This window comes from Medicago sativa, chromosome 4 (genome assembly GCF_051527215.1).
Source record: "Medicago sativa cultivar Bolivia chromosome 4, Bolivia_mono, whole genome shotgun sequence".
Lineage (NCBI taxonomy): Eukaryota > Viridiplantae > Streptophyta > Magnoliopsida > Fabales > Fabaceae > Medicago > Medicago sativa.
The window spans coordinates 56,315,664-56,443,615 of record NC_140752.1 but is presented as its reverse complement, the minus strand read 5'-3'; the positions used below and the strand labels follow the sequence as shown (position 1 = coordinate 56,443,615).

General features: G+C 33.2%; 10 protein-coding genes, 3 long non-coding RNA genes and 4 pseudogenes across 19 annotated transcripts; 11 read left to right on the top strand and 6 right to left on the bottom strand.

Moving 5' to 3' along the window:
- Positions 1–7,375: 7,375 nt before the first annotated feature.
- LOC146930062 (uncharacterized) lies at positions 7,376–7,836 on the bottom strand. Its single transcript, XR_015006270.1, has 2 exons — positions 7,702–7,836; positions 7,376–7,596 (listed from the first exon to the last, which is right to left on the bottom strand). It is a non-coding gene; the product is annotated as an uncharacterized LOC146930062 (long non-coding RNA).
- Positions 7,837–26,836: 19,000 nt separating this feature from the next.
- Positions 26,837–27,851, bottom strand: LOC146930061 (uncharacterized). The gene has a single exon (XM_085707461.1). The coding sequence runs from the start codon at positions 27,527–27,529 to the stop codon at positions 26,837–26,839; it is 693 nt and encodes a 230-aa protein (XP_085563587.1). The 5' UTR covers positions 27,530–27,851.
- Positions 27,852–32,294: 4,443 nt separating this feature from the next.
- Positions 32,295–35,891, top strand: LOC146930060 (uncharacterized). 3 transcript variants are annotated; one of them, XM_085701715.1, is made up of 5 exons: positions 32,295–32,321; positions 32,414–32,679; positions 33,634–33,845; positions 34,381–34,642; positions 35,375–35,891. In XM_085701715.1, exons 2-5 carry the CDS (start codon positions 32,416–32,418, stop codon positions 35,714–35,716), a joined length of 1,080 nt encoding a protein of 359 aa, XP_085557841.1. In that variant the 5' UTR covers positions 32,295–32,321; positions 32,414–32,415; the 3' UTR covers positions 35,717–35,891. The 3 variants fall into 3 exon arrangements, with proteins under 3 accessions (XP_085557841.1, XP_085557842.1, XP_085557843.1); XM_085701716.1 differs by having other exon boundaries at positions 32,405–32,679; XM_085701717.1 differs by having other exon boundaries at positions 32,398–32,679.
- A 7,981-nt stretch (positions 35,892–43,872) lies between these two features.
- On the top strand, positions 43,873–45,263 carry LOC146930059 (uncharacterized). Of its 2 annotated transcripts, XR_015008310.1 has the most exons (3): positions 43,873–44,465; positions 44,571–44,970; positions 45,055–45,263. It is a non-coding gene; the product is annotated as an uncharacterized LOC146930059 (long non-coding RNA). The 2 variants fall into 2 exon arrangements; XR_015008309.1 differs by having other exon boundaries at positions 44,571–45,263.
- Positions 45,264–45,749: 486 nt separating this feature from the next.
- On the top strand, positions 45,750–47,089 carry LOC146930058 (uncharacterized; annotated as a pseudogene).
- A 1,732-nt stretch (positions 47,090–48,821) lies between these two features.
- On the top strand, positions 48,822–51,175 carry LOC146930057 (F-box protein SKIP19-like). Its single transcript, XM_085701714.1, has 2 exons — positions 48,822–49,297; positions 50,256–51,175. The coding sequence occupies exons 1-2, from the start codon at positions 48,924–48,926 to the stop codon at positions 50,860–50,862; spliced, it is 981 nt and encodes a 326-aa protein (XP_085557840.1). The 5' UTR covers positions 48,822–48,923; the 3' UTR covers positions 50,863–51,175.
- Positions 51,176–52,883: 1,708 nt separating this feature from the next.
- On the top strand, positions 52,884–64,556 carry LOC146930056 (spectrin beta chain, brain). Of its 3 annotated transcripts, none has more exons than XM_085701711.1 (17): positions 52,884–53,035; positions 54,078–54,423; positions 54,890–55,127; positions 55,572–55,849; positions 57,444–57,602; positions 57,784–57,917; positions 57,996–58,536; positions 58,618–58,718; positions 59,958–60,020; positions 60,136–60,221; positions 60,341–60,406; positions 60,558–61,163; positions 61,262–61,333; positions 61,638–61,708; positions 61,895–61,952; positions 62,822–63,086; positions 63,315–64,556. In XM_085701711.1, exons 2-17 carry the CDS (start codon positions 54,149–54,151, stop codon positions 64,019–64,021), a joined length of 3,720 nt encoding a protein of 1,239 aa, XP_085557837.1. In that variant the 5' UTR covers positions 52,884–53,035; positions 54,078–54,148; the 3' UTR covers positions 64,022–64,556. The 3 variants fall into 3 exon arrangements, with proteins under 3 accessions (XP_085557837.1, XP_085557839.1, XP_085557838.1); XM_085701713.1 differs by having other exon boundaries at positions 52,892–53,035; positions 58,618–58,712; XM_085701712.1 differs by having other exon boundaries at positions 53,012–53,159.
- A 2,618-nt stretch (positions 64,557–67,174) lies between these two features.
- Positions 67,175–76,683, bottom strand: LOC146930055 (transcription factor TGA9-like). Its single transcript, XM_085701710.1, has 13 exons — positions 76,585–76,683; positions 76,260–76,418; positions 76,024–76,112; positions 75,563–75,684; positions 74,855–75,076; positions 73,599–73,643; positions 73,368–73,427; positions 72,876–72,953; positions 72,653–72,692; positions 70,379–70,650; positions 70,003–70,224; positions 68,258–68,400; positions 67,175–67,515 (listed from the first exon to the last, which is right to left on the bottom strand). The coding sequence occupies exons 2-13, from the start codon at positions 76,367–76,369 to the stop codon at positions 67,428–67,430; spliced, it is 1,491 nt and encodes a 496-aa protein (XP_085557836.1). The 5' UTR covers positions 76,370–76,418; positions 76,585–76,683; the 3' UTR covers positions 67,175–67,427.
- Positions 76,684–82,817: 6,134 nt separating this feature from the next.
- Positions 82,818–85,046, bottom strand: LOC146930054 (F-box/LRR-repeat protein At1g67190-like). Its single transcript, XM_085701705.1, has 2 exons — positions 84,922–85,046; positions 82,818–84,411 (listed from the first exon to the last, which is right to left on the bottom strand). The coding sequence occupies exon 2, from the start codon at positions 84,384–84,386 to the stop codon at positions 83,124–83,126; it is 1,263 nt and encodes a 420-aa protein (XP_085557831.1). The 5' UTR covers positions 84,387–84,411; positions 84,922–85,046; the 3' UTR covers positions 82,818–83,123.
- Positions 85,047–89,947: 4,901 nt separating this feature from the next.
- LOC146930052 (Endomembrane protein 70 protein family) lies at positions 89,948–95,337 on the top strand. Its single transcript, XM_085701703.1, has 7 exons — positions 89,948–90,135; positions 90,234–90,274; positions 90,565–91,153; positions 91,258–91,386; positions 93,243–93,399; positions 93,499–93,983; positions 94,672–95,337. The coding sequence occupies exons 1-7, from the start codon at positions 89,984–89,986 to the stop codon at positions 94,886–94,888; spliced, it is 1,770 nt and encodes a 589-aa protein (XP_085557829.1). The 5' UTR covers positions 89,948–89,983; the 3' UTR covers positions 94,889–95,337.
- Positions 92,338–92,432, bottom strand: LOC146930053 (U6 spliceosomal RNA; annotated as a pseudogene).
- A 1,042-nt stretch (positions 95,338–96,379) lies between the features above and the next one.
- Positions 96,380–100,929, bottom strand: LOC146930051 (uncharacterized). Its single transcript, XM_085701704.1, has 6 exons — positions 100,798–100,929; positions 100,651–100,701; positions 100,395–100,446; positions 98,905–98,963; positions 97,063–97,108; positions 96,380–96,696 (listed from the first exon to the last, which is right to left on the bottom strand). The coding sequence occupies exons 1-6, from the start codon at positions 100,861–100,863 to the stop codon at positions 96,581–96,583; spliced, it is 390 nt and encodes a 129-aa protein (XP_085557830.1). The 5' UTR covers positions 100,864–100,929; the 3' UTR covers positions 96,380–96,580.
- A 2,516-nt stretch (positions 100,930–103,445) lies between these two features.
- LOC146930050 (uncharacterized) lies at positions 103,446–104,805 on the top strand. The gene is made up of 3 exons (XM_085701702.1): positions 103,446–103,565; positions 104,128–104,328; positions 104,426–104,805. The coding sequence occupies exons 1-3, from the start codon at positions 103,463–103,465 to the stop codon at positions 104,527–104,529; spliced, it is 408 nt and encodes a 135-aa protein (XP_085557828.1). The 5' UTR covers positions 103,446–103,462; the 3' UTR covers positions 104,530–104,805.
- A 7,719-nt stretch (positions 104,806–112,524) lies between these two features.
- On the top strand, positions 112,525–113,270 carry LOC146930049 (uncharacterized). The gene is made up of 2 exons (XM_085707460.1): positions 112,525–112,645; positions 112,786–113,270. Exons 1-2 carry the CDS (start codon positions 112,525–112,527, stop codon positions 113,268–113,270), a joined length of 606 nt encoding a protein of 201 aa, XP_085563586.1.
- Positions 113,271–115,288: 2,018 nt separating this feature from the next.
- Positions 115,289–116,006, top strand: LOC146930048 (uncharacterized). Its single transcript, XR_015006265.1, has 2 exons — positions 115,289–115,422; positions 115,506–116,006. It is a non-coding gene; the product is annotated as an uncharacterized LOC146930048 (long non-coding RNA).
- Positions 116,007–120,102: 4,096 nt separating this feature from the next.
- Positions 120,103–121,453, top strand: LOC146930047 (uncharacterized; annotated as a pseudogene).
- A 596-nt stretch (positions 121,454–122,049) lies between these two features.
- Positions 122,050–124,443, top strand: LOC146930046 (ferredoxin, root R-B1 pseudogene; annotated as a pseudogene). Its single transcript, XR_015006266.1, has 2 exons — positions 122,050–122,126; positions 123,703–124,443. The product of XR_015006266.1 is annotated as a ferredoxin, root R-B1 pseudogene (transcript).
- Positions 124,444–127,952: the final 3,509 nt, after the last annotated feature.

Below are 127,952 nucleotides of genomic sequence, written 5' to 3'. Positions count from 1 at the left end.
AACTAAAATAAAAGTGATTAAAGTAAAAGAATAAATATGTCTAATTAAAAATAAAAATTAAAACTAAAAATTAAAATTAAAATTAAAATTAAAAGAGAATTAATAAAAGGTGGAAATTTAAAAGATAAAAGTAAATAAAAATAAAGAGAGAAGAGAGCCTGATTCGGAACCATAAATGAGGTATTTTAAAATATCTCTCTGCCGAATTTTTCACTAAAAAGTCAGAGACTAATCAGGGTCAAACGGCGCATGAATGTGGAACCTTAGGTCAAAAATTGGGGTATGACAAATGCCCCTATTTAAGTTTCTTCGTCAGGAGATTTGAAAATGGAATCTTCGATTTGACGGACCGAAGAGACTTAAATACAAAAGTACACCAATTTTGGACATAAGATGCTATGAAATGCTCATGATGCAAGTACGAATGCAGGACGGCAAAAATGACTTGACTGGGAAGAGAAACACACAAAGGGATACCCAAGTTCGTTAAAGAAAGGGATCCAACACCGTTGGGAAATGTAATTTCACTGGGAAAAAGACTGTCTACTACCGTATTGGTTTGGAACGATAGCTTAATGAAGATAAAACTTTTTAGCGACATCTCTTGAACAGCTATGATGGGGATGACACTTTTGATAAAAGGGTTCAAGCTGCCTTTTGTCGGAACTAGCCACTTGAAATTGAGAATCAAGTTGTCCTTTTGTCAGAACTAGCCACTTGAAGTTGATTGATTTAACTCAAGTTGTCCTTTTGTCGGAACTAGTCACTTGAAATTGATTAGCGACGCCTCTGGAACAGATAAACTGGGGACGACACTTTTGAGATTTGTTTTGATTAGTGACATCTCTTGAACATATAAAATGGGGATGACACTTTTGAGGAAATAAAATGTGATTTAAAACTGTTCATTGGTTGGAACTGACTGTTTGAAACATGACGAAAGGTAAACTCAAGCGGTCCGTTGTTTAGGACTGGCAGCTTGAAACAAGATAAAAGGTAAACTCAAGGCAAAAAGGTAAAGTCAAGCAGTCCGTTGTTTAGGAGTGGCAGCTTGAAACAAGATAAAAGGTAAAGTCAATCGGTCCGTTGTTTGGGACTGACAGCTTGAAACAAGATAAAAATGTAAACTCAAGCGGTCCGTTGTTTAGGACTGGCACCTTGAAACAAGACAAAAAGAAAACTCAAGCGGTCCGTTGTTTAGGACTGGCAGCTTGAAACAAGACAAAAAGAAAACTCAAGCAGTCCGTTGTTTAGGACTAGCAGCTTGAAACAAGACTAAAAAGATAAACTCAAGCGGTCCATTGTTTAGGACTGGCAGTTTGGAACAAGACGAAAGGTAAACCCAAGCGGTCCGTTGTTTAGGACTAGCAGCTTGGAACAAGATGAAAAGTAAACCCAAGCGGTCCGTTGTTTAGGACTAGCAGCTTGGAATAAGACAAGATGTAGACTCAAGCGGTCCGTTGTTTAGGACTGGTAGCTTGAAACAAGACAAAAAAAGAAACTCAAGCGGTTCGTTTTAATACAGGATTTTTTCAGCAATTTTGGTCAGTGTGTAACTTTGATATTTTTAGTAAGTGTTGTTCTTGCCTTAACAATAATTAGTTTCCACCTTCCATTAACTCCACCAATATTGCCTTAATCCCAAAAGGAACTGAACAAAAAATATATGAATGACTATAGACCTATAGCTTTATGTAATGTGTTGAACAAACTAATGGCTAAAGTTCTGACTAATAGGCTTAAAAGTGTCCTCCATAAATACATTTCAGATAATCAGTCGGGTTTTTTTCCTGGTCGCTCGATTTTTGATAACGTTATGATTGCTATTGAAGTTATCCATCACATGAAAAAAAAAACAAGTGTATGAGGGACAAGAATGTAGCGCTAAAGCTAGATATTAGTAAGGCCTATGACCACATTGATTGGTTATATCTTAAAGAGGTTATGGTAAAAATGGGATTTGCATGTCGCTGGACTAGGTAGATCATGATGTGTGTAGAAACTGACGACTATTATGTGATTGTTAATAATGAATCGGTGGGTCCTAAATTCCCTAGAAGGGGACTCGGACAGGGTGACCCTCTCTCACCTTATTTGTTTATTCTGTGTACAGAAGGTATTTTAGCTCTCATGGGCAAGGCTGAACGGAGAGGGGATATTTGGAGACAGGACGACTGTTTTTTGTTTTTCAAGGTGGATGAAAGAGAAGCGAGTGTGATGAAACACATTCTTGAAACTTATGAGGCAACTTCTGGCCAAGCAATCAGTCTTCATAAGTCCGAAGTCTATTATAGTCATAGTTTGCCAGGCCCTATACAAGATTCTATCACTTCCATTCTTGGTGTTCGCGCTGTAATGGGCACTAGAAAGTATCTAGGACTTCCATATATGATCTGCCGAAGTAAAGAAGCTACTTTTGGATTTATTAAAGACATCATTTGGCATAAAATTAATTCCTAGAGCAACAAATGTCTCTCTAAAGCCGGAAGAGAATTGATGATCAAATCGGTACTCCAATCCATTCCTTCTTATATTATGAGCATTTATTTTCTACCGAATAAATTAGTTGATGTTATCGAAAAAATGATTAATGATTTCTGGTGGGGTATTGGAGGCTCCACTAGAAGAGGTATGCATTGGTTATCTTGGGAAAGATTATTTGTTCATAAAATTTATGGTGGAATGGGTTTTAAGGACCTCACATCTTTTAATGTGGCGATGCTTGGAAAACAATGATGGAAGTTTCAAACAGACATTACTAGTCTTGCGACGTAGTTGTTCAAGGAGCCTATTTTCCTCATGGTGATTTCTTGAGTTCTAGACTTGGAGCTAACCCCAGTTATGTGTGGCGAAGTATTTTCAGTGCTAAAATGGAGGTTAAACAGGGTGCTAGATGGAGAATTGGATCATGTGCTACTATTCCTTTGTTAGGTGCACCATGGCTTAAAGACGGACGTTCTCTTATAATGGACAACCATATGTATGCATCCCTATCCCATGTCAAAGTTTAGGACATCATCGAGCCATTAGCAAATGGTTGGAATACTACTATAATTTTTAATATGTTTGATCATAACACTACCCAGCTTATTTTGAAAACTCGGCTTCAACCTCTTGTTCATGAAGATAAATTAATTTGGAAGGTTGAGAAAAATGGTAATTATTCTGTCTATAGTGAACATCGTATTTGTGTAACAGAAATTACAGATAATTCCCATTTGCATATCCCAGGTAGGTGGAATATGATATGGAAGCTCAAGGTACCTCCAAAGATTAGAAATTTTATGTGTCGTGTGTGTCATGGCTCTTCCCAACACGTGCACGCCTATCTAGTCATGGAGTACATTGTCCTATCGATTTTGTTTTGTGTGGTAGTAATTATGAAGATAGCATGCATGTGTTGTTGGAATGTCCAAGCGCAATGCAAGCATGGCGTGAGGTTCAATTATGGGATATGATTGATAGAACCCTTCGTCAAAATATAATATGGATGCTCTAATATTTTCTCTACTTTACCAGCTGTCTCCAGCTCAAAAATATTTGTTCGTAATGATTATGTGGAGGGTGTGGAAACGTAGGAACTTAAAATTATGGCAACAGCAAAATGAAACGATTCTGCATGTTGTTGATCGTGCTAAGAACCTCTTAGATGATTGGCGAGCAGCACAAGGTGTGAGATCGAATATAGTAATTGTCTCCTCTATCCACCAAAGCGACTCTAGCAGCAGTCATGGGGTCGAATGGACAAAACTGACCTGTGGTAGGTACAAATGTAATATTGATGCCTCGTTCTCCTCTTCCCTGAATATGGTAGGTATCAGCATATGTCTTCGTGATGACTTGGGTGAGTTTGTTCTCGCCAAGACTGGTTGTTTCTTTCCTCTTTGTGATGTTGATGTAGGAGAGGTTGTTAGCCTCCATATGGCGCTGAAGTGGTTGGCGGATCTTCAGTATGATAATGTCGATTTTGATCTAAACTCCAAGCCAGTTGTAGATCGCTTTAAGTCAAATGTAGAGGATAGTAATGAGCTAGGTTGAATTATACATGCTTGTGAACAGTTGTTCGTTAACAGTTTTCAAAGCTCTCATGACGAGTTCAATATGAGGCAAGCCACTCATGAATTAGCGCAGGTAGCCCCATCTCATGCTATCTCCCACGTTTACGATGATGTACTGTCATGTATTGAACATTTGATAGCTAATGAAAAGCAATAAATTTCTTCCCTAAAAAAATGATAATATAATGGATCTCCCACTATCTGTCAGACATCGATATCTACGAAGGGCGATATGTGAAGGTACAATTGAAATAGGAGAAGTATGTAATCAATCAATGAAGTGAATTAGATGATTAGTTAATGAAACTTAATCACATCATTATTTTCTCTATGTTCTTGTCTCCCATTTGAAATGCATAGATCATTTCATAAAGCTAGTATTTTTATATACTAAAAACTATAATAATGATTGAGGCACTAATCTCGCAATTGAAGAAAATGGAGAGCTTGTCAAGCCATTGAACCAATGAAACAATTATTGTTAAATATTTAAAGTCGTTAGTATATATTCTTTTAAATCAAGTCGTTAGAAGATTAAAAAAAAATAGAGACAAATTATTGGCAAAACAACATCAATTTGCTTATTTCATATGCCAATTCTAACCTCCGAAATTTAGAGTGCCCAAATTCTAATGGGCGCAAATTTGTTAGGGCAGGGCCTCTAAAATGTTTGGGACTGTCTTGAACCCACTCATATATAAAAACGAAGTCAACAAAAGTACATGGTGCTAGCTAAAGTCTCTCTTTTGAATTCATTAAGTCATCATGCTGATGGCTAAGAAAATCTCTTAATCTATGCACTGGTTGAGCTCTCTATCTATATACGTTGGGATGAGTAAGCGAGGGTAAGAAACAAACTGTTTATGATGTTTATAAAGTTAATCAAATCTCCAGTATTACCAAATTGAGTGAGACTATGATAATTATCAAATGAGCGTTAGATTACCTATATTATTATGGAACTTATTAAGTAATAAATCTCATGAGAGTTTATTAAGTTAGATTTCCCAATGAAGAAAATGGCTCGCCTTGAGAACAATGGCATGGGGCATGTATGGCAAAAAATGGCAGTCTAAAAGCCTTACTTGGCTAATGTGGCAAAAGGAAGAAAAATGGTTGTTTGCCGAGTGAATAGTTTACTTGCCCAGTGAAGATTCAAGTCCATAACCTACAATAGAGGCTTGAAGCCTCGTTATAATATATTCAATCAATAGGCAATTTTTAGAGAGAGAGAGGGGGGGGAGAGGGAGAGAGAGAGAGAGAGAGAGAGAGAGAGAGAGAGAGAGAGAGAGAGAGAGAGAGAGAGAGAGGGGGAGGGAGGGAGGGAGGGAGGGAGGCGTGGAATTTGTAAAAGAAAAGGGGAAATTCTTTTCTTTTAGGGTGTGTTTGGTTATGAAGAGAAATTGTGAAGAGAGAAATAGGTGGGAGAGGGTATGAAAAGAGAGAATTACTCCCTCCGGTCCTATTTATAAGAGAAAATTGGGTCAACAAAACTTGATGTATCTGGACTGAATTTTGAACCAGATACATCAACTTTTGTTGACCCAATTTTCTCTTATACCGGAGGTAGTATATGAGAAATAGAGTAGATTTGATAGATTGTTTGGAATAAGAGAAAGATAAGAGAAATAGAGAAGAGAGATTTACAATGATTGAACAAATTGACAAAAAAGCCCTTACCTTATAAAGTCATCTTTATAAAAAAATTGTCAAAGTGTTAATTAATTATTTCATTTTCCTGGTGTTGCTATTATCAAATTAATTAACTAAATAGGATACAACAACAAAAAAAAAATAACATCCTTAAAAAAAAATTAACAAAATAGGGGAGTTTTTTTTCTTTCAGAAAAGCAAAATGTAAAAGAAAAAGCTAAAAAATAATGAAAATTAATTATAGAAAAAGAGAAACTATGTTTATCTCTTCCGTTCTATCCAAAACGAGGCCTATCTCTTCACAACAACAAATCCTTGGGGAATTGCGACTTGAGCAGGGGCGTAGCCCTTCATATGGGAGGGGTAGCCTTGGCTACCCCAAAAAAAATATTATTCATGAAGTGGTCGGTATGTATTTATATCCGGCTACCTTAAATAATAAACATTGAGCTACCCCAAATAAATTTAGTTGCAAAAATTAGCATAAATAATAAAGTAAAAAAATTACTACAAGATTGATATATTTATTTGTATTGGTTTGATACTTTCGGTCTCAATAACAACAATAGAGAAACCTCTTTCAACAATAAAAATTATCAAGACAATAATCATAGACAAATTAAATGGACAATGAGTTTCTTGCAAATAACCTATTTATTTACATTTGAAAAGACATCATTAATCTATTATTAAACAGACAATTATTGATGAAATTGGGTTCTTGAAACGCATTTTGCCCAGCGTTTCTAAATAGCGGTTTTTATGTTAAAATATATTTTATCCTTAAATTTAATATGTTTTTTTTAAAAAAAATCTTCTTTATAGTTGGCCCCTGCATAAATTTTTTGCGAGCTTCGCCGCTGGACTTGAGAGTAGAACCAAACCTTAGTTTTTTTTCCATTTAAGCCAAAATACACAAGATCTTAATTGTGGTGTTTGCTGCAAATCCATTTGAAACAGAAAAAAAATTAAAGCTTTGTACAATAGTGAGATGGTGGAACGCAAGAGACAACATTTAACCATGGCAGTAATGAAGAGATGAAACAATGGTGAATTGTGATAATAATTAATTTGGTGAATTGTGATAATAATTAATTAATAATAGTAAGGGTAGAACAGGAAACAAAAAAGTGAAGCTGGTTTCTCCCCCCTTTCTTCGCATGTTAGCGCAGAAACAAAAAACGGTGGGACCCACATTAAAGCAGTCTCTCTCCCCAACTTCTTTCCAAACCAAACAGAAGAAGCTTGACATCTCTCTCCAACTTCTCTCTTTCCATTGAATAGTACTATAATATTTCAACTAATTTGTAAGTTGAGAATTGAAGGGAATATCCAAATTTGATCATAAAAAGTGTGGGGGTCGACTACAAGGACATAGAGAGAAGAATTTGGACATTCATAATAATTATTATTTTTCATAAATGTTGGACATTCATAATTACTAATCATAAATAATTAATCTACATAGTCCCCGTGAGCTTAGCTTAGTTGACAGGGACATGCATTATTATATGCAGAATATGTTTTATTTATTTATTAAAATGCCTTATTATTTTATTATTATATTATGTAGCAATACAAATGTTTCTGCAACAAAAAAAAAATGTAGTGACGATACAGACGTAATTATTTGCATATTATAATAATACATTTTTGAGCCAGTCTTTAAAATTGAAAGGCTAGAAAAATATTATGACATACAAATAAAATTATATGATTAGATGTAACATAATTATTTTTAAACATAATTAATATGTTCACCAGTACTCACAAAAATTATAAACACACTTTGATACATAATATAATATTGTTGGACAATCATCATTCGAATTGCAAGAAACGTCCTCCTTTGGAGAATCACGGTTAGATTTATTGGGAATGTCACCTGCATTGTTAAATAAGGAAAAATTGAATGTTATTGAAGGGTGATAAAACATTGTGTATAAGATAAATTATAAAAAATTTAAAGGTTTTGTGTAAAATGACATACTTGTATTGATTACAACAAAAAATTGAGAGAGAAAGATGATCGAAACATAAATAAACATGAAGGTTTGAGCCATATTTTTCCCCATCTGTATGTAATAAACATATATTTTTTGATCTATTTATAACTAAATACTTCATGTCTTTAACTTCAATTAAATAGGTGTTAGCACTTAGGAGTTGCGAGAAACCATTTATAAAATTGTAATTAATGTTAAATGTCTCTAATCAATATATATCGCACATATATCTTTAGCTCACTCAAATGATCACTTAACATTAGTAAATGCATCGCATAAAAAATTGCATGACCATAAAGTTTGTTATTTAGAATTTATCTTGTCGTAATAGATAGGGGAAAATTACAAACAGAAAATAAAAATGAATGATTAAAAAAATGCGGCATAAATAACCCATCAAAGAGGTGATAAACATTTATTTAAAGTCCTCGTGAGCTTAGCTCAGTTGGTATGGACAATGCATTTATTTAAGGTCTGGGGGCCACCACAAAAAAAACATTTATTTAAAAATTAGAAGTATCGTGGGCTGATTTTTAAAAAATAAAAACATTTATATTTATATCAACATTAATACATATCGATTGTTGAAATTGTACGAGTTGAAATTGAACGAGGTGAGAAAATGTGATGTTATCTTGTGAAAGGAAAAAAGAACATAATTAATTATACCACATACTTAATTAATTATGTTCTTTTAAAACATAATTTAGTCTCTATAAACATTTATTTAAAACCAAAAAAACCTAATTATTTTCTTTTAAACATTTATTTAAAACCGAAAAACCTAATATATTTACATAATTAAATATATTTTTCATCCATGTAAATATTAGGTTTTTCGGTTTTAGTCTCTATTAAAGAAAATGACTTGTTTGTATCTTTTAAAAGTTTTTCGTTTTGACTTTTCGCCTTTGTTGTTGGGCCAACCATCAGGTGACTAACGGAAGTTCAAGTGGCAGTGTGTTATGAACTTTTTTTTTATGACTTGAATAACACATCAAATCATTATAATGTCTTATTTTGTTTATTAAATATTAACTCAATTTGTTAATTTTCTTTTTATCAAATTCAGGATTTTAATAAAAAAAAAAAGTTTACATGAAATTGGGGGGATTTAATACCAAAACCCAATTTAAAAGGAACAAAGGCTAAAGTTAGGTAATCCTAGTAGATCTCTAATGAAAAAGGACATAATGAAGTTTGGAATATCATTCAACTAGAGATCATGTCCATGATTTACAAGAGTGTCACCTATAAAATTCCCCTCTCGAACGATGTGTGTGAAAATACAGCTTTTACTTCTAATCATCTCCTTGCAGTTCAGGCAATGATTTCTTATGGTTCAAGTTCAAGGTACCATATTATTGTTGTTGAATGCTAATATAAAATTCCTCCAATCACTTTCAATCCTTAAGTGATGTCAGCCCTTGATAATAGCTACCTCTATAGTCATCATTGGAGAACATAAATCAACTAAAAGAGAGATTTTGTAGCCTATGTACTGGGCAAAACAACCTAAGAAGTTGGCCTTATAATCCCTGAATATGAATCATGTGAGAGAATTTCAATAATTTTGTCTTCTTTTTTGGATTTTCCTGCAACCTTAAAGAATTGTATAATCTTAAAGCCATACATAGAGGATATATAACCTATGAGCTTTAGTGAGATTTCTAATTTGTATAACTTTAGCCACAACACTATAGTCTATATAGGATCCTAGTCATGTTGTTGAATATGTTATTGTGCTTTCAAATGTTTCTTTTGATCCATATAGGGACCATATGATGTGAGTACTAACAGATATAAGAATATTTTGAACCTGTGGACACAATTCTAGGTGCAACAATTTAGGAGACTGCTACAAGATGATCTATATGGTACAATTGATGACATTACTCATCCATAAGTCTGCAAAAGGGTTGTGAAGGAGGATGTGATATACATAGTTCCAGTATAAATTAAAGTATCATTAGACATTCATCATTTTGTAGAAAACTTGAGGAAATTTGGTCTTAAATTAATCTGGAATATTCCAATTTCCATATGATATATAGTCAATGATCTTCATATCTAGTTGATGACGTGTTTTAACAGGTATTTGCATATCAATTAATACTCTTCAAACACCATGAAGTCCACCAAATTAGTGAGATTAAGAGTCTATTGGATGACATTTTAAGCAATTTGTTGGAATTAATTTTCTAATATTATAAGCCAAATACATTACGAGGTTTTTTAAGTTTAGCGTTTGTATCAGATTACTTTTAAATAAAAAATGTTTGTATCATATTAGTTTTTTTTAGTTTTAAATTGGTTTTTTATGTTAGAAAAAGTGTGCACATGGTGCTTTAAGTCATAAAATATATTTACCATTACCTCATTTCTATCAAACTCAGTTAAAAAATGTTTTTGTGTATGTTTATTGTTAAATTGGTAGGTCTAAATTCACCGCTCATAAAATTAGGATTTAAAGGTTTATTATTCAATATTATTTTGAAACAAAATCGGTGATGGATTACTTGATTTATAATGTTGTTGATGAAATATTTATTTGTAAAATTATGATTGGATTTAGAAACAATAAAAAGAAAATACATGTAAGTAATCATGTTTAGTGTCATTAACATTTTTTGGACCTTAAATCTCAATGTTAAATGGTCATGTAAGAACTTTTCAATAAAGTTTGATGTAAAAAGGATCAATTTGTTACAAAAGAAAATAGTAAAGGGTTAACTTATTCACTTTTTTGCTCAAAAAAAAGAACCAATTTTAAAACTAAAAAAACTAAAAGGACTAATCTGATATAAAAGTTAAACTTAAAGGACATCATAAGACATTTGGCCTTTTTTTTTTTAAAGAACATTTGCCATATTTTATAAAGCAGCTCTTTTACAAAGAAATTCCATCGTGGTGAAAAAGAACACTTGAAGAACAAGAGTAAGAGTAGTGGACAGGGATGAAAAACAACGAGTGAGGCGCATGGATTTGTATCGAGCAATGGAGACTCAACCGATGAGGATTAAAGAGAACATTCAATATTTACAAAAATATAATTATTCTTCTCTAGGTGGGAGAGCACAAATCTCCAAAGACTACTGGTGGAAGCATGAAAATATCTACTTCTTTATGTCAAGTCAATGCATTAATTCATATCTAACATGAGGAAGAAGACGGATGTCATATTCTTCCTATCATATATTCCACCCTAACAGTGGTTTAGGTATCAAGTTAACGACCTTAAAAAAGTGCTTCTTAGGAGGCAACCCGCCGATTACATTTCTACTTTCTTTTCAATAATTTTGTCATTGGTTTTGTTTAAAATTGTAGTTTGAAGTATTGTTCCTTTCAGAGAGTCAAGTTTGTTATCAGTCAATTGTTATTGAGTCAAGCTTGTTATGATTAGTTATTATGGTGTCAGTCCTGCTATTCTAATATTTTGTTTGTTTTATCGTTTATTATCAAGTCAACTTGCGCTTAATTCTTAAAATACTTCAGTAATGGGAATGAACAAATCATGTCTAGCGAAATAACATTTGAAACGTTACTGTTCATCGTCACCTTCTTCAACCTTTCTTCCTAGTCAGGTAAGCTGTTACCCTTTCACCTTTTCATCTGTTTTTTCCACCGATCATCATGGATTCCTTTGTGGTTCCACCGATCAAGGCTAAGTTTCTCACTTCTGCTTTCAGTTACATTGACTGGTGGCGGCACCCTTTAGTATGTATGGGTGTTGGGAATTAGTTCTCTTTTTGTGTTTTTTGTTGTGCTATAAGGCAACAGACATTTAACATTGTATTCCTTTTGGGTGGTTCTCTTTTGCACACCTTGTGCGAGATGAATCACTCTTGTTCAATTTAATTCCATTTTGGCTTCTTCAAAAAATAAACATACATTTTTTGATCTATTTATAACTAAATACTTCATGTCTTTAACTTCAATTAAATAGGTGTTAGCACTTAGGAGTTGCGAGAAACCATTTATAAAATTATAATTAATGTTAAATGTCTCTAATCAATATATATCACACATATATCTTTAGCTCACTCAAATGATCACTTAACATTAGTAAATGCATCGCATAAAAAATTGCATGACCATAAAGTTTGTTATTTAGAATTTATCTTGTCGTAATAGATAGGGGAAAATTACAAACAGAAAATAAAAATGAATGATTAAAAAAATGCGGCATAAATAACCCATCAAAGAGGTGATAAACATTTATTGAAAGTCCTCGTGAGCTTAGCTCAGTTGGTATGGACAATGCATTTATTTAAGGTCTGGGGGCCACCACAAAAAAAACATTTATTTAAAAATTAGAAGTATCGTAGGCTGATTTTTTAAAAATAAAAACATTTATATTTATATCAACATTAATACATATCGATTGTTGAAATTGTACGAGTTGAAACTGAACGAGGTGAGAAAATGTGATGTTATCTTGTGAAAGGAAAAAAAGAACATAATTAATTATACCACATACTTAATTAATTATGTTCTTTTAAAACATAATTTAGTCTCTATAAACATTTATTTAAAACCGAAAAAACCTAATTATTTTCTTTTAAACATTTATTTAAAACCGAAAAACCTAATATATTTACATAATTAAATATATTTTTCATCCATGTAAATATTAGGTTTTTCGGTTTTAGTCTCTATTAAAGAAAATGACTTGTTTGTATCTTTTAAAAGTTTTTCGTTTTGACTTTTCGCCTTTGTTGTTGGGCCAACCATCAGGTGACTAACGGAAGTTCAAGTGGCAGTGTGTTATGAACTTTTTTTTTATGACTTGAATAACACATCAAATCATTATAATGTCTTATTTTGTTTATTAAATATTAACTCAATTTGTTAATTTTCTTTTTATCAAATTCAGGATTTTAATAAATAAAAAAAAAAAATTTACAAGAAATTGGGTGGATTTAATACCAAAACCCAATTTAAAAGGAACAAAGGCTAAAGTTATGTAATCCTAGTAGATCTCTAATGAAAAAAGACATAATGAAGTTTGGAATATCATTCAACTAGAGATCATGTCCATGATTTACAAGAGACCTATAAAATTCCCCTCTCGAACGATGTGTGTGAAAATACAGCTTTTACTTCTAATCATCTCCTTGCAGTTCAGGCAATGATTTCTTATGGTTCAAGTTCAAGGTACCATATTATTGTTGTTGAATGCTAATATAAAATTCCTCCAATCACTTTCAATCCTTAAGTGATGTCAGCCCTTGATAATAGCCGTCTCTATAGTTACCATTGGAGAACATAAATCAACTAAAAGAGAGATTTTGTAGCCTATGTACTGGGCAAAACAACCTAAGAAGTTGGCCTTATAATCCCTGAATATGAATCATGTGAGAGAATTTCAATAATTTTGTCTTCTTTTTTGGATTTTCCTGCAACCTTAAAGAATTGTATAATCTTAAAGCCATCCATAGATGATAACCTATGAGCTTTAGTGAGATTTCTAATTTGTATAACTTTAGCCACAACACTATAGTCTATATAGGATCCTAGTCATGTTGTTGAATATGTTATTGTGCTTTCAAATGTTTCTTTCGATCCATATGATGTGAGTACTAACAGATATAAGAATATTTTGAACCTGTGGACACAATTCTAGGTGCAACAATTTAGGAGACTGCTACAAGATGATCTATATGGTACAATTGATGACATTACTCATCCATAAGTCTGCAAAAGGGTTGTGAAGGAGGATGTGATCTACATAGTTCCAGTATAAATTAAAGTATCATTAGACATTCATCATTTTGTAGAAAACTTGAGGAAATTTGGTCTTAAATTAATCTGGAATATTCCAATTTCCATATGATATATAGTCAATGATCTTCATATCTAGTTGATGACGTGTTTTAACAGGTATTTGTAGCATATCAATTAATACTCTTCAAACACCACGAAGTCCACCAAATTAGTGAGATTAAGAGTCTAATGGATGACATTTTAAGCAATTTGTTGGAATTAATTTTCTAATATTATAAGCCAAATACATTACGAGGTTTTTTAAGTTTAGCGTTTGTATCAGATTACATTCAAATAAAAAACGTTTGTATCATATTAGTTTTTTTAGTTTTAAATTGGTTTTTTATGTTAGAAAAAGTGTGCACATGTACATGGTGCTTTAAGTCATAAAATATATTTACCATTACCTCATTTCTATCAAACTCAGTTAAAAAATGTTTTTGTGTATGTTTATTGTTAAATTGGTAGGTCTAAATTCACCACTCATAAAATTAGGATTTAAAGGTTTATTATTCAATATTATTTTGAAACAAAATCGGTGATGAATTACTTGATTTATAATGTTGTTGATGAAATATTTATTTGTAAAATTATGATTGGATTTAGAAACAATTAAAAAAAAATACATGTAAGTAATCATGTTTAGTGTCATTAACATTTTTTGGACCTTAAATCTCAATGTTAAATGGTCATGTAAGAACTTTTCAATAAAGTTTGATGTAAAAAGGATCAATTTGTTACAAAAGAAAATAGTAAAGGGTTAACTTATTCACTTTTTTGCTAAAAAAAAAAGAACCAATTTTAAAACTAAAAAAAAACTAAAAGGACTAATCTGATATAAAAGTTAAACTTAAAGGACATCATAAGACATTTGGCCTTTTTTTTTTTAAAGAACATTTGCCATATTTTATAAAGCAGCTCTTGTACAAAGAAATTCCATCGTTGTGAAAAAGAACACTTGAAGAACAAGAGTAAGAGTAGTGGACAGGGATGAAAAACAACGAGTGAGGCGCATGGATTTGTATCGAGCAATGGAGACTCAACCGATGAGGATTAAAGAGAACATTCAATATTTACAACAATAATATAATTATTCTTCTCTAGGTGGGAGAGCACAAATCTCCAAAGACTACTGGTGGAAGCATGAAAATATCTACTTCTTTATGTCAAGTCAATGCATTAATTCATATCTAACATGAGGAAGAAGACGGATGGCATATTCTTCCTATCATATATTCCACCCTAACAGTGGTTTAGGTATCAAGTTAACGAGTTAAAAAAGTGCTTCTTAGGAGGCAACCCGCCGATTACATTTCTACGTTCTTTTCAATAATTTTAATCATTGGTTTTGTTTAAAATTGTAGTTTGAAGTATTGTTCCTTTCAGAGAGTCAAGTTTGTTATCAGTCAATTGTTATTGAGTCAAGCTTGTTATGATTAGTTATTATTGTGTCAGTCCTGCTAATATTTTGTTTGTTTTATCATTTATTATCATGTCAACTTGCGCTTAATTCTTAAAATACTTCAGTAATGGGAATGAACAAAACATGTCTAGCGAAATAACTTTGAAACGTTACCGTTCATCGTCACCTTCTTCAACCTTTCTTCCTAGTCAGGTAAGCTCTTACCCTTGCACCTTTTCATCTGTTTTTTCCACCGATCATCATGGATTCCTTTGTGGTTCCATGGCGTTGTCTTATGGAAAGCAAACAATCCACCAAAAAATCTTCAAAACCACAAAATCTTATGGAAAGCAACCAATTTCGCCTCAATCTGATCTATACGTGAGATGGAAGCTGAGCGTGACTGCATATATTCAGCGTGACGTATTTCTTCATCTTCCATGAACTTCTTCAATGTTGCATTGAGGCCTTGGATGGCTGCCTCCAACTCGTTCATACAGATATCATCTTCCGCCATGGTGATGAATGAAAGCACCAATGTAATGATCTAAAAATTGAGAGTGTAATAAAATTGATAATTGTAAATTGATTATTAAATGAAGAGTAAAATTGATATATTAGAACTCAATTAAAATTGATGTTCTTGGTACATAGAAACATTAAAGAAAAGATAGAAGAAGATTAAGTCTAAGACTTAACCATTACTCTACTAGAGAGTACCAAAGGGAGAGAGGAGAGACTTTCATCATTTTTCTTTCATACCCTTTCTTCCAATCATTGGTCCCTTTTATAGAGGTTAAGAAAATATTATTCCCTTAATTATTGGATCAAGTGACACGTGTCCCATATGATATTTTGAATCATAACATTACTCCCCCCATTAAAATCAACCTTGACCTCAAGGTTGAAGTTAAACTAATGTTGTTGGCTGATAGGAGCAACCTTCCAAGAGGCTTCCAAAACACGTAGAACTGCCCAATGAACACATAGCATCCACCCGGATCCCATGGTATGAATTGTAAAGTCTTCTTAGGAAGGAACAAATAGCTCGTGCCACAAGAGTTAACTTTCATTGTCAGCTGTGTGTATTCTGAAGTCAAGCTTGTAGATATCAAGTTGTGAACATTGAGAGGAATAGAAAAACCATAGCAGAACATGGCACATGAATCAATTGCTTCCACCAACACAGAAAACCCACAACAGAACATGGCACACGCCCTAAGCAACCACAAATTACTGGACAACAAAGCAAACTTGGCAAAATTATATGTACTGCTATGAACTTGAATGAAAAGATTTAGCCTCTCAATTATCTTTGTCACATATTCTCTAGCCAAGCAATCATAAAGGATGGTGGAAAATAATTGAGTATCATTGAGACAAATAACCACCACATACTCTTGTCTACCAGCAACTTCTAAGTGAGGGAACACCTTCATTCCTTTACAAACAAATTCCACCATGTCAACTTATCCAACTCCATCAACTTTTAATTGTGCAAGCAAGCCAATGGAAATTAAGCAATGAATAGGGATAATAAAATTCAACTTGAAGCTCCACACAATTCCTTTGCACCCAACATAGAGTGTTGTAAAATATGCACATCCAATAGCTAAAACAGTATGCAAATAAAGGATAACTAGCACATATGTAATATCACTAGTGTTAGAAGATTTTGCAATTGCATACACATGAGTATATCCTTGACTAGTATATATTCTAGTTCCCAATCCAATAAGAAACAACATGGTGTAAATATTGAGTTCTTTCATTATAGCAGGGTCCATTTTTTTAGCTGACTGAAATACTCAATTTCTTAAGTCACATGGTGTGGTGATAAAGAAATAGATTTCAATATAGAAGCTATATTCACTTTCAATTGGTACTTTCCTAGCACAGCTAGAGCCACAGAGGAAAATTAGCCAATTAGGAACACTGACGAGCTCCAAATAACCAGTCTCAGACACAATGGCAATCATGGAGTAGTGAACTTGGTTCAAATTCTCAAACAGAATTGATGGCACATAAAAAGTGTCATCCACAGCCAAATAAATAGGGAAAATTGTTATTCGCATCCCTGTTTGTGCACATGTCACCCTTGATGTTGGAATTAGAAGTATCCCTCTTACAAAGAAATTCAGAAACTTATGATTTAAAGGCACTATAATGTAACTAGACTTCAATTTCCAAAAAATAAAATCTGATAGTGGTTTGTGTGTCTTGTAAAGGACCAAACCTGTGCTAGAAAGCTTTAGATGTGGTTTGGGTGTAGAATAGTGATCTAGTAGTAACCATTTAGCACATAACCAATGAGCTACAAGATAATCATTCTTCTTACTATTTATGTGGCTAAATTCATCATAAGGCTTATGAAGCCATTCACCATTCCTATCAACAATTTTGTTAACCTCAAATGAAATGACTCTTAAATTTGTGATAGGAAAACCGCTCCATGGAGACTTGATTGTACCTGGGTCCCATTGTTTGAAATCTAAGGACCAGTGTATAATTGAAAAATAGCAAGTTACACTAAGAGTCATTTCATCAAACACATGATGGGCGGTGAACAAGGTCCTGATGTAGGTTGATTCAATAGATTTCCTTGTTCCATAACCAAAAACTACACCATAACCATAACCATAGCCATGTTCTAGAGCAATTGGACAATCACATTGAGAAGAAGTTAATACCTCGTGATCATGTAGCCATGGAGGTGCAAGCGGTGGCGACGGAACGGAAACTATGTCTGGTGGATCTGATAGACGAATCCTAGGCTGGGTAAGCGCAATAGCAAGTTTGGAAACCCTTGGGTCGGTCACTACTGAAGAAGGATTTTGCTTGTCAACGTCATTGAAGGTTGCCTTCGTCTTGCCACAACCATCGAGTTCAACGACGGAATGAATAGAACCTTGAAGCATGTTAGGCGCAACATAATCTGCAATTAATTCTTCAAACGCTTGATCACCACTCAAATTAGAAGCATCTACAACTGGAAAAGCATCGAACCAAGCTTCTGAACGTATCAACTCATCAGTGGTGTACGGTGTTGCCGCCATCTGTTCCGTGTATGAAATACTAGGATTCAGAGAACTGATATCAACAAGGGATTTTGAAGCATCAATCTCGTCGTGATTTACGTCTATCATTGTTTTAAGCATATGAACCGGTTCATTTGACAACGATTGAGCAGATGAGTTCGAACCACCATTAGAAGCGGAATCCCCTTGAAGTGCAACCAATTTCGCCTCAATCTGATCCATACATGAGATGGAAGCTGAGCGTGACTGCATATATTCAGCGTGACGTATTTCTTCATCTTCCATGAACTTCTTCAATGTTGCATTGAGGCCTTGGATGGCTGCCTCCAACTCGTTCATACAGATATCATCTTCCGCCATGGTGATGAATGAAAACACCAATGTAATGATCTAAAAATTGAGAGTGTAATAAAATTGATAATTGTGAATTGATTATTAAATGAAGAGTAAAATTGATATATTATAACTCAATTAAAATTGATGTTCTTGGTACATAGAAACATTAAAGAAAAGATAGAAGAAGATTAAGTCTAAGACTTAACCATTACTCTACTAGAGAGTACCAAAGGGAGAGAGGAGAGACTTTCATCATTTTTCTTTCATACCCTTTCTTCCAATCATTGGTCCCTTTTATAGAGGTTAAGAAAATATTATTCCCTTAATTATTGGATCAAGTGACACGTGTCCCATATGATATTTTGAATCATAACATTACTCCCCCCATTAAAATCAACCTTGACCTCAAGGTTGAAGTTAAACTAATGTTGTTGGCTGATAGGAGCAACCTTCCAAGAGGCTTCCAAAACATGTAGAACTGCCCAATGAACACATAGCATCCACCCGGATCCCATGGTATGAATTGTAAAGTCTTCTTAGGAAGGAACAAATAGCTCGTGCCACAAGAGTTAACTTTCATTGTCAGCTGTGTGTATTCTGAAGTCAAGCTTGTAGATATCAAGTTGTGAACATTGAGAGGAATAGAAAAACCATAGCAGAACATGGCACATGAATCAATTGCTTCCACCAACACAGAAAACTCACAACAGAACATGGCACACGCCCTAAGCAACCACAAATTACTGGACAACAAAGCAAACTTGACAAAATTATATGTACTGCTATGAACTTGAATGAAAAGATTTAGCCTCTCAATTATCTTTGTCACATATTCTCTAGCCAAGCAATCATAAAGGATGGTGGAAAATAATTGAGTATCATTGAGACAAATAACCACCACATACTCTTGTATATCAGCCACTTCTAAGTGAGGGAACACCTTCATTCCTTTACAAACAAATTCCACCATGTCAACTTATCCAGCTCCATCAACTTTTAATTGTGCAAGCAAGCCAATGGAAATTAAGCAATGAATAGGGATAATAAAATTCAACTTGAAGCTCCACACAATTCCTTTGCACCCAACATAGAGTGTTGTAAAATATGCACATCCAATAGCTAAAACAGTATGCAAATAAAGGATAACTAGCACATATGTAATATCACTAGTGTTAGAAGATTTTGCAATTGCATACACATGAGTATATCCTTGACTAGTATAAATTCTAGTTCCCAATCCAATAAGAAACAACATGGTGTAAATATGGAGTTCTTTCATTATAGCAGGGTCCATTTTTTTAGCTGACTGAAATCCCCAATTTCTTAAGTCACATGGTGTGGTGATAAAGAAATAGATTTCAATATAGAAGCTATATTCACTTTCAATTGGTACTTTCCTAGTACAGCTAGAGCCACAAAGGAAAATTAGCCAATTAGGAACACTGACGAGCTCCAAATAACCAGTCTCAGACACAATGGCAATCATGGAGTAGTGAACTTGGTTCAAATTCTCAAACAGAATTGATGGCACATAAAAAGTGTCATCCACAGCCAAATAAATAGGGAAAATTGTTATTCGCATCCCTGTTTGTGCACATGTCACCCTTGATGTTTGAATTAGAAGTATCCCTCTTACAAAGAAATTCAGAAACTTATGATTTAAAGGCACTATAATGTAACTAGACTTCAATTTCCAGAAAATAAAATCTGATAGTGGTTTGTGTGTCTTGTAAAGGACCAAACCTGTGCTAGAAAGCTTTAGATGTGGTTTGGGTGTAGAATAGTGATCTAGTAGTAACCATTTAGCACATAGCCAATGAGCTACAAGATAATCATTCTTCTTACTATTTATGTGGCTAAATTCATCATAAGGCTTATGAAGCCATTCACCATTCCTATCAACAATTTTGTTAACCTCAAATGAAATGACTCTTAAATTTGTGATAGGAAAACCGCTCCATGGAGACTTGATTGTACCTGGGTCCCATTGTTTGAAATCTAAGGACCAGTGTATAATTGAAAAATAGCAAGTTACACTAAGAGTCATTTCATCAAACACATGATGGGCGGTGAACAAGGTCCTGATGTAGGTTGATTCAATAGATTTCCTTGTTCCATAACCAAAAACTACACCATAACCATAACCATAGCCATGTTCTAGAGCAATTGGACAATCACATTGAGAAGAAGTTAAGACCTCGTGATCATGTAGCCATGGAGGTGCAAGCGGCGGCGACGGAACGGAAACTATGTCTGGTGGATCTGATAGACGAATCCTAGGCTGGGTAAGCGCAATAGCAAGTTTGGAAACCCTTGGGTCGGTCACTACTGAAGAAGGATTTTGCTTGTCAACGTCATTGAAGGTTGCCTTCGTCTTGCCACAACCATCGAGTTCAACGACGGAATGAATAGAACCTTGAAGCATGTTAGGCGCAACATAATCTGCAATTAATTCTTCAAACGCTTGATCACCACTCAAATTAGAAGCATCTACAACTGGAAAAGCATCGGACCAAGCTTCTGAACGTATCAACTCATCAGTGGTGTACGGTGTTGCCGCCATCTGTTCCGTGTATGAAATACTAGGATTCAGAGAACTGATATCAACAAGGGATTTTGAAGCATCAATCTCGTCGTGATTTACGTCTATCATTGTTTTAAGCATATGAACCGGTTCATTTGACAACGATTGAGCAGATGAGTTCGAACCACCATTAGAAGCGGAATCCCCTTGAAGTGCAACCAATTTCGCCTCAATCTGATCCATACATGAGATGGAAGCTGAGCGTGACTGCATATATTCAGCGTGACGTATTTCTTCATCTTCCATGAACTTCTTCAATGTTGCATTGAGGCCTTGGATGGCTGCCTCCAACTCGTTCATACAGATATCATCTTCCGCCATGGTGATGAATGAAAGCACCAATGTAATGATCTAAAAATTGAGAGTGTAATAAAATTGATAATTGTGAATTGATTATTAAATGAAGAGTAAAGTTGATATATTATAACTCAATTAAAATTGATGTTCTTGGTACATAGAAACATTAAAGAAAAGATAGAAGAAGATTAAGTCTAAGACTTAACCATTACTCTACTAGAGAGTACCAAAGGGAGAGAGGAGAGACTTTCATCATTTTTCTTTCATACCCTTTCTTCCAATCATTGGTCCCTTTTATAGAGGTTAAGAAAATATTATTCCCTTAATTATTGGATCAAGTGACACGTGTCCCATATGATATTTTGAATCATAACAATACTCCCCCCATTAAAATCAACCTTAACCTCAAGGTTGAAGTTAAACTAATGTTGTTGGCTGATAGGAGCAACCTTCCAAGAGGCTTCCAAAACACGTAGAACTGCCCAATGAACACATAGCATCCACCCGGATCCCATGGTATGAATTGTAAAGTCTTCTTAGGAAGGAACAAATAGCTCGTGCCACAAGAGTTAACTTTCATTGTCAGCTGTGTGTATTCTGAAGTCAAGCTTGTAGATATCAAGTTGTGAACATTGAGAGGAATAGAAAAACCATAGCAGAACATGGCACATGAATCAATTGCTTCCACCAACACAGAAAACCCACAACAGAACATGGCACACGCCCTAAGCAACCACAAATTACTGGACAACAAAGCAAACTTGACAAAATTATATGTACTGCTATGAACTTGAATGAAAAGATTTAGCCTCTCAATTATCTTTGTCACATATTCTCTAGCCAAGCAATCATAAAGGATGGTGGAAAATAATTGAGTATCATTGAGACAAATAACCACCACATACTCTTGTATATCAGCCACTTCTAAGTGAGGGAACACCTTCATTCCTTTACAAACAAATTCCACCATGTCAACTTATCCAGCTCCATCAACTTTTAATTGTGCAAGCAAGCCAATGGAAATTAAGCAATGAATAGGGATAATAAAATTCAACTTGAAGCTCCACACAATTCCTTTGCACCCAACATAGAGTGTTGTAAAATATGCACATCCAATAGCTAAAACAGTATGCAAATAAAGGATAACTAGCACATATGTAATATCACTAGTGTTAGAAGATTTTGCAATTGCATACACATGAGTATATCCTTGACTAGTATAAATTCTAGTTCCCAATCCAATAAGAAACAACATGGTGTAAATATGGAGTTCTTTCATTATAGCAGGGTCCATTTTTTTAGCTGACTGAAATCCCCAATTTCTTAAGTCACATGGTGTGGTGATAAAGAAATAGATTTCAATATAGAAGCTATATTCACTTTCAATTGGTACTTTCCTAGCACAGCTAGAGCCACAGAGGAAAATTAGCCAATTAGGAACACTGACGAGCTCCAAATAACCAGTCTCAGACACAATGGCAATCATGGAGTAGTGAACTTGGTTCAAATTCTCAAACAGAATTGATGGCAAATAAAAAGTGTCATCCACAGCCAAATAAATAGGGAAAATTGTTATTCGCATCCCTGTTTGTGCACATGTCACCCTTGATGTTGGAATTAGAAGTATCCCTCTTACAAAGAAATTCAGAAACTTATGATTTAAAGGCACTATAATGTAACTAGACTTCAATTTCCAGAAAATAAAATCTGATAGTGGTTTGTGTGTCTTGTAAAGGACCAAACCTGTGCTAGAAAGCTTTAGATGTGGTTTGGGTGTAGAATAGTGATCTAGTAGTAACCATTTAGCACATAGCCAATGAGCTACAAGATAATCATTCTTCTTACTATTTATGTGGCTAAATTCATCATAAGGCTTATGAAGCCATTCACCATTCCTATCAACAATTTTGTTAACCTCAAATGAAATGACTCTTAAATTTGTGATAGGAAAACCGCTCCATGGAGACTTGATTGTACCTGGGTCCCATTGTTTGAAATCTAAGGACCAGTGTATAACTGAAAAATAGCAAGTTACACTAAGAGTCATTTCATCAAACACATGATGGGCGGTGAACAAGGTCCTGATGTAGGTTGACTCAATAGATTTATTTGTTCCATAACCAAAAACTACACCATAACCATAACCATAGCCATGTTCTAGAGCAATTGGACAATCACATTGAGAAGAAGTTAATACCTCGTGATCATGTAGCCATGGAGGTGCAAGCGGCGGCGACGGAACGGAAACTATGTCTGGTGGATCTGATAGACGAATCCTAGGCTGGGTAAGCGTAATAGCAAGTTTGGAAACCCTTGGGTCGGTCACTACTGAAGAAGGATGTTGCTTGTCAGCGTCATTGAAGGTTGCCTTCGTCTTGCCACAACCATCGAGTTCAACGACGGAATGAAGAGAACCTTGGAGCATGTTAGGCGCAACATAATCTGCAATTAATTCTTCAAACGCTTGATCACCACTCAAATTAGAAGCATCTACAACTGGAAAAGCATCGAACCAAGCTTCTGAACCTATCAACTCATCAGTGGTGTACGGTGTTGCCGCCATCTGTTCTGTGTATGAAATACTAGGATTCAGAGCACTGATATCAACAAGGGATTTTGAAGCATCAATCTCGTCGTGATTTACGTCTATCATTGTTTTAAGCATATGAACCGGTTCATTTGACAACGATTGAGCAGATGAGTTCGAACCACCATTAGAAGCGGAATCCCCTTGAAGTGCAACCAATTTCGCCTCAATCTGATCCATACGTGAGATGGAAGCTGAGCGTGACTGCATATATTCAGCGTGACGTATTTCTTCATCTTCCATGAACTTCTTCAATGTTGCATTGAGGCCTTGGATGGCTGCCTCCAACTCGTTCATACAGATATCATCTTCCGCCATGGTGATGAATGAAAGCACCAATGTAATGATCTCAAAATTGAGAGTGTAATAAGATTGATAATTGTGAATTGATTATTAAATGAAGAGTAAAATTGATAGATTAGAACTCAATTAAAATTGATGTTCTTGGTACATAGAAACATTAAAGAAAAGATAGAAGAAGATTAAGTCTAAGACTTAACCATTACTCTACTAGAGAGTACCAAAGGGAGAGAGGAGAGACTTTCATCATTTTTCTTTCATACCCTTTCTTCCAATCATTGGTCCCTTTTATAGATGTTAAGAAAATATTATTCCCTTAATTATTGGATCAAGTGACACGTGTCCCATATGATATTTTGAATCATAACATTACTCCCCCCATTAAAATCAACCTTGACCTCAAGGTTGAAGTTAAACTAATGTTGTTGGCTGATAGGAGCAACCTTCCAAGAGGCTTCCAAAACACGTAGAACTGCCCAATGAACACATAGCATCCACCCGGATCCCATGGTATGAATTGTAAAGTCTTCTTAGGATGGAACAAATAGCTCATGCCACAAGAGTTAACTTTCATTGTCAGCTGTGTGTATTCTGAAGTCAAGCTTGTAGATATCAAGTTGTGAACATTGAGAGGAATAGAAAAACCATAGCAGAACATGGCACATGAATCAATTGCTTCCACCAACACAGAAAACCCACAACAGAACATGGCACACGCCCTAAGCAACCACAAATTATTGGACAACAAAGCAAACTTGACAAAATTATATGTACTGCTATGAACTTGAATGAAAAGATTTAGCCTCTCAATTATCTTTGTCACATATTCTCTAGCCAAGCAATCATAAAGGATGGTGGAAAATAATTGAGTATTATTGAGACAAATAACCACCACATACTCTTGTCTACCAGCCACTTCTAAGTGAGGGAACACCTTCATTCCTTTACAAACAAATTCCACCATGTCAACTTATCCAACTCCATCAACTTTTAATTGTGCAAGCAAGCCAATGGAAATTAAGCAATGAATAGGGATAATAAAATTCAACTTGAAGCTCCACACAATTCCTTTGCACCCAACATAGAGTGTTGTAAAATATGCACATCCAATAGCTAAAACAGTATGCAAATAAAGGATAACTAGCACATATGTAATATCACTAGTGTTAGAAGATTTTGCTATTGCATACACATGAGTATATCCTTGACTAGTATAAATTCTAGTTCCCAATCCAATAAGAAAAAACATGGTGTAAATATGGAGTTCTTTCATTATAGCAGGGTCCATTTTTTTAGCTGACTGAAATCCCCAATTTCTTAAGTCACATCGTGTGGTGATCATAGTAGTCAATAGCGGCCAATAGCGCCGCTATAGCGGCCGCGTGGTGCGGTGCCGGAGCGCTACGCAACAAGCCATAGCGTTGCGGTGTGAGATAGCGGCGCTATAGCGGCGCAATGCTTCGTAGCGGTTTTGCAGTTTAGAACCGCTATTTCATTTTAAGAGAAAATACAAAATTGTCCTTGGTTTAAAAAAGAAACAAGGGTATTTCTGTAAATCTTCCTCTGCTTTTCTGCTGTTCTGTAAAACTTCTTGACCTCCGCTGTAAATCTTCCTATACTTTGTTGTGTTTGCTCTGTTATCCTGTTATTTTTTTGTTTAACAATCTCAAAACTTTGTTGTCCTGTTACTTTTTTGTTCTAGTTTTCTTTGTTATTATTGATTCCAAACTCCATACTGCTCTCTGCCTCTCTCTGTTTCTGTTTGTAGTTTGTACAAACAATCCTCTGTTTTGTTCATATAAAACTCTATTCTGCTCTCTCTGTTTCCTTATTTTTGTTGTTTTTGTTTTTATGAAATAGCGGTCATAGCGCTATGCGCTATCCCGCTATAGCATTTTTGGGGTCGGCCGCTATGCGCCGCTATCCGCTATTAACTACTATGGTGGTGATAAAGAAATAGATTTCAATATAGAAGCTATATTCACTTTCAATTGGTACTTTCCTAGCACAGCTAGAGCCACAAAGGAAAATTAGCCAATTAGGAACACTGACGAGCTCCAAATAACCAGTCTCAGACACAATGGCAATCATGGAGTAGTGAACTTGGTTCAAATTCTCAAACAGAATTGATGGCACATAAAAAGTGTCATCCACAGCCAAATAAATAGGGAAAATTGTTATTCGCATCCCTGTTTGTGCACATGTCACCCTTGATGTTGGAATTAGAAGTATCCCTCTTACAAAGAAATTCAGAAACTTATGATTTAAAGGCACTATAATGTAACTAGACTTCAATTTCCAAAAAATAAAATCTGATAGTGGTTTGTGTGTCTTGTAAAGGACCAAACCTGTGCTAGAAAGCTTTAGATGTGGTTTGGGTGTAGAATAGTGATCTAGTAGTAACCATTTAGCACATAGCCAATGAGCTACAAGATAATCATTCTTCTTACTATTTATGTGGCTAAATTCATCATAAGGCTTATGAAGCCATTCACCATTCCTATCAACAATTTTGTTAACCTCAAATGAAATGACTCTTAAATTTGTGATAGGAAAACCGCTCCATGGAGACTTGATTGTACCTGGGTCCCATTGTTTGAAATCTAAGGACCAGTGTATAATTGAAAAATAGCAAGTTACACTAAGAGTCATTTCATCAAACACATGATGGGCGGTGAACAAGGTCCTGATGTAGGTTAATTCAATATATTTCCTTGTTCCATAACCAAAAACTACACCATAACCATAACCATAGCCATGTTCTAGAGCAATTGGACAATCACATTGAGAAGAAGTTAATACCTCGTGATCATGTAGCCATGGAGGTGCAAGCGGCGGCGACGGAACGGAAACTATGTCTGGTGGATCTGATGGAACGGAAACTAAGCGCAATAGCAAGTTTGGAAACCCTTGGGTCGGTCACTACTGAAGAAGGATGTTGCTTGTCAACGTCATTGAAGGTTGCCTTCGTCTTGCCACAACCATCGAGTTCAACGACGGAATGAAGAGAACCTTGGAGCATGTTAGGCGCAACATAATCTACAATTAATTCTTCAAACGCTTGATCACCACTCAAATTAGAAGCATCTACAACTGGAAAAGCATCGAACCAAGCTTCTGAACTTATCAACTCATCAGTGGTGTACGGTGTTGCCGCCATCTGTTCCGTGTATGAAATACTCGGATTCAGAGCACTGATATCAACAAGGGATTTTGAAGCATCAATCTCGTCGTGATTTAGGTCTATCATTGTTTTAAGCATATGAACCGGTTCATTTGACAACGATTGAGCAGATGAGTTCGAACCACCATTAGAAGCGGAATCCCCTTGAAGTGCAACCAATTTCGCCTCAATCTGATCCATACGTGAGATGGAAGCTGAGCGTGACTGCATATATTCAGCGTGACGTATTTCTTCATCTTCCATGAACTTCTTCAATGTTGCATTGAGGCCTTGGATGGCTGCCTCCAACTCGTTCATACAGATATCATCTTCCGCCATGGGGATGAATGAAAGCACCAATGTAATGATCTCAAAATTGAGAGTGTAATAAAATTGATAATTGTGAATTGATTATTAAATGAAGAGTAAAATTGATAGATTAGAACTCAATTAAAATTGATGTTCTTGGTACTTAGAAACATTAAAGAAAAGATAGAAGAAGATTAAGTCTAAGACTTAACCATTACTCTACTAGAGAGTACCAAAGGGAGAGAGGAGAGACTTTCATCATTTTTCTTTCATACCCTTTCTTCCAATCATTGGTCCCTTTTATAGAGGTTAAGAAAATATTATTCCCTTAATTATTGGATCAAGTGACACGTGTCCCAATTTGGCCTATTTTTTTAAGAGACATGTATTCTTTAGGCACATATTCACCTGAAGTGAATTCAAGAACTTTTCATACTTGATTAAGTTCAGTAGCACATGAAAGGCTCAAATTATATGAAAGATGTGCTACAATATATTTGTATGGCTCACTTGATAGTGATGATTATATTAAACTCCCTGAAGGATTTCATTTGCGTAAGACATACTATCAAAGTTATTGAAAAGATGACATCATTTGTCCATTTTAAGGATATGGAAATGAATTTCTTATAATAATTTTATGATAATCATATAAATATTATTAGAACTGATTCTAAAATTTGTTATATAAAGATCGATATGAACAAATCTAGTTGATTATGTAATAGAATGATTATGATGTCACTTGATGTGAGTAAAGATCACGTCCTCAAGAAAATTCAGAGCAATTTGAATTGGTCAGATATTGCAGCAAAGTCAAGCATACAATTTGTATCTTAAAGAAACAACAATATCATCCGATCATTTGAAAATGTTAGCAAGTGGAGAATGCTCTTTGTTAAGGATTATGATTTCACACATACAAGAAATTTGCGATTTTCTAATTTTATAAGGAGACTCTTTCTACAACTCACAATATCTCAAGAACTGCTAATTTGGAGAAAAGTATGAAGATATATCATATATTTCTATAGAGTCATCGCCAAGTAAAGATTTTGAGTAACTAATGTGAAAGATTATTTAAACTTCTTTGTTGTCTTTATGAGGGGGAGACAATAATGTGTTATGCACTCTTTTTCCCTTAACCATGGTTTTATCTCACTGGGTTTTCCTGGTAAGGTTTTCAATGAGTCAGATTATGACACAAAAGGATGTTGTACTCTTTTTCCTTCACTATAATTTTTTTCTCATTGGGTTTTTCTCTAGTAAGGTTTTAATGAGGCATATCCTTTATGGACATCCAAGGGGGAGTGTTATGAATAATATACCTATTAGTGGATGTACATCCATTACCCTTCCATATACTTGTAACTCCCACTAGTAAGTGGGTTGTAATGAGATTATTCATGTACCTATATGTGTCCTATAAATAGGACCTACATTGCAATGTAATGACACACTTGTCAAAGAGAATAATACAAAGGCTTTCATCATCTTCTTCTTTGATCTTGTGCTTTGAGTTTATTTTATAACGGAGATTATTTTTTTAGAGATTTTATGAAAAATCAAAATCTATTTTGCGTTTGTTTACCGTAATAAAAATCACTTTTTTTTGAACAAATAATTTAGTTTGTTTGGTTACAACTACATAAAAGGGATTTTTTGTTACAAAATTAGTTCAATCTTTTGAAACATATTTTCTCTCTCCTCTAAAAAAAACTATTTTTTGTGAAGCTGCTCCTAACTCCTTCGCATTTGAAGCTGTTTTTAGATTATTTTTAGATTCTGATTTTTTTTTTTAAAATCTGTAACAAACATATGCAATACTCTTAAAAGTGATTATTTTTTTTAAAATAAGTGATTTTTTTTCTTAAAAAAGCTATAACAAACGGACTAAAAGTTTAACAAATTTCGTTCATTTTCTTTTTGCTGGCAGCAACATACGTTGATTTCTTAAAAGATGGCAACAACATACAGTGATTTCTTAAAAGATTATCCTCTTGTAGACATCATTGGAATATGAAGTTTAAATGTTTTGAGTGAAATACTTTGTGATAAGAAGCCTTAGCCAAACCCCAAACCTTGCATAGGAATAATGATGTAGTGGAACAAAGACGATTGTGTGGAAACTTTAAGAGCTACTATTGCGAAGGCAAGGGCATCACTCTATGTGTTTCCGTATGTGTATATGTGTGTATATTTGTGTTGAGATAATTATCATAGTGCTGTTATTTTGATATGAATGTTATGTGTTATATATTTGTGTTGTAATTATCTTGGTGGTTTTGTTTTGGCATGAATATTATGTGTTATTATTTGTGCGGTGTTGTTTTAACATAAATACTATTTGTTTATGGGTGAATAAGTAACTAAAATGGTGATTCATAACTATATAGAAAGGTGGGATACTAGACTTAGAGTTAAGGAGTTATTACCCAATGGTGGGGTATTTACGGAGACATTCATGCATTAGATGACTCAGACAAATGCCCAACGGATGGGTACTAAACATCGAGTTTTAGGAGTTATTACCCAACGTTGGGGTGGTGACGATTCATATGCATTAGGTGATTTAGAATAATGCCCAACGGTGGGGTACTGAACATCGAATTTTTAGGAGCAATACCCAATGGTGGGGTATATTGTCCAATGGTGGAACATTTGGCTCCGTTTAGAGGCGAAATTCGGATTATGAGCATTGGCATATAGATTGACCATTAGGGACTAACACATTTTAGTCATACTGTAACATGGTGCTACTGGAGCAATGAGTCATGTAGGTTTCATTTATTTTTGTTGTTATGAAATCTATGTTGCATGCCTATTTGCACCATGTTTGTTAGTTGGAGATGACCCTTACTTTTGGACAGATGACCGTTGATCTCTCTTTCCTTCTTGACGGTGACGTTAGGGAGGCAAAATGATCTACTAGAAGAAGGCACAAGTAAAATGGTGGTGCACTTTTGAAGGCTTGATATATTCCGATGTTGGTATTAGCCTTGTTGAGAAAACTTTTCATAAGCATCTGGAATTATGACCAGCTAGGTTTAGTCTTGGGTAGAAAAAGGCCAAGTGTCTTGTTCTTAGAGAAAAATTATTATTTTAGATGTAAAATTTACTATTTTGGAAATTCAAAGAAAAAATTATTTATTGTTTTATTTTAGAGTTGATGAGTTTCACGTTACCGATATTATTTTTTTAAAAAAATAATTCGTCTTTTCACTACAAACTTCAGTAATTAACGTCTGAAAATTCGGGTCGTTACAAATGTGATCTCATCGCTTATTATAAATAAAATTTATGCTACGAGTACAAGTAATTTAAATTGGAGAAATTGGAGAGGGGAGAAACACAAGTAGTAACTAGGTCATTTATATTAATTGCAATCTAAATAAATTTTATTTTATTTATTTCATAATATTGTTTAATTTAAAATGAAAAAATATATAAAAAAGGTGTCTCGCCATTCCATTTGGCGTGAATAAAATAAATAAATAAATAAATGGAAGAGAAACATTGCAAGTATGTAAAATAATAACAAAAAAGATGTCGCGCGAGACATGACATAACACTAGATGACAAAAAAATTGTTCTTCTACTTCCAAAAAAACTGCTAAAATTAGGACATTATTTTTTGTAGTGGTTGGAGTTTGAACCTTAAACCTTGTATATTTTATGTATTGTCCCAACCAACTGAGCTAAACTCAAGAAGATTAAAATTAGGACATTTAAATAAATACACCATCCCTATTCTATTATAAGTCATTTAAAAAAAATATATGATTTTATTTTAAGTCCTTTACTATATCAATGCATGATTAATGATTTTTTTTTCTATCATACCCTCGACCTTTTATTATTCTCTCTTATTTATATTCTTTTAATATCTTTTTCTCATATCATTAATAAAAGATAATCTCGTAAAATCACTCATAATTTCTCTTTACAATACAAAATTAATTAGACTTTTTAATATGTGTGGAAATATCAAAACAACTTATAATAAAATTCAGAGCGAGGAATATTCAATGTTGGTGAGACATGTAATTTATTTTGATTTAAATGACAAGAACAAAAAACTCAAATATTTGCCAATTTTAATATGGAGAATGCTGATGAATGTTCTTGGGACATTGATTAAAGTACTAAAATAAATAACTTTGATACAAAAAGTTGTGTAATTATTGTTAAGAGAAAAATAAAAACTTGTATTTACAAAACAAAGTTTTTACTAATAGACTCCTTAATCATTGCCCGTATGGCACTCGTATGCGAAACCTTTTTAATATACATAGTCAATTAGTCTTAGTCACATAAATAATTTGGAAGCTTATAAAAGAAAATTAATTAATCTATAATTTTTTTTTTATTACATCAAAGAGTAAAAAAAACTTCAGGAACTTTGTGTGAACAATTTGACACAGTTTTCAATGAATGAAACCCCTAATCCCTATGGCCCATATTCTGCAAAAACTAACATGAAGATGCTGTCATCTTTGTTTTTGTTTTTTTTTTTTTTTTGACAGTAATAGAAGATGCTGTCATCTTTGTTTTTGGTAATAGAAAATGCTGCTATCTAATTATTAAATAAAACCTTTAAGAAGAAATATTCCTTTTCTTTCACCAAAATTAAATTTAAAAAAAAATCATTTCACACTAGCTTCATCTTTAACCAATCAAATTCAAAATCAAATTCTTTAACCAATCAAATTCTTTAATCTCTCAATTGATAATCAAATTCAAAGGTTACTTAACCTATAAGATCTATAAGTAGTCAAATTCAAGCAAGAAAAACATCTTTGCTTTGATTGAATTTCAACAGGTAAAAATTTAATTTTTATAATTTTCTTTTTTTCTTGTTCATCTGCATATTTATATGATTAATTATTTATTATAAGATCTTAGATTTTTCAGGTATGGTTTCAAAAGCAGTAATAGTGTTAATCATAGGTCTTCTAGGAATGGTTTATCAAGCAACTCAACTTCCAGCACCAAAGAGTAATGATTCATTTGATGATGATGAAGAAAATGATTTTATGGTTTCAACAAGAATTCAACTCAGTGATGGAAGATTTCTTGCTTATAGAGAAAGTGGTGTGACAAAGGATAAAGCAAAACATAGCATCATTGTTGTTCATGGTTTTGGAAGCTCTAAAGATATGAACTTTCCTGCACCACAAGTATTGTTCTTGATTTCTTTTTTAGTTTAATTTCATTATATTGATCTGGGAATTGTTTATATGATGTGTTTAATTAATGGGTTTTGATCTTAATTTTAAGGGAGTTGACATACTGTGAGATATGTGGAAATAGATGCAAAATGTTAGGGATCCTATGCACATAATATTTCTAGGTGTGTTTGGATTGACATATTTGAGATTATCTACTGACATAAGCATTTGTGAGATTGTGTGGGAGAATTTGCAGAAACAGCTTATGACATGTCCATAAGTTGTTTTCAGCTTATTTCTATAAGCTCTCCAAAATAGCTTATACAAAAGAATTTGAATTTATCGTATCTTTTATTATAGAAATAGCTTATACATAAGCGCTTATAGCATAAGTGTTTATTTAAGTTGTTTATCTAAACAGGTAGCTATTCAGATACTTGGATAAAATCAAAAGGTGTGCATAAGTTTTAGGTCTAACTCAATCCTACAAAACAAACTTTTAAAGGGAAGAGATGGCCACCACTTAGGGTCTGTGTAGATTGACTTATTTGAATTATCTACTGGCATAAACACTTGTGAGACTGTGTGGGAGAGCTTATGAATAGCTTATGACATTTCCATAAGCTCTCCATGATCACTTATGAAAGCAGTTTGGCTTTGTTTTATCTTATGTTATAGGTTATATATATGCACTTATGTGAGAACACTTATGCTATAAGCACTTAATTAATCTGTTTATCCAAACAGAACATTATAACCACTATTCAGAAGATAGACCATTCAATTCAAGGCTCTTGACAGTTAGTCTTTTCATGGAGTTGTTTTTCCGGGCGAGTTGTAAATTGTAATGGATTCTGAATTTTGAAGCATTTTTTCAATGCATGAGACTTAGGACATGCATCGAAGTTGAAGTGAATCCGCTGAAATATGCTAACCGAGTTAACATTGACATTAAATCTACAGGAACTAATAGATGAACTAGGAGTGTATATTCTGCATTATGATCGAGCTGGTTATGGACAAAGTGATCCAAACCCCAAACGATCACTGAAAAGCGAAGCGCTTGACATTGAAGAACTAGCTGATCAGTTACAAATAGGATCAAAATTTCATGTGATTGGAGTTTCAATGGGATCATATGCTACCTGGAGTTGTCTGAACTATATCCCTAACAGGTAAATTGCAACTTCTAAATACTAGGCTTAAATACACCTGTCCTAATTTTTTCACTGATTCGTGCGTGATTTTAGGCTTCAGAGTTTCAGAAACTTTACCATCACTGAATTTGGGGCATAATTTTGCTGATGTATCCCATTGAATAATGAGCTAGCTAGTGGCAAGTTACAGGATAATGCATATGTGGATCAAATCTTATTGTTAGATTTTCCATGTCGTTAAAGTATTGCTTTAAAAAATGAAACTTAATCCAAAAAATATGCATGGCCATATCACCTAGTGACTTGCCAGCTCACTATTCAACTTGACACATCATAAAAAATAAGCCTAAATGCAGTAATGGATAATTTTTTTGAAATTTTACATATCGGGGACCATATTTTTTTTTAATTTAGAAATAAGGGACTAAAGTGGTGAATTGTTAAAAATGAAGGGGACCAAAAATGCATTTGAGATAAATATGTATTTGTATGTTTTCCTTTCCTATGTTAAAAATGCAATGTTAATTTCACTAAAAGTTCAACATTTGTGAAGGCTAGCTGGTGTGGCTATGATAGCACCAACCATCAACTATGAATGGCCTTCCCTTCCTCAGAGTCTTGTAAGGGATGACTACAGAAGGAAACTTATTAAGATTGCTATGTGGCTTGCAAGATATTCTCCTAGACTGTTACACTGGTGGGTGAGTCAAAAGTGGCTCCCTTCAAATTCTGTCATAGAAAAAAATCCAGCATTCTTCAACAAAAGAGATATAGAAATTTTAGAGAGAATTCCAGGGTTTCCAATGCTTACTAAGGTGAGTTACATGTTTCTTTTAACTTGTTCAGAGTATTATAGCAAGGTTTTACATTGTGGCTGCATCACAACACTTGAATCGCAGTCAAATGTGGTTGATGTTGTATCTATCACTGTCTTAGAGACATAAAAAAATTTGATGGTGTAGCTCAATGATTTAATTTGTATACATTGTCAGCATAAAAAATGCATCTAATGATATTCAATCATTGAACCACTACGTTTTATTAGGTTGTAAATGAGTGAATAGACAAATTAGTCCTCGAAATTGTAGGCATTGGTAAAAAAATAGACCCTTATTTTTGCGAATTGACAAATACATTCTTGATATTGTAAAATGTCATTAAAAATGTCTCGTCTGTTAACTTGCTGTCAAGGGCCATGGCGATGACATGTTAACTGGACATGTCACATTGTACATTGATCTCATATCAATGCCAACTCATTAGCGACTAATTTGCCTATGAAATTTGTCATCTTAAGAACAAATTTTTCAGTAATTGGTCATGCGCATGGATTGGTTACCGGAAAATTAGTCCTTAGCAACATGGAATTGATGTGGCATTTTATCACCAATTTGCCTATTACTAGTTCTAAATTATCTCCTAAAATATCTATCTGCTGGAATGTGATTCAATGCATAAAACTTTTTTACATTTACCGTGCATGTCAGTTAAACTCTTACGGTAATAGTTCTTCTATGATGATAATTGTGATATGTTACTACTTGCAGGACAAATTGAGGCACCAGGTTGTTTACGACACTCTCAGGGGTGATTGGATGACTGCCTTTGGCAATTGGGAATTTGATCCAATGAAGCTTAGTAATCCATTCCCTCAAAATAACAGAAGTTCAGTTCACATTTGGCAGGGCTATGAAGATAAAGTAGTGCCCTCTCAAATTCAAAGGTTCATTTCAGAGAAGCTGCCATGGATACAATATCATGAAGTTATAGATGGTGGCCATTTAATTGTACATTATAGTGGCTTAGGTGAGGCGATTTTGAAGGCACTTTTACTTGGGGAAGAAGATATTTCATATAAACCTAGATCATCATCAATATTTGTATCATGATTTGTCATGATATGATTATAGTCCATTGTGTTTGTTGTTGGTTTATTTTTTTAGGAGAATGTTAGATATGTGTAAATCACATTCATTGGTTGAAAGGAGGAAAATGTTATATATCATGTATATCGACTTTTTTTCCATTTTTGAAAGAAATGTTAGAAACATACTTCTTTGTTAAGGGCTCTTTTTATTATTGAGTAGTGATATATGTACATCTATTTCAAGACAACTTTCATGACAACCTTGATTCTCTCTCTTCTTATTGGTCAAAAACAATGGAAAGAGAAAAAGGAAGAGAGATAAAAAGAACAACATGTGAGTATGAGAGAGAGTTGTCCAAATTCCAATGGAAAGAGAAAGGGCCCGATCGCGATGTTGCAATGCATATCTAACAATGAGATGATAGCGATCAATGACCATGGTTATGGTGAAGAGATAGATCGAGAATGTGCGACGTGGAAGGAGAAAAGAGATAACTCAGAGAAGTGAGTGAGTGTCGTCTGACAAATTGAGACTTCGACCGTGTGAGTGAAATGGTTTAGGATTTAAGTTTATGTTTTAATAAAAGGGGTAATAAAATAATTTTCTACATTTGGGACGAGTTTGGATATGAGTTAAGGGTGGATACCTATATCCCATTTATCCATCTCGTATCCGTGTTTTCAAATCGGGGAAAACATAAATTCATACTCAAACTCAATCAAAGCGGAGAAAACCCGTCAAATCAGATTTGGTTCAAACCGATACCCACGAATATGAGTTTTTCTACATGTCTATTTAACACTAAACCCATGTGGAGCACATACTCGTGTTTTATCACGGGTCTGTTGTTGGTTACACGTAATTGAATTGATTTATGCTCTATTTGGCAAGGCCAAGAATCTATCTTATAGCTTATCGCGGATAACTTAGAAGCTCGTCTAACAAAATAATCCTTGTTTGGTAACAGTCTTTTCACAACGAACTTATAATTTATTTTAGGTGTTTATAGCTTATTTATAGCTTATCATTTTTTATTTCATTTTTAATCTTATTAGTCTAACTAAATTCTATTTTTACTCTTTATCATTTATTATATTATAAAGTGAAATACGTATGTTTTAAATAGACATATATGAATGACTTTTTTTTGAATTAAATATCTTTTTTTTTCATTTTTTATCTTATTAGTCTAACTAAATTCTATTTTTACTCTATCATTTATTATATTATAAAGTGAAATACGTATGTTTTAAATAGACATATATGAATGACTTTTTTTTGAATTAAAGATCTTTTTTTTTCGATAGAAAAGGATCTATACGTTTTTTTTTTGTTTGTTACAATTGTTACGTTTACGCTTTCTTTTGTTACAATTGTTATGAGGTTTCTCTCTCCTGCGAAAGCTCAACCCACCACAAACCACCAAACTCACCGCCACCCACTTCCTCCTTCAAATCCAAACCCTTCCAGCACGATGTAGATTCTCACCGCGGTGGTGTGACGAGATCTCAAACCTCCACATCACCTTCTCCGTTCGGTTGACGCCGCTGTTTGTCCGTTTTGGCTCGGATCTTCCTCCCTTGTTGTCGTGTTCGTCGCTGCCTTGCTGGGTGATTCGTAAGGTTCAGTTGTTTGAAGATCCGTCGCATCTTGTTGTGCATGGATTTTTGATCCGGATCTGAGTCGTGTCTCACGGTACTGGTGGTTCTTGTTCGCGGTAGCTGGTGAGTTATGGATCTCCGTTGCTGCTCCGTTGCTGTACTCGCCGGATGTGTTTTGTGTTGTCGGCGTCTCCGTTCGGTTGTTTGTTTGCTTTTCTTATTCTGTTTTTTCTGTTGTTGTTTGTTTTTTGTTGTTCGATACGAGATTTGGTGACTTAGACTTGTACTCACTTTACAGTAGTTGCGTGTTTGTGACTCAATAACCCGAAAGGGTCTGGTTCTGTTAACCCACAAAAGGGTTTGGTTACTAACGTATTGGACTCATCCCTCGATCTGAGTTCTAACGCGTCTGTTTGATTTGTGTTTGGCGGCCTGACTTCTTCGACTCTCTGATGTTTCCAGATTTGTTGAGATCTGCAGGTTTCAAGTTGTCTTGTCTGTCTGCACATTGATACTTCATGCTCGAAAGGGCTTCTTGCTTGCTGCTTTGTTCAGGGAGCTGTTGGCACTTGGATTTTGATACTGTGTTGGCAGTCGATTCATTCGCCGAATTTAAACCTTAATTTTTCTTTACAGATGTTCACTTTTCATATTTTTTTGTAATCTGGTTTCGCGCTCGTACGCGGGTTCGCTGGGTTGCGCTTGTGATTAGTGAATTTTTTGTTTGGATAGATTAAGGCTGAGCTCTAGGTTTGATTATAACGTTGTATCTCTGTATTTTTGGGTCAGGTCTAATGTCCCCCCAATCTTTGTATCTCGTCTTTTTATTTTATTTAATTTCCTTTTGACTAAAAAAAAAAAAAAAAAATTCAATAAATTAATAAATTGTCAAATTTAACCAAAAAAAAAAAAAAAAAAAAAAAAAAAAAAAATGTTACAATTGTTATGTTTATGCTCCCAGGGAGCCGCCCCAACTGGCTTCTAGAAGTCTCTAGAATGCGCCATAAATACAACCCTTGTTACTTATTGCCTAAGTAACCACAAATCAGGTTTATAAAGGACTATAAATACAACCCTTGAGAGCCTTATCAAGGAATGACCAATACAATACAAACCCTAATTACAATTATTGTACTTTTGCAAGTACATATATTGAACAAATTTTTTATTACAAACCAAAAAGTGTAGATATACTGTTTCAAAATATTTTGAACAAAAAACTTATTTCAAATCAAAAAGTGGAAATATATTGAACAAAAAATTTATTTCAAATAAAAAAAGTGTAAATATATTGACTCGAAATATATTGAGCAAAAAAATTTCTTCAAATAAAAAAGTGTAAAATAAATTGTCTCAAAATATATTAAGCAAAAAATTTTCTTAAAATCAAAAAGCCGAAATATATTGTGAAGGTGAGAAAAACACAAGAATGGGGGTTGAATTGTGTTAGATTTTTCTTCGTTTCTCCTAAGCTGAAACACACTGGCCAGAAGCAAGTACAGACTGCTTCTGAAGTGATATTCAGGATCTAAATGCAGCGGATAAAACAGAGAGAGAAGAAGAAAGACACAAAGCAATTATACATGTTCCTTCCACAAACCGGAAGTAGTCATGTCCCCCTTGCACTTCCAAGGAGAGTTCACTAAAATGTAATATCTGATTACAACTGCTCACTGCTACAACTAGCAAGAGACTTCAAATTGCTCAAGCACACAAGCAAGAGACTTCCTATGCTCCTGAACACAATTAAGAGACTTCTATTGCTCAAGCACAACTGCAAGAGACTTCTAATCAAACAGAATTACAAAGAAAAATGTTTGAGGTTGAACACTTGATATACAATGTGTTCATAATACAAATCAGATACAGACTCTTAAGACTCTAGAATTTCTAAGATATGAACTTTGAAACAGAAATTCTAAGTGAACTTTGAATGCAGAACAATTTCAACAGAGTTTTGGCACTTGTAAATTGTAGTTAAGTCTGATATCATTCTCTAAGTCTTCATTCCTTTATATAGAGGTGTGAAAGAGACGTTGTGAAATTGTCAGCACATCAAAAAGAGTCGTTTGAAGCTTTGATCAATCACCAATGATCTTTTGCCTGATATGGTAGTTGTCCTATGAAGGATCAATTTCAAATCCATTCCTATTGTGAAGGAACATCATTGCAGGCAGAGCTGTATTTCAGAGCTGTTTTCTTGTCTTGTAGTAGGGACATAGCATAGTAGTGGAGATAGTGGTTGTACACTTCGTACAATTGTACTTTGTCAACGCTTTTTGAAGATGAACATCTAATGCCTTCAATTCCTTTCAAAATAGTCGTTGCTTCACATTCTCAGTCTTCTGCAATGCTTAGACGAGTTTAAATCCATTGAATAGCCTTTGAAACTTTAAGTCTTGCATCTTCTAATGAACTGCAGCTTCTGGTGATTTTCAGCTTCTGATGAGGTTGCTTCTGGTGAACTTGCTTCTGATGAACTTCAGCTTGTGATGACGTCATCACTTCAGGAGCACTTTGTCTTCAGGAGCACTTTTAACTTCAGGAGCACTTCTCTTCAGACACTTTAAGCTTCCTTTTTGTTGATTTCTTAGCTCTCTTTTGTTCATCCAGAACCTATTTAGGATGTAAATTTTTTTTCTATGGTCCTATACACTTGAACAAATATTTGCTAGTCCAATTGACAATTGTTAATACCTTGTTATCATCAAAACTCTTAAAGGTTTATTGTTAAACACATTTTCTTCCAACATATTGTTCCAAAATATATTGAACACAAAATTTTTTCAAATAAAAAAAGTGTAAATATATTGAGCAAAAAGTTTTCTTAATTAAAAAAGTATAAATATATTGAGAAAAAAAATTTCTTCAAATCAAAAAGTGTAAATATATTGAGCAAAAATTTTTCTCCAAATTAAAAGTGTAAAGTTGAACAAATTTTTTATTGATTTACTTTTACTACGCATATCCAGATAGGTTCCGAAAATACATCAAACAAAATTGTTAACTTCAAAGTAAAAAGCAAACAAATATTAGAAGGATAGAACAAAACAATAGCATACTTCCATTGGCTTCCACGCAGTGATTTTGTAGCTGAATTGATTAACATATGTGTTGAGATATCTTGTGAAACTCCTGTTATAAATGATAATTATACACAATTTTTATAAGAATTAAAAACAAACACATGATTAAACAAAATTAAGCAAAGAGATGCATCAGACTTTCAATGCATAAATCAGATTTGAATGATTGTACTTGCAGTGAGTACAATATTAGAAACTATGGTTTATCTGTTTTTCTGATCTCCTGAGAATGCTATCAAGAGGTGTATTTATATGCCTCTGTGGGGTTGTTTTCTTGTGACTTAAGCCCCAAGCAAGTTGGGTCTTAAGTCTTTTTACTAAGCTCAAGATGCTTCTAGAAGCTAGTTGAGTCGGCGCCTCTGGAAGGGGGCACCTAGGCCTCATGAGCCTTATGGAGGGCACCTAAGTCTTTTTAGAGGGCATTCGAGCCCTTACGAATATATTGACGGTCCACAGCCCCCCAAGCACGAGTCTTGGGACAAGGTGAGGTGATGAATATGTAAGGTTGATCGTATAGGATGCTTTAGAGCATTCTAGATATTTCTAGAAGCCTTTTGTCGTTTTTGGCCCTTCTAGAGGGCTTTTGAGCCCTTAATTGTACATTAATGGTTCAATGATTCAATTAACAAGACAATTATGTTTTTGGTAAGCGATAGACCGATAAATATTAGAAGGATAGAACCTGATTATAAAACGACTCCGGGGACGCATTGACGACGTATTGGCATAACATCGTGCATGATTTCCCTATGTGATTGCCATGGTTGTGAGACCTTGAGGCTTGATGATGGTTTGGTCTTCGCCTGCCATTCTTTTTGAGATTGCCGGGAGCGTTTAGGTTTATGAGAGTGGCCTAGTTTAGTTTTACCTAGGTTTCCACAGATGGCGTCAACTGTAGTTGCATTGAGTACAATGTTAGAAACTAGGGTTTAGTTTATTTAGGCGATGCCTTGAGAATGCTCTCAAGAGATGTATTTATAGCCCTCAGTGGACTTGTTTCCTCGTGACTTAAGCCCCACTCAATTTGGGTTTTAAGTCATTTTACAGTGCTTTAGAAGCTTCTAGAAGCCTGTTGAGGTGGCACCATTAATAGGATGCAAATAAGGCCGTTGTGGCAATTCTGGAGGGCGTTGTGCCCTTAATTATATATTAACGGTCCACAACCTCCCAAACACGAGTCTTGGGATAAGGAGAAATGATTAATTATGAAGTTGATACCCCCAAACACGAGTATTGGAACAAGACGAAGTGATTAATTATGTAGTCGATAGTCCAACCATATTTTAATTTATTTTTTTTGGTACAAACTATATTTTATTTATTGTTACGTTTAAACATTTTTACACTTTATATGTAATTGTTTCGAAAAATTAGTTTTTATGAAGTATTAGCATAAAGATGGATACTAAGGTATTTGTTTTTCTACTTTTCAATTGTAATTAATCATATATTTATATTTTATAACATTTAGTTATAATTTTTTTTTGGAATACATCGCATTCAAATAAAATTTAGCAAATATTCTTACTATTGCAGTTGAGTTATTCATAATTTAAATAATTTTATTTTAATTAGAGATTTATACAATATTATAAAAAATATAAATTGTAATTACAATTATACCAGTGTTGCCTCTCCCATAAGATCCAACGACGATATCATAACCCGATTTGACTTGTGAGGAAGCATGGTGGTTCTTGGTGGTAGATATTGAATGTGAAGTCTCATAATTGAGTGATAGATGTTAAAGTGTCAAATGTGAGTTAAAGTTTAACATTAGATGCAATAATGTATATTGAGCAACATATAAGTGATATGAACTGTAACTCACTTGTATGGATTCTCTTAGTCTAATGTGATGATAAAATTCAATATATGGTCCTCTGAAAGTCACAACATTATGATGGATTTTTTTTTTTAAAGTTTTTGAATGTCATTTTATTTTATTTTATTTTATTTTATTTTTAAATTTAGTGTTTGGATGTCATTTTCTCTCATGTGATTTTAAAATACATATTTGGTGGTAAGTGACAATGAAAAATTGCAAACGTGCTATGTTGAGTTGACAAAATACATGTTTATTAGACATTTCAAATTACGCGGCGTTTTTTAATTGAATATATATATATATATATATATATATATATATTAAAAAAATTATCCAAAAATCTCCAACTCGTTTAACAACCCATAAAATTACCATAAACTCAATATTTTCTATACTCTCGCGTATAAAATACACAATATTTATGTAACCATGATAAGATCAGTGTTCCTCAATAATATAATGATCAAAATTTACTTTCTCATGGTGCACAAGTTAACGCTTGTACACACTAAATACCACCATAATAGATATATCTAAATTGCTTGTTATTAGTTTATGAATATGAAACGACTTAAAAAGGATGTTATTAATATTAGGGTTGATTAAGTTTTTAGTCCCTATAAATATACTAAATTTCGTTTTTAGTCCTCATAAAAAAAAGTGACATATTTTGGTCCTTATAAAAAAATTTAGCACGTAGTTTTAGTCCCTATTAAATTAAAATTTGTTTAATTATGCTTAAACTTCTAAATTTTTGAAAGATTTTTTGTAAACATGTTCATAACATCGTAAGACACTCTTTTATAAAAAAAATTAGTTTTTTTAACATGTAATGAATTAAATATGAATTTTTCTAAAAGTCAAATTTTTAATATTATATTAATGAAAATTTGGACCTAATAATAAAATTTTAAGCTACTTTTTTGTGGAGGAACTTTGTATAGTGTTCTAAATAAGTATGTAAAAAAGTATGTAAAAATATGTTAAAAATTTAAAAGTTTAACCACAATTAAAAAAAATTAATTTTACAAATGCTAAAAGTATGTGTTGGTCCTTGTTAAATTAAAATTTGTTTAATTACACTTAAACTTTTATATTTTTTAACATACAGGTTAAGAACATTATAATAATCTCTTTTATAAAAAAAGATAATTTTTTAACATGTAATGAATTAAATAAAAAAATTAAACGCCAAAAATTCAAGATAAAACTAACGAAAATTTGGACCTAAAAATAAAATTTTGAGCTAACTTATTGCGGAGGGACATTTTATAATATTTTAAACAAGTATGTAAGACTTGTCAAAAAAAAAAACAAGTATGTAAAGAATCATTAAAAAATTTAAAATTTTAAGCATAATTAAACAAATTTTAATTTAACAGGGACTAAAACTCCGTGCTGAAAAATTTTGCAGGGACCAAAATCTGTCAATTTTTTTTATAAGGACTAAAAATGAAATTTAATATATTTATAAGGACTAAAAACTCAATTATCATTTATTATTATTATTATTATTATTATTATTTTAATTAAGATAACAAGAGTATAATCGAGAGAGACAATGATAAATTGTAATCTACTTGATATAGTTTGTAAATAAAAAACTATAAGCTTGTGAGAAAAAAAATTGTTACCAAACATGTCTATCTTGATCATATCTTACTTAATATAAATCAAGGGTAGTCTGATTACTACTAATCCCTAACCCTAATTGCAGCTCAAACCCACTTTATGCATACTTAAGTCTGAGTTTGGCGCCTTGGTGCATCCCTAATCACCCAACTAACTACATTAATTAAACAGCATCCTAAATTTGTAACCTAATACACAATTTCCATCCTAAATTAACATTAATGAGTACTCCCAACTAACTTAATTAAAATGTTCAATATTCAACTACCTGCATTAACTTAAAACAACATGCGTTGCCTACAAACTAACCTAGAGCCATGCAACTAATAAATGACCTAACAAAAAAAACGTGCAAGAATAAATGGATAATGGTGCATTGCATTTTTCAAGCTATTTGTCATTAATGCATCCACAACTAACGGTTAGAGAATTCATGCTATTTAAGTCAAATGCCATAGAGGTTACAATTACTTGCTTTCCATTTCCGCTACTCACCTCTTCCCATAACAAAGCAATCTATGTTTCTTTGCTTTCCATTCCACCACGTAATATGTTGAGTATGCATACCTTCATCATGTTTGCAAAGGATCAAGAAGAAATTGATGCACTAATGAGTTTGAAAGGTGTGTTTTTTTTCCTCTATTGATCATTTGTTGCTTCAATTTATATAGCACGGTAGTTCTTCTCTGTGTTCTAATTTTTTTTGTTGCTTAATTCATGGAAAAAAGTTCAGAATAACGTTGGTGGAGATGTGGGCAGGACTGTTCACAATGACTTCATAAAGTTGATGACATGTTGCATGTAATTTGACGTTGGTTGTGTAAGTTAAATTGTAGAAGTTATTTTGTGTTCTAATGCATGACTGTGTTGCATGTCTGTTAAATAAGGTTTTATATTTTAGTGTAGATTGCATAATCTTTCTTTTATCTAGCATGGAATTCAGATAATTAAGTGTTAGTATCAACTCAGTTTTAAGTAAGATCGCATTGAAATATTCTCATGGCATTGTTATTTGAACATGAAAGTTATACCTGCTTGCTTTGCATTGTTATTTGTAATGAAAGTTGCTCCCAACAAAATTTCATCACACGTTTATGGGAGTTAACAGCCTTTGATGTTAACCACTTGGTGAGAAATGTTTTTTGCAATCTCATTTGGTTTTTATGAATGTATTGGTGTAATTATGTAAGTTATTATTTTGTGTATATCTAGGAGCTGTCTTGGATTAGGCCTATCTACCAAATTGAGCAACTATTCTGGAAGAATCAACGATGTGATGTTGCTATTTCTAGCGCAAGTTATATGTATAGGGTCATCCTTTTTGGATGTGGATCTTTTCCATCTTACTCATGCATTCAAACTGTAAAAACTCTTGCAATTCATATAAAATTTGTAAAGTATTAACGCATTTTTTTCACTAAGTGCAGTCAACCAATATCATTATTTGTTGTTTGTTTATCAGCAGTTGAAATTTAACTATTTTAGTTTGGTTGAAAAGAAAATAAAAGGATAATTACTAAGTATTGGATATCACTGTAGTAGTTATGTTAACTAATCTTAATTTAAATTCTAATGGATTATTGATGTTAATTTAATTTGTTAATAATAAGCTGTTAAAAGTCTCTCTAATGTGCTATTCAAGCTAATACCACCACACTTTAATGATTCATCACACCATATACGCTAATATGATTACAAGTTTCCATTCTCAAACAAATCAAGTTTGATTCATTGCAAATTTGTTTATATATGATCAAATTGTACTATCTTAGTTTGATTGCAATATAAATAAATAAATCCTAATGATATGTTTAGTAATTTTAGTTGTCAGTACTAACATGTTAAAAGTCTCTATAATGTAAACCTCAATATGATACGATCACATTTTTTACAATGAGCTCATAAAAATGGACTCCAAGAACTGTTGTGCACGCGTTAAAGATACATAAGATAATGGTATAAGCACACTTTACAAATCTATCACACGCAATCAATGGACTTCAAGAACATACTAGGGACATTGATTTAATAAACTGAAACTTCGTAAATTTTACAATAAGGGTAGAACGGATATTCCATTTGGTGGAAAAGTAGTTGTGTTTGGTGGAGATTTGCGCCAAATTCTTCCTATTATTCCTAAAGGTACTCGACAAGAGTTGCACAAGCTACTATCAATTCTTGACATCTATGGAGTTTTGTTGAGGTTCTAACACTAACAACAAATATGAGATGTTAGTGAAAGGAGGGTGTTAGTGAAAGGAAGGTGTTCTCAGAATGTTTTTTGGCTATTGGTGATGGAAGTGTAGGTGAAAGCAACGATGTGACGTTCGAATTGACATACCACCTGATTTGCTCCTTCAAAGCCGCGGTGATCTGCTTGGCGCCATTGTGGATAACACATACCCTAATCTTTTGGACAACATGAATGACGTTCCTATTTTCAAGATAGGGCTATTTTGGCACTGAAAAATTCGATTGTAGATGAGGTAAATGATTACATGTTGAATTTAATGCCTGGTGAAGAAAAAAATTATTTGAGCTATGATTCTCCACTTTATCCCAAGGCATGAACCAACTCACCAGATGAAGTGCTAACACCTGAATTTTTAAATACCATTAACTCTTATGGAATTCCAAATCACAATTTAAGGTTGAAGATTGGTGTTCATGTAATGTTGTTGAGGAATATTGACCAAAACTTGGGGTTGTGTAATGGAACACGGTTGGTAATCACTAAGATGGGAAAATATGTTCTTGAAGGAAAGGTAATTTCAGGGACAAATATTGGTCAAAAGGTCTATATCCCCAGGTTATCACTGTCTCAATCCGATAAGAAGTTGCCTAAAACTTGGGGTTGTGTAATGGAACACGGTTGGTAATCACTAAGATGGGAAAATATGTTCTTGAAGGAAAGGTAATATCAGGGACAAATATTGGTCAAAAGGTCTATATCCCCAAGTTATCATTGTCTCCATCCGATAAGAAGTTGCCTGTCAAGTTTCAGAGACGGCAGTTTTCTATGACAGTTTCATTTGCTATGATGATAAATAAATGTCAAGGGCAACCACTTAAGCATGTTGGAGTTTATTTGCCTCAACCAGTTTTCTCTCATGGGCAACTATATGTTGCATTATCAAGAGTCACATCAAGAAGTGGCTTGAAGATATTGGTCGTTGATGATAAAGGGGAAGATAGTTGTGTCACATCTAATGTAGTTTATAAAGAGGTCTTTCAAAATGTACTTTAAGCCTTTAATGAACTATTAAACTTTCTTATCTAGCAATTCATGTCTGTGGTTTTGATCAATGATGTATCCTATAATGATATGTTTTTGAATAGCTTTAAGTTCATATATATCGAAATGTTATGATCAAAAGTCTATGACAGACCCGCGCGATAGCGCGGGTCAAGAGTCTAGTTAACTTACAAATTATAAGTTTAAGATTTTGTCTACTTAATAAAACCAGAATATTTTGTAGCAAAAAAGCAGCCAACGGTATTCGAGAAGAAAATACTTGATCAGTCACAATTATTTAGACACTCCGTTTGAATACACATACATTTGAGAAAATATAGAAAGTGAAAATAATAAAACAATGCCTATTCTTGAGTAAAATATTTGAGTGATGGTTACTCTTTTGACCACTTTTTTTTTCTTTATCCGAGAAAAAAAAACAACCTTTAAAACTATTTGCTCAGTCCCAAATATAAGTTGTTTATGTTATTTTACACGTATTAAAAAATATTATTAATTTTGTATGAAAAGAGATATCATAACTTATTTCAGAAAATCGTCTAATATAGAAAAGATGAATTAAATAATTGGAAGGAAAAAAAATAATAAATATTTTTTTTTACAATCAAAAAACATAATAAATAGTTGGCTTAAATGCACTTTTACCCCCCTATTTTGATTGAATTTGGATTTTGCCCCTTCTATTTTAAAACTCGAAATTTTACCCCTTCTATTTTGATTAAATATGAATTTTTCCCCCTTATTTTAAAACTCGGAATTTTACCCCCCTATTTTATGTTTGTCAGGATTTTGCCCCCACCACATTTTAATTATATTATACAAATATCTAGTTAATTAATTATTTATTTAAAATGTTCTTTTTTTAATAAAAAATTGAAGAATTTTTTTCTTCAGAAAAAACGGAAAAAAACCAAAATAATGCATAAAAAATACTAGAAAAAAATTTAAGATCATTTTTTTTTTAAAAAAAGACAAAAATAAAATAAAGAACCAAAAAAATACTATAAAAATAAAGAAAAAAATCAAAAAATATTATATGATGTGGTAGTGTTGACTTGGCTTAAATTATATTATATAAATATACACATAATTAATTATTCGTATTAAATGTTCTTTATTTTATTATTTATTATTTTAATGAATTTTTTTATATATTTTAAAAGGAAACAGAAAAATAGTAAAAAAATACTAGAAAAAAATGCATAAAACTAGCATGAAAATATTTAGAGGTGCAAACTAGTTTTTTCATGTATTTTCAATTGGATTTTTTATGGCATTTTTATTGTTTTTCTATTTTTTGGGTTTTTTTTTTACGTTTTCTACTTTTCATTTTATTTTTTACTGATTTAATATTTTTTTATTTTTTTAAATTTTTATAGTATTTTTTAGTTCTTTATTTTATTTGTCTCCATTTTTTAAAAAAGAAATTATGATCTTACATTTTTTTCTAGTATTTTTACCTAAATAATTAATTAGTTGAATATTTGTATAATATAATTTAAATATGGTGGGGGGCAAAATCCTGAAAAACATAAAATAGAGGGGGTAAAATTCTGAGTTTTAAAATAAGGGGGCAAAATCCAAATTCAATCAAAATAGGAGGGGTAAAATTCCGGGTTTTAACATAGGGGTAAAACCCAAATTCAATCAAATCAAAATAGGGGTAAAAGTGCATTTAAGCCTAAATAGTTAGAGCACCAAATCAAATCCCATTTTGCATGGGTCTACATTTCTCTCTCTCTCTCTCTCTCTCTTTCTCTTTCTCTCTCTCTGTGTCTAGCCACCGCAATCCTCAAACCCTAATTCTTCAATTCAATTCAATTCAATGGAATCCTTACCACCAAAACCACCACCATCGTTACCATCATCTTCCACTACTTCGAATTCGAAATCAATAATCGATTCTGGAGAACGAAACTGGCTGGATCTTCCACGAGATGCAGTCTTATCCATTTTCCGAAAGCTGGACACAATCGATCTTCTCGTTCGCGCTCACAATGTTTGCACCACTTGGCGCAAAATCTCCAAAGACCCTTTCCTCTTTCGCACCATTAGCATGCCCAATTTAGGTGAACCTGACTATCAGTTGGATTTAGAGACTTTATGCCAACGCGCAGTTGATTACAGCTGCGGCCACATAGTTGATATCAACATCGAGTATTTTGGTTCTGATGATCTTCTCCACCGTATCGCTAATTCGTATGTTCCACTTTCTTCTACAACATTTTCGTTTTTTAATTCACAATTATATGCTTCATTGTGACTGTTGTTGTTTTTTAATTCACAGGAATAATAGCTGGTATCATCTTAATTTGTCACTTTAGTTGAAAATACGACATATTAAAGAATGATAAATTAATGCTTATGATTGTCGTAGCTGCATTTGATCTTGAAAGTAATAAACTTGTGTTTTTGTATAAATTTGAAGTAGATCTAGATGATTGAACTTAGTGTATCTAATGGTGGCAGGCATGTTTGGACTGGAAATAATATTACTCGAAAGTAATATTACCCAACTCTCAAATTAGGATCTGGGATTTTGACTAGAAATGTATATAGACTCTGTTTAGTTGGTGATGATTTATTAAATGAAAATGATTACAAAACTCATCAATTCAGTTCATTCTATTCATTGACAATGCTTAAGTTTCCTGACAAAAGAAATATTAAACGTAATCATCCCATACCTACAGAGCTATGATATTAATTTACATTTAGGTTTCATAAATTTTGTCACTTGTCTGGTGGGTTGTTTGCAGTTAGACAAAGAAAGTTCATTTATCTCTCATTGTCAGAAGCCAAGTTATCATTTCTGTTTGTCCTTTTATCCATCTTATATTATTAGTGATAACAATGTTGATAAGTGAAACTTTGTTTGAAGGATAACCATCAATTGTCCTTTATATTAAACTTTAGATATTGTCTATCATATAGAATTTTTTTTTTCTTCAAGTGTGTGATGTAGTTATTGCTGGAAGTGAAAACTTGTCTATGTTTGTAATACAAACTACTTTTTTGTGCGTATGTTTATATCCTAAAATGTCCTTATCTGATGTACCAAAATTTGTCATCTTTAGATAGTTAACTAAAGTGACAAATGTTTTTGATAGCATCTCTGTGTAACAGTATCTCAACTTGTTGTCTTGGCATTTTTCAGCGCAAGTCATCTACGACTACAACGCCTTCGTCTTGCATCTTGCTGGAGCATATCAGATGAAGGATTGTGTGATGCTGCTGAAAAGTTTCCTCGCTTAGAGGAACTTGATATATCAATCAGCAACTTATCCGCTCGTCTTTTCGAAGCAATTGGCCGATGTTGCCCTCAATTGAAAACATTGAAATTCAACAGTCAAGGGTACAGACATCCACACATTGAATATGATGATGACGATGATGATGCATATGATAATAATGATGAGGCATTTGCTATCGCAAAATACATGCCTGGGTTGCGCCATCTCCAGCTTATCGGAAACGAGATGACTAATGATGGTTTGGTTGCTCTTCTTGATGGCTGTCCACACCTTGAATCTCTTGACATACGTCGGTGTTTCAATGTTAATTTGGTAGGAACTTTGGGAAAGCGATGTAAAGAGCAGATCAAGTATTTTCGGCTTCCACATGATGCGACTGATGACTATCCATTTCTAACATCTGAATGTGATGATTATGGATCACCTGTTGAAGACGATGGTTATGATTATGATTATGATTATGAAGATTATGATGACTTACGTGAGGGTGATTACCCCTTTGACTTTTGAAACATTTCAGCACAACAGGAGAAATGTGTTGTAAATGTCTTGGTCACTTGTTTCTCTTTAACATTGGATAATATGAAAGTCAAGAACGGCCGAACAATGTTGTTTTGATGAATTTTCTGAATAGTGATGCTTGTTTAATGAATTTGGTAGGTTGTCACAGTGTGACAGTCTTCTATATGGGTAAATTGCGGATAATCATATTGTACCTTTGTGAATTACAATCACTTTGCAACTTGTGTTTATCTGATAGATGTAAGATGCAATTTATCTGCCTTTATATTTGAAAATATGAAAGTTATAGTTTGGCTCTGAACCAAGTTTTGTAATGTGCAGTTTCCTTAACTTACCTAAAGTAGAAGTAAAAAATGATTACCATTTTGATGATTTCATGGTGAAATGTTGGTGTGCTAGACTGCCGGTAGTTTAATACTACCAGCAAGGGCAACTACCTCAGTGTCCAGTTATCATCGCAGTATAAAACTTGGAAGTGGAAAATATTTTTTTCTTATAAATTGTACATTAGACTACGCCACAAAAGTTCTTTGATTATGATTTCACATACCTTGTTTTTGTTTTTATGCCTATACTAGTGCTTCTTTCCCTTCAAATTGACTAAAGAAAAGCGACTTTTTCTTAAAAAAAAAAAAAAAATTATAGGAAAAACAAAGTGACTTATTTTTTTTTTTTTTGAGGGAACAACTAAGTGGGTTGAACTCTTTTGTCTCCAAAATGTTTTGTAACATAACAGCCACTAATGTCATTGTTTTTTTTTTTTTTTTTTTTGAGTAAACCACTAATGTCATTGTTGAATCGAATATGATGACATACTCTTCAACCCACTATGTCATGCACAAACTTTTGACTTATATAATCAATTAAATTAATTAATCATATAAAACTATTAAACGAGGTTTGAAATTGAATCTAATTAGAGAAACAAATAAGAAAGTGAATGTATATAACTTTTTGTAGATCTACAATCAAATGAACTATCACATCGACAATAGAAGATGAATCCATAACCTATCAAACTTTTTATCAATTGAGTTAATCTTGGTTGCCACATATTATGAAATTAACTTCTTTAACTAGACTTTTGACCTGTGCGACGCACGAGTCTTCTCGACTATAATAGAGATCAATAAATAATCTTTAACTCGTAAGATCATGGGTCGATCAATAAACGCAGATTTGATTATTAGAGATACAATATTACAATCAAATGATAATAAAAAAATTATAAAGAAAAAATATAAAAAGAATACAAAATTATATTGTTGCATGGGTCAATTTTATTTATTACTTTTATAGTTAAAGATAAAAAATTAATGCAGTTCATGGTTCCTAACAAATTATTTAGGGTAACCGAGTTTGCATGGAAATTAGGGTATTCTGTTTGTAAACGTATTAAATAAGTGTACAACAACTTGTCAAAAAAAAAATCTACAGAAACAATAGGTTAAGTTGCTGCAGACCTAATAAAATTAAAAATTAGGGTATTCTGTTTGTAAACGTATTAAATAAGTGTACAACAACTTGACAAAAAATAAAAATCTACAGAAACAATAGGTTAAGTTGCTGCAAACCTAATAAAATTAATAAATAATAAGGATAAGAATTAAGATATCTATTAAATTTTTGCTTTGAAAAATATTCACGGTTATTAGAGAGAGAAATGAAAAACATATATGATGCAAATTTAGAGCCAAAATTTTAGGATAGAGTTGTTGCAAACCTAATAAGGATTAGTGGAGGGAAACAATTAAGTTAAGTTGCTGCAGACTTAACAAAATTAATAAATAAGGATAAGTAAAATGTATAATCGTAAGAGTGAAAAATTCAACTCAAAATCCTCTATCCCTTAGTACTGGTTAAAAATTAATTTATTTATTAATAACATTAAATTAATAAATTTAAATTTTCTTTTATAATATTTTACATTTATCAGTTAATTGAAGCGTTAATTTTATGGAACTTATAGCTATCAGCCATAACTATATTCTATTAGGTAATCTATCATTGAGTTTTTAAAAGTAGAGAGCTGTTTAAGGTCTCCTTTAATCTAGTGTATCTATCGTAATCGTAATCCTAGAGTCCCGCGTTATCTTTGGCATTTATATAACCCCCACTCCCCTTATTGGGCTTCGATGCTGCGACTTTGATCTTGACTTAGGTACGTGCTTCTCTTTCTTCTTTCTCAACCCTTATTCCTCTCAATTCAATTCAACACTCTACAATCTAGGGTTTTCTGATCCCCAATTCACGCTCTTCTTCGCAAATTATCATACTTCGTACTTGTACGCATTACGTGTTCCCATTGCTTATTTTTTTTAGTTGATGGAAATTTTGAACTCAATTTCGTTTTTAATCGAATAGGAAAACTTTAATTTTTGTTGAAAATTATCTATTACTCATCACTGTTATTGTGTTTTGCATTTGGGTTTATATGTTTTTCGAATTCCGCATTTGTGATTTCATCAAGTTGTTGATGGACATTGGAGGATATGTATGAACACATGACACGTCGGCACTGGTTTTAATTTAAGGAAATGGCAAAATTGAATGTAATCACATGTGTAAGAGTGTCAGACACAAACACATGTCAGACACTGGACACACCTTTGATCAGAAGTGTTGGTGCTACTGAGTGTCTTGTTGTAATTTATAAGTGTCTTGTTGAATGTTGATTCTGGAAACTAGTGAATTTCTATCTAATCAACCAGTTTAGTAGTTTAAGTAAGTTTTAAGTAGTTAACTTAATTTCATACTTTATGTTGTATGATTCTGTTCTTTATCAATTGTTTGGAGATACATATGGACTATGAATTGTTTTATTTGTGTATCATTATGTACATTTCTAGATTCTAGATGTTGTTGCTGTTACTACCTAATCATATGACGTGTTGGTGCATTTGGTAAAGAGAAATGATATTTAGACACCCATTTTTTCTTACACACCTGGGACACGTTAATCATGTTAGAAAATGTGGTTAATTTAGTTGAGTAGATGGTTAATTCAATTCACGGTCAAAATTCTGGTTAATTCAACTACATGATTAACCACAATTTTCAACGTGATCTAAAGTTTCCATATACTCAACTGAATTAACTACAATTTTGCATGTAGTTAACCAAGTGTCTCGGGTGTAGGGAAAATTGGGTGTCCATGAAACATTTTTGATCGGTAAATTTAACATGTGATTTACTTTTGATAGGAATTTGGGAGACAAAGGGAAATAGTCCTTCTGTTGACGTGTTTCTCAGCATTAGGAAGGTCAACGGCTTAATGTTGAGTTCTGGGAGTAACTTAAACGGCAGCAGCACAAGTGGGATAACTTCATCGGATATGCCACCTTTGCCCCAGTGTTTGCCGCTGGATTCAATAACTGTAGGAAATAAAAAATATACGGGAGAGCTAAAGAGGGTTCTGGGTGTTCCCCCTGGAAACACCTCAGAAGACCATTCTTTTGGAGTTCCACATCCTAAATCAATGGGCCCAGGAGCCTCAGGGGAGTTAAAACACATAAAGGAAAGTGTTCAAGATGCCTCCAAAAAGGCTAGGTACATGATTGTTATTCTATCCTAGTTACCTCTATCAAGTTCTTCGGATCTGATGAATTCTATTTGAAATGATGAATGGTGACAAACATTAGGATGGCTAGATTAATTGTGAAATGTATGAACTAAATCTTACAGTTGTGATTACAATATAATTTCAACGACAAGATCAAATGAGTTGAAATAAAGTAGTTTTAAAAATGTTCAAATATTTTCATAGGTAGATACAGTGAAATAATTTCTCTGTTTCTTTGACCACTGCCCTTATTTTTCTTTTGGGCTTGTTTTTCAGGGTGTCGGGCCTTTTTTAAATGCCATACACCCTTAGGGTTAGTCAAATACATGTGACTATATTTCTGTCTAATGTAAAATTATTTTCAGATTTATATTATTATTCACCCATTATTTTATGATACAGTGTATTCATTCATTTTGGTATCCTAATAGTAGTGTGTAATGTGCTGTCCAGGGATAGATCAAAAATGCTTCAGGAAAATATATCTAAATTGGATGGGTATACGGAGGCCTTAAACTCAAAGAAGCGACAAAGGAATGATTTATCAAGTGAAAGGGGAAGTGGAGTAAAGTTAACAAAGATGGGAAGCCAGATTCACAAAATCTCAAACGATAATATGACTCCAAGAGAAGTCAAGACCCCAAAATCAATGCTGAACAAGCGAATTCGTACATCGGTGGCAGACATGCGGGTATATTTTAAGCTATTGTTACTAAGGTTTTAGTCTTTGTCTGCGTTATCCAAGATGCTATATATTAAGTTGCTTTAGTGCAGAGTTTTGTTTTGTACATTGTTAAAGCCCTACAATATGGAACAAATTTTGTTAAGAGCCTAACAAGAATGGATTATCTGCCTGATGTTTCAACATATTTTGGGCCACTTTTGCTTCTCAAAAGAAAGATTTCAAGTTTCTTTAGGTCTAGTTTTTAACATTTCAGTATTAAATGATCTGAGTGATTTATCGTCTGAATTTCCATGCAAGTCATATCTAACTTAAAATCGGATATATAATTTTTATACTATGTTTTTCTCGACGGTCTTTAAACATAAAATCTTACACTTATTGCTTTCTAATAACTCTTTATGTCCATTTTCATTCTTTTTTCATGACTTTGTTCATCTGCCCTGCTCCCAGGAGGAAAGTAGGTCTGCTTCTATCGGAAGACAGCAGATGCTCACTGAGAAGGATGGAAATCTGAATCAGACACTTAGTGGGGGCTCTGTTCGAACTGAAGATAAAACATGCAGATTACCTGCTGGAGGTGAGGGATTAGATCAAAAAATAAAGAAGAGGAGGTCTGTCGGAACAGTAGGAAACAGAGTTATAACTGGTGAGAGGGACATAAAACGAGCTACCCTTCCAAATGGAAATGCTGATTTGAAGATGCGATTTAATGATTCTCAGGGTTTCAGGTATTTTTTGAGTTTTACTTAGATTGCAAGATGTTTTTTCAAGTGTGTTGTTAATTTAGATGAAGAATGTGTTGGAGGGATTTTGGTAATTTTTGAAAATCATACGTGTAAATATAAATTCACCATCTCCATGTTTTAGGATCACCCCTTGCCAGCATCCGAAGGGCACCAATACCATGTGTCACAATATTGATACAAATGGTGTTATGGTTTAATATTATCAGCGTACTTATCCAGTGTATTCAGTATTCTGTTGCTCTTGAGTCTTTTTTTAAAGCATTACTGTTGTTTTTTAAAGCATTACTGTTGTTTTCTTGTTTAGAAGCCGGAAACAATTTCCTACTTGAATTCTCTTAACTGGCTATTCAATTGAATTGAAGTATAGACTGGGGGCCTTTTTTTCGTTGTTTTGTTTGGCAAAAATCAGAGCTTTTATTTTGGAGGTCTTGTAAAGATCTGATGGACAATCTTGCTTTCTGTGCATTTTTCCCTATTTGGTGATTGTTCAAAGCCTAGTGCATGCGGCATATAACATAGATGATTTGAATTATACCCTGAATGTGTAGCTTTTACGATTGGAAAATTTGGTGTAGTTCAAAAATTGTTTTATATTAAACCTAGATAACCCTCCCCTGGGGAGGGCAAGGAGGAGCAGATCGGACAAGGACTAAGATGGTGGGGAACAGTATACAGGGGACTGCAACTTTGCATAATGGGAAAAACATATTCATAGTCGTTCCCTGTTGAGACCCGGGACAGGAAGGGAACTAATAACTTGTGGGCGAATCTCGACGGACGTTCCGCACGTTCGCTGCAGCAAACAGCTGCAATCCTCGTGCTGTGATATTTGTGGCACCTCGATCCCTTAATCGGTTTGGTAGAAATTGATTTAGGGATTTGCCCTTGTTAATTCGGAATGGAAAGAAAGATTCCAGAAAGAAAAAATTCTTGGAAAATAGAAAGGAAGGCTGAGAGGCCCCAGTAAAGATCTCCTATTAGCCATGTGGCTCTCCTTCTGATAATCACCTTTTCAATGCAAAACCAGAATTGGTTCAAGAAGTACTTATACACTTTGCCATACTATGAAAATTACTCTTGGTATAAAAGCCACTTTAAGCCTTGAATATCTTCTGGAGTGAAATAATCACACAAATGGATTGCTGGAAGTCTTCCAATAGAGAGCTTGATATACATAGATAACAATGTCATATGAATTATTGTAGACCCCTCCATGTGTAGTTCAAATAATAAATCAAGATTAATGATGCTGAACGTGCTTCACTGCTTCTGTAATATTGAATTCTTTTAGGCTTAAATTACATGTATATTGTTTGCTTATATTGTGCAATTAACTAACCTATTGTAATCAGGATTAAATAATCTCACATCACAAAAGTTCCTCTGAATTATATTGTTTGTTTCTTTTTCTCATGCTAATCTGTTCCCCCGGTTATTTATTAACCTCTTTGAATGTTGTGTTTGTTTACTTCACTTGGGTAGGTAGTTACATCATTGCCGAATGGTCTGACATAATTATTTTTTTTATTGAAGAACATAAAAGTAAACTTTTACTAATAATCTTTTTGTGGTGCAGATTGAAGTCAATTCCTGGATCTATTGGAATCAACAAATCTGAGGGCTCTTCAGAGCCTAATATCACAGGTGTGCGTGTGATGCTTACAGATGAGCAAGGTGCCTCTCTTCACAGGGAAAACATAGCTGACCAGAGCGTTGTAGCAAAAGGAAACAACAGGTTTTAACATTTCTTGTCACGTCATGGTCTTCATTTATTTCTAAAGCCTAGTTTTTTTACCAGTCAATTTTGTGAGGTTTTATAGTGAGATTGACCCACTAAGCATTTAGTCTGATCCTATTTACATTCGTATATGTTGATAGTTATCAAGTTTATTAATTGTCATTCTTTCTATAATTAGAGCAAACACTCAAGAGGAGCCAACAAGCAGCCCTAGCCCAACAATTAAAAACAAGGTATCTCGGGCACCAAGAACGGGTTCAGTTAGTGCGCTAGAGTTGTCTAACATCCAGTCTCCTGGCGGAAGTTTCCCAGGTTGGTAACAGCTTTCAAATTATGAAGTCATGATGATTAGTTAGTATGGCAAATATTAAAAGCTTTCAATATCTGTAGGTTCTTCTATACATCCAATGACCCAGTGGGGTGGACAAAGACCACCTAAAAATTCACGCACACGAAGAGTGAAAGTAGTTTCTCCTGCCTCACGTAACCTTGAAGTTCAGGTCTCATCTGAAGGCTGTCTAACTTCTGATTTCAATGTTAAAGCTTCTTCTGTTGGCAACGATGGGTTCCCACTAGCTAGCAGTGTAGACAACAGTACACCAAAATACAAAAGACCACCAGATGATATTTTGTCTCCCTTTGGATTATCTGAAAGTGAAGAATCTGGTGCTGGTGAAAACAAAATAAAGGAGAAAGGGGTGAATGCCAGTGACTTTGCTTTGGCTGCTGATAGGGATGGATCTCCTATGTTACAAATGAGGAAGAATAAAATGCCAAGAGATGAATCAGGAGATGGTATGCAGAGACAAGGAAGACCTGGAAGGAATTTATCGTCAATAAGACCAGGCCTTCCGTTAGGGAGGGAGAAGTCTGAGAATGTACCTATACTGAAGCCAGTTCAGGAAACAAGGCCTAATGATAAGAATAAAACGTATGATGATTTTATTTGTAGATATGATTTATCCTTTCTACTTCTGTTTTCAACTGTCATCATACCTGGTTGTTAATGCAGCAAATATGGGCGTCCACCTTCAAAAAACCAGAAAGAACGCAAGGTTTTGACTCGTGTAGGGAAGCGGCTGAACATTGGTTCTCCTGATTTTGGAGGTAGTGGTGAGTTTTCAAAACTATGCCTTGTTCATTTGGGAATTATAGTTTTATGCCATAAGCTGCTAAATTATTCACACTGCCTATACTGGTAGTGATATTAGTGTGTTAGGTTTTTTCCAACTGGAATATTTTCCCAAGTTATCATGTCATAACACTATGAGTCATTCAGGCATTTAGGGTGCGTTTGATGGTCAGGATATGATAAGTATATATCATATCCTGTTGTAATCTTTTGTTTGATGCACCGATAGGATATGATAATTTATTCCATTTATTTATCCTATCCTATCACTTCTTTGTAATTTATATCCTAAGTTTAAGCTGGGTTAGAATTATCCTATCAAAAGTAACAACTAAAATCTTTATTTTGCCCTCACCCCACTCCCCTCTCTCTCTCTCTCTCCATCGTCTCATCTCTCTGTTCCTCTACCTCTTCTTCCATAACTCTTCAACACCATTTCTTCCATGTGTTATGGATATAATCCCAATTCATCGGTACAATCCTTTTTTCCTCCGCATGCTAAATTCTCAATTTTCCCTCCTTTTTGGTTATATATATTGCATTGAAATCAAATTGAAAATAATTTTTCTTTTGTTAACGTAAAAAAAAAATTGAAACAAATTCTTTTAAGATGTAAATAGGTGTTCGATTAAGAAGAAAATTTTGAGTTTATTTTTTATCAATTGTCTAACATATGCAGGTGGAAGTTTTAATTAATTGTTGGTTGTAGCTATAAGGTGTGCAATGTTGGTTGGTAATGGACGAAGTATTGTAGCTGACCAAGGAAGAAGATGATTAATAAAGGAAATTATATATAATTAATATCAGTTTAATTGTATTTAAGGGAAATTGATTATAATGGTATTTTTGTCATTTAATTATAATAAAAATGTTATCGTGTTTATTATCATGTGTGTATCAAACATATGATAAGTATTTATCCTCTCTTTATCCTATCCTGTCTTTATCCAATTTCATATCATATCCTATCTCTATCATATCCTGACCATCAAACGAACTTAGTGTCTAGCATATCAGATCTTTTTCATTAGTTATATTTTTATAAATCTATGTAATACATATGCATATATGATATAACATGTTCTTCCAATAAATTGGGTTTTCTTCATTTCTGGTATATTTTTTTGTTTTTATATTCATATATAGTCTATTGATATTATATTGTATATTTTGTTTTAATCATGTTTTCACACGTTGCGTATTGAAACGTGTCTGTCCAGGGGTATCGGATGATGATCGCGAAGAATTGTATAAAGCTGCTAATGCTGCTCTTAATGCAAGCAGTGCGTACTTGAACCATTCTACTCTTCTTTCAAGATGTCGTATATCTCTCCATTATGTTTCTACTTTTGGTTTTCAGTTTTGTTTTTGACTAGTTTGCTGCCTTTTTATGTGTAGCTTTTGCTTCAGGTCCATTTTGGAGTAAAATGGAGTGTATTTTTACTCCCATCAGCTCGAATGATGCATCTTTTGTGAAGGAACAGGTAGCTAAACGGCTCTTGAACGTTGCCTTCCTTTTCTGAAAATTTGAAGTTACTGTTTGATTCTCATTATGTTGAATAGTTTCTGACGTACTGGGTTTTGTTTTTGGTTGATGTATCAGCTCAATATTGCTGACAATTTGGAGAAAAGTTCATCTCATATGTTTGCCATTGATCATGATATGTTGGTAAGTTTGTAGCATTATACATAGCTTGCCTATATCTTTCATCTTGTTTTTCAATAATGAAAAACTAATTAGAGCTAAATATTTTAATATTTAAATCTTCACAAATTAAATATGATATATGTAAGTAACTAGCAAATTTTTATTTCCTCAGGGTGTTGTTATAAATAATAAAACCACTCAAGGTTCACAGAGTAGAAGAAGAAGCCACTTTGATGAACCCAAGTCGGAGGCTGTAGGTGGGAGGAATGACAAGGTTACCCCATTATTCCAAAGACTTCTTTGTGCTCTAATTGAAGAAGACAAAAATGAAGAATCATACCAGCAAAGTGAAGCAAAGAATATATCTAGACAGTGTGCTAGTGATGATTCTCACTGTGGTTCTTGTAATCAAGTTGATTTTGAACCGAAAGACCAGGATAGAATGGAATCTGAAGTTGAATCGGAGGTGGATTTCCATATTCAGAAGAATTGCATATTGGACAGACTATCTTGCGATAAGAGTACTGCATCAAACACATTTAGGTACCCAGACACATCCAGTCCTTTACAAAGCACCGGAGTTTGGCAGGGAGATGAAGAATTGTCCATCTCTGATATCACTCACACCAGTGAAATATGTTCAAATGATCTTGATCAACTGCAACCTGAATTAAATAATCCTAGTTTTCCCTCTCCTGATGGTGACTATCAGCTTATGTCTCTGGATGACAGGCTGCTGCTTGAGTTGCAGAGCATTGGTTTATATCCAGAAATAATGGTAGGGATTTATTTTATATATGGAATTACAAATGTCATGGTTACTTGAAGCTTACTGGATTTATAACTATACTCCTTCTTCTTGCTTTGCTTGTACAGCCTGATTTAGCAGAGCAAGATGCAGTTATAATTCAAGATATTGTGGAACTTGAGAAAGCTCTATATGAACAGGTTTGCACTACAAGAATTGTCCTTGTTAAATTAACCACATTTATCTAGTTGGCTTCCGAGGGGTAACCTTGGCGCAACTGGTAAAGTTGTTGTCATGTGACTGAAAGGTCACGGGTTCAAGTCCTGGAAACAGCCTCTTGTGTAAAACAGGGTATGGTTGCGTACAATACACCAAATGGTGGGACCCCTTCCCGGACCCTGCATATGCGGGAGCTCTAGTGCACCGGGTTGCCCTTTTTTATCTAGTTGGCTTCCAATTCAGTCCATTCTTACATTATTACCCGTGATTTTGTTTGACTAATAGAATGGAAGGAAGAAGAGAAACTTGGACAAAATTGATGGAGCTATTCTCACAGGGAGGGACATGGAAAAACGGTATGTCTAATCTTGCTTTGCATATTCATAGTTGTTCCCTTTGTGATCTTTTATTATGTTATAGAATGTCCTAATTTCTTCATTTTCTGGTATGCACTCATGGGTTGTGATTGTGAATTTCCATTTCTCGAGTTTGGGCTAAAGATATTATTGATTCTTATTAAGATTAATGTGCTTACTTTGCAGGAAGATTGAGCAAGCTGCATTTGACCAACTTACTGAAATGGCTTACAGAAAGAGATTGGTAATAAACATTCCTTTACTGACATTTAAAAAAAAACAGCATGGTGCTATAAACCTCTTGTCGTAGCAGGGTCTAACAAAGGATTAGACCCATTGTAGGTTTGTTGTAGACAGACTTTGCTAGCATTTGCAAGAGGTTGATTTCACAACTTGAATTCAAGACTTTTTAGTCAGTCTACAACAACTTTAAACGTTGTACCCTCTGTTGTCAATAGCGGCCGAACGCGGCGCGGAGCGGCCAAAAACAGCAAAAGGCGATGCAGCGCTCCAACGCAGTGTTTGGAGAAAGCGGCTGATGTGGGCGCGATTGCGGGTATAAAGCGGGCGCGATGCGGGTCAAAGTGGGCGCTTTTCACTTAAAACCGTTTTAAGGGTCATTTTTGTAATTTTCAAACCCTAACTATTAATCTTCTCCATCAGAACCATATACACAGCCGCAAACACAACTTCTTCATCATACAAACAAAAAAAAATCCATCTCCTCTTCTCATCTCATCATCTCTTGATCGCAGAACCCATCTCACCTCTTCTCATCTCATCATCTTTTGATCGCAGAACCCATATTTGTTCTCCTCTCTTCATCTCTTGATTTCACAATTTGTTAATTTGTTAGTTGTTAATTTATTAATTGGGAGGATGAACTTGTTAATTGTTACTTGATAATATCAAGAGATCATATTCACTATATTTTGTGTGATTAGGGCTCAGAAACAGACAATTTCATGAGATCATGGGTAAATGATAATATCATATTAATTAAGGCATACACACCCCACCTATGGGAATAGGCTTTGGTTATTTTTTCTGTTGAAGAATGAGGTAGGCATTTCATAAGTTGTAACCAGGTGTTTTCTACTCAAATTTTGGCAGGCATGCCGTGAAACCAGAAATTCAAAAAACGCTGTTCAGAAGGTTTCAACACAAGTTGCTTTGGCTTGTATTAAACATACTCTTGCAAGATGTAGAAGATATGAAGAAGCTGGTGTTAGCTGCTTTAGTGAACCGACTCTGCAAAATATAATGTTTTCCCCTCATTCACGCGAGAATGGTGCACGACAGGCAGATTGCATTGTTTCTGGCACAGCCAGTAATACATGTAGCAAAGCTTTGCATCAAATTGAAGCGAGAAAATTAGGTATTTCAATTTTTTTATGCTTGCTTTTGCAACAATGTCCGTAGATGTGTTGTTACCCTTTCGGCATATTAGGTCCTAGAAATCTTTGCCATGTTATCAGACTGTCTTCCTTGATCATGCAAGTACTGTTTCACTGGCTGTATCTTTGCTAATGTTAGGTATTTATGGGTGTTGGTTGTTATTTTTTTATTTGCTTTTTTAACTTTTGTTGTGTGTCTACTGCTACAGGTGCTGTTTCGAGTGCTTCTGAGAAATATGATAGTCAGCTGGATTATGCAGACAGGGGACTGGTTGATTCTTTTCAAAGTTCAATCCACTCATCAGAACAATTGTTATCCCAGAATGGGTCTGTGATGATCAAGGGGAAGAAGAGGGAAATGCTGGTCAATGGTGTCGTCAATGGTTCTTCAAGAACATCAAATCTTGACGGTGCTGTTCCTATTGGAGTCAAAGGAAAGAGAAGTGAGAGGGATAGAAATCAGACCCGGGATCAGTCCAGAGCAAATTCTAATTCCAGAGCTGGTTGCCTGTCATTGGACAGTAACAAAAATGAGAACAAGCCAAAAGCTAAGCCCAAGCAAAAGAGTACTGCTGCTGGACATGATAGATTCATGGAAGTAGAGGAATCTGTGTGTATACCTATTTATGATTCTAGTCTATCTGTGGCTAATGCAAGCAACAATGGCAGTAAAGACGGGGCATCATTATCTGGTAACCAGGACACTTCTCATGTAACGGAATCCACTGACTTGGAGAATTTGCCACTACCTGATTTAAGTTCAATAGACGAATTTGGTGTATCTGATGAACTTGACGGGCCACAAGATCTTGGTTCTTGGCTGAACTTTGATGACGATGGTTTGCAAGAACATGATTGTATTATGGGCCTTGAAATTCCGATGGACGACCTATCGGAATTGAATATGCTTATGTGAAGGAATGGAACTTGTAAATTGTACCTATGAAACATCTCTATCAAAAGGAGAATTCATATGGATTCGGTGAACCTGGTGAGCATCAAGACCGTGATGTAACCTGGGTTTCTTGGAGTGGAGAAATTTTGGTGGTTAGGATCAGAATTTTGATCCAATTGTTTTGGTAAGCCAACCACATTGGTATTTTCGTAGAAAGTTGTATGTTGGAAATAGTTCAGAAGATCTGTTGCAGTCATAGATTTCATGACATTGCTTCCAGATCCCCTTCTTATTATCAATCTCCATAATTTAATTGGTTTTACTGTGCAGTCATAGATTTCGTGAGATTGCTTCAAAAGATCTGCATTTTTGAATCTAATTGGTTTTACTGTGCCAAAGTCATGCCTTTGAAATGCAATTTTTTGGGAAATGTAACTGCATAATCTTTAGAAATAAGCTATGTCATTCATTTAGTTAAAAGGTGCCAAAAGGATGGCTTTTTTTGCCCATGTTATCACTTAAGTTACCATGCAATCTAAATTACTTTTGATTCGAATCCTATTAAGTGAGAAAGTCGAAGTTATTTCATATCATCTATGATTAATTATGTATATAGATGTAATGCCTTGATTTATAAATTGATGATTGATATTATTCACTTTATATTTTAAAGTGAAATGATCGCTTTAAAGGAGCTCGATCCGATGTAATATCCTTGTCAACCAAAACATACACAATGTTGATTATTTTCTCCATGAACCGAAGGAAAAGATAATAATAAGCACTAAATAATTAGGCCAACTATAACGAGTTATTAATCAACCCATCAGATATAATGATATGACTTTAGGTAATTCGACATTGCCAATGTTTTCTTCTGCTGAACAGCCATTCTTCTCCAAGTTGCTATTGAAATATGATAATTAATACTCAAAATATGTCCACTCTAGATTGTGCCTAATCCCTTTCAAACAAAAACACTACAGGTAATGACAAAAGCTGCATTATAAATTAAGTAATATACCTAATCTAAAGAAACTTATGCATTAAACAAGTTGTACACGACAAACTAAATCTACAATCTCATCAAGATTGGACGGTTAATATAGAAAGCACACGGAAAATGACCCATATATATTGCAATCCTTACTAATAATTTATTCCCTGTTGCTAGTACTTGATTCATCTAAATCAAAAGTAGTATGCAAATCTCCAGCTCCATACTAATAAAACCATATAAAGAAATCCTTCACAAAAAAAAACATATAAACAATACAGATATATTTTTGACATACAGATCTGTTGCCTTTGCAAAAAACTATTAAGATAGATCCATCATTTCAAATAAAATATTATTCCCACCAATTAATCATCTTCCAGAGCATGTCAAGTCAATCCATTTCCTTTCGTGAATCAATTTGGAGGTTGCACTAGCTAGCTAGACATACTTATAATTTGGTTAAGGGGGCAAGGGAGGGTTTATAAATATACTTTAATAAGAATACTATTCTTTCACTTTCATTTATACTGTTTTTTTTTAATTTGTGTGAATCGGTCAATTGAATTATTCATTTTAAAACAAAGAAAATAATATTTTTTAAATAAATATTTTATCAATGTTGACTGCCTAAAGCCTGATCAAACAAGTCATAACAGCTTAGGTTATGCAGATTTCAGGTTTGACTGAAAATGCCGTGAAAAATTCGAGATCAAAATTTGATACTCAAAATTCAAACGGGGCATTTTTCAAAAATCTGAGCAGCACACGAGACGTGTTTAGGGCAAGAATTTCACCTCAAACCTTATATTTTTCGAGCTACCATTCAAGTCGTTCAATTTTTACAACTCTATTCACAACAAGGTAATTATATTCTAAACTCCATAATTTTTATATTTGTGTCTATAACTTTTATAAATTGCAATCTTATTTTTTTATTTTTTTAGAAATGAAGATGATATCAACTCAATTATGAAACTCCACTTGCAAAACCACTACACGTATAAGTGCAATGTAACAAACACCCTCTCCCCTCAAATTTATTCCACCCTTCTACTCCCTCAAAAGCCACTACTCAAAAAGGAAATGCTTGAAATTTCATAGTACACAAAGTATATTTCTAGCATATGAATCACGCACAAAAACCCACCTACTTCATTTTTTAATCCAATATTATATCTTTCATAGTTTTTTATTCACCATATTCTAATTGACTAAATTTTCATCACTATTTTATTGGTACCAATTAAAATATTGGGTGTGCGTGCACACACTCGTGTAAAAGCATGCAACTTTTTTTGGGTAGTTATGTAAAGCATGCAACTAAAGGTGATTGAGAAATTGACGGGAGGCACTTCAGTGCCTTTGTAGCGGGAAAGGCAGGTGCCTTTGGGCAAATTAGATTATGCCACGTGTCAGTGCTTTGTTTTAAAAAAATAATAATAAAAAATGGGACCAAAACAGAAACGACAAAGGGACAAAGGGAAAAAGGGTGAAAACAGTAACTCTTATCACACTTCTTTCCTCTCTGTATCACCAAAGCTTTCTCCTTTTCCATCAAACACCCTAAACTCACCACCACCATTTCAAATAAATGAATCTAAACTCATCAAATTTCCGATAATTGTGAATTTAAACTCACCATAGCTTTAGTTTAGATTCATTTTTTTCTCTGTGTATACCCATTTTTCTTAATTATTTTGATTATTTTTTTTTCTGTGGATATTATTTTGATGAGAAAATCTTGGAAAACAGAACAATAACGTTGTCATCAAACGATGATCTTTTCTTCACTCTCCATGTATGCCCATTTTTTCTTAATTACTTTTATCATTATTTTTTCTTCTTCTTTCACAAAATTTGTTTTTTCTTGGTATAATCACATAGAAACCACAGAAACCAGTGGTGGAAAAATGGTAGCGCGGAAGTAAGTGGCAACTGTGGGCGGTAGATTGAATTGTTGAAGTTGCAGGAAGAGAGAAAGAATAAGGTGAAGAACGTGTTGTGTTTCTCTCTTTCTCATTTAATCAAATTAAAATAAAAGGCTTAGACACGTGGCATAATCTAATTTGCCCAAAGGCACCTGCCTTTCCCGCTACAAAGGCACTGAAGTGCCTCCCGAAATTGACATAGCATGTTAATTTAATGCATATACTAAGCTCTCTAGCTACATTTCATTAGCTCAAGTAGAATCCTCATCATCATTCACATAAAACTCCGAATCTCATTATTTACAATAAATCATAGAGACACAAAGAGATAAAATATTTTTAATTATAAAAAAACTAAGAAAATAAATATATATTCTTTGATGACACCCCTTTCCTTCTTCTAAAGCAACCCAAAGATATCCACTTGCAAAAGCAGCTTTAAGGCTAATTAACTAATAATTAGTATCAATTACATTAATTATATGATATATTATACATTTCAGAAACTTGAGAAATGACTATGAGAAGGTTGAACCATTTGCAATTCTGTGGTTGCTTGGCATGAGTTATCATCATTGATCATGTTCCTGTTCAAGTACAAAAGTAATTAATAGATGTCACTTTTTTAATGTTTTCAATGGAGCAGATATGAAAGTTAATTTTCATTTTAATTTTCGTTCATTTACATACACGTATGATTAAGCTTAATTGTTGAAAGTTGAATCATGTGCCAAAAGAAACCTTCATATATTTTGATTAATTCAAGTACATACATGCTAATGTGAGGAAGATATTGATATCTTCATTCTTTTTTATCATCATCTTGTTCTAAGTCTCTCTTTTTGTTTTAAAAAATATAATTGTTTTTATTCATTTTAACGTGTGCTTTAAAAATCTAAAAAAAATATTGAATATTATTAATTTTGTAAATTAAAACCTTATTTTCATAAAATTAATTAATGAGAGGACTATAGAAACTATATATTATTGTGATTAAAGAATGATTTTATTTATTTTTGTCTGTAAAGTGAGTTTAATTTTGATATACAATTAGGGTAAAAAAAATTACACGGTAAACAAATTACAAATAATATTTTGTATGATTTTAAACATAAACATTATGTGTTTTTTCATAATGTGAATATTAATTGTTCATTGATAAAATAAAAATTATAGAGGTCTAATAATAATTTTAATATAGATAAACTTACTCAGTAAAACATAAGTACCAATACACATATAATAGTTTTTTCTTTTTGATCAAATCATTAAATAGTTTTTTTTTTAGGGAAAATCATTTAATACTCAATAGTTGGTATTAGGTCTTACTCTCGTGGTCTTGAAGCCCAAAGAGAGCTAAGGGCTCGAAGGCGTCCATAATACTCTCCAATAACAATGAAACATCTTGCTGCTTGACGAACCGTCAGTATTCGACATAGCTGGTGAAGGGTTTGTTGCCTTAAATTATCAGCCTATAATTATTTTAGAAACATGAAATATATAAATAATTGAGTGAGAAATAATTATCTAATACTAATACTTAAGCAAGAAGACAATTAGTAAGTTTAGAAAACAATAATCAAGTATAAAATTAATATAAAAGTAGAATAATCGAACCCTATCTACCCTATGAATGGGTCCCTAATCTAGGACTAACACATATGGCCAAGAACATCATGCTATCAAACGGGTTGAATTTTATGAGCTTGCCTTAGATTGATTCGAATACATTTAAATAATATGATATAATATAGTAGTTTTTAACTTATAAATTACTGGAATTTAATTAATGTGAAATCATTTGTCAATTTCGTTTTTAATTAAAATCTTGATGATTATAAGTATGCCTAGTGTTATTATATACATCGATCCAGCCATCTCTATCTTATACCAACTTTTGATTGAAACATTTTAAGATAGAAAAATTACATCAAATACTAGGCCCTCAATGTTTTGATTAACATTCATGCACTTAGTAGCTAGATATAACCTAGCAATAATAAACTAAAGTCTCCAAAAATTGACAATATTAATTAATGAAATAATTAACGAATCTATATACTTACCAAGACGTACATGTCTTGTTTGAAAACAAAACAAAAAAAACGTACATGTCAAACAAGTAGTAGGTACATTTAAAGTCAAACAAATTATTTAAAAGAAATTGTTAGTTTAATCATATTGAATGGATTACTTTGATCATAGCTTGTTGCAAATTGCAATATATAGATAGATCGATTTTAAACTAAATGCAGATATGAAACTGCTGTCAAATGTGTAAGGATTGGTATATTATTAGTATTATATAAACAAACTTTGACTTATATATATATATATATATATATATATATATATATATATATATATATATATATATATATATATGAGGTAATCACAAGTTGTACAACGTAAAAAGACAAGGTAGAATTGCGGCGCAAACATGCATATGTATGTTGGATAGAAGAATGAGCAAAGGAAACATTTTGATTGGACTAAAAAGTAACATTTCAGCTATTAGAATTATGACATATCTCATATTACAGTTTTTAATTAATTAATTAATGTGTGGCATTTATACATGTTAAATAATTTGAGATGATCTTTTTTTCTCCTAGAGAAATTTGAGATCCTTAAAATGATTAAGATAACCCATATTTGTATGCAAACACGAAATTGATCATGGTTTCCAATCCATTTTCAAACATGGTTTCTTGGACCAACTAGGGGATGGAGAAGTCATGTATAATGAGCTTACATATAATTTTGACATAAACGCATGAAGAGAGACTATCTAGTCTCTACGATGGTCAAATTGAAAATGTGTTACTTTATATGATATATACTACTAGTTTTTATTTTAAGGTTGGTCTAATATGAAGCCAAAGAAAATTCAAAGGTTCACCTCAACTCAACATGTTTTAGTAAAAATGTGTTGTCAAAAAGTATATGATATGATGTTTCAATAAAAATAGTTTGGTTCACTTTTGAAACCATTTTTTTAGGTGTATGTTAGGAAGACTTGGGGTTACAATTAATATGTATATCTGAACTCATTATAGATATAAATTGTTTACCTCATGAACAAATTTTTCAAGATTGGAAATCCTAGCCATGGCGGCAACCATCTGTTGCATGCCGTCAACGACAGGCCCTCCGGCGATGGTGTCAACAATAGCATTGTGGAGCTGTTCATGACCTTTAGAGAGAGCTTCTTCTGCTTGAAATGATGAAGTATTCAGGTCCATTATCCCATCTATTTGTTGCTGCGCTAGGGGCTCCAATTGTTGTGTCAACATCTACCCAAAAAAAAAAAATAATTAATCATTCCATTAATCTTGGCAAAAAATTTAAGAAAATTATCATATTATTATACATTGAGTATTAAAATCATATCATATAATTGTACATTTATATCAATGTGATATTAAAAATGAATGCATAGATACATACCGTGATGAGTTCTGAGGGTCTGAAACCACCTATCCAAATGAAGGGTCTCTCAGCAGGAGAAGCCCAAATGCCTTTAATAAGGTGAAAAACATCTGATTTAACAGCCACCTCCTTCAATCGGAAAAGCTCGTCGTAATGATAAAGATATCCGTCCACGATCACTCTCAATTCATTATCTCCCAACGATGCCTGCAGCCCCGCCCTAAGCTCCGCCATGTGTCGTTGATCTTCTTCTAGCCATCTTGCATACTCCATGTCAAACATTGCAGCTCCTGCAACAACAATACAGATTTTATTGTACCAAGAAAAATAACACACTAATACTTAGAACTAGTTGCTATTGCTAACTAATCGCTATAACGATAAATATTAAAAATTGACTTTTTTTAGAGGAAAATTAAAAATGGATTTGATTACCAAATTTTCTGTTTCTAACACTTGGTGATGGAATTAGAGACGAATTTTGTATTTTACTTCATACGTTGAAACAATAAAAATTAGTGATGAAATAAAAAAATTAGAGATGAAATTATAGATACCATGAATCAATAATCTGTTGAAAAGTTGAAGCATACATAAGTAGAGTCCAAATTTACTTCATTCTGTATAATTTTTTATGTAGAATCTCTACAAAGAGTTGTATTATTTTTGAAGTATATTTTGTCAAATCATGTGAATGGAAGCATGTAACGAATCAATATTTTTCAAACAAGAGAAACTAGAACAAGGTTATGTTAATTGATCATAACTATTTTCTCACACATTTCTAGGAAATTTTATTTTAGATTGATGATAACCATTCAAAAAAAATAATTCAAAATTGGACTTTTCTTTATCTTTTTAAATACATAAACTGCATAAATTGGACTTTTCTTTATCATATACGAGGAAATTAAGGTGTTATCTTGGTGTTGGAGTTTGAGTAGGCTTAAAATTCTAAAGTGTTTGTATTTTGAATGGTGTTAGAATCAATCTGATGAATGGTTATGAAAGGTGACGGGCAAGGGCGCCGCAGTTTAGAGGTCAACTTTTTCATGTAAAGCTGTTTTGACATTTTTAAGGTTGGCTGGGTGGCGTTTTATTTATTGTTCTGTTGTTTTGGGTTGCTGCTGTTCTTTTTTCTGCAGCACTCCGGTTATGTGTTTTCCCGGATGAAAGGCGCAATGCCCGTTGGTGGTGGATATTGTCCCGGATGAAAAGCGCAATGCCCATCGGTGGTGGATGTCGTATGGTTTTTCGTGTTCTCTTTTGGGGGTATACTACATATATACGGTGTCTTATTTGTAATCGGTTTTTGTTTCCTCGGGTGTCACGTTTAAATAAAATTTGAAATTTGTTGATTCATAAAAACTTAAATGATTGATTTTCGTTTTAATTTCCACAAACACTACTCGTAGTGGTGAACTATAATGATCCAAGATGAGATTGAACGAATGTACTTAGTTCCGGTGTTTTAAAATTCTGAATCTCATTAGTTGATAAGCAACATTTTAGTAGAAGATCTTAATAGTTACATCACAAATGAGTTATTTGTCAATCAGAACCATCAAAACTATAAATAAATAAATAATGAATAAGTTGATGCAATCACAACCAAAAATATGCAAAAAGAAAATGGTTTTAGAGTAGCCTATAACTTAGATTAAGCTATTCTAAAACCCCTTATTTTTTACATTCTTGATAGTGATTATATCTCTAAAAAAATTATGTATAGATTTGACATATTTTAATTAATCGATGACTCATCATTAATAGATTTATCAAAACCCTTCTAAAAAATGATTGACTCGTTAACCGGTGAAACTCACAATCCTTATAACACTTGGACCCAACTACATTCTCTTGGGTCATGGGTCATTGCATTAGCTCAATTATTAAGATTTTTTTTTTGTTCTTGCTTAATATCTTTGTATACTTAAAAATATATTAAACGATAAACTAAATATCTTGAAAACTGAGTTCACTCACTTCAAATTGAGGTTGAGACATTCAACGGAGAACCTATGAACTTATTTAGTACATGTTTGGATACACGTTGGTTTGAATAAATCATTGTGGCATCTGTTGAAATTTTAAAGTTTAAATTTTGTGCTAATTTGCTAGTGTTCAATAATATTTCGAGCTTGTGTTTGGTATCACGATATATATACCAGAATCACGTGACCCACATTAATACCAAACATACACCAAAAATATGAAATAACATTATGGTATGAGTAGCCTCTATAGAAAGTGAACTGTATTTTGAAGATCAATTGAAAGAGCAATACTTACCAGGGCTTATATTTCCACCACCACAACCCAAGAATAGTCCCTATTAAATAAATTAAACACCATAAATAATAATAATAATAATAATAATAATAATAATAATAATAATAATAATAATAATAATAATAATAATAATAATAATAATAATAATAATAATAATAATAATAATATGTGTAATTTTAAAGCTTTATACTGTAATTTTAAATTTTCAAATATATGTGTGTACCTGGGAGCGTGCTCTTTGAAGGTCTTGTTCGAGATTGGATAGCCTTAATCTACTTGACTCTAGCTGCTGTACATAAGCCTGTTTCAATAATAAAATTAATTAATAAATGCAAAGCTTAACAAAATAAATACACACACCATCAAGAATATTAACTTCAGATAAATTACATATTTCATTATAATATATGCAAAGCTTAACATAGCATGTAATGCCTTGTAGTTATTTAAAAACAAAATGTAAAGTAAAGCCTTATAGTATCTGTAATTCTTTGTTTTAACACAATATATCTTGTGTAGTCCTTGACGAACCGTTAGATTAAGAAATGGAATTTTTTTCTCTCTTGATCTAACAATCTACACTTGGCTACAATATATAAAACTAGTTGTAGAAAATAAATGACTCCATTTTAACAATATTTCTTTGCTTATAAAAATTAAAAACAAAATATTGTATTTGTGGGTGGTACTGCACAATGTGTAATGGAAAACACACCTTTTTCCTTAGACGGCTTTTCTTTGCAGCTTCTCTGTTTTGTGCCAAACGTCTCAGTGTCTGTTGACAAATCAAACAGTAAGTTCTTCCCTACACTTACCTCTTAATTAATAGTAAAAAAAAAAAAGATACCTTAGAATATATATATTTTATATTTTTTAGGGAAATATATATTATATGGTATGTTATATATAAACATGTATGTATGAATTATGATAATTAAAATAAAACCTTTGGATCCAGTGTCTTTTCTGATGTGGAAACAGCTCCTTTCTTCTGCAATAAAAACAACCACAAGAGAAATTAATATGGATTACTATATATTATTATTTCATATAGGGCAACATCGCACTAAAAAAAATGTACTCATAGCAATAACTCAGCTTTCTAAGAACTAAATAAATTATATGGGGTGATGAATTAATTTGCTAACTATCATAACTCAAATTCAAACTCATAAAGATATTAGATTCACTTCATCAAGTCTCAACCAATAAATAATGCTAGATTAATATTATTATATGAATGTTAAGTGGTCACAGCATTTTAAGCAGGGGCGATTGCTTGTGTAATGAAGGGGTAGCTTTGGCTACCCCAAAACTTTTATTTTTATTGAAGGGCTAGGTATATTAATATAGTTAGCTACCCCAATAATATATTTTTAGCTACCTCAAACATATTTATTTGCAAAAACACTAGCATAAATAAAAAGGTTAACGAACTATTACTTGATTAATGAACTCATTTGTCATATATTGAGATTTTAGTCTCTACAACAATTATAGAGAAAACATTTTTAGTAATAAAAATTATCTATAGTCAAATAAAATGGATGATAGTTTAATGCAAATAGCTTATTTGTTTACATTTAAAAAAGAATTTGTTAGTCCATTTAGAAAATATTCAATTATGAATATATATTTGACTCCTTAAAGCTTGATTTTATAGATATTAAACATATTTAACCCTTAAATTTAATATATAAAGTTAAAAAAAAGTTAATTTTTCTTTACTTAAAAAAAATTCTTTGTATTTGGCCCCCTCGTAAAAATTACGCTAGCTTCGCCGCTGATTTTAAGGAAACATTTCTTGAGGAGCCATGCAAATGTACTCATCAATATGACATGGATAGTAAATTTAATTTACTTGGATTAAAACACAAGTGAAGTAGGTGTATGTTAGTTAAAATTAATAAAAAAGGGTCACATTGATAATGACTTAGAAGATTCTCTCCCTTTGTTTTCTTTTTACATGTTCATATATCTCTCTCTCTCTCTCTCCTTCCATATTTCATGTCAGAGATTCATCAGAAAAACTCAGTGTTATCTTCATTTTCTGAGTTGTTGGGATCTGTGTTGTTCTTTTGTGCAGAGAGAGAGTTAATAATTGCATTAAAGAGACCAAGCATTGTCTTGGTTTAGGAGACAAAGAGAGAGAGATTAACTAAACAACAGTGAAAAACAAATAGTACATTAAATTAACAAAACCTTTTCATGATGTGATTTGGCTTTTGATTGATTCTGTGTTGATGTGCCTGTTCTTAAGCCATCATCGGTTGCTGTCTCCTGTTGCTGTTGAAGCTGCTGCTGATCAAAAGCATGATTATGATGATCTGAAGAAGATGCTTTTGCACTTATTGGAGAATCAGTTTCAAATTGTAGCTCTGTTGATCCTGAATCAGTACTTTCTCCTCCTGATTTTGAACCTCCCTATGTTTCAAAATACACCAAAAAAACCTCATTTTCATGTCCAAGACCAAAATTTCATTATTTTTTACATTCCTTTTTGCAAAATATTTGTTAAAATGAAGCACAGACACGGACACGTCGACACTGATAATAATTTGAGAAAATTACATAATTCAATATAATCATATGTATCGATGTCGAACATGATACATATCTGACACCAGGACACGTCTAATATGAGAAGTATCTGTACTTCATATGTTAAAATAATATTAGACTTGTTTTGACGTCTAAATTTAGTGCATGATTGAATTAGCTGTAAGTTTGATTGAATCACGATGTGCTATCACAATTTTATGATTACTACACTTCGAAGTTTTAACATGTGATTTTGTCAAACTTGTTGTCGATTCAAACGGACAACAGAAGCAAGGAAAAAATTGATATTTTATTGATTTGAAGTAGTAGTACTAAAAGTTGTTAGGTGTAAAGAATGAGAATGTTTACATAAGGAATGGTCAAAGATGGAGAAGTGAGAGAAGCTACAACTCTTGGTGTTTGTTGGAATCTAATTGGCCATGAAGGAAACATTTCAAGTGTCGCAGCTGGTTTGCTTGTATATAAAGCAGCTGCAAGAAAATCACAAAAACAAAAATCTCAAAACATAATAACCAAATAATAATATAGAACTATATGATATTTTCAATTATATATCAATATCAAAAGGTGGATGAAACCTAATCCTTCTTTTGGAGTCATGCAAGGGAAGTTAGTTTTATTGCTTCATCATCATTATTCTACTCAAAATGGTAACTTTTCCTACTCAAAACTTTTTTTCTTCCAACACTCTTTTTTCTTCTATATGCTTTTTGGAAAGAGTTGGTTTATGCTTATGTAACATGAAGAATAAATAAATAAATAAAAAAACCATGGAAAAAGGAAGAGAAGAAAGAAAAAAAAAACCATACATGCTTTTCCTTCATCATTTCTTATCTTGATTCCTTGAAGAACAATTGCCTCTTCTAGCTCTCCAAAATTAAAAGCAGACCCTTGATTCCTAAGACAACAACAAAAATAAATGAAGAAATTGAATTAAAGCAACTTTATCAAAAAAATAATTTAAGAAAGAATATATTATGTTTGATAATAAAAAAGTATAAGTGTTAGTAGCACTAAGATGGAGAAATTATTGAAGAAACAATACATTAAGGGTGATGTTGAGGTAGTGATTCCATGAAGAACTCCATAAGGGACATGTTGACTTGAAGGTCCAGATTCAGACAAACCAATTTCTCCAATTCTTTGGCTAGCCATGCATGCAAAGTTATGATCAAGGTTCAGATCTTTATCATCTTCCTTGAAGCTGAAACTCAAAAGTTTTCACTAGTAAATTAATTCACAAAGAGAACAACTTGATAACCAAGAGATGAAAAATATAAAACTTGTTGTTTGTATTGTGTTGTGTGTGTCCTTATATATATATATATATATATATAGACACACACATACATATTTTAGAAGCCATTTACCTGTGTTTCTTTGGAAATAGTAACCTATGTGGACAAGTTATAGAAGAGAAGAGAGAAAGATCAAAACTAAGTTGTCAAAGTAATATATTAAGTTGCCACAAGAAGATAGTCAAGTCTTTATCTCATATATAAGTACCATTTTATCTCTTATGTGGTGTCTCTATCTTTCTTTACTCCTTCTCTAGGAAGAAACTTGATTGATTAGTCACTTGTTTGGCTTGCTTTATCAATGTCCTAAGATGTACGTAAATACTCGAGGTTGAAAAGCTCATTTTATGTTAATGATATGTAAATTGATTCTATTATTTAATGACTCAAAATTGATTTTAAAAATGTAAATTGACTTTAATATGTTTGATTTTTCTTGATTAGAATTATATTATTTCCATGGAATTGATTCTGATTTGAAATTAGAATTTGAAGTTTTCTATTTACGATTAATTTCTCAAATTCATTGTCCAACTCTTTGTTACAACGAATTCAAACATGAATAAATTTATATTTAACTCACTTTTAGTCGTAATTAATTGTATGTTGTGTTCAACTTTTAGATGAGTCAAAATTGATTTTAGAGAAGTAGAATCCTTTGACATGTGTGGATAATTTTTATCAAAGTTGATTTTACCTTTAAAATTGATTCTAACTTAAAGCTATTATATATAGTTTTGACTTCAAATGTGATTTTACACTCAAGTTTATTGTTCAATTTACTTTTACTTATACCTATCAAATATAAATCATTTTATATTTAACTTACTTTAATTAAAATCAATTTTACAAAATCAAGTTTTATCACCACAAAGTCAATCATACACTAATTTTACATAATCAAAGCATATTAAGGTAAGTTAATACTATCATATCAATGAGTAACTTGTGTAAGTCTCTTTTACCTTGTAGGGTTTGAAATGAGGTTAAAATAAGATAAAATATTTAAATAAAAACCAGTCAAATTAATTTAACCAGAGAAGTAGGGTCCTCTCTCTCTAGAATAACTGACTCCTACTCCACTCTCTCTCTCTCTCCTAACCGCCTGTGTTTTCTTATTGGTTCTCTTGTGGACCTTCAAAAGAGCTGCATGTGTGTACTTTTTATGAGATTTTTTTTTTTCATATCTATTTATTTATTTATTTATTATATTTAGCAACAGGATAAATTCAATGCAAGATCAAAATAAGACAAGTTTTTCTTTTACTTTTTGTTTAAAAAAGATGGCAAGGATGAAAAGAGAGGTCTAAAGGTAATTTTCTTGGTCCTTTCATACTCAATGAGAGACTATGAATTTTAACTTCTTTTTTTTACAACAAATAGAGTTATAAGAAAGTGAGTTATTTTACACATCATATATCTAATATCATAGACTTGTTGTGCTAACACCATTTCAACCAAAACATTAAAATAATATTCCACAAGCATATTATATCAAAAATAAAAAATAAATTATTCCACAAGTATACCCACTTTGTGTATTTAATCCTAGCTATGAGATGGATTTGTTTGGTATTTTCTTCCTTTGTTGATAGGTCAACATCCATTCCTTGTCATCACCTAAAATCATGCCTTGTTATGATTCTTTTCTACTTCTAGACATTTTTACAGACCAATATGGTACATACTACAGAGAGCAATCATGAAATTACTTGCACATCCATATACATAGAGCAATCATGAAATAATTTCATGCTTCACCCTTAATAATATCTTCTCTTGTCAGAATATGAACAAAAAAAATATTATTTACAAAAGTGCTACTATCTCATGAGTCATGAGACTATGCTGTTTCTAAAAGACTTGTTAGGAATTGAATAAGGTATTCGAAACTTGAGAATTTAGTTTGAATTTGTGGTATGTTGGATGATTTAAACTTGTTTTTGACAATTTGAGTTTAATTTGTGTTATATTGGATAATTTAAAATTGTTTTGGAAAAAAAATTTCCTAAATATTTTTTGGGCTTTGGCCCTTTTTTGTACCAAAAAAAAAAAAATGTTTTGGAAAAATTTAACTTAGTTTGCAAAATGTTTGAATGATGTGCATTGTTTTGAACAATTTGTGTTATGATGGATAATGTAATTATAAGAAATTTTGTTGGACTATTTTATAGTACTTTTAAAATTTATTTTTTAAAAAAAAAAAATATGGTGGACTAGTCTCGCATAGGGTCGAACTTGGTAGTGTTTTCAGAGTTCATATGTGTATTGGACTTTGGTTATTGCTCTTCTCTCATCTGTGTTTGTTCGTTCCCGTCAAAGTTCCCGAGCGTGAGTTAACTTATGCAGGTGTATTTTCAACATGAGTTAACTCATGTATGTGTATTTTTCAGCGTGAGTTACCTCACGTTGGACGGGAATAAGCAAAAACATATGGGAGTAGAGCAATTCTCTTAGACTTTTTTGTCCAAACGGATAGACCGTTTTGACAAATTTGGCTTAATCGTGAGAAAACATTTGTATTTGATGCATAAATCAATCAACATATGTATTCTATGCTTGGCTTAACTCAAACATATTGTCTCTTTCAAACTACCATGGATCTATAGATACATGGAGGAAACCTCATGATATTTATTGAGGAATAAAGATATAGTTAATTAGTTTTCTTGCACTTGATGTAAGTTTTTTTTTTTTTGAAGGATGCACTTGATGTAAGTTCTAGACCAACATTATTGAAGAATATAAACATGAGGCTTTTAGGTAATGTATCTGATCTACCCCACAAAGAGGTAAAATCAAATTAATATTAAATCATATGCTTCTTTTATAGGTAATATTCCTCCTACCAATTATTCCTTTGTGAGGCCAATGATTGGTCATAAAAAAGTGATTTGGCTAAAAATATGAAACATCTCAAAGCTTAAGTCAATATGTATTTTAAGTATATAGACCTTTGTTCCCAATATACCTTACAATATATGTGAAATGTTTTAGAGAAGGTTTTAGATTAGACAATAGAACAAATTGTTCTATGAATTTGGCATTACCTTTAGCCGTAATTATATGAGCTGCACCTATCTGCAGAGAGGTGATTTGTCTAGATCAAATTTAAATTCTTGAATTAATTATTTCTTTGTTGATGATAATTATACTCAATTATTATTAAGTTATTACTTGTTGTCTAAGCAAGCACCCAAAAAAACATTGTTTATTTGTAACAACTTCTTTTTTAGCCATTGAGCAACTTGTAAGAACATTGCCAAAGGTGAATGGCCACTTGCATTAAGCAGATATGCCATGTGTGTGAATTAATTAACATTTAATAGGACCATGCATGGTTCTAATAGTATAGAAAAGAAAGAGAGTGAGTGAGAAAATTCATGACATCCAATGAATGAAAAAGGACCCCAAAAGGTAGTTAGAATTTTGAATTGAACTCAGTCAAATCAAGCTAAATCATTATACAGTAAAAATAAAGTTTGATTTGGTCCTAAAACTAGGGATTTACTTATAAATTTAGGGTCTTGCCAACCAATGCCCTCAGGGCAAATGGTTAAGAAATTTACAAATAGAAATTTTGGTTTGGAAATATAAGATGTTACTTTTGATTAAGTAATTATTACACAATTTTTTCATAAAAACCTTAACCAATATCTTTGGAGTACCGGTTAGCATTCTCCATAAATTTACTATGACATGTTAGATTTGATCTCTACTCAATGATGTTCATACCATCATACTAAAATGCAAGATGTATGGTTATTTCGAAAAAGTTTCAAGACATACAATAGAGTATATGATTTTGCCCATATCATAGGTCATATGGTCGTGTACATGTTCCATGTGACATTCAAACACTATTTGCATCGCTAAATTACTTTTGTTTTTAGATACTTTTACACGTATTTAAAATTACCTTGACTACTCTTGAATCTTGATTAAGGAATTAAATACTTTTTTTTCCAACCGTGAATCAAATTTTATTATGAATTTCAAGATATATGATCAATAGAATTACATTTTTTAAGTTAAAAAACTTGATAAGCAAGAAACTCAAGCGGCATATCACATAAATAATGATGAATGCTAAAAGCATTTTCTTTTCAACACTTATTTTTTTATTGAGTGAAATTCATATAGATCACACCATCTTATCCAGGATCTATTTCTAAAATGTAGGATCCACGTGATTTTACCAAATAAAAGAGTAAATTTTTAGGAAAAAGTTAAAATGCGAGTGTTCCTCTAACACTTGTTTGTAAGTAATACAAAGTTAAATCAAATGAAAAACAAACGACTAGCTAGAGAACAAACATTTACATGTAGATAGAGAGAATAAAAGCAGAGAGAGAGAGCACCATCATGATCATCCAACAAGACAATGGGGACCACAAACTAAGAAAAACAGATGAGGGCCAGTGGAGGTGAATCACTCACTATATAACCAGACAAAAAAAACTGTTTACCATGTAGGAAGGATGGGTTAAAAAATGCACTGTTTTAGGGTTATCTTTTGTTTTTTTTATTTGGGTTACTTGGAGCAATCAACTTCAGACATTTCAGTTCCATTTAAGGAACAAAATCAAACCATAGAAGGGTTTTTCGTATTGGCTCATGCCACCTTTAGCCCTGCTTGTCTGGATTTATTTATATTCAGAACATGACCATGATTTAGTGTCGAATTAAGCGATTTAATTAGCAATCTGATTTATATAATCTGATTAATGTTCATTACCGATTATTATTCAATAAATGATCTATTATATGTTTGGGGGAACAGCAATCACCACCACCATCACCGCACGTTTGTGAACCTTTCAACTTTAAAATTTACGAAGCTACGAAGTGTAGCTTCTCATGGAACGCACGTCAAACATTATTCCAACGAGTAAACAAACGCATACCTATATCGATTGAACACCTGTTTGTGGACCTACGGTTCTCATGTCATGATGCACTGTGAATTGAAAACTATACTTTCCAACTTTCAATGATCGAGCGGTAGGGGTGATTCGTTGACATCCCAGATACATGTCGAATCTCATTTTGTTTCAAATCAAGATACAAATCGTATATCGTACAATATTGGGTACCTAGATTCTATTAGTTGTAGCAAATTAAGGAAGAAAAAACAAAGTGATTCACACATAGATCGTGAATTACTTCATAATTCATCATCTAGTTTCAATCCCTTCTGTCAATAGTTAACACAGGAAAGCTCATTCCTCTTGAAATTTTGCTTCAAAATAATGAATGACTTAAAGACCTTTTAAACTAAAAAGGCATATGCATTATTACCTTGTGTTGTAACCTTAATATGAAACTAAAAAACGCATACTTGTTTCTTTAATTAGTGATACTGTCATAATCATAAATATATACATAAAGCCTAACTTGTGTTGTAACCTTAATAGTTTGGTGCATCTTGCTTTAATTAGTTTCAAATAAAGCAAAAGCAGACTTGAGAACATCCTTTCACTGTTAAAAAGTATAACGAAAGATGCACTTATCTGAAAGCCTTTATCTATAATGCCCCCTTATTGTCATTTAAAGATGGGCTTAGTTTCAGTTGACTCAAAAGCAGACGAGAATTCTCTTCACTTCCCTCAAATGAGATATCTTAGAAAGTGCAGACAAGTCCCAGCAAACAAACCAACACACGCAAAAAATATTTTTGAAGAAATCAGCAAAAATGCATCACACAAATTTATCACCGTATCAGTTGGCTTTGATATAAAAGCCTACTCCACCCACTTTGAAACAGAAATTGTGGCCAGACGGCACGTAATAACACATAATTGTCTATGAGGCTGCATAGTAAAGCACAAAGCATACAAAGAGAAGGAAAAACAGCCATAACACAATGGAGAAATAGAAAGGGTAAACATAGTTCTTAATTGCAGTCTGCAGGTACAATTGTGGTGCAATATAGAGGTTTCCGATATCTCCGCAGTTGCACCTGCGGCCACATTTGTGCATTTTACCGTAATATCAAAGTTTGCTAACCACAACCATGACAGAAACTGCAATTTAGAACCTGCACTCCCCACGAGCCAAGGACCTCAATCGGTTGCCCTAGTTTACCCAGAGAATGTTAAAATATGAGAGGAATAGGGCAAAGCTATTGAAATGTCAAAAGTCAAAACATATATCAACGGTTGAGCATGATTAACATAATTGAAAAGGCAAAAGAAAGTTTGTGCCTTCTTGGTTATCAAAAGTAGACAATTTTATCATATCGCGTTCTAAAATAGAATCAAAGAGAAGAGAAACAAACAAATATGAAACTGCTGAGCAAAATATTGAAGGCCTCTTGAATTCCACCACTAACTGTAATGTAACAAATCAAATCCTTAATTTTGATCTTAATAAGAGTAAAATTTGCATAACACATTTGACAATGTTGAATTCCAGATTAGGTAATCTTTAATAACTTTTTGTTTGCAAACAAAGTGATCAAAGTCCTGATTTTAAATAGGAATTCAAACCAATAAGAAAGTTAAAGTTGGGCATAAACTCTTGATTTATGTAAGGTACCTGCAAATGTGCCCTACAAAATCAGACTTCAAAAAAGTCTGAATTATAACAAGGCGTTTAGAAGAAGAATCTTATTCAAACTTAAAATGTGGATCTACATTTGTGTATCTCCTCATCAGCTCAACCATGGATGTGGTGAAATTGGCTAACATCTTGCATTCTTCATCAGACTTAGCCTCGGAAACAACACCATGAATGACTAGCTTCTTGAGAATAGGGCATCGCTTAAGCAGCCCCTCAACCCACTGGGAGAAAAGATCATTAATCACATTCCAGCCAAGCTCCAAAACAACAACATTCTCCAGATGAGAAGAGCCTTGTAAACCATAGTGAAGAACTCCATCTCTCACATCATAACTCAGAGATAAATGACTCAGGTGTGGAAAGCAAGTGGCGATTGTTTCCAAATCCACAACCTCATCCTCATCATCAAACATCACATCCCAAAGCCTAAGCCTCTTTAAATTTGACGATCTCGAAATCATCTGGTAAAATTTTGGCCAAATGATTGTGAAGTTGCTAATATCCACACTCTCAAGATTCTCAACCGTCTCACCAATGTCAAGATGTATAACACTAACATCGTCGATCCTAAAATTCTTCAAGGTCCCCTTGCCAATGAGTTCAAAAACTTCAAGCGCACAATCTTTCAAGTGAAGGGACTCAATCCCATCAGCCTCCAATATAAACTTGTCCAAACTGATTGCTTCAACATAAACACTCTTCAGCGTTGAGCTACTCAATTCAACGGTCACCATTGCATCAGACATTGCAATCTCCGGATTAACAAGCTCCAAAGCTTCAATCCTAGGACACGCAGACACCAAAAGACTCAAATCCAACGCAGATATACTAACACAACTCAACGAAAGTGATTTCAAACACGGAAACCTCTGATAATTCGGCTCAACCCCAACAATGGAATTATGCTCCAAATCAAGTATTTCCAGCTTATGCCTCCCACAAATCTCCAGAATGTTAACATTCGGCATAGTCTTCACATTATAAAACAATTGCCTCAGAGTCTCCCTGGTGTACATAAGCCAAGCAATAACAGCAGAAGCCGAGAATTCATCGACATCTTCCATCAAAATGGAAAGCGACTGCAACCCGGATGTCTGAAAAATAGTCTGTGTAATCAAAATCTCGAGACGGGTCGTTGATAAATCACGGTAAACGGACCAATCATTCGAGCTAAAGGACAATGTGTGGAGATGTTTGCAACATGCAATTCGCCATTTTTTGCATGTTGCCGAGGCTATGACCACATCCCTTGCAGCCTTGAGATGGGATAGTATGTTCCCAATCACTTCAACAGGAAGCTGATCCATCATGTTACAACTTGCAAATCTGGCACAACTTCACAACACAAACATAGTTTCCTGTGTTAGACATTAATTTTTATGCTCCTACCGTGTAAAACATTTTTACACATGTATCCAATCAAATCACATGAAAGTACCACTTTTACACGTTAGTTACTTAAATATCTCCACAAATATCTACATAGCTTGATTTGATTCGATGAATGTGTAAAAACGTTTTACACTAACAATAACAAAAATTGAAACTTTTTTTTTTTTCAATCCTTCAATCAATTCAAGAGTAAGTGGATGAATTTGAAAAAATTCAAAAACTAAGAAATGTGCAAAATTCAAAAATCATGAACATTTTTCCAGCAGATTATATCATTTTTTGATCCAAACGGATGAATTTACGAGAGCAATCAAAGGAAAATAAGAAAAGTGATTAGAGGTGGATTAATCATATTAAATAGGTGAATTAGGAATTGGGGTTAAAATAAAAATGAATTAGATAGAATTAAACGAGATTAATTAATTAAAGAAATGGAAAATGGGAGATTAATACCTGAAAAGTAGAAAATGAATGAATGAATGAATGGAATGATATTTGGATTTACAGAGAAGAGAAGGAAAGGAAGAAGATCCGTACTCACGGTGATATGAATAGCGTACTGTAGGGGCAATTTTTTTTCGTATAACAAAAATAAGGTGGATTTGAGGGATCAATTAAGTCCCTCACCGGTGAAGCACCAAAATATCATCGTTAGATTGAATCAACGGTCAAAATTATTTGAAAGTAAAATTAAGAACATTCATTCCTTTCCACACAAAATTTTTACAATATCTCTATCCTCTCCAACTTTTTTTCCATCCATTCTCTGCAACTTGAGAAGATGCATCTAAAGTGTTGCTTTGTTTTCTGGGCAAGACCAAACCATTATTTTTCATCAAATCAATGAAATAGGTATACATTAAAAAACAATAACACACTATAATCGAATTGATGGTGGAACAAAATCAATCCAAGTAAAAATTCTCCATATGTGTAATCGTCAACATTCATTCAATCAAATAAATTGCTTCTCTGGTCAGCGGTAATGGAAATGGGAATTTAATTCAAACGGTTGGTCAAATCTAAACCTCTATTCTACCTTTGTTATTAAACCCAATCCAAAAACAAAAACATCCATAATTTTCATTCAATTGCACCACCATGGTCTGGCCAATTTTCATCACCGGGTCCATTTTACTTTCAGCACCATCTTGTACATATTTGTGATGTATTGAAAAAGATGTAAATGGAAAAGAAATAAGGATAGGGTTGTGTGTGGAAAGGAATAGATGTTCTCAATTTTACTTTTAAATAATCTTGACCATTGATTTAATCTAATGATGTTTTTTTGGTGCTTCACCGGTGAGGGGCTTAATTGAGCCCTCACCCTAGAATGCACCCAAAAATAAAGTCAAAGCTCTATTTAATTTGTTGTGAGAAAATTTTCAAAACTCAAGTCTCATAAATAAATTTTGGTCAAAATAAAGAGAGTAGGGATTAATGGGGTTTGTTTTTATTTGTGTATGATTTACACAAAATTGTGTTTAAAATCACGGTAACGTTGAAGCTGTATATAGTGTCTGTTTGGTTTGGAGTTTACAACCACAAACGTACCTCTGCGGGATTTTCAAAGCAAAATTGTCGTGATTTCTAAAAGCTAGCATTTGTAGCTTTTGGGTTAACGTGGTGAGTTACCGTGGTTTTATGAAAAACGTGGTTTGCAAAACGCAAAAGCAAACATGCACATAGTAGCTTCAAGTTTTTTTTTTTTTTGGCAGTGAGAATGCATTGGAACATGGTACTGCTTTGACAAACGCATATCTAAACACTGACTAACTTATCGAAGTTTATGTTTCTCATAGACAAAAAGTTTCTTTTCATTTTTTCACGGACTAAATTGAGTCTTGTGACATTTTTCATTAACTAATTTGAGTCTTCACTCAAAAACAGAATCACACTTATGCCCTTGACTTGATTTCATATAATAATTTGGATATTTATGTTTTATTCACGTCATTATGTTTCGCATCGATTTGAAAATTTAAAATTCATATGAAAATACATTAAAATGATGTGAAAAAAATAAAGGATTAAATTGTTGCCTAAAATTAAATTAAGAGATCACAAAAATAATTTTATCTAACAAAAGCCACTTTTTTCTTTAAAAAAAAAGACCTTTTTTATTGAAAAATCATTTTTAATGGTTTAAATCATGCACGAGTAAAAAAATATCATTTTAATTGTATTTTTTCATTTTCCAAAATTTAAATAATTATTTGTTTAGAGAAAGAAGCTTTTCTAGTGATTTCACATTTGCGAAAGTTTTTTGATTTTTTTTAAAATTTTAAAATGTACCTAAACCAAGGATGATATGTGGTTTTGATAGTGAATGATCTTATACGATGTTTAAACTCGACACATGGAAGAAACTCCCGAGGAGGTCTGCCCCCTTTCTAAGGTGATGTCTCATCTACCACGATCGTGTAATGTCCAATCATTGACATGCATGACAAAATATTGTTTAGGACTTGCGCCTCCTTTGGGTTTGGGCCAAGGGCAAGCAATGATTCGAAAGACCCATCTCAAGATAAAATCCTAGAGCAACCACTATATAAAAAAAGTTTAGCTTCTAGGATAAAGGATCACATTTGACTACACACGTTTGACTCTAGGCAACCAACCCTTCTTAGGGGCCAAACGCTAGGCTCATTTTCTAAACAAGAGTGTTGGTGTTCGTTGTGTGTTACGGTAAAACTCACCAACGACCTAGATACATTAATTAACATCATCAACCATTTGATATGGCACCAACTTTGCACAGTGGGAACATGACGAAAGACATCAACGAGGGAGCTTCTAACATTATGCTAGAGTAACTTCTAGCGGCAGTGAAGGAGCTCTATGAACGAGACATGGAAAACCAATCCAAGTTAGAAGAGTAAGAACAAATAAAAGAGGAAGCTAATGCGAGAACGGAGGAATTGCGCCACCAAATAGAAAACTAAACAGCGAAGATTTGACAACAAATGGAAGCTAAAGAAAGAGAATGGAAGAAGGTGATAGAGATGAAGGATTTGTGAAATCAAACATTAGGAGTTGAAACAATTAAGGGGAGTCCAATCCTCGAACACCATTAATACCTACGCAATAAAAAAAAATGAGTTGTGTACTTACGTTATTTGAATATCAAAATATGTATTTGATATGGTTCTGGTACTTTTCATCTTCTACAATTTAAACACATTTTAAAAATACACGAAATAAAACCAACGCGAAAACCATCATTTTGGACGTTGTCATATTGGTCCTTAACTCAAACAAAACCCATTTAATTTCCTCATTCTTCATTCTGTTAGTCATTTTGGTACTTGACCTTAACAAAGTCGTTGAATCATTCAAAACTTAGGACTAGGCATCTAATGAGAAGACTAACAGAATGAAGAATGAGGGATTTAACTGAGTTTCTGTTTGAGTCGGTTACCAATATAACATTGTCTTACAACCAAAATGATGGTTTGCACAAAACCAAAATACTCCCTCCGTCCCAAAATGTAAGCAAAAAGAAATTTTTTTATCTTAGTTAATCTTGTTTTTTTTTTTTTTTTAAAAAACGATATTTTCTAGGGAAAACTTTTACTTATTCTCATGAAATTAAATGCAAATTACATTCAATTTTCTCTCTCTTTCATTTTCTCTATAATCAATAGCGAATGAAAATTGTTTTTACATCTTCTCGTAAAACTTATTTAATAACAACACGAAAAACTATACTTCGAATTCTTATGTTTTAGTTTTTTATGTTTTAGTTTTTCTTAATAAATACGATTTTATTTTATTTTTTTTTCTTATAACTTAGGACAGAGAGTTGTTTTTATTTTGTCAAAATTAAGTTTCAGTTTCAATACCAAAAAAAAAACTTAACCAAAACTTGTCCTTGCGCCGCTCTGCTAGGGTTTCACCCTAGTATAGCAATCAGCGTATAGTGTTTTCAATCTCCCCTCATTGGTGCTCTCTTGCCTCACCTATGTGGTTGATTTGTTAGATCCTCTTGCTGAGTGTGTTTTTCTTCCATGCCTTTTGTTTCTCCTCTCATGTTTGGTGGTTGTTTTCCTCAATCGACACGACTTTTAGGCTGGCATGGTTGTGTTGTTTCCTCTCCCTATGTCGATCGGTACTTGCTTCCAAGGAAACAGATCTCGGTAACTGATCCTTCCCAATGTGTCTGCACCCACGTTTCTGCTTCACCTCTTGTCAACCACCATCCACCCCAGTGGCCAAAGCTCCCCTTTGTCTTTTCACAGACAACCACCACGACCCTTTACCCTTCTGTCCAAACTGACCCACGGTTTTGTGGCCTTGCCAAGCGTGATTTTCCTTCTGCAAGGAGGTCTCTGTTCCTTCCGTCCCCCACTATAAGTTCCATGACAAGATGGGTCTCAATTTCATCACTGGCTGTCCGCCCACCTCCTAAACCACCCCCACGTCACAAATTAATCAGTTTTCTGAACCTGAGACGGCCCCCTTGAAAGCGACCATGGAAAAGTTTTATTTGGGCTTCTCTGTTACCTTCCCGTTTGAGAGTGTGTTTTGGCTCCATGTTTTTGTTTCTCTATTATTTTATTTACTGTTTTGTTTATTTTTTGTTATTGTTGGTTTATTTCAAGTCTGCATGCCATGTGTTTGTTGAAATGCTAGTGAAGGATTCGTCTTATCGATACTTTGTTACGAGTAAGGAATTCATGGCGACTATCATCAAACTCAGCATCCTCTCAGCCTCACATAGGACTTTTAAACGTATGGTTGTATTGGTTATCCCAGAGATCAATTATAGTCGATATGCGCGAACAACAACACAATCTTTTTTCGGAGTTGGATGATATCAAAGACTGCTGATCTCAAAAGTTTGGTGATCTTGGACTATAGGTGGAAGGAATTAATGTGGTTGTTAGGGTATTGTTTTTGGAGCATTGTTGCCCTTTTGTTTTCCGAACTTTATATATGTATCGTTAGGATGTATCCTACTGTCTTGATTGTTAGGTCTGATCTCAATTTGTGGGTGTGGGAAATGTCCCAACTCTCAATCAATTGTATTAATTTTGCCTTTGAATGAATGAAGTTTTTTTACTGTCAAAAAATACCAAAAAAAAATAAAATTACATTTCACTAAAAAAAAAAATTGATTGCAGATTCATATCAAATCTGATGATTTTTCAACTCTTTATTTTGTACAACCTAGAACTAGAACTAATTAATAAACTTGATGGAGTTTCATGACTTAAAAACAAGTGTAAGAGGTTATTATGTATGGGTTTTGTTACAAGCCACCCTTTGGTGGTGTCTTTTAACAAGTTACACCTTAAGGTGTGATTTTCACTTTTTAGTTATAACTTTGCTAAAAGACACCTTCATAAAAGTAAGTTGGTGTCTTTTCGCAAATGCTCATAGAGTAACTTGATAAAAGACACCTTCATAAAAAGTGTCTTCTATCGTAACCTTTTTTTTTTTGAGCAATCTTCTATCATAACCTATGATGTATATTGCATTTGACTTGTTAAGTTGAAGAAACACACAATCTATGGCTAAACCCCATCACCTCATTCTCCTTCTCCTTCTCCTCATCTTCACCACTCTACAGTCCGTTTCCGCATCACCCTCAAATCAAATCTACAACGTTGGTGATACTGTCCCATTTTTTGTCAACAAAGTAGGTCCCCTCAACAATCCCAGGTCAACAATTCTCTTCACCTCCATTTTCATTCTATTTTCATTTTCATATATTTTTTCCATTTTCATTAAAAAAAAAATTATATGATTCTCATTTTCAGTGAAACCTATGAATACTATGAATTACCATTCTGCAAACCTGGTAAGTCACAATTAAGTCTAATTATTAGGTTTCAATTTTGATCTCATGATCCATGAATCACGGACACAGACACCGGACACGACACTGACACCGGTAATAATTTGAAAAGATGACATAATTGAATGTAATCACATGTGTCAGTGTTGACACTGACACATGTCGGACACCGGACACGCCTTTTATTAGAAGCGTTGGTGTTACGGAGCACATGATGTAGAAAAATGAAAATCAAATAATTAAGGGGTTTGATTGGAACCACTTGGATTTGAAAAAGGATTTGTTTTTCGCAGACCCAATAGTGAAAAAGATAGAATCTCTTGGAGAAGTTCTCAATGGTGATCGTTTAAGCAATGGTTTGTATGAGTTCAAATTCAGGGAAGATAAGATTGATGAAACATTGTGTCAAAAGAAGCTTACAATTGATGAAGTTGGTATCTTCAAGCAAGCTATAAATGATGAATTTTACTCTCAGTTTTATCTTGATGATCTTCCATTTTGGGGGTTCGTTGGGAAAGTTGAAGATGGAAGGTTGATTCATGGTGAGGGAGGATCAAGTTATTTCCTTTTTACACATGTTCAGTTTGATGTTCTTTACAACGCGAATCAAGTTGTAGAAGTGAAAGCATTTGGTGATCCAAATCGCGCTGTAGATATAACCAAAGATGTTGGCATTGATGTTAAATTCACTTATTCGGTTATCTGGAATGCCACTGAATTACGGTTTGAGAATAGAATGGAGAGATACTCGAAAGCGTCATTGCTGCTTGTGTATCGTAAAGTTCATTGGTTTTCATTCATTAACTCCATCGTCATCATTTTGCTTTTGGTTTATTTGCTTGCCCTGCTTTATACGAGACATTTGAAGAGTGATTTGAAAAAGTAACTTTCTTCTTTCTTTCTCTTTTGTTGATAGTTTTACAAGAGAAGATTTTTAGTAGGCTGTTTTTATTCGTTAGCCTAACTATATTCATTTTACAATTTAGGTATTCTAGCGCAAATGAAGAAGATAGGGAGGTTGGTTGGAAGTCAATCCATGGTGATGTATTCAAGCCTCCTCCGCACTCGTCTTTATTTTTTGCTCTTGTGGGAATGGGTACCCAACTGCTAATCTTGTAAGCTACTTCAGTGTTTAATTTTAAATGTATGTTCATCAAGAGTAGAGATTCTTTCTAAAAACCAAATATTCAGCCTCTAGTTTTTACATGGCATTGTCCTCACAACAATATATGAAGTGTGCTATGTATAGTTTCATCTCTGCATCAACAAACCTATGTTTGTAATAAAATCCTTTACCAACTAAATCTAGACTACAAAGTGATAGTAAAGGCCAGAAGTACTCTTTTTTCTCTTGATTTTTGCTTTCACTGGTCTGTTCTTATGTATGGTGTGGATCACTTTTTCTTTTGATTTTGTACAAGATAAGAGTGGGTGGTAGGATTTTTGCATAAGGTGATTCGGGCATATTCTATTGAAGTCTCAAAAAAGAGAATAGAGCAAATTAAGAGTAGCATAAACGTTAGAGGTAGAAAAATACCAAAAAAAGACTTGAGGCCAAACAATCAAGAAATATTTAAATTTAAATATTCTTTCTTTAGATATGATTTGTAGTAAGTTTGGTTGATCCATAAGCCAACACCCTGTCTAGTAGGTAAATGCTTTTATTGTTGTAACCAGAGGCAGACTTTGTTACTTGTGAGAAAGTCAATAAATTCATCTGTGAAGGTTATTGTGGAGCTCTATTTATGCAAATCTTTGACAGATAGTTTTCAACCCTAATTCTTTCAACTTACGTACTGCCTGAATGTATCTTTGCCATGAAATATGATATCTTTCTAATAATTGTACATATTAATGATTCTAACAAACCAGCTTCCTTTTGTGAGTCTTAATTCCCTTGACTAAATGCTGTGTTTGTTTTACTCTCATTCTTGATCTCTGCCCTTAAATACATACAATGCGTGTTGAAATTAGATCCTAAATCCTAATATAGAAATCAGAGAGGTTTAGATATCTAGCTTATCATACTGCAATGTCATAATCATTGCCCATTTGTGTAACGTGAGAAAAACAAATTACTCGATTGCGTGTCATCCTTGTGAAGGGGCAATGATAATCTTCTCTGTATCGTTCCAATTTTATCAGATGTCCCTGAAGGGGCGTGAGAAAAACAAATTACAAGTAAACTGTTAGGATTTAGAAAAAGGTGACTTAGAATATTAAGAGTAATTAGAGTAGTTGGTTGGTTAGTCGGTCGGAGGAGTATTTGTGTAAATAGGAGGATACAAGAACACAGAGAGAAATCATTGAGTATTATAAAGATTTAGTATTAGAGCAGTGACTCTGTTGTAAAAGGGGAAATCCTTGGAGTTAGTATCTGCTGGAGTCGAGAACAAGGGGTTTTACGTGCCTAATTCGAGGCCAAAGTTCATTGGGCCTAACCCAAGGCACATGTAGTCCAATTCAAAAGTTGAGGTTTTGCTCAAGTGATGTAGAAAAGTGCTGGGTTTTTGGAAGCTGCTGCAGAAAAGTGCAGATCGAAGGGGATCCAGAAAGAAGTTCTTACCCCTTGCATGAAGTTGTGTTATCAAGCTCCCAACATTGGGATCCAACGGGAATCAAATTCTTGTGGTGGGGTGGGTGGGGGTGGTCGTGGTGTTTGTTAGGATGTAGAATAGATGAAGGTAGTTAGAGCAGTTGGTTAGTTAGAGGAATATGATACAAGGATAGAGGGAAGGCATTTAATATTGTAAAAATTTAGTAATAGAGCAGTGTGACTCTGTTGTAGAAGTGGAAACTCTTGGGGTTGGAGCAGAGTTCTCTTTCATATTCTCTCTATTATTCTTTCTCAATCTTTCCATAAAATAGTCATTTCTTTTCAATTTAATTTCTTGGATCCTAACATAAACTCGTTAACTTTTAACTTTGTTGCTCTTTTTTAATATAAACTAACATATGCACTTTTCTGCAGGCTTTGTGTCCTTCTGTTCCTAGCATTTATCGGTACCCTCTATCCATACAGTCGTGGTGGACTCTCAAGTTGGCTTGTCCTTCTATTCACTCTTTCATCTGTTTTTGCTGGGTACTCAACTGCATCCTTCCATGGCCAATTTGCTGAGAATGGATGGGTAATTCTATATGCATTTCTCAAGGAAAAGAAAATGTTCCATTTTTTATTTCATTTTTAACCAACTATAACTATTTCTTTGTCTTGACTGTGACTCCAGGAGAAGAGTGTTAGTCTAGCTGGGATTCTTTACATTGGTCCAGTGTTTGTTGCATTCTCTATCCTCAACATTATTGCAATATCTTACAGGGTCACAGCTGGACTCCCATTGGGCTCTATTATCGTGATTCTTAGTTTATTTGGATTTGTATCGATCCCATTACTTGCATTCGGGGGAGTAATTGGATATCGGTTTAGGTCCAAGTTTCAGGTCCCCTTGGGTACAAAGAGATATCCGAAAGAGATTCAACAGCTTCCTTGGTACAGGAGAACACCATTTCAAATGTTTATTGGAGGTTTTGTTCCTTTTAGTGCAATTGTCCTGCAATTACACCAGGTGTACGCTAGTTTGTGGGGCTACAAAATATACACTCTTCCTGGCATTTTGGCTGCGACACTCATCACCGTCATTGTGATTGTTGCGCTCGTAAATATTGGCTTGACATATGTTCAACTATCTGTGGAAGACCATGAATGGTGGTGGAGGTATGTTGTGCTAACATCAATGCAATGCTTGTTGCTTGCTTCCATCACTTTTAATGTTTTTTCTCTCCCCTAGCTTCCTTCTTTTGATTGTGTACTTGAAGCTATATTTGATCCTTAATAGCCATGACATCTTAAGTAAAATCATTGCAACAATGAACTGATTATTGTGTTTAGGTGTAACTACATTTTTGAAACCTCTAGTGTAGTATATGTTAATAAAACCCAAATAGATAGATATGCATGTAACTGATCTTGTGGTTTTCTGTAGTGGTCTTAACCCTCCTAATCTCAGGAGAAGTGAGCCCTGGTAATCTGATCATCCTCATGGCTTAATATCCACATTGATATCACAATTCTTACCCATCCTAGTAAACAAAGATAGATAGAGATATACTCCGATAAGCTTTAGTTTCAAAGTTTGCACATAGGAGGTTTCATAAAGTGTTTATGTTATGATCAATTCAAATACATTTAATTGCTTCAAAGGCTTTAATAAGAACAGGAATAGGGTTGCCTTGTTAACCTCTGCACTGTGTTCTCTTTTCTTTAATTCTGGTATATTATTGATAAATAAATAAATAAAGTGTGCAAGCATATATTAATCTATTGTAAATAAATACTGAAGACATCTAATGTTCATATATTAGGCCTTTGTAAGAATTATATTAATTTACTATTTTGTGTGCAGATCTGTGCTGTGTGGTGGTTCAACAGCCATTTTCATGTTCGGTTACGGTATCTACTTCTATGCAAGATCAAGAATGAGTGGATTCTTACAACTATCCTTCTTTATTGGCTACAATGCGTGCATATGCTATGCTTTCTTCCTGATATTTGGTGCAATCAGTTTCCGAGTTTCTTTGCTATTTGTTCGCCATATATACCATAATGTCAAAAGAGAGTGAGTTGTCAGTGTCTCAAGCACAAAGTAACATTGGTTAAATTACATGATTGATGAACTCTTCTCTTTGGAAAGTGAAGTCTACACAGTTTGATAACAGTTTATTTCTTGGTTGAATTTTTCAACAAGGACATTTGTGCTGAAATTGTATTCTGTATTGATTTTCATCCGAATCTAGACTAAATCCATGGCTGCACAGTTTGGAAGAGCTTTAGGGGAAGAGATGAGTGGAATGATAGAGGGTAGGTTGTTAGAATTGGAGATCAGGTGAATTAAGTCCCCAAGTTGTTTATGAGAAAGCCAACATGTTTGATTGCAAATTGACATGCCTCCATGGTGTCTAATGACAACTTCAAAGTGTATTTGGTTTTACGGTGACAAAAATTGATTTTGATTGAATCGAATTTGTAACTCTGATTTTAGTTAAACTTGAAATGATTTATGTTTAGACAAGTTCACATGGTAAATTTGAGCGCAAAAGTTATGTAAAGAGGCAAGCAAACATGCCAAAATAAATTTTCCAAATGTCTGACATATACTTAGGCGTTGTTTACACACACACTTAGGTGTGTTGAAAATAAATAATTAAAAATAAAAAAAAAAACAAGTTGAACTGCAACTGAATTGAATTAGTGTTCAAATAACTGAATATTTGAAGAAAGTCCCCACAGCAAATAGGATTTTTATAAACAAGTTTACTAACCGAACTGTTTCAGAGTACATTTTGGGGAACATAAGTTTTCTGGGAATTGTATCAGAAGAGAAACCATGTCACTTTGACAAGAAAGTTCAATTATATAATCTCCTTCACTGTCCTCATTCATACTATCTGAATCATTCCTGGTACCAGTATCTTTTTATCTGTTATTTGGAAATTTGTTTATAATCAAAATTAGATTTTGATTACTTCCAAAGTTTCTTGTTACAATATTGCTCTTCATATCCCCTGTTGAATTTAGTATGCTGCTGCAAACTTGTTAATCGTACTTTTAACTTTTTAAGTTTATTTTATTTACCTAATATGTTTTATGAAAATAATCACATGGACAAGTAGTTTTTTCTCATAGTTATCTAAGTACTTAGCCATGTATTTATTGTCAGGGTTTTCATTGTTTTTGAAACTCAGTGCACAATATAAGTTAGGATGTCCGGAAAGCTCGACAAACTGAAATTCCAGTTCAGTTCAGTTTAGGGCTGTACGAAAAACAGTTCGATTTGGTTTGATCGAACTGGTTTCCAGTTCAGTTTGCATTTCTGTCATGTACTAAGCTATGACCACTCCCGTTTAATATACTCACCAGCTAGGGTGGTGATGATATGCATGCAAGACATGAAAAACAGTAAGTGCATGAGCAACCTAAGCCATTTTGTTTGATACTATTAATTTATCCCACAAGTTTGAGGAAGTTTTTCAGGCAGATATGCTCATAATACAAGTATAGTTTAGTGTTAACAAAATAATAAAATAGTAATAAAAATCTGGAATGTATTGAAATTGAATAAACACTATAAGATATTTGATGAGGCATTTCACTAGTAACAGTTGAAGGGAGCTGAAATTACATAGTGGAGCACTACAGTTGATAATCAGTATTTACAACAGAAAAACAAAACTCTCAGCATGCTGCAGAATGAATGCATGGTTATGGTAGAAGAAAGCCATTATATGCATGTGTATAGATAGAGATTATTCATATTAGAGAGTGGATGAAGTTCTTGATTTCGGAATCTTTTCATCCTCTGAAGGAGGTGATGACTGTGCTGCGTGGTAAGTTGAAGAAACAAGCTGTGCTAAAGCAGGAACAGCCCCGCCTGCATTTTTGAAAAGAAAGACATTGTTATCAATTCAGCAACACATTAAATCCATTGTTGTCAATCAGGATCAAAGAAAACAGCATTTTGTTAAAATTCTGCTACATTACAGTGCTATAGCGCTGCAATAGCAGCTATGTACTAAATTGGGTGTCGCAGAACAATAGCGGTTTGTGAAAATTCTGCTACACTATAGCGCTCTATAGCTAGCCAGTATTTGACAACGCTGAGTAAATCTTTATCACAAGGATAAGAATATCAATAGAAGCTTAACACTTATTAGGTGAGAAATTTTAGGTGCTTTGTGTGTGTAACTTATTACCCTACCAAGTTGGCAAAATAAGGAAAATAGAATCAGAAATTCACCTGCCAGTCCTGCACATACGGAGGAGAATACTATCACAGGTGGTGTCTGAAATCCAGAGAGTTTTCAATTAGTTAGATGGTAACAGACTAGCAAGTTTTGCTGAAATAAGAAAATTCCCTAGTAGTATTTCTGCTATGCGTATAAACTATAGTTTTTTTTTTTTTTAAAAGCCAAATTATCCCACCGAAATTGACACGGAGAGAATCGAACCGGAGATATCCATATAAACCAAACATGAACGCGGCCATATATAAATAAATTTCATAGAAATGATGGAAGAGACTATATTCGATTATCCAAACGATACCACAATATATAATGACTGCAGCTTTATGTTACAAATTACACAATAAAACAAAGAAGAAATGAGTCATACAGAAGAATAAATTTGGAGACATTCTTAATTGGGTTAAATATGTTTCTGGTCCTTATAAAATTGGAAACTTCTAAGTTTAGTCCTTACTTAATTTTAATAGGTTTTTCAGTCCTTATAACAAAAAATTACTTCTAATTTTAGTCCCTGATACAACAAAGTTTGTTTAATTATCCTTACACTCTTAAATTTTTGAACGATTTTTTTGAGACAAGTTTAGAACAATATGAAAGGTTCATTTACTAAAATTTAGAATTTTTTAACATGAAACGAATTAAATATGAATTTTTTAAAACGGTAAAAGTTAAAGATAAAATTAACAAAATCTCAACGTAAAAATCAATTTTTGCGACAATTTTTTGCAGAGGAACTTTTAGTGATGTTCTTAACACGTCTGCAAAAAATTGTTCAAAAACTCAAGAGTTTAAGCATAAATTAAACAAATTTGAATTGAGGAGGGACTAATACTGAGTGAAAAAAAAAATTAGGGACTAAAAGAACTATAAAAATTAAGTAAGGACTAAACTTAAAAGGTCCCAATTTTATAGGGACCAAAAATATATTTAACCCTTCTTAATTCATTGGTAATTTAAAAGCATAAATATTTTACCAAGGTCAACCAATAATTTTTTATCAAAATAGGATTGATCCAAATGGAAACAAATATGATTACGTAAGTTGGTGGAGACTGCATCTTTAGTGTTTTTGAAAAGGTGACTAAAATTTCCTCTTGGAAAAAAAATTCAAAGCCAGTGGTAAAATGCAATTGATAGGGAAAAAAAAACTGTGTGCAGTATTCATGAGGTCAATAAAATGATATAAGGTTTTTTCTTTTTAGCACCATGATTCTCTTACAAATTATAGAACGAGTTTTGAATCAGCTTAACTTTATCATAGGGTTGAAACAAAAACTAAATGACGCTAAATATAAAAGAGAAAGCAAGGGTGTCTAGGGAAATAAGATCGCTCTCTCGATATCATTGGTATCCTACTGCATACCAATAACTCTCTAAGGATGTCCCAGACATGTAAAAACGGTTCAATACCCAATAAAAACTATTTCAAGGGACAAATTATTTCTTTTGCAGGTATACACTCAAAAGTTTACAATTAATGTCATCAACTTTCGCCATTGATTTGGAGAAAAATAAGAAGAGTGTCTAGACACCGGCTAAAAATATCTCCATGATTTAAAAAAAAAAAAAAAAGGAAGCAAAAAAAGTAAATTATATAGAACATAATTCATAAACTGTTAAATGTCAGAAAAGAATACTATGACAATGAGATGTTTAGGATGCTTAATCTAAGATTTTAAAGCTAGTGAGTGACAAATATATACCTCACGAATCATTAAGTCTGAGGAAAATGTATAAAGAGAAAAAGGATAAAATGAAAAAGGAATACATATAGTGGGAGAACAGATGAAATAAATGAAAAAAGGGGGGATCAAATGGCTCAGGAAACTTACACCAACGAGAAAATGTACCCACATCGGCCCTTTTACATATCTATGGACAATCGGCATAACTGCATGACAAATGAAAAGAGAAATCATTTTGAATAATGATGGTATAGGTGGTTAATATTAACAAAAATAATACCAAAGAAACTCCATACTTTCAGTTTGGAACACAGACTAATTTTGCAATTACAGTATAGAAACAGTTAAACTTCATACATTCATCACATGAATGGCGAAATAGATCAATATTATGGCTACTTTTGCTATCACAACCTCTATCTACTTTTGCTATCAATAGTAATTATGGCCTGTACAATTGACAAGGCATGTCACATAATCTGATAAACATTGCCTAGGATTTCTGTCTTTTATCATTCACATTGAGCCATAAAACGTCATTTGGTTTGAACCCATAGTCTAACATCCAGTACCATATTGTAAAGAATGGAAAGGTTAATATTGTAAGTTCTGAATCAAACAACAAATGTGTCATTTAATCATTAAGATTCATCTGTTCCGCACCACACAAGTTCAAATCACCATAAGCAACATTTACATTACCAACTTAAGTGTATGTGAAATATCACACTGATCTCATACACACAACTAAATCGTCATTAATATTTACAGGCCCATTAGGTTGAAAAGAGAAATCCTTTTGAATAATGATAGTATAAGTGGTTAATATTAACAAAAATAATACCAATGAAACTTCATACTTTCAGTTTGGAACACGGACTGATTCTGCAGTTACAGTAATAGAAACAATTAAACTTACACATTCCCTTCCATCTTATAATTGAAGGCCACACATCCCCCAATTAAAGTTTGAATGCGGTGCATCTTAGTTGTTTTAATTACGGTATTTTTAAGTTTTCTAATTGATAAAATCAATAAGATAAACTAACACTCTACTAGGGTGGAGCTTTGATTTAAAATAAAAAATAATAGTAACGATCACAAAATTCTGTGCATTATATCTGCATATTTTATTCCATTCTTCAAACATGAATCACCTTTTAGAGGAGCATACTAAGCTACCACTGATGTAGCACGGACACTTTAGTTTCATGGCGTGTCCAGTGTCTGACATGTGTTAATGTAGGACACCAGCCAGTGTTGTCAATTGTACTATTGTAGATAGTTCAAATTATACTATGCTACAGTGCTATGATGGCCTCTATTTGACACACTTTGTACTAAATCACTTATCACACATCACAAAACAACAGCGGTTAGTTAAAATTCTGTATGCTTTAGCGCTATAGCTGCTATTTGAGAACATTGGCATAGACAGGTGTGGTTACATTCAACCACTTCTATCATTTTAAATTATTACTGCTATGTACGTATTAGTATCCGTGACAATATCAGTGTCGTGTCCGGCGAATATGTGTGTGCTTCATAGGCTACCTATCAAGCTGATACATCACAATGACACTACATACTCACGTTTATTTATGTAAATAAAAAAAATAAAAAATAAAAACACATACCATGATTGAATCCATAGAATGCACTTGTAGTGCCGCCAACAGCAGAACCAATCTGCAAAAAAATAATCAAAACCCCTTAATTAAAAATCAAAACCTAAAAAAAAAAAGGAGAAAAAAAAAACAACCCACATAAAAAACCAAACAAATTCCACAGTTAATAACACAATTAGATCCAACCCACAACAATTAAACATGAAAAAAACAAAAAAGTTAGGATTTTGACAAGAAATAAGAAATGGGGTACTGAGAATTTTACCATAGAAAAACTATCCCTAATAAGTGGAGCGATATTCCAATTACTAGTTTCCTGCGGAAATTGAAGAGAAGAATGAAATCAAAAGAGGAAAAGGGTATTGGAATTGAATAGAAAGAAGAGTGACGAAGTTGTGAAGTGGGAAATTACCATTTCTTTTGAAAGCGGACCTGCGCAGTGATGGCATCGAATGTTTTTATCAGAAGCCATGTTCATCTCAAAAAAACACGGCTACGCAAACAAGAAAGCTTCCTCAAATTATAAGTTGTTGTGATACTCGTTAATTTACAATAGGAAAAAGTTTGTGTTTTTTATATTATTTTTTATGGTTCTTAAATATAAGGGTTAATTATGTTTCTAGTCCCTATAAAATAGCGACCTTGTAAGTTTAGTCCCTACTTAATTTTAATAGCATTTTTAGTCCCTATAAAAAAAAATTACTTATAATTTTAGTCCCTGCTAAAACAAAGTTTGATTAATTATCCTTAAACTCTTAAATTTTTGAACGATTTTTTTGAGACAAGATTAGAACACTATGAAAGGTTCGTTTACTAAAATTTAGAATTTTCTGACATGAAATGAATTAAATATGAATTTTTTAAAACGACAAAAGTTAAAGATAAAAAGTAATAAAATCTGGATGTAGAAATCAAATTTTGCAATAATTTTTTGCAGACGAACTTTTAGTAATGTTCTAAACATGTCTGCAAAAAATTGTTCAAAAATTTAAGAGTTTAAGCATAAATTAAACAAATTTGAATTGAGTAGGGACTAATACTCAGTGCAGAAAAACAAAATTAGGGACTAAAAATGCTATTAAAATTAAGTAGGGACTAAACTTACAAGGTCGCTATTTTATAGGGACTAGAACATAATTAACCCTAAATATAATATATCTATGATTTCATTAAATCTATAATTTTATCAAACTTTGTTATAATAAAAAAAATGTATTTTTCCTTCAAAAAAGATGTGTATCTTTAGTTAGTAATCATACAAAAAACATAAAAAAAAAAATGCACTTAAATTTTGTCCTTAAATTAGATTAAATCATAATTTGGGATCCTAACTAACTTAAGGAGTGCAAGACGGAGAATTGAAAGACATTACAAAGAGGAATTACAATACACTCACCAACAAGACAAAGAACAAGGAAAATGCTAGCCAGAAAACAAGACAATACCGTTAGATGGCTAACGTATCTCATACACTGAAAATGAATAATCCATCGGAGATGAAAATCAAAAGCTAATTTCTTTTTAGTTTTTAACCACAAAAAAGAAAGAAGTTTCACTATCAAATAACTCGTTTACAAGAAAGTCAAATCAATTGATGAGAAGATCGACATTTTCTAGACCTACTTCCTAAATTTTTGAATTGAATGAGGTGGTCATAAAATACATTGAATCTGCAGAGTGAATACCTAACTATTGTTGAATGAGAAACCAAATGCTACAATAAAAATCACATCCCAAAACACAAGTGATTGACGCTTTCCTCCATCCTACAATCACTTGAACATATAATAGAGTTAGACGAAATCGTTTCATGCCGACTTAAATTGTCCTTCTTTACATAATAACCGCCACAATAGACGACTCTTTTGTCTCAACATGATCCTTCAAAAAGATGTTATACAACAATTGCAAAAATAGCTATGCTCGCCAATTCAACTGAAGAACATAGGCACTTTGATCAATTGTTTTCAAGTAGGGGCAGGCATATCATTTTTTTTGGTGATAGGGGCAGAAAACAAAAATTCCAAAGCAGAAAGTTCAAACATATTTTACAACACTGCTATATTAACAAAGTAAATATTATGCAAAAACCATCTTACTTGCAGCCAAAGAAACCTTTTTTCACAGTCAACTCGGAGGGATGTGCAGTTTTTAGAATGCGATGATTGGTTGCATCAATTATGCTGCATATAAGTATAAGCTCATCGAAAAGTTACGAAGAATCTATTTCCTGAAACGCAGCTTGCAGAATAACTTGTTTGTCACCCATTCAAACATTTACTCGAAATTTATACAATTTTTTGATCAAGCTGATTTTGAAATAGCTTTTATGATAAGTACTTATGTTATAAGTGATTAATTAAGATGTTTATCCATTCTCTCCCAATTGTTTCTACCATCTTATGTGAAACAGCACATTTAATACGCCTCCAATATCAAAAATATTAAAATAAATTCACACACAAACACAGAGATTGTTACAAAGGGAAGGTATACTAAACTATTCAAAGTTAAAGTAAACAACTGCGGTCAAGATCTTCATCAACTGTGCTTGAATAGCATCATTTGCTTTGTCTAATTAAAGCCTAAACACAAAAGCATTTTTAGGAGGCCATTAAATGATTATTAATAGTAAAAGAGATTAAATCATGCAAAACTTGATGACTAATTGGGAATTAGTTAAAAATTTAAAATACTTTATGTAGCTTTTTCTAGGGACATGAAAAGGAGGGAAAAGGAAAGTATTTAATCCAGCAATGGGACCATCATGGAAAGAAATTTGGATGTAGTGTCTCTCTAGGTCTCTTTACCAATGTTTGAAAAATTGGATCAGAGATCGAACTAGTGAGACCTCCGGATCATGGTTCAATTAGTTCAACCACAACTAAACCAAATGATAAATAAAAAGAAGTTAAAAAAATGAAAATCTTTTGAACCGATTGCGGTTCAACCTGCTTCAACGGTTTCAAATATTGGTCTCGACACTATGCTTTCCATTATCTAGTATCATCCAGAAAGAAACACTGTATTATTCAAACAATTTTGCTTAGTTTCGCATTGATACTAGAGAAAAAGGGATGAACATGAAGCCACTCAAGAAACTCCATCTTATTCAATTCTTACTCCCATTCAATCTCATATTAGGTTCTTCTACACCTCACCATAATCACACAAACTACTGTGGGAATATTATTAGAAATGGTGGTTGGGCCTAACACAACCCCACAAAACCGGCCTGTGAGGTGAGGATTGCCCCCACTTATAAACAAATTGTCAGGCCAACTCCTAACCGATGTGGGACTCTTAACACACCCCCTCACGCTCAGGATTAGAGGTGGCTCAGGATTAGAGGTGGCCCAGTAACAAATTGTCAGGCCAACTCCTAACCGATGTGGGACTCTTAACACACCCCCTCACGCTCAGGATTACCCCTCACGCTCAGGATTAGAGGTGGCTCAGGATTAGAGGTGGCCCAGTAACGGAAACCTGACAACAGGTGGCCCAGAAACAAATTGTCAGGCCAACTCCTAACCGATGTGGGACTCTTAACACACCCCCTCACGCTCAGGATTAGAGGTGGCTCAGGATTAGAGGTGGCCCAGTAACGGAAACCTGACAACAGGTGGCCCAGAATCGTGAAGAGGCTCTGATACCATATTAGAAATGGTGGTTGGGCCTAACACAACCCCACAAAACCGGCTTGTGAGGTGAGGATTGCCCCCACTTATAAACAAATTGTCAGGCCAACTCCTAACCGATGTGGGACTCTTAACAAATATCAAAACTCAACCACCTTTCTTGACTTCAAATTCTTCTATATCTTCTCAATTAAGGATAACTGTTAACGTTCCAACTCATGTACCAGAATTTTGCAAAGGGTGTGAAAATCCTAATGGAACCTGTAATGCTGGCTTGAAGTGTTTGTGTCATCCAAAAGAATGCAGTAAGTGCTGTGATCATATTATGTTTTTTATTCTATTTGTTCGAAGTTATGAGAAAAATATGTAATAGTTTTGTGACACTAATGTTATAATTTGCAGCAGATAAGGTCATCTCCAAGGTTGGATCCACAAAGTCTACTGGTAGTGTGTTTTTCTCTTTGCTTTCTTTCATTGGTACAATAGCCTTCCTCATGTTTGTCTAAGTCTAACAAGATTATCTAAGGACTGAATTATTAGTAATGCAGTAATTCGCGATAAAAAACGGATGATGCAGCCTCAGTTGAGATCATGTTATGTTTGTCGAGATCATAGGTTACTGTAATTTGTACTTATGGTTGGTCCAGTTTGTAGTTTTAAATTGTGGTCCGCAACTGAAGTTGCGGCTGCATCAGCTGCATTTGTAAACAACTTAAAAACTATTCCTTGCCAAAATGTATGGTTTCTTATATATTAAAGTTGAATATTGGACTTAGGATAAATTCCATTCATGAGCGGCTGTTATGATTATGAAACAGTTTGATTCTTGAAACTTTGCACAATGGTAGATTTAATGATTGATGTGGTTGTTACAACAGTAATGCTATCTAAATCAGAGTAACAAATAAGTGCCTAACAAATATGTATAATGCTTTCAAAACCATTGCCAATACTACGTACTATCATCAATATTAGTGATAGTGGCTTCTTCCATAAACTGATACGTCATGATCAATACAATGAAAGTTCATAGCCCTTACAAGTCACAAAGATTAATATTTGAGAAATTAAGTTGTCACTCAGCTGAAAGAAATTAGTGTTGTGAATGGTAGAGTATTTCAAAATTAGTGTTCTACAGTCCCACATAAGAAAAGTTAACATACTCTTTGGTCTTTATATACCAATGAGAGTTATAACTACTAAACAACTTTGATTTGATTTGATTTGATAGTAGCAATTGAAATTTGGGAAGAGTTTTCTTCAAAATATATATTATATATATTTATTTTCTTCTATTATTTCTATTATATTTATTTCTATTATATTTCTTTCTTATATTATTTCTTCTATTATATTTCTTTCTTATATTATTTCTTCTATTATATTTCTATTATTTCTCGTTTTTTTCTCCAAAGAATAATATTTTTTGTAATCTAAGACTTTGCAATTTTCTTAAGCTGCAAACTTTTTTATTTGGTCAAAAAACCCGTATTAAATATTATTCTTTGGATAAGAGTTCTTCTTTTTTGACAAATTTTAAGAAGATATATTATTGGATATGGATGGGAATGAGCCGAGTCGAGCTTTGCTTAAATAGGTCTGGCCTAGTTCAAAAAACTAAGATCTAAGCCTCGGCCTTTTACCTGCCAAAGACTTTAATTTAAGTCTGACCTGACCTTTCTAAAAGTTTGGTTTGACCTATTAGCATGTCTAAAAGTCTAGTTTGTGTCACAAGTTTTAAATAGAATTCATTCATCCATTTTTCTTTCTTTTCAATTTGTGCAACGTACTCTATGTAGAGATAAACATTAATTAGATACACATTAAACTAATAAAACACAATAGTAAAATTTATAGACAGATAGAAACTCAAGAATAATCATGTCTGATAACAAGAAGGATTTCAAACTTAATTTGATAACCATACTTAACCTTAGGCATATTAGTACCAAGTCTCAAAAGTTCACAGTTTCAAACAGTAAGAAACTGAATACTAAATCAGCACTTGAGCAGGAAAAAATGCATAAAATCTTCAATGTGATAAAAAAAACACCAACTTAATATGAGAATTTGATGAAACTATTATTCTTTTTGTATTACTATATAAATAATAAATGTGGGGAAATGTAATATACTTATATACGGGCGGGCCTGATAGGTTTGATAGACTTTTTTATGAGCCTAAGCCTAACACATTTAAATTTATAGGCTTTTTAAAAAGCTCATGCTTGACCTATTTAATAAACGAGTTAAGCCGGACGGGGCTTTCAGTAGGCCGGGCCATAGGCCCCTAACAAGCGGCCTGGTGATGAAGTAGTTTTGCATCAAAAACAAGATAAGTATTTGTATCGTCTCCACAGGGATTAGTGCGACATCACGGATATTTCAACATCAAATATCATTCTAAGTAAAAAGGGTGATTGTTTGTTTGAATTTACAACTATGTTAACTAAATGCAAAAAGTAAAAGATGAGATTAATAAGGATTGAAACTTGTTAGGAGTAGCGTTTCTTAACCAAGCGTCACACGTAACCTAATGATCCATACGAATTCTAGCTTTATAAACAACATTATCACAATCAATTCTAAACTATCCTTCGTGTCCAAAGTGATATAATTAATTCTAAGGTATCGTTTAAACATTCGTGTCCAAATCCCTTAAACGATAACAAAGTCGATCGGATAACCTAATCGACCGTGTCCAGCCTGATTAAGCATCCGAAAGCATTGAACTCTTGATTATGGTGATTATCACAAGATTAACAAAGATGTCAAGTAAGTTAACCTAAGATATATTGCTATTCTAGCTCTAGATTCAAGAGTTTGTGTCCAAATCATCTTGAATCTCATTGAAAGCATTAACACAAGAATAACAACAATATTGAATATAAATTGCTAGAATCATATTTTGCAAGATCAAAAGATTACATGTTAGCAAGAATCAAGTACCTCTCATCCTAACAAAGAGTATTTAGCTACACATCATCATGGAAGCCTTGCAAGGATGGATTGAAAAGGAAGGAACCATTACACTTGTGATGTCTCAACAAAGGAATAAGGATCCAACTTCCAAAATCACTCTCACTTCATATGATCTACCCTATTTTCTCTCTAAGATATTACAATGAAAAACTAAGAGAAAAGCTATGGAAAACTAACTAAGTTACTATCTTATAATTTCCCCTAATGAACTACTAATATATATCATAAAGCAAGCCCAAAATATCTAAAAATAATATCTAACATAATATCTAAAATAATATCTTACATAAATATCTTGCATAACTAGCAAGTGGGCCACTTGAGTGAGGCTAAACTTCTATTTTAAAGGGCTGAGTTTTTTTACACCTACGCTAATAGCGAAATATACGCTATTAGCGTGGTTGGTCGGCCTAAGTTCTGGCCAATTGCAGTGTGCCATGTTGGTCCTTGACCCTGTTCTTCACCCTTGGTACGCTAATAGCGTAGTCTTCTGGAGCTTTTACGCTAATAGCGTAATTTACGCTAATAGCGTATTTCTTCAAACCCAGATTCTGCTTCGCTCCAGGTACGCTAATGGCGTACCTCTCTGGCCCAATTTCGCTAATAGCGTGGAATACGCTAATAGCGAATTCTTCAAAACCAGCTTTTGCTAATTTGCACTTTTTCATGATTTTTGGTCTTTGATCAGTGTCTTGAGGATAATTCCTGCACAAAAGGATAGAGTAAGATATATAAAGCGTAATAAGGCATTTAACACTTATTTCTCGGCTTTTCCGTCAATTACTTGCAGAACAAGTAACAAAAAGTGCTTAAAATATAACATGAATTTAACACTTTTTTGACACTTATCACTCTCCCCAACTTAACTCTTTGTTTGTCCTCAAACAAAGGATTGAAAATCAAACAAGTTATAGACAAGACACAAGTACAAAAGGCTTTGAAAACTCTTCAGATGAATGATTTAAAAGTGAATGCGCGGGCAAGTTTAAGTTTCCAACTAATTTAGAATTCTACTACTAATATGAGATGAGTCCTAAGTACAAAGTTCATGTCAAATATTTCAAAACAATAATATATTTACTTACGAACCACACCTAACACACTTCTTTGAAAGTAGGTAAACAATTGACAACAAATAAGTGAGGGTTATGAACACACATCCGGAAATCAAGTTAACATTCCAATCAAGTTATGTGTCCATCCAAATATCATTTCAAAAGGCATAAAAACATGGATCAAAAGGTCTTTGAGGGTTATAACTTGGCTTGGCTACAAAAGAAATGTCATATGTGGGGCAATTGAAATCAAAAAGCCTAACAACTAGGAACATTCCTTGTATCAACCATTAAAGTCCACAATCTTCCCTACCAATTATTACAAACCCTTGGTCTTCACATGAGATACACTTTGATCTTGACAACTTATTCTCTTTTTGGATTTTTCTTTCTTTTTCTCTTTTTCTATTTTTCTTTTCATGTACACATTGTTTTCTTTTCTTTTGTATTTACAACAACATGTTGTCTTGATCAAAGATAAAATTACATCATAGTACTTGACATAAGGTTTACATCTACCTTCTCTCCCCAACTTGAATCAAAATACACCCTATTTGAATGTTCCTTTACTCTAAGGCAAAAGGGACAAATAACATTGAAAGTTTAGGGTTCAACAATTAAAAACAACTCAGAGTCCTAAAGTGCGTCAAAAATGAACTGGGTTTAAATTTAAGGGCAAGTTCATCAAGCATGGTGCTTATGACTTGACAGTTCATAATTGAGGACTCCGATTCATTTGGCTCAAGTGGGTTAGCAATTACTCGCTCTTCTCACAAAGTAGGCTATTTGTGGTCAAGTATGTTTCACTCATTAACAAAAAATGTGCCTTGATCACTTCCATGCCTTCACACAATTTAAAACAATTATTGGATTTAACATAAAACAACCGAGTTAAACAATGAAAACCGGTCTCCTTGCATATGTACAAACACTTGAGGTTTCCTCACTTTTAGGTTAGAACTAAGTGGTTCAAAAATAAATAAATTATTGCGAAAAACTAAATGAAATGAAATTTGCACAAAGTACTCGTTCCATATTCGAGTAAAAGCTTAGAAAAACTGGAAACTTGTACCTTGGCTTTGCGCTTTAATCACAACTATGAATCATTATCAATCATCTGGGATTTGAAATTAAGCAAGAGTGATATGCAAGAAACTTCCATAATTAAAATGAAGTACTAAATTAACCAAAAGTGCTAACACATAATTTTAACTAACAAAAGATAACTATATACAATACTAAAAATGAATACTAACATCACTATACTAATTAAGAACAATTGTCATCACACACCAATATCCAAAAAATGATTAAAACTGGCCAAACTGCAGCTACTCGCAGTTGCGAGCAGCTTTACTCGCAGTTGCGAGCTAAGAGGCAGTCAAAAATGGTCAATGACCAATTTGCTCGCAGTTGCGAGCTGTTTCACTCGCCATTGCGAGTTGAGACAGTTCAGAATTCTGCTCTCTGTTTGCTTTCTGTTTTGAATGTTTTGATGCATGCTCATGACTTCTTAACTTATTATGCATTAAAAACAGTAAATAAACTCACAAAATTGGGTTGCCTCCCAACAAGCGCTTGTTTAACGTCGTTAGCTCGACGCCTTTTTCGTTAGGGTGGCCAAAATGAGATGGACAAGACATCATCCTTTGTGTTCCTTAGCTTTGGGAGGAATTCCATGAACTTTAAGTACAGATAATGTGGAGTCCATAACCTCCCTATCTTGGTTTTGAACAAGGTACAAATTTTATCAATGACCCGGTCAATTTCAGCCTTGCTCACTTTCTTCCCCTTTTGTTCAAATGTTTCTTCCTTGCCAAGTAATCGTTTCTTTCTCTCTACCACCTCTATCACTTCTCCGCTATCAACAGTTTTGTCCTCTTCAGTAAATGACCTTTCTTGAGGAAGTTCGATTTCATGTGGTGGACCACATTCCTCTACTATTGCATCTTCCTCAAGTTCAACAACACCTTCTCCAACAATCTCTCCGTCATGAGTGGATTGAATGTTGACTTGATTATCCATGATTTTAGCTTGAATCATCTCCAACTGAATTGATAAATTCCTCAATCTTTGGTTGGTATTTTGCATGTTTATCATGGATTGTTGCATGAAGATATTCAAAGTATTTTCCACATTGGTCATTTGTTCATCTTCAAAAGGATATTGCTGATGCTGTTGATATGGTTCATACTCGGGTGGAGTGTAGAAGTTGTTATAACCATGATCAGCCATGATTTTGTCTAGGTGATGATCTGAAACGGAAACAACTAACAAGAAACTTTTTCTTTGCTTATCAAAGAGGGGTTAGTGGTAACAACTATTAAGTAAAGAAAAATATTTACGGAATATGTACAAATACTTAAAACGATAAATCAATCGTTCTATCTATGATATCTAAACACCAATCCCCGGCAACGGCGCCATTTTGATGAAGTAGTTTTGCATCAAAAACAAGATAAGTATTTGTATCGTCTCCACAGGGATTAGTGCGACATCACGGATATTTCAACATCAAATATCATTCTAAGTAAAAAGGGTGATTGTTTGTTTGAATTTACAACTATGTTAACTAAATGCAAAAAGTAAAAGATGAGATTAATAAGGATTGAAACTTGTTAGGAGTAGCGTTTCTTAACCAAGCGTCACACGTAACCTAATGATCCATACGAATTCTAGCTTTATAAACAACATTATCACAATCAATTCTAAACTATCCTTCGTGTCCAAAGTGATATAATTAACTCTAAGGTATCGTTTAAACATTCGTGTCCAAATCCCTTAAACGATAACAAAGTCGATCGGATAACCTAATCGACCGTGTCCAGCCTGATTAAGCATCCGAAAGCATTGAACTCTTGATTATGGTGATTATCACAAGATTAACAAAGATGTCAAGTAAGTTAACCTAAGATATATTGCTATTCTAGCTCTAGATTCAAGAGTTTGTGTCCAAATCATCTTGAATCTCATTGAAAGCATTAACACAAGAATAACAACAATATTGAATATAAATTGCTAGAATCATATTTTGCAAGATCAAAAGATTACATGTTAGCAAGAATCAAGTACCTCTCATCCCAACAAAGAGTATTTAGCTACACATCATCATGGAAGCCTTGCAAGGATGGATTGAAAAGGAAGGAACCATTACACTTGTGATGTCTCAGCAAAGGAATAAGGATCCAACTTCCAAAATCACTCTCACTTCATATGATCTACCCTATTTTCTCTCTAAGATATTACAATGAAAAACTAAGAGAAAAGCTATGGAAAACTAACTAAGTTACTATCTTATAATTTCCCCTAATGAACTACTAATGTATATCATAAAGCAAGCCCAAAATATCTAAAAATAATATCTAACATAATATCTAAAATAATATCTTACATAAATATCTTACATAACTAGCAAGTGGGCCACTTGAGTGAGGCTAAACTTCTATTTTAAAGGGCTGAGTTTTTTTACACCTACGCTAATAGCGAAATATACGCTATTAGCGTGGTTGGTCGGCCTAAGTTCTGGCCAATTGCAGTGTGCCATGTTGGTCCTTGACCCTGTTCTTCACCCTTGGTACGCTAATAGCGTAGTCTTCTGGAGCTTTTACGCTAATAGCGTAATTTACGCTAATAGCGTATTTCTTCAAACCCAGATTCTGCTTCGCTCCAGGTACGCTAATGGCGTACCTCTCTGGCCCAATTTCGCTAATAGCGTGGAATACGCTAATAGCGAATTCTTCAAAACCAGCTTTTGCTAATTTGCACTTTTTCATGATTTTTGGTCTTTGATCAGTGTCTTGAGGATAATTCCTGCACAAAAGGATAGAGTAAGATATATAAAGCGTAATAAGGCATTTAACACTTATTTCTCGGCTTTTCCGTCAATTACTTGCAGAACAAGTAACAAAAAGTGCTTAAAATATAACATGAATTTAACACTTTTTTGACACTTATCACCTGGCCTATTCCCACCCTAGGTATAAGTATCCATTATTGTTAACAATACATATAATAATAATTTCTCTCATGAAAATACATATTATTGGGCATAAGTATCATTATTGTTAATAATTGTTTTTATAAAGTACAAACACTTAAATGAAAATGAGCTTAAAAAAATTAGTGAATAAAAATTAATTTGATGATATAAATGAATATTAAATTAATATATTTAAATTACTTTTAAAAACTACTGAATACTGAAATATTAATTGATATAAGTTTTATTATGAATTAAGAATACCATTTATATCATTTTACATTTATCAGTCAGCTAGTTAAACTGTTAATATGTTTACCAAACATAGCCTAAATGTACCAGGGCACTCCATTCTTGACGGCACACCACATGAAAGTTAGTAAGAGGGCAAGAGATAAGAATGTTGCACTTAAGTTAGATATTAGCAAGGCTTATGAAGTTATGATAAAATTGACTGGCTTTACCTTAAGGAAGTAATGCTACAAATGGGGTTTGATAGACAATGGGTCCAATGGATTATGATGTGTGTTGAAACTGTCGATTATTCTGTTATTGTTAACAATGATATGGTGGGTCCCATTATACCAGGCAGGGGCTTGCGACAAGGTGACCCATTGTCGCCCTATTTATTTATTCTTTGTGCCGAAGGTTTATCCACTATCATCCGAAAAGTTGAACGGCGCGAAGATCTTCATGGCATCTCCACTGCACTAATGCACCTACTATTTCTCACCTTTTGTTTGCAGATGACTGTTTTTTGTTTTACATGGCAGATGAGAAGGAAGCACAAGCGATGAAGAATATTCTTCATACTTATGAGTTAGCATCGGGACAGGCCATCAGTCTTCCAAAATCTGAAGTTTTCATTAGCAGTGTTGTCCCATGTCCTTTGAAGGACGTCATCACCAATATCCTAGGAGTTAGAGCGGTGATGGGAACCGGCAAGTATCTCGGTCTTTCGTCTATGGTGGGGCGAAGTAAAGAAAAAACATTTGGTTTCATCAAGGACCGTATTTGGCACAAAATTAATAGTTGGAGCAGCAAGTGCTTATCCAAAGCTGGCAGAGAGGTAATGATTAAGCCGGTACTCCAATCTATCCCATCTTATATTATGAGTGTCTTTTTACTCACCAATAAGCTAGTTGATGCAATAGAGAAGATGATAAATGCTTTTTGGTGGGATCACGGAGGTAATACGCGACGTGGGTTACATGGGATACGGAGAAAATGATAAAAGTGCAATTAAGCCTATATAGTATTGGTCAGTACTGCAAAATATCTAAGGTAGCAACACTAAATTTGGAAATAACAACACACTTCAGGGCCAAACTATCTACAGAACCATCTATGCATCAAGGAAAACAGACTCAAAAATGCACTTGAACTCTACATATAAAAATGCACTTAGAATGATAATGTGTGATAAAGAGGAAAACAAATCAGGTGGTTTTCATATTTAGTGATTTAGATATTATAATGTGTAAGGTCTGATATAATATACAAAGAAGGTACTTTTTCAACTCCCTCCCAACAGAAATACAAGTAAAAAGGTACTTTTTTTTGCTTATGATGCAAAGAAGGTATTTCATACAACTTGATGTATACACAAAGCAGAAAGTTCAAACATATTTTACAACACTGTTATATTAACACAATAAATATAATGCAATAACCATCTTACTTGCAGCCAAAGAAACCTTTTTTCAGTGTCAACTCGGAGGGATGTGCAGTTTTCAGAATGTGATGATTTGTTGCATCAATTATGCTGCATATAAGATACACAAGTATAAGCTCATAAAAAAGTTTCGAAGAATTTATTTTCCGAAAAACAGATTGGAATTGATAAATGGATGCTTATTCTTGCAGAATAACTTGTTTGTTACCCATTCAAACATTTACTCGAAATTTATACAATTTTTCGATCAAGCTGATTTTGAAAAATTATCAAGGTGGCTATTGTAAGACCATCTGCACAAATGAGTGAATGATAGAAAAGGAAACCCCATCCGCGTTTAGAACAGACGCTTTCCTAACTTCATAAGAAGCCCATCTTATCTTTAAGCTTAAAGCTTAAAGGTTTATTGTTGATGCTTGAAGCTGTGAATTTTAGTTATTGAACTATTGAAAATTCATCAAATTGTGTAAAATATGTCATCTACAAGCTGGGAATAGTATCAATAACTAAGTGATGATCTCTTATAATATTCACAGCATGATTACAAATTTCTGGAATGTTCTAGATGTTGGTATTTCTTAATATACTAAGTGTCTGTTTGGATTGCTTTATTTGAGCTAATGTCTTGCTGGCATAAACAGTTGTGAGTATGTTTAGAAGAGTTTATGACAACCAACTTATGACATGTCCATAAGCTGATTTCAACTTATTTCTATAAGCTCTTCAAGATAACTTATAATAAAAACAACTTATAGCTATATCAAAACAGTTTGACAGTATTTTATCTTTTGCTTGAGAAATAGCTTTTATGATAAGTACTTATGTTATAAGTGATTAATTAAGATGTTAATCCATACAAAGATTAAGCCTCTCCAATTGTTTCTACCATCTTATGTGAAACAGCACATTTAAGATGCCTCCAATATCAAACATATTAAAATAGATTCACACACAAACACAGAGATTGTTACAAAGGGAGGGTTTACTAAACTATTCAAAGTTAAAGTAAACAATTGCGATCATGAATAGCATCATTTGCTTTGTCTAATAAAGCCTAAACACAAGCATTTTTAGGAGGCCATTAAATGATTATCAATAGTGAAAGAGATTAAATCATCCAACTAATGTAGCTTTTACTAGTGACATAAAAAGGAGGGAAAAAGAAAGTATTTAATCCAGCAATGGGACCATCATGGAAAGAAATTTGGATGTAGTGTCTCTCTATGCCTCTTTCTTTACCAATGTTTGAAAAATTGGACCAGAGAACCAACCGGTTAGACATCTAGATCATGGTTCAATTAGTTTAACCACAATTAAACCAAATGAAAAAGAAGTTAAAAAAATGAAAATCAGATGAACCAATTGCAGTTCAACCATAACCAACAATTTTGCACAGTTTCGGATTGATACTAGAGAAAAAGGGATACTAGAGAGAAAGAGATGCCACTAAAGAAACTCCATCTTGTTCAATTCTTACTCCTATTCAATCTCATACTAGGTTCTTCTACACCTCACCATAATCACACAAACTACTGTGGGAATATCAAAACTCAACCACCTTTCTTGACTTCAAATTCTTCTATTTCTTCTCAATTAAGGATAACTGTTAACGTTCCAATTCATGCACCAGAATTTTGCAAAGGGTGTGAAAATCCTAATGGAACCTGTAATGCTGGCTTGAAGTGTCTGTGTCATCCAAAAGAATGCAGTAAGTGCCTTGATCATATAAAGTTTTTTTATTCTATTTGTCCAAAGTTATGAGAAAAATATGTAATAGTTTTGTGACACTAGGATGATGATTTTGCAGCAGATAAGGTCATCTCCAAGGTTGGATCCATAAATTCTGCTGGTAGTTTGTTTTTCTCTTTGCTTTCTTTCATTGGTACAATAGCCTTCCTCATGTATGTCTAAGTCTAACAAGGATATCTAAGGACTGAATTATTAGTAATGCTTTAATTCGCGATAAAAAAACGGATGATGCAGCCTCAGTCGAGATCATGTTATGTCTGTAGACATACAAGATATTAATGTCATGTAGGTTACTATATTTGTTGTATGTATGTATGTATGTATGTATGTATGTCTAATATCTATAGTTGTCGAATCTCATCTTTTGGATATAACTAGCAAAAAACAGCGATTACTTCTTGTTAGTCCAGTTCGTAGTTTTAAATTGTGGTCCGCAACTGTAGTTGCGGCTGCATCAGCTGCATTTGTCAACAACTTAAAAACTATTCCTGCCAAAATGTATGGTTTCTTCTATATGAAAGTTGAATATTGACTTAGGATAAATATCATTCATGAGCTGTTATGATTATGAAACAGTTTGATTCTTGAAACTTTGCACAATGGTAGATTTAATGATTGATGTGGTTGTTGCAACATTAATGCTATCTAAATCAGAGTTACAAATAAGTGCCTAACAAATATGTATAATGCTTTCAAAACCATTGCCAATACTACGTACTATCATCAATATTAGTGATGGTGGCTTCTTCCATAAACTGATACGTCATGATCAATACAATGAAAGTTCATAGCCCTTACAAGTCACAAAGATTAATCTTTGAGAAATTAAATTGTCACTCAGCTGAAAGAAATTAGTGTTGTGAATTGTAGAGTATTTCAAAATTAGTATTCTACAGTCCCACATAGAAGAGTTAACATAGTTTTCGGTTTTTATATACCAATGAGAGTTATGGCTCAGAGTTATAGCTACAAGATAGCAGTGATTGAAATTTGCAAAGGGGTTGTCTCTCTAAAGATATACTAGTATTTATTTGCCTTGAGTTAAACAAATTTTTGGAAAATACTTCCATGACATAGCTTGTGTGCCATTGGGAAAATCCTGGCCATTGATGTGTGTGGATGTGTGTGGGGATGTGTGTGTGTGTGGTGGAGATGCAAGCTATGACACCAATGTCACACAAGTTATGGCACCAAAGTGGAGTCCCAAATTTTTGCCTTGAGTTAAACAAATATAATAATAATTCTTATTCTTTAGGGGTATAATATTATTTGCCTTTGCCTTGAGTTAAACAAATATAATAATAATTCTTATTCTTTAGGGGTATAAATGTATAATATTCTTATTCTTTAGGGGTAAAATTTTGTAATTTTCTTAAGCTGAAAACTTTTTTTATTTGGTAAAAAAACCCGTATTTTTTTTATTAGACTATAATGATATCTTCTTTTTATTTGAGAACAACCCTTCTTTCTAAAATTTTTTTAACAAACAAAAATAAGATATATAAAAGAGAATTCTAAACCCAATAGACTACTTGATAAAAAAAAATATATATGAAACTCAATATATTTAAAATTATTGAAATATATTCAAAATTTACAATAATTTTTACATATTTTGAAAATTCAAATAGAATACTCAAAATTATTTTGGATCTTTAGAAAGTTATCAAGAGGGTTAGATAGCTCAACTGGTTTGAACTAAAAGTTAAGAACTTAAAGGTCCATATGATTTAAGTCCTGATAAAAATAAAAATAAAACTAATATAACAATTAAGAGGTCCATATGATTTAAGTCCTGATAAAAATAAAAATAAAACTAATATAACAATTAAGTACTAAAATTTGGCATTAAAAAAATCTAGACTGAAACGACTTTACAAGTAATAAAATAGACACGGATTTCATTGCTGTAAACATAGCATAGTTTCATGGTGTAGTCAATCTCGACCATTAATTTGTGATCAAACAATTCAAATTATAAAATCAATTTTACATAGTAAAATAATCTCACTCATTGATTAAAGATCGCACAACCATATCTATTTCAGCAAGACGCTGTGACGAACCAAATTCAATTCGGTGTATGCTAGATATCTATCGATCACACTGCATCCAAGCCACTTTATGTATGTTAGGTGAAAGTATTTCATGGACACAACCTCAAATAAATATTATTTGGGTACACCCACATGAAATTAACAAAATTAAATAAAAAGTATTTAATCACATCAACTAATATCTTGTAATTTTATTTTCCTTTAAATTTTTCTTGATTTTGTGTGTGCCCAGATATTTTTATTTGGGTTTGTGTCCAACCAAATGTGTCTCATTATGTTAGATGTCTACAATTGTACAAAGTCTTTTTAAACTCATTTTTTTCTCATTAGAGTAGTCTTTAAAATCCAAATCAATTACACCTTTATTTTAAAAAATCAGAATCTAAACTAAACAAAGAGAACCGATGTAAAGACACTTTTGAAGGAATCTCCGAGTTTATTTTGTAGTTTCCATTAGTTTTTTGTTTTTGTTTTGAGGGAACCATTAGTTGTCTTTGTCTATAAATAATGTTTGTCGAATTTAGCACCTGGCGAAAGGGTATCATCATATTAGATACCGTTTAGAAATAATCAAATTGTGATATTTTTTAAGTTTAAGTTAGTGATAGTTTATGCTTTTAATAATGGATTATCAACCAAGCCATTTTACTTATTGCCTCTTACGTATAGGAAAAATCAGCTGGAAAGAGAAAATTTATCTTATATGTCTCAGAGATTCTTTAACAGAGATTAGTCACATTTAAACGATAATGGAAACGATCGAAAATTTTATTGTACACTCTATTGTTGTAAGCTCGTCTCTTTCAAGCAGAGATGATGTGTCTCTTTGACACCCACATAAGTACGGGGTGAGTACTAACACATAGCAAAGTGGGTAGTAATGTGTGATCACTCCTGGGAGCAAAACCTTTATTTATAACGAGACTTAATGTGAGTCGACTTTGAATTGTTGCTACCTCCGCTTCTTAGAGCATCTTGAATGTGGACTTCTTTCCTTAGCAAGGATATCAACCTATTAAAGACCCCTATTGGAGGAAGAAAAAAGAGGGTACATATTAGTTATTGGCAACTATATAAGAACTATCTTTCTTCAGCAACTAATGGGTCTCACGATTAAAATAGAAAATAAAGTATATAAATGACATGTACACGTGGGTCCAATTTAAAAAATCCTTGTTATTTTACTACTGTTATGGATGCTCTTGGATCGCTATTGAATAAGTCCACGTTGTTAGGATAAATTAATGATTAAATAAGTGAGAGCTCATATTTGATTTGAATGAGCTCTACAATTTGTGAAACAATAGAAGTACTAAAAGTTTTATCTGTCATCAACGATAGTATTCTTAGTTGTGTCGTCATGAGCTGCCGAGGTGGACCCACCTTGGGCGCATATGTCGCTGAGTCTCGTTATCGATTCTATTTGTGATCTGTCCGGTGAGAACGGTTGAGTGGCAACGGCGGCAGAGAATGCTCCGGTGTGACGGTAACGGCTTCCGGTACGGTGGCGATGAGTCTTCGCGGTGGAACGAAAGGTGCCTGGAGGCACGTTAGCACTCCAACGCTCAAGTCAGTAATGGAATTGAGAAAGAGTGTGTAAGAAGTGTTGTGAAAAATGGTGTGTCCCTTGAGGGTGAAGTAAGCTCACCCTTATATAAGCGCGCTTGAGTCATAACTGTCTCCGGTTATGCGGCATATGATTAGGAGCTGGGAAGAACACGTATGCGGTGATCCTTGCGCGAAGACGCACTTCTGTGTGGTACGGTGCACGCAAGCAGGCGTGCTCCTTTGAGTGCAGAGCCTTAAGACTTTTTTTTTTTGTTAAAAAATTTCAATTTAATTGTTATAGTAGTACCATTAGGGCATCTTCAGCGCTGGGAACTTATGAGTTCCTACTGCCTTAAGTTTCGTGCCTTAGTTTAGTTTGCCATTGGAGTGTGATGACATGGCATATCAAGTTGCTTAAAAATAAGGGATGTAACTTCAAGAAGGCACCCTCATGTAAGAGAACTTAACAATAAAAAAGCCTTATTTGATTGCAAATCTGAACTGAATTAGATGGGGAAAAAATTCAGAATCAGTTATAAAAAATTAACCAGAAAAATGCAATCCTAAATAAAATCAAACTCAAATCATCCAGAAAAATAAAGTTAAAAATTAAAACAACAATTTATCCAAAAAAACATAAAAAAAAAAAAAAAATCAATCAAGTACAATAAAAATTGAATCTTTATTAATTGATGGATTGCATGTGAGATCATTTTTTTACGAGAAAGAAGGAATATATCTGAGATTTTAGAAGGAAGAATGAATGGTTTGGGGAGTTGGTAGGTTAATTAATTTTTATTTATTTCATAGAAAGTGACTGAGTAGATGGATTGAATTGAATTTTTTTACCAACTGATAGAAATTGGTACATGGTTGATTAAAAAAAAAGAAGATGAAATTGGTACATGGCAATTAATTGTGTTGAAAGCCATCAAGACCAATGGATAGTTTTTTTACCACAAGACTAACAAGTAGTTTTTCACTTGTGTATAAATCTGAATCAAATAATACTCAAACTAACATCATTTTGTGCAATGGATCTCTCTCAATATAATCACCAATCTTCAATCTTTTGCAAAACCAACCACCACACATTCTTGGTGTCACTTCTTAAAATCCCCAACATTATTTTTACCCACCACCATCAACAACAAATTCCAATATGTGACAGTGGTGTGGAGTCTTGTAATGATGCGCCACAATTCTCCACTCAAATTGGTCGAGAACCACAACTCTCCACTTCAATTGATCTTGAACATATTACGCTAGATGAAGGACCAAGTTCTAATAAGGCGAAAAAAAAACAAACTCGTGCAAGTTTTTCTATGGAAGAAGACACACTTTTACTTCAAACATGGCTCAACATTTCGAAGGATCCAGTTGTGGGAGTTAACCAAAAAGCTGAAGGTTTTTGGTTACGAATCAAAGACAACTACAACACCTACCGCAATCAACTTCCAAAGAAGGAATCGGGTCAACTAAAATCTCGATATCACCTATTGAATACACGTGTTAGTAAGTTTGTGGGCTGCTACAAAGCAGCGGTTAATCAAAACAAAAGTGGTCGCTCTGAGGATGATATAATTATTGAGGCACATAAGATTTATACACAAGATACAGGGAAAAAAATCTTTGTTGTTCATGCATGGCGGATATTGAAGGATGAACCAAAATGGAAGGGAGAAGCAATCGAAAACCCTTCAAAAAGAACAAAGGTTTCTACTAGTGGAGGGTATTCAACATCATCCAACGTGTTCATTCAAAAAGGAAAAAAATTCCTTGTTGTTCATGCATGCTTTTTTTGGTACTCCGGGCTCAAACAATGACATTAATGTTTTAAACACGTCCAACGTGTTTTTCAACATTTTAGAAGGAGAAGCACCCAATAATACACAGTGAATACAACCACTTATAATATGGGGTATTATCTAGCTGATGATATTTATTCTGAATGAGTTACATTTTGTCAAAACCATCCCAATGCCCCAAGGAGAAAAGAGACAATTATTTGCCAAACGACAAGAATCGGTAAGAAAAGATGTGGAACGGGCATTTGGAGTGCTTCAATCTCGATTCACAATTGTATGCGGTCCATCATGTTCTTGGCACGTGAATACAATGAAACATATCATGTATGCATGCATCATAATGCATAACATGATTGTCGAAGACGAACGTGACACATATGATGGTAACTTTGATTACGATCATGTCGATAATGGTATTTCATCAATTGAAGTATCTAATGGTCCTCATCCTCACTTTTTAGAAACATGCATGCAAAGGAGAGCACATATTCAAGAAAAACAAATTCATCGTCAACTTCAAGCCGATTTGGAGGAGCATATTTGGGAATGTTTCGGACGCGAAAATGACACTAATTAATTTATATATTTCTCATTGTTTGTATTAAACATCATTATTATTTTTTTCTTTATGTATTTCTCGTCATTATGTATTTCTCGTCGTTTTTGTTTGTTATAAAAAAATAATTTAAAATTAATTTATTCAATTTTTTTATATACGTATCATTTATTTAATTTTTGTATTTTTAATATTTATGATTTTTTTACCTATTAATAAAGTAAATGAATTAAAATTTAAATTGAATCAAAATTAAGTGAAGATAAAAAAAATATAAATTTGTGGTGTCAATTATGAATTGCTTATTATAGTTACCATTGGAGTAGAATTCATTGAGATTGTTTTTTTTTTTTTTTGAGCAATTCATTGAGATTGCTTAAATGCAATGTAATGTTACAATTTTGACCCACAAAAAATGACTCAAGCAATCAAAATTAGTTCTCCCATCGGGGAGATGCTCTTAAAGAGTAGGGCCAAAGGCACCCACGTAAGTGAGAAAATAAAAGAAAGAAAAAAGTGAATTAAGGGTTGGTGGGTTTCGGCGGCGAAAGAGCGAATCTGTGGGTTATATGGTTTGGTTTCTGAAATATTTAATACAACCCAACTCCGAAAAAACCATCACATTCATTCATAACATAATTCACTCACTTCGTTTTTTCCGCTTCCATCATCTTCCCCTTCTCTTCTCTTCTCTGTAAGCTCTCTTTCTCTTTTTCATTCTTATTTATCTCTTAATCTTAATTATTACTTTTATATATATCATTTTATTCTGCAATTTATTTCTATCAAACCTTGATCTTGATCAGGGTTTATCTTTTCTCATGCCATCTTCAATTATTCATTATTATATCCTTAATCAACTTGGTTGTTGTTTTCTTAATTATATAAATCAATTCTTGATCTAGTTTGAGGTTTTCATCCAAAGATGCAAACTTGAGTTGTTTTGTTGATTAGGGTAAATTATGTACCACATACATTGAAGGTGTGTCTGGTGTTCAACATGTGTTAGTGTCCAACACCACATGGACACATGTTATTACCGATATTTATGTTTAAGTATCAATGTTATGTTCGGTGTCGGTGTCGGTGTCTGTGTCTGCGTCAGTGCTTGATAGGGGGCAATTGAGTGGTGTTTCAAAGTTTGTCTTTGGATTGATTATGGAAACAATTTTGTTTTATGATTATCAGCTTTGAACATAAATTGTGGTAATTCCTGTGTTGGGTCAGCTCATATAGAGCTTTGTTTTGACTTCAATTGGGCCCCCTCTAGTGGTCAGTGGGAATGGTCCCTCGGATTAGTTGGTCTTGGAGCCACGAGTGAAGAACAAAGAGCTACAATCTTGCTTCTTCTCATAATGCTCCATAAAACAAGAGCCGTTTATAAAAAAACTGGAATGGAGCTGATTCCATTCTTTGTAAATTTTTATGGCATAAATTCTTTCAGCAATCAACATTTGTGTTAAATAAATTTACAGTTTGTTTGAGGATTAAAATCTTTTTCTTACTTTACTACATTACGTTTAGCTGCATTTCTCTTTTGGTTTTGTATTGTTTTAAATCAACCTACTATTGTCATCTGCAAGCCCTATCACAGGCCAAGCAGATGATGGTTGAAGGTTTTCACTAGTAAATGGATTTAAAGACAAAATGTTGAGAAGAAATAAGCAAAGATAAGTGTTAAAAAATAATCCGTAAGCAAAACAATAAATGCCTGGATTTAACTGGCATTGTAGGAATAGCCATGTACTGTTATTTTTCAGAGTTGGTATTGTAAGGGTGTAAACTATTTAGCACTTGGGGTCTTCAATAGATGAATTTTGCGATTTTTTAATTGTGTCCAAGTTATTGTTCAATTCTTTGCGAATTTTGCAATTTTTTGTTTTTGAATGGCATGAAAATACATAAATAAATTGTACAAATTTGCCTCTTGCAGTGATTTCAGAGTGAGCGTTATAAGTGGAGTTCTTTTATGGACCATACCAACTCTCTTTATAGCTAACCTGATAGGTTTAGGCATAAGATTAGTTTTATATCTCTTATAATATCGCATGTCAAGTTAAAGAATACTTGTGGATATTAGGGATAGTTAATTGCACAATTTCTTTGCACATCCATCATAATTTTGAACTCTTGGTGAAATATGTTTTATTTTTTTCCTTCCTACAGAAGGCTATTGTTATTTAAAGAATGTGGCAGCCTAGCAATGTCAGTTTTATGCATTGTGCATTGCATAATAATAACACCACTTTATAATATTTATTTATTTTCAGGGTGATCATGGCATCCTTGTCAGCTGTGAATGTTTCCCCGCTATGCATGATTCAAACTGCAAACCGCAATCAATCAACCATTGCTACCACAGCGAAGTTCCCTTCATCTTTCGGGTCTACAAAGAGTGTTTCCAAATCTTGTGGCTTGAAGTCATCATCTTCATATAGAACAACTGCAATGGCTGCTTACAAGGTCAAGCTTATTGGACCAGATGGAAAAGAGAATGAGTTCGATGCCCCCGATGATGTTTACATCTTAGATGCAGCAGAGGATGCCGGTGTTGAACTCCCTTATTCATGCCGTGCTGGAGCTTGCTCTACTTGTGCTGGAAAGATTGTTTCTGGCTCGGTGGATCAATCTGATGGCTCATTCTTGGATGATAATCAACTTAAGGATGGCTTTGTGCTTACCTGTGTTTCCTATCCAACCGCAGATTGCATAATTGAAACTCACAAGGAAGGTGATCTCTACTGAGAAATGTTGGGCCCTTGAAAGTTAAATCTGTTGCTCAAGGAAACTGAGAGTTTTTAAGGTAGATTTTGCAGCTGATTTGGTTGTTCTGCTTTAGTATCAACTTTTCTTTTGGCATTATTAGTTATTTGGGATGATAAGTTTTTTATTTTATTTTGTGCAAGCAAGCACTGTAGTTTTTAGATTATAAGCTTGGCATTTAAATGTGATCAATGATGTCATTTTAGTCTTGAAGGACATAATCAACCATTCATAAATTGGTCCAGAAATTTTCACTTTCTTTTTAAAATACCATTCAACAATACACATCTCTATCTTGATATATGCATTGGAAATAGCTGTTATTTTATAATATGTATGTCACACTTACACAAACTTGTTAGTATTTTAGTATAATTATTCATCTACAAATATAAACACAAGGTCAATCCAAATGTAAAGAACTTGAGGTTTGAGGGTAACTGGATTGATACTGATATCAAATTTGATAGACTCAAGAATGGAGATATAGAGCCTGTTCACATCACATCTTCCTCATCATTGTTGATGTTCTTAGTAGAGATGTGAAAATCATTGATATGAACACAATCAACAACAGAGCTTAGAGTGCCATATTTAAACCACTGTTTAAACCAGAGATAGGTGTCCCCAAAATCCACCCTGCACTCAAACCTTCTACTCAAAAAGTTTTGGCTTTGGAGATACAATTCCAAACATAGGATCTAATTTTGCTTTGAGCATATATACAAATTGACCATTGTTGATGTATTTTTCTGATTATTAATACATAGCCTAAACTAGCTTGCATAGCAAAGCATTGTTGGAGTCTCTAGCTTTCTGTAAACCAAGACCCCCAAAAGGTTCTCTGAATGAGCAATCTTGATTAGGTGAGGCATAAAGTTGAGATTTTCGAAAGTTGTTTATTAACGTTAAGGGTCCGTTTGTTATAATTTTTTTTAAATGATTTTTATAGTGTGCTATATTTGTTTTGGCCAATAAGTTTTTAAAAGGAAGATCTGAATAAGAAATTGGTTTGAATAACTTCTTGTAAAAAGTCATTTAATTGTACAAAAAAAAAAAGTCATTTTAAGTATTTTATCTTTTTTGTACAACTTTTTTTGGATAAAGAATTTTAAAAAATGCTTAATTTTTTTTTGGATGAAAAAATTTAGAGAAAAAAAAATGCTTAAAATGGGAAGCTGTTTTGAATAGCTTTTCTTAAAAATCAATTTTAAGTTATATCTTTTCGCGAAAAAAAAAGTAATTTTTATAATGTTTATTTTTTAGAGGTTTTTTTTTTTTTTTTTAGGGTGAGAGGTGGTTTTTATAACGTTAAATCTCTAAGAATGACTATCTAAGTTAATATCAAAATTACTATTTTATGCACACTAGTGGTTGAGCCTACATTGTACTCTATACAAATCAATATTAGGTGCTCACAACCTCATTACTAATGATCGCTTTTATCGTGCATGAACATCATTGAATGGATCACAACATTAACACATTTTTTTACATATAAAACCAAATATCACAATTGATTGTAGCTAACAAAGCATTTGAAGAAATTTCTAGACTGTCCAAAAATCCATTACTATTTATCACATTTATAATGCTTAAACATCATTGAATGAGTGACAACATCAATTTGTTTAAAAAAAAAAACATCAAAACTCACAATTGTTTCTGCGTTAAAATTTGATCAAAATAACATCAATTGTTCAATAAATGTAAAACAAAAAAGTAATAGTGTACAAAATCTATTTGAATTTTCAATCCTGCTTAAGCATCATTGGATAGATCACAACATTAGTTCATGTTTAAGCATCATTGTCAAACACTCGTTATCATTGACCGTGTTTACCATGTTTAAGCATCATTGGATCGATCACAATATTAGTTCATTTTTATAAAACCAAAATTTACAATTTACTCTGAATTTAACCTTGATTGAAATTACATCAAATTCTTAAATAAATTCAAAATAAAAAGTAATACAAAATTAATTTAAATTGTGAATCGTGGTATTTTTTTTGTCTACATACTAGGCATCATCAGTTGCGGTTCACAAACACACTTTTAACCATAAAAGATTAAAACAATTGTGTGGATTATAAGATAAAATTATCATGGCATTGTGTGAAATTTTATCACACTTACTTGTTAAAAGCCATAATCACGGTTGTCGAAATTATCGAGATGTAGACAATTGTGGTTCACAACATGCTTTACATCGTAAGAGATTTAAACAAAATTTTTTTTTTTGAAGGAAAGAGATTTAAACAATGTGTGGCTTATAAGATAAAATTATCATGATATTATTTAAAATTAGAGTATGAATCTAATATTTTTTGCATATTGAGTTAACTTATGTTGGTAATTAGGTGCATGAATTGTATTAAATTAAATATTGCACCAAACTACATTCTATCCGTTTCTTTTATTATGAAAGCTACTCATCTTTCCTTACGTTTTGGGCAAAATAAAATATCTTAAAACCAATATTAAAATGTTTGACAATAGCTATCTATGATCTATCTCCAATTGCATGTGGGGAAAGGAAAAACAAAGTACAATTCAAAAAGTTATTGCCGACATGATACCATTGGGACCAAGCTTATGTATGAACCATGAATGAATATTAGTACAATTCACTTTCAAGGACTTGGCCATACCATCGTGCCTAAAAGCTATACCACTCAACTTGTTGTAAGTCACGTTATACGTGCCTTAAAAAAAATATGAAATGATAAATATTGGCTAGAGCTGACGCTTATCTTTGGTATCACACTGAATATGTTAGAATCACGATAACCCACCATAATTTTATAAAAGTTAGAAATTGATTTTGAAAAATCATAATGAGTCGTCGTGATTCTAATATACTTAGCGCCATATCAAACATATATGAAATCATGACCATATGCCACCTTATTTAGTTAAATTCAAGATAATTTAGCACTTGGCTTATGTTGATCAAGCCGGGTTTGTCGATATTTTGATGGACTTTCTATATTGGGTAGGGTAATTGATATTGTCATCCACATTCTTATGAATAATGTTGTTCCCACATCAAAGGATGTTGGGAAACACCGTTAAAATACCAAAATAACCTCATCGGCAGTTAAATGCTGAAGAAAATTGAAGTTAAATTTATCATTTTATGGTGTTTCTTAGCCTTCACAGGAGTGTAAACAGCAATTTTCTATTCTTATCCTATATTTGTGTTGTGAATATCCCATTAAGACAATAAGATTTTGTTGTGTTGTATAGGGCACCAAGATAGTGTTGTCCTCACCCTTGTGTACACGAATCTTATTTATTATTGGTGATGATTCTTTCATTTTAAATTTGAATCCTTGATAACTATATACGTACACACATTCTATATATACAATGCTTCAACATATCTCATTAACTTGTTAGAGAAAAAAATATTGATAGAAACATTATATGATTGGTTGAACTCCACAGACAGAAATTCAAGCAAGAACTTGTTACAATATGAACCTGGATGCAATTATCGACTGCACGTATTCACAAAGTCAGATAACTCGCGGCCATCTGAATGAGATCGGATGATCCAAAGAATAAGCAGACATTGAATTTCTTTAAATTACGGAGTTTAAGATGCATATCGTCTTGCCTAAAAAATGATTTGTACGATCTAATCTCAATCAATCACAGACCACGGTGCCCCTGACTGTATGAATGCTTACATGCAATCGAGGTTCCGCTTGTCACATTGATCAATAGAAAAACAATTGGCAAGAGCAAA

Excerpts from the sequence above, each read along its gene's own strand:
- LOC146930061 (XM_085707461.1), bottom strand. The coding sequence starts at position 27,529 with ATGGCGGAAGATGATATCTGTATGAACGAGTTGGAGGCAGCCATCCAA.
- LOC146930060 (XM_085701715.1), top strand. The coding sequence starts at position 32,416 with ATGGTTTCAAAAGCAGTAATAGTGTTAATCATAGGTCTTCTAGGAATG. Across the intron at positions 33,846-34,380 it reads CTGAACTATATCCCTAACAG|GCTAGCTGGTGTGGCTATGA; the intron begins GTAAATTGCAAC and ends ACATTTGTGAAG. Across the intron at positions 34,643-35,374 it reads GGTTTCCAATGCTTACTAAG|GACAAATTGAGGCACCAGGT; the intron begins GTGAGTTACATG and ends TACTACTTGCAG.
- LOC146930057 (XM_085701714.1), top strand. The coding sequence starts at position 48,924 with ATGGAATCCTTACCACCAAAACCACCACCATCGTTACCATCATCTTCC. Across the intron at positions 49,298-50,255 it reads CTCCACCGTATCGCTAATTC|CGCAAGTCATCTACGACTAC; the intron begins GTATGTTCCACT and ends GGCATTTTTCAG.
- LOC146930056 (XM_085701711.1), top strand. The coding sequence starts at position 54,149 with ATGTTGAGTTCTGGGAGTAACTTAAACGGCAGCAGCACAAGTGGGATA. Across the intron at positions 54,424-54,889 it reads GATGCCTCCAAAAAGGCTAG|GGATAGATCAAAAATGCTTC; the intron begins GTACATGATTGT and ends TGTGCTGTCCAG. Across the intron at positions 61,709-61,894 it reads GGGAGGGACATGGAAAAACG|GAAGATTGAGCAAGCTGCAT; the intron begins GTATGTCTAATC and ends CTTACTTTGCAG.
- LOC146930055 (XM_085701710.1), bottom strand. The coding sequence starts at position 76,369 with ATGGCTAGCCAAAGAATTGGAGAAATTGGTTTGTCTGAATCTGGACCT. Across the intron at positions 76,113-76,259 it reads ACCTCAACATCACCCTTAAT|GAATCAAGGGTCTGCTTTTA; the intron begins GTATTGTTTCTT and ends TTGTTGTCTTAG. Across the intron at positions 67,516-68,257 it reads TGGGCTTCAAGACCACGAGA|GAACATGATCAATGATGATA; the intron begins GTAAGACCTAAT and ends GTACTTGAACAG.
- LOC146930054 (XM_085701705.1), bottom strand. The coding sequence starts at position 84,386 with ATGATGGATCAGCTTCCTGTTGAAGTGATTGGGAACATACTATCCCAT.
- LOC146930052 (XM_085701703.1), top strand. The coding sequence starts at position 89,984 with ATGGCTAAACCCCATCACCTCATTCTCCTTCTCCTTCTCCTCATCTTC. Across the intron at positions 90,136-90,233 it reads GGTCCCCTCAACAATCCCAG|TGAAACCTATGAATACTATG; the intron begins GTCAACAATTCT and ends TCTCATTTTCAG. Across the intron at positions 90,275-90,564 it reads ATTACCATTCTGCAAACCTG|ACCCAATAGTGAAAAAGATA; the intron begins GTAAGTCACAAT and ends TGTTTTTCGCAG.
- LOC146930051 (XM_085701704.1), bottom strand. The coding sequence starts at position 100,863 with ATGAACATGGCTTCTGATAAAAACATTCGATGCCATCACTGCGCAGGT. Across the intron at positions 98,964-100,394 it reads ATTCTATGGATTCAATCATG|TTATGCCGATTGTCCATAGA; the intron begins GTATGTGTTTTT and ends TTTGTCATGCAG. Across the intron at positions 97,109-98,904 it reads GGGTACATTTTCTCGTTGGT|ACACCACCTGTGATAGTATT; the intron begins GTAAGTTTCCTG and ends TCTGGATTTCAG.
- LOC146930050 (XM_085701702.1), top strand. The coding sequence starts at position 103,463 with ATGAACATGAAGCCACTCAAGAAACTCCATCTTATTCAATTCTTACTC. Across the intron at positions 103,566-104,127 it reads CCATAATCACACAAACTACT|GCCAACTCCTAACCGATGTG; the intron begins GTGGGAATATTA and ends ACAAATTGTCAG. Across the intron at positions 104,329-104,425 it reads GTGTCATCCAAAAGAATGCA|CAGATAAGGTCATCTCCAAG; the intron begins GTAAGTGCTGTG and ends TATAATTTGCAG.
- LOC146930049 (XM_085707460.1), top strand. The coding sequence starts at position 112,525 with ATGGGGTTTGATAGACAATGGGTCCAATGGATTATGATGTGTGTTGAA. Across the intron at positions 112,646-112,785 it reads AGGCAGGGGCTTGCGACAAG|ATGACTGTTTTTTGTTTTAC; the intron begins GTGACCCATTGT and ends TTTTGTTTGCAG.